The sequence below is a fragment of the Ipomoea nil genome, unplaced genomic scaffold (assembly GCF_001879475.1).
Source record: "Ipomoea nil cultivar Tokyo-kokei standard unplaced genomic scaffold, Asagao_1.1 scaffold0382, whole genome shotgun sequence".
Taxonomy (NCBI): Eukaryota; Viridiplantae; Streptophyta; class Magnoliopsida; order Solanales; family Convolvulaceae; genus Ipomoea; species Ipomoea nil.
Window position 1 is genome coordinate 1,355,692 of NW_017616810.1, and position 109,760 is coordinate 1,465,451.

At 35.0% G+C, this 109,760-nt stretch overlaps 7 protein-coding genes and 2 long non-coding RNA genes across 12 annotated transcripts; 4 read left to right on the forward strand and 5 right to left on the reverse strand.

Moving 5' to 3' along the window:
• Positions 1-3,076: 3,076 nt before the first annotated feature.
• LOC109171939 (pentatricopeptide repeat-containing protein At5g48730, chloroplastic) lies at positions 3,077-7,435 on the reverse strand. Its single transcript, XM_019321048.1, has 4 exons — positions 7,216-7,435; positions 5,473-5,980; positions 4,263-4,669; positions 3,077-4,076 (listed from the first exon to the last, which is right to left on the reverse strand). The coding sequence occupies exons 2-4, from the start codon at positions 5,863-5,865 to the stop codon at positions 3,362-3,364; spliced, it is 1,515 nt and encodes a 504-aa protein (XP_019176593.1). The 5' UTR covers positions 5,866-5,980; positions 7,216-7,435; the 3' UTR covers positions 3,077-3,361.
• Positions 7,436-14,229: 6,794 nt separating this feature from the next.
• LOC109171940 (probable E3 ubiquitin-protein ligase LOG2) lies at positions 14,230-16,493 on the forward strand. Of its 2 annotated transcripts, XM_019321049.1 has the most exons (3): positions 14,230-14,337; positions 14,480-14,579; positions 15,032-16,493. In XM_019321049.1, the coding sequence occupies exon 3, from the start codon at positions 15,115-15,117 to the stop codon at positions 16,039-16,041; it is 927 nt and encodes a 308-aa protein (XP_019176594.1). In that variant the 5' UTR covers positions 14,230-14,337; positions 14,480-14,579; positions 15,032-15,114; the 3' UTR covers positions 16,042-16,493. The 2 variants fall into 2 exon arrangements, with proteins under 2 accessions (XP_019176594.1, XP_019176595.1); XM_019321050.1 differs by lacking the exon at positions 14,230-14,337 and having other exon boundaries at positions 14,358-14,579; positions 15,053-16,493.
• Positions 16,494-22,899: 6,406 nt separating this feature from the next.
• LOC109171941 (probable protein phosphatase 2C 59) lies at positions 22,900-28,042 on the reverse strand. Of its 2 annotated transcripts, none has more exons than XM_019321051.1 (9): positions 27,932-28,042; positions 27,484-27,720; positions 25,407-25,534; positions 24,644-24,742; positions 24,390-24,548; positions 23,958-24,044; positions 23,758-23,849; positions 23,503-23,577; positions 22,900-23,335 (listed from the first exon to the last, which is right to left on the reverse strand). In XM_019321051.1, exons 2-9 carry the CDS (start codon positions 27,564-27,566, stop codon positions 23,177-23,179), a joined length of 882 nt encoding a protein of 293 aa, XP_019176596.1. In that variant the 5' UTR covers positions 27,567-27,720; positions 27,932-28,042; the 3' UTR covers positions 22,900-23,176. The 2 variants fall into 2 exon arrangements, with proteins under 2 accessions (XP_019176596.1, XP_019176597.1); XM_019321052.1 differs by having other exon boundaries at positions 27,484-27,724; positions 27,932-28,017.
• A 957-nt stretch (positions 28,043-28,999) lies between these two features.
• Positions 29,000-46,462, forward strand: LOC109171942. The gene is made up of 4 exons (XR_002052668.1): positions 29,000-29,009; positions 36,406-36,408; positions 39,362-39,368; positions 45,957-46,462. It is a non-coding gene; the product is annotated as an uncharacterized LOC109171942 (long non-coding RNA).
• On the reverse strand, positions 30,896-50,381 carry LOC109171938 (uncharacterized protein slr1919). 2 transcript variants are annotated; one of them, XM_019321047.1, is made up of 14 exons: positions 50,134-50,381; positions 47,978-48,221; positions 41,736-41,777; positions 39,157-39,228; positions 38,900-39,035; positions 38,411-38,568; positions 36,157-36,238; positions 35,776-35,975; positions 35,514-35,675; positions 34,421-34,567; positions 33,597-33,857; positions 32,753-33,019; positions 31,504-31,740; positions 30,896-31,341 (listed from the first exon to the last, which is right to left on the reverse strand). In XM_019321047.1, exons 1-13 carry the CDS (start codon positions 50,187-50,189, stop codon positions 31,507-31,509), a joined length of 2,061 nt encoding a protein of 686 aa, XP_019176592.1. In that variant the 5' UTR covers positions 50,190-50,381; the 3' UTR covers positions 30,896-31,341; positions 31,504-31,506. The 2 variants fall into 2 exon arrangements, with proteins under 2 accessions (XP_019176592.1, XP_019176591.1); XM_019321046.1 differs by having other exon boundaries at positions 31,212-31,740.
• A 1,446-nt stretch (positions 50,382-51,827) lies between these two features.
• LOC109171937 (intron-binding protein aquarius) lies at positions 51,828-61,238 on the reverse strand. Its single transcript, XM_019321044.1, has 15 exons — positions 60,729-61,238; positions 60,198-60,340; positions 59,974-60,063; positions 59,069-59,131; positions 57,766-57,852; positions 57,528-57,677; positions 57,209-57,369; positions 56,827-57,061; positions 56,607-56,717; positions 55,422-56,480; positions 55,059-55,322; positions 54,758-54,943; positions 53,445-54,599; positions 52,785-53,135; positions 51,828-52,666 (listed from the first exon to the last, which is right to left on the reverse strand). Exons 1-15 carry the CDS (start codon positions 61,018-61,020, stop codon positions 52,160-52,162), a joined length of 4,854 nt encoding a protein of 1,617 aa, XP_019176589.1. The 5' UTR covers positions 61,021-61,238; the 3' UTR covers positions 51,828-52,159.
• Positions 61,239-83,936: 22,698 nt separating this feature from the next.
• On the forward strand, positions 83,937-85,431 carry LOC109171948 (zinc finger protein CONSTANS-LIKE 4-like). Its single transcript, XM_019321062.1, has 2 exons — positions 83,937-84,784; positions 84,889-85,431. The coding sequence occupies exons 1-2, from the start codon at positions 84,041-84,043 to the stop codon at positions 85,210-85,212; spliced, it is 1,068 nt and encodes a 355-aa protein (XP_019176607.1). The 5' UTR covers positions 83,937-84,040; the 3' UTR covers positions 85,213-85,431.
• A 6,504-nt stretch (positions 85,432-91,935) lies between these two features.
• Positions 91,936-92,862, reverse strand: LOC109171834 (uncharacterized mitochondrial protein AtMg00810-like). The gene has a single exon (XM_019320913.1). The coding sequence runs from the start codon at positions 92,860-92,862 to the stop codon at positions 91,936-91,938; it is 927 nt and encodes a 308-aa protein (XP_019176458.1).
• Positions 92,863-97,041: 4,179 nt separating this feature from the next.
• On the forward strand, positions 97,042-102,938 carry LOC109171957. The gene is made up of 3 exons (XR_002052671.1): positions 97,042-97,269; positions 97,354-97,463; positions 102,588-102,938. It is a non-coding gene; the product is annotated as an uncharacterized LOC109171957 (long non-coding RNA).
• The last annotated feature ends 6,822 nt before the right edge of the window (positions 102,939-109,760 follow it).

Sequence of the window (109,760 nt, forward strand, 5' to 3'; positions counted from 1 at the left end):
GAGAAAGAAAAAGAGGACATGATTTTCATCCAAAATATCACAATTTACTCTTTGTTTATGAATTCCTATCATGTATTTAATTCAGTGTTGTAAAAATCAGTCTAGGCAGTCGCCTAAGCGTCTTAGGCATAGAGATGGCGCTAAACTCGGTTGAGTGGTTTTTTTTTTTTTTTTTTTTTTTTTTTGTCTGCCCGGTTGCTTCTCTTCTATATTCCTCCGGCCATATACTTAACTAACCATCCAACTAAACATATGTAGTTTGACTAGTTTTAAGATTATAATAGTCTCACAACCTTGAGTGGAAAAAGTGAAGACAATATACTCAAATTACTCAACTGCCTAGGAGGCCTTCTGGTCGAGCGGTATAGTTGTGACCCCTCAAATGAGACCCCGATGTGGGGGCATTGACTTTTTGTGTTTCAGTAGGTTGAGAAAATATTAAAAAGAAATTATTGTCGTGGATGATCTTCAAAAAAGTGGTCACAACCATGAGTTAGATTTTTGGCAAACATTAGTCATATTTAATATAGCATTTATCATTATTTGACAAGTAGGAGATGATAATTAATAATAATTTGTATTAAAATGTACGAATTGAAGTAACTAATTGTTTTAAGAACTTTAATTTTAGAAAGAAAAAGAGAACAATCAAATATTTGCGAGGCTAATCTCTAAATTGTATGTAGCAGGATTCAAATGAATAAACAACTTAATGAAAATGAATCACCTTTATTATTTACCTTCGTACGTCTACAATTCATTCTTGCACGTCAAAGAAATATGTCATCATACACTTCAATCTAAATCATCGTTTACTATATATGAATTTATTATATTTATAATAAGATGATAGCTATCATGTCATATCGATTAAAAAATATATAATATAATTCTAAATTTATGATAATTATTAATTATTGCACATAAAGTCACACAATAAGAAAGAGGCGTGCATGGAAGTGATTCCCATAATAATGGAGTTGAAGAAGAGATAAAGACTACACATGCTTAGTAATAAAGATATCAATTGTCAACTACTACCTACCGTATTTTTTTTTTATTTTTTTTAGAGTTAAATCAATTCAACTTTTGTCATAGATTTATAGCTGATAATTTATTTTTAATCTTTTTTTTTTTCAAAAAATCTTTCTCTAGTCCTAGTATTATTGTGGTATAACTATTTTTTTATTCTTTATTAACAAAATAGTTTAAATTCCGTAAAATACAAAGTTATTTAGATATTCAATTATGATTTTTTTTTTAAAAATAAAAATAAAAATATAGCAGGTTTACCCACTTTGTACAATAAAGATTGAAATGACATCCCTTATACTTAATGACGTTTCTACGATTTTGTTGATGAAGGACAAAAAATGGTCATGCGATAATATATAATACTAGGACCAAAGGAAATACTCTGAAAAGGACTAAAAATGGATTGTCGCCTATGACCAAAAATGAAATTACCTCTTTTTATTATTTATAAATTCTCACTATAAGCTTCACATGTTGCTTATTTCGTCATCTAGTTTAATTTGTCCAAATTTTTATGAAATATAACACCAGAAATTTATGTTATAAGATTAATCGCATAAGATACATTTCAATATGTAACATTTTTGGAGAAAAATTAGTACTAATTTACGAATCAATAAATATTTCATTTTAGATTTACTTGTTCCTTACACATAGGAAGAATATTGAATCTAATCAAAGAATACAAAAGAGAGATAAAGAAACAATAGGAGATTGAAGGATATATAGAGAGTGCAAAATATGGCAACATGTTATTTGGCGAAAGGATCCTTTTAAGGTTATCAGGGATTGAGGAGTTACGGGGATAGAAAATCCCTCGAATTCACTTCAAAATATACTTTACAGATACATTATAAAAATCCCCAAGAAAGAGACTACATGTTTTGAAATATGAACTTTTCTTATTATTTTTGGAATAAACCCCTCGTTCTAATCTTTAAAATTTGTTCCTTATAGTGAAAATTTAATACTTATTAAATCATGAAAAATTATAGTGAAAATATTTTTAGAAAATAATTATTAAAAAAAAAAAAAAAAAAAAAGAGGAGGAAAACAACAGCTGCCGCTAAGTACGGCGTCTCTTTCAATACAAACGAGAATTTTTATTTTTTACGGAGTATTTTTTTTTTTTTTTTTTAAGAAAAAAGGACAAAAAGGGAAGATAAGGTAGTAAGATTTGGGGGGTCCACAACGAATCAAAATCTTATATCTCATTGGTAGTTGAGATTTCTCATTTTCCCCGCCTAACACGTGGCTATTTAGCCCGGTCAATGGCTCAATGTCCATGCTTGAAGCCCCATCATCAGTTAATCACCCCGCCAAAATATTATCATTGGAGTTTTTTTTTGGAAAAACAACCCGACGATTGTATTAATGAATCAAAGCAGCAATGGAGTAAGAAATGATAGAATTTCAACATATAGAATGGTCCTGAGTAAAAACTAAAAAAGCTAAAGTATGAGCATGTAAATTAACATGCCTAGAAACATAACTTAAAAAACAATGATCAAATAAAGTCATAGTTTTTCAAAAAAAAAATAATAAAGCCATAGATATCCTGCATTGGTCCACCACGACCCCAACATACGACAAGATAGTCGTTGCTTCCTGATGTAAAACACTTCGCAACTCCGAGCAATCGGTAAGAAGATTCACCGTTGTGACGTTTCTTTCCATTAGCCAAGATAGAGCCTCCTTACAAGCTAGAGCCTCTGTCATAAAAGGTGAGAAGCAGACCGGTAATTTTCCGTTCCTTGCCGCCATGAACGAGTCCTCCGAAGAGAGCAACACAATTTCATATGTGGCCTCTCCGGTAGCCTGCCTGAAACCGGCATCGACGTAGCATCACGGCCATGCATGCAACGTGTTCGCTGCTGCTGTTGCTGGCGTGGAGCGGTGATGCACCTGCCGGAACGAGTGCATGGCGGTGGCAAAAGCTATGGCCAATAACATTATAATATCGAGAAAAAAAAAAAAAAAAAAAAAAAAAAAAAAAAAAAAAAAAAAAAAAAACGAAATGCAAAAGCTATAATAACGAGAAAAAAAAAGAAAGGCCTCATTGTAATAGTGTTACATTTACATCACATAATTACACACATACATACGGTGTCAGTAAACTTCTCTACTTACCTGCTTCTCAAACACTAAAATGATCAATGTAAGAAAATGACATACAAAAATTGATAACACAATATACAGAATATTTTTGCCGGCTAAGGTCACAAGACGAAGTTTACCAGTGTACACCCTCGAGTAGTGACTGCAGGTTTTCTTCGTCATAGAAAAGAAACGGTAAATGAACAATATTACCAAGTGAAAAGCCTTCCTACACTTTGAACCTTTTCCTGCCCTGTTGACTCTTCTCCAATGAGGCAAGTAGATTCTCAAGCTCCTTAGCTTGACTACTCATTCCACCCATTGAATAAGCTTTAATCATGGTTCTGTATGTTACCTTATCAGGCTTACATCCTTTGCTCTCCATCATTTCTAGCACGCCTTTCATCTCGGCGAAGCACTCCATCATCCCGTATGCATCCACCAGGCAGTTGAAAAACACGGTGTCTAGTGTGATGTCTGAGTTATCGGCAAATCTCAAAATGCCTCGGAGTTTTTCAGCCTTCCCGGCTTGACCATATGCTCTGACTAGTGAACAAAGTGTGACGCGGTCTGGTTTGATCCTCTCTGACTGCATCAGCCGGAAGAGAAATTCCGTCTGTTTCAAGTCTCCGGCCCTCCCAAATGCATCGATTACGATGTTGTAGGTAACTATAGTCCATGAGAAATGGTATTTCTGCATGTATTGCATTACAGCGCTCATTTTCTCATAATTTCCGGTTTTCGCATAGGAATCTAGGAGGATGTTGAACGTCTTGATGCTGGGTTCAATTCCGGCACTCTGGAACTTCTCGTAGCACTTCTCCATCATTTCTATCTGCCCACTACCGCCAAATGCTCTCAGCGCGGAGTTCATGGTCCACACATCAGGACTGCAGTCTCTCCTCCGTAGCAATTCCACGAGTATGGATTCCATATCTGTGAACCTTTAGTAAATAAAAACCGTGTCAATTCCTAGCCCGCTAAATACAAAATACAGTCATCCTTATTCCAAAGAACAAACTATTCTTACAAGGCAGGACTATGTTAAGAAGTTCCAGGAATGAAATTAATGATAGGGCAAAATAAACGAGACAGGAAGTGATGCTATCGACAAAGTAAAGCATGCAAACCTTTTTGCTTTGCCATAAGAGTCAATGAGGGTATTATATGTAACTGTATTGGGCTTGATCCTCTGACGTTCCATTTCAGAAAGCAGATCACGTACTTTATCAAAGTCATAAACTTGCAAGCAGGATTTTATAAGGATAGTATATGTGAAGACATCAGGCTGACAATTAGGAGTGTTCTTCATCTGTTCAAGGAGTGAAAAAGCTTCGTCAAAAAGGCCACTGCGGCTATAGGCAGACAAGAGAGCAGTATAAGATTCTTGATTCGCAACACATCCTTCATCAATCATCATCTGAAACAATGATCGAGCTTTCTCAGGTTGCTTACATTTTCCAAGCATAACAATTAATTTGATATACAAACCGGCATTTGGCCTGTACCATAGCTGCTCACGAAGGAGTTCAAAGACCTGCACGTAGAAACAAAAATTATAATAAGCCAGGAACAAAACAGTCAGACAGCCACAGGACTATAACTCCTGATTGACCAAGAAAGCCTAAACCATGTAGACCTTGGTAGTCAAGCCAGGTTGGGTAAAAAGTGGCAATGTTCCTAAACTGATTTCTGGAGACGGGATATAAAACCTTATGCAGCCTAATTAATTTGATAGTATATAGAATAGATGTCACAACTCTTTCAAATAAAATATTTTAATGAGGAAACAGAAAAGAGTTCTCTATATTATACGTAGGTACTGGAAACAACCGAAACATAGAGAGCTATTTCTCCATTTGGGAATGTGCATGCACATACATATCTGCTTATGGCCAGCGCTATGTCTATGATAAAACCACTGCTTGAGTTCAACTGCTCAAAGGAAAAAACATATAAGCTACATTTGAATTGTTATCCATTTAGATAGATTCGGGTAACAATAATGGTCTTATCAAGAAGATTGAGCATATTTTATCCAAATTAAAGGAAGATAAACTGAGGGGACTGCCAGATAATGTTATCCCATTAAATGGCACTTCAAACACTAAAAAACAAGACTGTAAACAAAAAGTTTAAACTGAAGCTAAATTCAAAATCAGTTGAGGTTCAGAGGTTGGGCTGGTCACCTAGATGAATTCTAATTCATTTACAATTTACATCTATTGCTGGTTCAAGGGTAACTGTAAACTGTTGGTGAATAAAGTTTACAATTCTAAATTTCATATAAAATCTTTTGAATTGTGATGGGAGATGGTGAAGAATGAGTGAAGGACAGACCTTGAGGGCGGATTCCCAGCGCAAAGCAGTAATGCGTTCGTGAAGGGCTTCAAGAACCGTTCTGGGCAGGAGTTTCTTTGAGTTGCCCTTCTTCTTCTTCTCAATTACTGCTTTTGTGGCTTCCCTTCTCAGAATTATGGATATCGCTTTCTGTGAAGCTATCTTCCTGTTTATTTCCTCTTTCCTTTCTCTGGCCTCTTCATCCTTCATCTTGGTGATGTTGATTCTTCTTTGAGAAACTTCCGTGTCTAATGGATTTGCCTGATGCACTAATGGACTTCTACCAGGTACTGATGCGGGAACAGGTCCAGTTGAAAAGGTTACCAGGTGAGTTCTGGGTTGACAGGTGAACACTGATGGGAACGTGTTGGAGGGTCCCAAGAGGGATGCCATGCTTATGCAGTTGACAATTGTGAAGAGCTCAGAGGCCTGATTCCCACCTTAACAGCAAGAACTACTCATCTCCCATTTATACAAGTCTTAATTGAAATTCCTGATACCAATACAACTGCCAAGTAGAAAACAATCATTTAAATACAAGTACAATGAGATTAAATATGATATTCAGATTGCAAATGAGATCAAACATCCTATCTTTGTTGGGGGTAAAACAAATTAAAAGTGAATTATACAAACCACTTAAGAATATCTTTGCTAAATCATAAAAGGCCTTAAAGAAAGGCTCATACTCATTGCACTTTCAAAGTGCCTCCATGGAATCCTGTTCAAGCATGAAGTACACATGTGTACATATTCACGTAGCCCCGTAGGTGAATAGGGGATATCCCTTAAAATGATTCTTAATTTCAAAGCTTGTAGGCATGAGAGCACCATTACATTTTTCTATACTTGAGAAAGTGGTAATGTCATCATATCTACAAGTGGCATGACTCTAAACTTAGATTTCAAAAAAGAAAAAGAAAATGGTATACATTATTTATTATTCTATTTACCAGGAAAAAAAAAAAAAAAATCCAATAGAAGCTCTAAAGAAAACATTTTTGTAAAACTGGTGCTGGTGAAAGGTTACAACTTACAAGATCAACAGGAAGAACATAAGCAAAACTTCACACATTCAATCTACATTCTACAATCAAAGTGTTCAGTTGTTCACCCAAAAAATGCAATCTACAGAATTCTCACATTTCTGTATTTTTTTTTTTTGTTCTTTTTTTTTTTTTTCGTCTAGCACACATGCCATATCTATCAACAGAACAAAACAATGAAACTATCAAGGACAGGAAAGAAATCCAATGACAATGCGTTTCAGTATACACTACATTCCTTTAATTGCTCATAGATATGAGATATCTATGCTGTAGATAGTATATCAACCATTCAATCTACCTTCTACAATCAAATAGTTCATCCTTAAAATCGTATGCCAACTCAGGCAACAGAATGCAGACAGCAATACACAAATAACAATTACATTAACGTATTGGAAGCAGGAAGCACAAAAATCTCATTACAAACATCTCCGGCAAACACTATCAACTTCTTCGAATTCAAACCAGCACTAACCTAATAAATGATATCACCCCTCTAATCCAGGACCTTAGACGCGCAAACGCTCCCAGCGAGCCAAAAGGAAGAGTCCCCAATTTCACATTAAACCACCGAGAAAAAAAGAAAACCTTAAAGGGAAATTCGAAACACTGTGCCTTCATTCTAGTCTTCGCAGAAAAAACAAACCGGACAACAAATTCTATAGCCTCCTGAACTGAATCACTGAAATTATACCTGAATTTGAAATGTAAAGCGCAAATTGCAAGCTAGGGATAGAAATGGGTCGGCCCGGAAGACTCTCAGGATTATATCGTCGTTGATGGCGAAAGGAACCTCAATTTAAAGGCTCTTCGTGCTGGTTTGCCTCAGTTTCTCTTTGTGAACACTGCGTTTTCTTCTCTATCGAGTATCATCGACAATGGAAGCTCGTATACTGTTGCCATTAGGCTGTAAGATGGATATGCGGCCCACAATAGCAAGGGCCTATGTCATTTTATTGGGCCTATATTATAACACTATTTGGCCCATATACGGATAATCAGCCAATCATATTGTGGACTATGATCTACCAAATAATATTTTTATTATTTTTTTTTAAACAAATAATGTACTTTTAGTATATAAAAATGTACTTTTTATGGTTAATGCAGCATTATGCGCATCATCCACACAATAATTGTAATGTGAAATACTAGTTCATTTGAAATATACTAAAGGTTCATCACTTTTAATGTATTGAATGTTAACTTTTTAATTAGTACGCTAAAAATGAACCTGTATATTAAGGGTTCACCTATCATTAATTCTTTTTTTTTTTCATATAAATATATACTTTGTAATTAAAAAATAATAATATTCAAATTAGTCATTGAATATACACAAAAATATAATTATGGCATCGAACTAAAAAATTCTATTGACTCATTGAACATGCCAAATCCGTATATTTGAAATTAATTACAAACTCAAAATTGTTAAAATATTTTTTTAATTTAATTTTTAAACATTAGCCACTACGTGGACTTGGAGTATCGGTCACTTTTGGTCTAATAGTCTAATACACGAATTTAACTTGTTTAGGAAGTCAATTACATTTTTTTTTTAGTTTGATAACCCAGCTGCATTTTTATGTATAGTTTAACTCGAATAATTTGACATTTGTTTCTACTTTAAATAAAAAGTGACAGTTACATTTTTACAAAATAGTTATTTATTTATCATAATAATAATAATAGAAACAATGCCATTATATCTAGTTATACAGATATTGATAAAAACACAAAATATAACTTCACTAAATATAGTATAATATTTTTAGGACAACATTGAAAAGATAATAAAAATTTCAAGACATAGTATATATATATATATATATATATATATATATATATATATATATATTAAACTAACCATGATGTGTAATGTTTGGCTAAATCATTCGAGTGGGTGAAGAGGATGGGAAGTAAGTAGCCGTTTGCTTACCGAATTAGATATATTATGTGCTTGAATAAGTGCCAATGACATACAATTAATCTCTTTTGGATAAGAGCGGCTGAGTAGGTGTAATTGAATATGAATATTAGAATATAAAATTTAGTTGAGTCTCGATCAAGTTCATTCAATTTTTTTTTGAAAGATTATGATTCATGTATAAGTAAATTATTGTGTGGATCATGAATACAAAGTACATTTTTAATATATTAAAAGTACATTATTTTTTGTATTGTATATACATTTTAATACGAAGTAGTATATAAAATAATGTACTTTATGTAAACAAATAATGTGTTTTTAATATATTAAGAATGTATTTTTTATTTATGATTCACACAACTGTATGGATAATGTTCTATATAACAATGTTTAACGTGTATAAGGATGAGCTCTCTATATCACTTTTTTCTTTTATTTTTAGTATCTATTAATGCGTTAAACATTGTGATGGATTTAATTAAACCGGGGGTCCGACTTAACTAACCCGAATAAGAGTACGGATAATAAATGAATGATACGAATGATATAGTAAAGGCCGTGGGACTGTAGATTGTATTAAATGCCGTGGAATTGGCTATTACAATGATTCTTCAGTACAAAGTGTGTCCGTAAAGTAGATCGTGTCCTAACTGGACAAGGTGGGGGGTTTTTATACAACCCCCGCCCCTAACCGCCACCCCCTAAAGCGGGGGGTGGTTAGATCCGAGTTGACCGCGCCCGGTCTCGCGACCGGGCCGTGCTTGGGGGGCCAGGCCGAGCCCGTCATGGGCTCGGGCCGGGCCCATTTGGAGGTCGGCCCGGCCTCCTGGAGAGGCCGGCCCGGCCTCCGACGTGGCCCGTGCGGGGCCACGTGGCGAGGGGGGCGGGTACGCGGCGCCGCCCCGGGACCCGTTCTTGTCCGCGCCCCCGGGTCGGTGCGGGTCGATTCCTAATATATCCGTCACATTGATTGATTGATCCTGCAGAAAATGAGGACTCATAGTCATTTTTTTTTTTGTTTTGTTTTATTTGTTCACTTGATAAAATTGACATATAATCGAAGCATTACTCTCTAAAAATACACTTATAATCTTTCTATTCACCCAAATGTGGCCAATTATACCCCAAGGTGAATCTTGCAAGATGGATTTTAATATTCAAAAATGAATTTACAGTATACTACACATATATGAAATACAATTAACCTGCAAACAAGTTCATGAACCTATGCAAAATTGTTAAATTTAAAAAATAATTTTTTAGCATATTAAAAATGAACATGTAATAAGACAGTTATGGGTATAACATATAATAATTGTCCAAAACTGAGATAAAATTATCTGAAAAGGAGAGTCGAGGGGATATAGCATAATTCTCATATTAAAATGTCAAAAGTATTATTTTTGTTAACATTTTTCGGTCGAACTCGCCATACAAAATCTCCATGGTAATGTATGTGGCCCTAGCTCAAGAGTAAGTGTGGTTTTTTTTTTTAACTCCAAAAAAAAAATGGTAAAGTTTGTGCACCAATTTTGGAGTTTACAGCACCGTTTAATCACTACATTATCGTTGTCAAGATTTGAACTTTGATCTCTTCTCTCAAATACTGCATACTGAACCACTGAGTTAAGCACGTTCGGGCAATTGAAAATTTAACTTGAAGATAGATTAGTTTGATTTACCTCATCATGAATCTGGGGCGAACTCATAACGTCTAGCATATATATAGTGCGGTGATATTGAAAAACATGAATTATGAAAAAATAAAATAAAATTGCAATTGTTTCCCCCTATATTCTTTATCGAAAATTTAAATTGAACTCATTTTGTCCTCACACGATCCTTTGGGGAACATTATATACTTGGCAAGGAATTATTACAAAAGCATAAAGTCTAAACTGTTGATGCTGTTCTAGACAGATTTGTTAAATAAAGTTTTTAAGAAAAAAGTCCTTAATTATTGCCAACTCATCCTGTATTTGTAATTTTCCTTAAAGTACTTCTTTCATATAAAAAAAATTATCAAAAGTCAATAATTAAGAAAGATAAGAATAATTAAGCTCTAATTAACCAGGTTTCTCCATCTGTCAATTTGTCACAAAAACTTCCAGCAAATAAATAATGTTACCAAAAAAAAATAAAAAAATAGTGTTAAGTCACCTAATATGGTTGTTGCTTAGGTGGGTTCCCTCCATAGCATAAATATAACAAGTAGAAGACATAATGTTTGGAACAAGGTTGACCTACGTACCTAAATGCATCAAATTTAACCATATAATAGTTTAGTTTTTTGCCATAATTTTGTAGAGATGACCTTATTAATTACATATTTAAATCTCGATCAGTAAAAAATTATAGTTCTTATGATGCACCTTACATCGACGCAAATTGCATGTTTCTACTATGTCACAGCTATGTTGTTCGACTACAAAGCCTTTGGCGATGATTGTGTATTATAATATATTATATATATTATATATTTATCACTTTGAGTAGTAAAAAAAATAATGTACTTTTAAGACTTGATAAGGTTTAAGATTAATCTCAATTTTTTTAATTATTATTTAAATAATATAATAGTAATTGGAGAATAGAAAATGGGTTATGTGAAAAGAATCTCAAAAGCAGGGCGTAGATATTAGATTATAGTATAGCGTAGGATGAAGAAGAATGATTTCAATCACACCAATAAGTCATGCAATATCCAAAAATAGTTCCCTCTTGCAAATTAATTATGGATCAAATCAAATAGAAATATATATATATATATATATATATATATATATATATATATACAGACAGTCTAATAAGTCAATAAATCACGCTTACCAAACTATATGCATGTACAACTCGTCAATGAAATTAGGAATATTCATACTTTAGGGTTCCTCATTATTCATAACAAAAAATGAGTAGAAGAGGTAACTCGTAAAATGTGTTTAAATTTTAAAGTTTAAATTGATTTATAGATCTCCAAATATTTGTGCACTAATGCGCACAAGATCTATTTTGAATCCTGCTCCCTGGCTACAACTAATTAACTGCTAGCAAATCAAACTTTATGAACTTATTTTGGATTGGTTGATCAGTTGAGTTATATCCCGGGCGTTTGTTTTTCCCCTATAATTCATGTGAATGTAGCAATATAATTCACAATGAATTTGAATAAAAGTTTAATTATATTTTTAAAATGTGTTAATACTCAATTTAGTACTAAATGATTTTTTGTGCTTAAAAATGCAAGAAATGATTTTTAAAGTTTCTGGTTTATAATCTTTTGATGATCTGTTATGTATTTAGTCGGGTTAATTAATTGACCAAATTTTATGTTAAATTTTATATTGTATTTTTAATACATTTTAACATATTCATATTATATGTTTAACAATTATGTCAACTCTGATTGAGATGAAGTTCGAACCTAAGACCTTTCTTATAGAAATTAATGAATAAGTTAAGAATAATAATACTTAACGAAATATTCTGTTACTAAAGTTTATACTAACGGAATGCAAGGTTATTTAAGGGAAGAAAATAATATAATAGAATGTAAATAAGGAACATCATAAAAAAAATACTAAAATTAAAATAATATGAACCATTCATTTCAATAAATAATTACACCAACATTTTTTGATTCCCGTTAATGGCTTAATTTTATTGATTCTTATTAGATTTGTTGATTCAGAAAATATAACTTACATGGGTATAAATTGTTGTGCACCACACTACATTCACATGCCCAAGTGGTTCATTTTTTGTTATTTCCTAGTTGGACTGTTTGAAGGGGAGTAGAACTTGACCATTTATGTGCAGAATCTAAGACAGATAGTGTTGAATTAAAATTCTTCCAAATAGAGCAATTATGATGATGAGATTAAGAGATTGTAATCAAATCACACCCAATAACATGAATATACATGTGAACTACTACCATATATAAGTGCATATTTAATTCTCCCCAATTTATAAGTTCAAAAGTATAATCTGCTTAAAAGAGATGACTAAATGAGTAAAGTATAATTCTCAGAAGTTCATAAATTTATTTTTTCTTAACAACTTTTTCAATTAAGTCTATCATACAAGATCTTTCTAGTCTAGTTTATATTTTTTGTGTGATTTGCATAATATTACTCACAAGTAATAATTGCGGTCGTCATTAAAAAAATAAAATCCAAACTTTCCTCCAATTAATACAAATGTAAACTTTTGTTCTTTATATCCATGGGCATTATGTCATCTTAATTTTGTTGTGAATGAAAGATTCTTTCGGTCCATTCCTCTCGAGAGCATATTTTGTTCCCATTGAAAGAGCTAATTTGTTCTTTTTAACACAAGTCCATACTCATTTCCAAGAAGATTCTTATTAAATAATCGGAGGTGTTCTAAATTTTGAAGTTTATTTAAAGGTGATTTAGATATTAAAAATAGATTATTAGGAGTATGTATCGAAAAAATATTACCGTCGTGTGGTACGACGACAACGCCAAGCATATCTGATCGGAATCAGTCTATGGTAATCGTACTTTCCGACCAGATAACACAATTTATTACACATTGTATCACATCTATCGCTTTGCTCATAACTTACATACAATTTCTGGTCCGCTTTGACCCGAAACTTAACTAAGATGATCGATTTGAGAGCTCCGCCTCTGCATCAACGATTAATGGCAGCAGTGTGGGTGTTCGAATGCACAAGGATGCTGGAAAGTTGTGTTTGGATCACTTGTGTGCACAAAAACTCTATGATCTGACCTGTGAGCTGATTAACGACTTACGATTTACCTCTACAATGATTCTAGAGGCGAAGACATATGGGTTTAAGGTTAGTCCATCAAAACTGGGATTACTTAATTTTATTTATTTTTTAATAGAAAAACTCTACTGAGATTTAGAAATTCAATGAACCGTTTGCCTAAATATAGGCTAATTACAAGTAAAAACACGCAAATAATAATGCTAAATATGCACTTGAATTCTGGTTCTAGAGACACCATATATTCAAACAGTAACTTTAACAAAATAAATTACTTTTATTAAAATTCATTTTAAAAATCTAACTGTCTTGTAATAATACTTTTATTTTTTTCTTATTATATGTTAATTGAATAATTGAGTATTAGTTCTAATAGTTAACCCGCCTTTTTTTCCCTCATTTATTTATTTTTAAAATTTTCCTTATAGTCAACAATATATAACAAGTACAATTATTTTCCTATCCTTTAAATAGTGTATTTATTATGTGTCAAGACACGTTACCGTGCTCAAACCCTATTACATATATACATATATATTATATTTATTTTTACTTTTTTTTTTTAATTGTAGGTATGACATCATTGATATGTACCAATTTAACCTAATAAAATAGAATTCATAATCATTTTATTTCTCATCTTTCTTATCAAAATTAAACATATGAACAAAGAAATACTCTATAGAAGCTAAGATGTTGTGGTCTAATGACACCAAGGTTACACTCTCATATAGAGGTTATGGATTCGAGCTCCTGTGGAGGTGGTAGTGTCATGTTAAAATATTTAAATTTCAAAACTGTAATTATTTTTTACATACAAATTTAAAGAATTTATTTCACCATTTTTCATTTCTAACTAAATAATTCGGAGTTTATTTCACTTGTGATTTTTATAAAAACTTTAATGGGAGACAGGCATTTTTATTTTTATTTTATATCTTTTTAAAAAATCAGGTTAATGGAGTTAGAATTCAAAAAATTTCACATGTAAGCCATATAGGCTGCTAATACAATCAAAGGAGAAAAGGATAAGCCGATAAGCACCGGAAATAATAATAAGAAGAAAACAGAAAAACGGTGTCTGTTTGAGGATTGAAGAAGAGAGAGAAGAGTGAGACAAAAAGGTAGAACACTACACGAGCTTTTTCTCTCTTATAATCGTCCCTTTCCTCAGTGCTCAACGCTGCTTTCTCTTATTTTTGAGATGATGAGAATGAGAATTTGCTTTTCTTCATTTTTAATTTCTTCTCTATACTTTTTGAACAGGAAAAAGTTCGTAGTGATTTCATATCATTGATCTGATGAGCCGTGAGCGAGATTTGATGGCTCAACCGTGAAGCGAATCCTATGCCTAGCCTCTTCGCCTGTACTTTGCTCTCTAACTTTGCTTCCTTTAATTTGTTTTCTCTCCGCATTTAATTTCTAGATTTTTTTTAAGATTTCAATTCCGTTTGAATTTCCGCATTTAATTTCTAGATTATTTTTTTTTTTTTGGTTCAATTCCTTTTGAATTTGGCGTCGTTTTTGAAATTTGAGTTTTGTATTTTAGATCTCTCCGATGCTGTTGTTGTTTCGGCTTGATTGTTCGATTTCTCTGTTGAATTTCTCGCGATTTTTTTTTTTTTTAATTTTCGGTTTTGTATATTCTCTCTGATTGTGAGAACTCACTCACCGGAACTGTCACGGTTACGGAAATCGAAGCTTCTGATCCTGAAATTCCGGGGAAAAAGTTTACGTTCCCGAGAACATTTTGTTCGTCGTTTTTATTTACTGTTATTTTAAAATTGTGAATCCGTGTCTCTGCAATGATTCATACAGGTTTTTCTTCGCGTTTTGTAGGATGGTTTGATTTTGAAGGTCGTTGTGGTGATTTTTGGATTAGTTTGGGGGTACATTAGTGAATGGAGACCGCCGGCGGTGGTGGAGTTAGCCGGAGAAGGATGCTGACGGCAGACCGGAAGTTTGATTCTCCGAACCTTCGAGATTTTCTGAGAGTGAAAGAGGTGAGCAACAGCAATGGAGACAGTAACAATATGGCGGGCCTGACGCTAGGCGATGTGTTGTGTAGAGAGCCAAGATCGACTACGGCGGAGCTGCCGCACCGGACTCTCCTCGATATCATACGGGACGAGCCGTTCGTAAGCAAGGAAAATCGGAAGACCTGGAAACACTTTACGGAGAAGCTCCGTCTCAAGCTCCCTGGTTCCGCCTGCACCTCCACCGGCCCCGCCGACGATACACCCCTCCAGCAGATTGAAAATCGGACGACGGATGCGTCGCGTTCCGCGCGGTTTTCTGCCGCGAATAGTGCTTCGGAGGCGGAGCCTCCGAGCCCCCGATTGATTCAGCCGGAATTGACGACATCCTCAGAACCGCCGCGTAGAGAGTCGGATTCTGCTACTTTGATCGTACTACTGCAAAGGAGCTCTAGCCGCGCCGTGGATAGAGGGAGCTCGAGATTCCAGGAGGCGGAAGCCAACGGTGAAAGCAGAGAAGCTTCCGGCGGTGAGTTAGAACCCGAAGCCAGGGTGGACCAACCTGCAAGACTGTCATTAATGGCGTTGCTGGCGGAGACTGACCGGGAAATGGGCATCGACGGCGCCGCTTACGTGCTAGGTGAAGAAGAAACGGAAGACGAGACCGCCGCCGGCGACGGCGGAAAGTTCATCCTAGACAACTGCTGCGTGTGCATGGTCAGACACAAGGGTGCGGCATTTATACCTTGTGGACACACATTCTGCAGGCTGTGCTCCAGGGAGCTCTGGGTTCAAAGGGGAAGTTGTCCTCTCTGCAACAATTCAATATCAGAAATTCTTGACATTTTCTGATCAATTCATCAATTCTCCACAACCCCAGGTTTAAAAATTCACTCCAAATTACCTGCGCAGTAATTTTCCTCTTATCTTTCACTACTCATTTTCGTTACAGTAAAAAATTGGATTGAATCATCAATTTTTTTTTTTCCCTGTTTTCTGTGGATTATTTTTAGCCGATCAATGAGAATTCAGTTTAGCTTTAAAAAAAATTTGATAGCAATAAATGGGGTCTTGAATGCGGATGAATTTCCGTCTGGGAAGTCGAGCTGGTTTCGGGTTGTCTGTTGGCACATTACCGGAAAAAGGACTTGACTGTGGTGGGGCCGGGGAAGAGACAAATTATATTGTCCTTCATAAATTTCTAATTTTATTGAACTGATTAATTTTGTATGGAAAATTTGTCAAATAAATACAGACAAACAAATACTGTAATTGAGCCGTTTAAATACCTAAAATTAGGTATTGGCGCACTAATAAATGGTTAGCTATCTGTAAAAGAGATCCAGATCTGGACTTATGTGTGTGTCTTTTGTACTTTTTGTTGCAACTTTAAGAGGTTTGACTGAAAATTTTTCAGTCAGGGGCTTATTTGTTTTGTTTTGTTTTTTTTTTTTTTTAAATTTTATTTTGTATATAGTTTATTTAGATTATAAAATTTGTTATATATTTAAAAGAAGTCCAATATGGTTTCCAATTAATCCTATTAATTTTGTACTGGGGAAAAAGAGAAGGAGCATAGAATCTGATAGCGTGCTTCTCTACAAAGTGGTTCAGTTGAAGCTGAATTTTGTTTGCAAGGAAAATAGCATATGTGTTGGGCATTAGTACTTGGAATGCTTTTTGATGAATATAATGTCAAATGTTGCCGTCCTGTCTCTATTATCAGTAACGCAGGAAGGGCAACACATGTTTGGCCAGCTCTGTCATGGTCTATCTGTAGTTTTGCTCTGACCTCCTCTGAAGTCTGAACAAGAAGCAAAGAAATCCAAGAGAGCCGTTGAGCTGCTTGGGTTAAATAAAGGACTATGAAATAGTTAAAGCAAGTATAAGTATACTTTATTGACAAAAGCCGGAATTCTCTTGCCCTTACTGGTAAGGGAGTTTGGTTGGAAGGATAGAATTAAGAAGGAAAAGAAGTGTAATTCTATGAAAAATGCTCTTACGGGGTGTTTGGTTAGAATGATGGAATTAGGAGGGAAAAGAATTATAATTTGAAAAATGAATATGGTGGGAATTCAATTTTTATTGTTTGGTAGACAGAAATTGAATTATTGAGAATTGAAAAGGAAGAAGTGGATATAGTCTAAAATACCCTTGTATGATGGGTAAACTCGTAATTTACTGTGGAATTTCAATTTCACAAAGGGTAAATCACGGTGACTCAACTGTCTATTAGGTGAAATGACCAATACTTGATGTCTACAAAAAGTCCAAAAATGTAACTCTTACATTACGTCAGGATTTGATTATGTATACTCACAAATTTATAATATACCACATAAGAATCAAATGAGTTGCCCGTAGATGTAGCAAGTATATTTATACTTGCAATTAGAAAAAAAAAAAATTAAAGTTGAGATTCAACAATGCTACAACAGTCTTCTCTTATTATTCATTTCTTTATATAATATTATACTTCTAAGTTGAAATATTCGGCGGCCTTACAAATTAATACACGTGGGTCTCAATCCCCGACTTGTCTATCTTTTAGAATAGGAAGTGCTCATGGTCGGAATACCTGGTCACACCCTCAAGGTCGGGATCGAGCTGCCATTCAGTAGCGAGTTCACATATCTTATCAGGTTGGATCAGGTCAAGAATTGCTCATCGCGTCTCTAAGAATACAACTGTTTACGTGAGCGATAGGGTGTCCGGGGCATATTTCCCATCAAATGTAATCTAACATGATCGAGAGTAATATGAAATTCTTTAAACCAAACACCTCTAAGGACTAAGGGTGCCTCCTAAGGATAGCGGATACTAGACATGCGCGTGCATTCAGATTGTCACCAACTTGCCTTTTCCATATTTTTCTTCCTTTCTCTCTTTGGGAAGCTAACAAAAACTCAAAATAAAAGATCAACAGTTGCTGTTTGCTCTAAGATGTAAATTTAGAAAAAGAAAATAAGATTATTATTTGAGATTTAATGTTTGGATTCTCATATCTAGTCTATGCTAGAAATCAAAGTACAGTGAAAGTTGTTGAGACATTAATTACAAAAAAAGTTCAAACAAAAGACAAGGGGGGTGGGGGTCCATTATAAAATTAAAGTAGGCATGGGTTCCTGTGAAATGCAGACTTGTGTGTCCTGAGGACAAGAATGGGACTCCTTCAAAATTCATTATCCACGACGTGTCGGTCAAAATGTAATGCTACTCTACTCTCCTAATTTAATATCATACATTAATACTTATACCAAAGATTTGTACGGTACGGCATGTAATAATGATTATTTTATGCTTCATGATATTACACTCTCTTAATTCTCTTTAGGTCACTAAAAGCATCCTCATTAATGCATTTTGGATAAATTTTTGAGGAGATCAAGATAGAGAGGAAAAATTTAGAGCATCCGGCAAGCAGCTGATTTTTTTGTGGTTCCCGCGACACAAAGAAAGTGGAGAAGACAATGTACTACTATGCGTTTCGCGCACATACGGCGCCCAGCGGGTGCGTCCTCTGCTTGTTTGTTTGTTTTTTTGTTTCTTTTTTATTTTTTGTGTCAGACCAATTTTTTCCCATCTTTTTCCTTCTCTCTCCCTCATCCCTCTCCTAATTGGCACCTCAATAACCACACAGAAAAAAAAAAAACAAAAACAAAACAAAACAAACTACTCCTATTGAGGTTGCTCTATCAAATTAAGAGCAAACCGTAACTTCACTGACACATGAAATGATATATTCTTGGATTATACAAATTATTATATAAATAGTAATGCTTGGATGGGTAGCTTAGTTAGTTCATGTGTGGTAGATTGTGAGCAAAGACACATAATTGAGCCTTGACAGTTGCACTGTTAGAGTTTCATGCAATATGGTAGGCTTCTTGTGAGCACCGGACACCAGATTATTGAGTCACCCACTATCTTGTCAAGCCATTGTGGAAGTCTGAGGTAAGAAAATTTTACCTTTTGTAGACAAGGAAATAATATATGAACTTTTAAGGAGTAAAACTCTAATTAAATGTCATAATTTTATTGAGAAAAAAAAATGAGTAATAAAAACTAAGGGTCATTTTTTTTTTTTTTGGATAAATCATAAGACGCTACGTAAGTATAGAATAAAAAATAGAATAGAAACTGAGAACAGTCCACGCAATAATGACTGTAGTCAAGTTTAAACCTGGAGATTAAAGTAAAAGAACATCTTGAGTGGTTAAAATTAAAAGTAAAAATAAAAAGTATTATTATTATTTGCCAAAGTTATCGTTATATTCGTAACGGGTAGGGTAATATGCAGGTATGATGATGAAAGGTGCGATGCTTCGCTGGCCATTAATAAAATAAAACATAAGACAACTGACAACTTTATAATGTTAATATATATAATATGTGATCTAGTAAAGTAACATTTGTACTACGAATAAAATAATAGGAATTGATCTGATGAACAAACAGCTGTTTACACCTTATGATCAAGGGGACGTTAGGTTCATATGTTTGCAGTATGAAATCATGCTTTACTACATTGTCAATAATATATCTCCCTCTTTTTTTTTTTTTTTTTTTTGGGTATAACCAGCTTAAAAATCTGTAGTCATTATCCGAAAGTATGTATGGGTAAATTTCATTTTTGTATAATTAATAACCCACAAATTAAGTAAAGATATAGCTTTGTGTGACAAGCTGGACAAAGGAGTACGTATTAGTAATAATCAAACTTGTAACTTTAGGTACGAGAATAATGCTCCACTCACTTGGTCATTCATTTCAGGGCTCTTTCATTGTACTATAAACAACCTAAACATGTTTTTTTTTTTTTTTTTTTTTGGATGATGAGGGGAACACGCATGGTGTGCACTAGGTAAACTCGCCTTGTGACCTCTAGCTGCAAAGGACCACAAGGAGGTATATCAGCTTAGATTATTCCGAATTGACCGGGTCAAACCAAAAAGATCATTAAGTTACTTCCATGGGAAGTCGAACTTGAAACTTTATAGTTATCAAGTCAATAGTCCGATCAATTTGACAACGGTTGCGGGAGGATGGATGAGAAGTTTAGTTACGGACCGGGCGATATTTTTTTTTTTTTAGGAGGCACGAGGAGAGAGTTTGTGTTAAGTTGGTGCTTTAAATGATATTTGTAGAGAACTCTCAAAAGTTGAAAATGGATGGGGCAAGGGAGGTTATGAGCAGTTTGGCTTGTGTTGGAGGAGTGATGTGTGATTCACAGGGTAATTAGGACAAATTATTCATTGGATTATGGTCAATATTTAAAGTACACAACTAATAAATGTTATTTTTAAGTTATATATTATAGGTAATATATACTAAAAATGAACTATAATACATTAAAAATAATCATTCAGTATACTAAAATAAATTTATATATCTATAGTCGTCATTGCAATACAGACTATGATGCACAATATAATGATTAGGTCATTGGCTGGTGGGTTCACATATACGGAGTAATTTATTAACTAAATAATGGGGTATGGGGTGTTGAAGAAATGTGTGTATAGAATTGAATTTTAAGACAATGGTTAATGTTATACCAAACAAAAGGATTAGGGAAAGGGGAATCCCCCACCCAACAAAAAGATTAAAGAGTTTATTAAAAATGTATTAGAGAACTTTCTCACCCATTAAGGAACATAACAAATATATTAATAGGGAAGCATTGATCTGGTTGAAGGAAAAATGCATCACAAAAGTTCATATTGAAACTGATGCGTTGCAGGTTGCATGTCCAACAACTTAGTGAGAATGATGGTGTTTCTTCTTTTAACCTCTTAATTTTAGATATTAAAAATATGCTAGGTTCTTTGTCACATGTAACTATCTTTTATGTTAAACGTACTGTGAACATGGTTGCTCATCTGTTAGCTAGGGAAGCATGTTCTATGACAGTATGTAAGGAATGGACGATTGATCCTCCTTTTATTGCCAACGATCTGTATCATGATTTGAGTTAATGAAATTGCTACATTACAAAAAAAAAAAAAAAAAAATGATTCACTACATGGCATTTGTGGAGAGTTGTTTAAATTTGAATGTGGATGGGGCATTGGGGCAAGGAACATGGTGAGGAGCAGTTTGGGCAGTGGTAGACTTCATGTTATGTTATAGTTGGGGTTCACAAATATTTTCTTTTTAACTAAATAATGGGGCATGGCGCAAATTATGCTGTGCAACCGAATGCACCATGCACATGGTGCTTACGATGCAAAACGACATCGTTTTGGTTAAAAAAACGCGCGTCCTACTTAAAAAAAGAAATCAAGTTCGATTTCCGGCAATAGCATTTTTATATATCCATAAATTCTTAACTATATATCCACAAATTCATAACTATATATCCACAGTGAATGAATGAACTAAATATCCACAATGAATGAACTAAATATCCATAAATTCATAACTATATATCCAGAAATTCATAACTATATATCCACAGTGAATGAATGAAGTAAATATCTACAATGAATGAACTAAATATCCACAATGAATGAACTAAATATCCATAAATTCATAACTATATATCCATAAATTCATAACTATATATCCACAATAATGCTATTGCCGAGAATTGAACCTGATTTTTTTTTTTAAATAGGATCCGCGTTTTTAGTCAAAACGACGTCGTTTTGCATCGTATGCACCATGCGCATGGTACATTCGGTTGTACAGCATAACTATTGTTGGCATCGGGTCTTAACCTATGTGAGAAGAGAAGGTTGAGAAATGCAAGTAATGATTAAATTTTAAGGCAATGGTTAAAGTGCTACAAAATAAAAGGATTAGAGTAAAGAGAACTTCTCCAACAAAACTATAGGGGGATTAGCTAAACTCGAAATAATTTTGGGACAAATTCCAATTCCCATCCAGATTGGGTTGGGTTGGTGCTACAACCCATTTTTCAAAAATAGGCCAGCCTAGATTATCAAATGCACAACACTTTCACCAATCCTTATATCATATATATCATACTTCACACTGCATTATGAATCCTGATTTATGTGTATGTATTTTATGTTGTGACTTTTTGTGTCTTGATAAAATTTTGTACCTTAAGAGTGAATTATGTACCTGGAACAAATTAGTAATTGCATCTTTCTATGTCTTGTGTTGTAAAATTCTATGTCTATAAACACAAATTATGTACCTCATCTTTTCAATCCAACTGGGTCCATAATACTATGTTATGTGTCTTGTGTTGTAATTTTTTGTAAATACTATATCTCCATTGTTTCAATTCAGAGTCCATAATGTTATATGGACCCTAATCATTATATAAATTGTCCACTTTCACATACTCCTATTTTGTTTCCTATCCCTTGTCCCTATGACCTATGTATGTATAAAGGAGTAACCGACCAATTATGCTGAAAAGCACACAAAACACTAATGCAAATCTTGTCTCCTTGGTGTTAAATCCCCGACACAAAATACCCCAAATCCTCATCCATGTGGTGGGACGCCATGCTTCTATTATCCCCCTCCCTATACATTAGAATTAGATTGGGAACACCAGACATGAGACAACCTTAACACATACCAACCTTCCTATCCCAATCCCATTCCCAAAAATCCTAACAAATAATACAAATAACAAACAGTGACTCCACCAGCAAGGCTTGTTTTACACTAATAACACATGCAAAAGGAGCAATTCCTCTTGCACACTAAGTACACAGTTTCCAGACATTGGTCAAGTTTCCCATTCTATTCATATTCAAATGAAATGACAGTTAAATTTAGAACAAATAATAAATCACGGACGCTACTCATATATATATATAGGTAGGTTCACTCACTCGTTTAACTTCTTGATAAGCTGGCTGCAAGTCAGACATGTTCCCTGTCTAAGGTCGTCTCTCTATTAAATAACACCCAGAAGTCTGTTTTTTTTTACTTCTTCTATATTTACTTACAATCCTATTCATATTATCGGCAATTAGTCCTTGCGGAAAGATAGCACTCCTCAACCAGAGCCACTGTGAGAGGCATCCCCTTCGTTAGCCAGAAAACGCACTATGATAATGGTGATGTTGTCTGCGCTGCCTCTTTGATAAGCTTCTTGCATTAGTCTCTTTGCTGCTTCCTCAGGTTCCGGGATGGGCTTGACCATCGACACAGCTTCCTGACAATTTTTGAATACCAATCAGATCATCCAACATGGGGTAGGTATGTAAGAGAGAGAAAAGAAATGAAAACATTAAAAAGACTTGTTTCATGAACATTCGTGCGTAGAATGAACTATATAAATATATTGTTCAGATTAACTACTACTAAAAAAGAATTGCAAACCTCATTTGTCACTACATCCCACAGCCCGTCACTTGCAAGGATAAGGAACTCAAGTGAACTGTCAACCTTTTCCTCCTGCAATTTTGATACAAGCTCTCTTATAAAAATACAGTAAGAATGGTGGTAACTCAGGACTACCAAGAAACTAAGAACTTGTGTATAAATACTTTCCATAAATATTATTATACGAGTATAAAATTTCATGAATTAACACTCCACATTAGATATGAATTACAAAAAGGTTCACAATGATACCTTGATTTCTGGATCTGCGACAACATACTGCTTCAAAAGCCTATCACCAAATGCTCGGGAAACAGCAAGCACACCTCCAACTCTCCAGGTACCTGTCCACAGCATTTTAAGAAAACAAAACCATAATTTTCAACCTCAAGAATAGAATATCTTGATAAGCGAACCATCACATAGAAGGATAGTTCATGAGACGGACAAACCTGCCCACATGACAAAACCTCCAGCATCTTCAATACGTTGTCGCTCATCCTTCTGGTCTGGCTTGTGATCCCGAGAAACAGCAATAGCTGCAAGCAATAAAAGCATGTTTGATGAGGGCTCTTCCCCATTGAAGCATTATACTAAAATAATTTCTACCTCAATCCAACAATAATGGAATTTTACAATATTTTTACAGCTGAGGGGAAGCTCAATACGCATTTAATGCACAAAGAAATATGTATAAAAATGAAGACTAATGTGCACTTCTAGCCTTCTAGGTTCAAGCTAATGTAAATCACAAGTCCTTATTATGGTTAAAAAATAAGTATTGAAGTACACAGTATAGAGCTTGTTAGAGCACAAGGCAAGAGTTAAACTCAACATTTCACCAAAACGATTGGGTGAGAGGTGAAGGAGTTTTCAAGTCTCACCAGTCCCACCACGGCAAACAACAACTCTTGAATCCCCAACATTTGCAACCAGTAAACGATCACCAACAAGAATAGCAGTAGACGCTGTTGATCCAGCATCTTTATTCTGAGTATTTTCTGATTTCAGAAATTCAGAGTCTGTATGGCTATATGCATCAGCTGCAGAAGCAAAAAAAGAATGAAAAAGGATGTACATGAGTAATGTGTAATGACATCAAGGAAGCCGATATATTGGTATTTTATGAGCAGCATACCTATTGCTGATTTGGTGTCAGAAATAAAAGTTGGATGCCTGATCAAATTGCTGAAAAGGTTTTGCTTAACATACTCTGCAGCTCGAGCACCTCCATGACCTAATTAAGAGGAAATGCAAACAGAACACTAAGTTAAAAGCATATAATTATTTAAGGTTGAATATAACAAATCACTTTTTGCTTGGAGTGGGGTGAAATTGGAACTTAGTTATACAATGTCATCAAGAGGACATGTGCATCACAATTGTTACTAGTAGGCACATGAACAAAAAAATAACTGCAACAAACATAAAAATGTGTAAATAATACTAACAGAACATGTACATTTTTATATACTCTCGCCACTATTTCCAATTAGTTGACAACAAAAGTACATACTCTTCTCTTGTAGCATAGTATACAGTTCCTCAAGCATTCAGCAACTACTCAATATCATATTTCTTGTTAGTTGTTACTGTTGATCCTATAGTTCGTTTACCAGCATTGTATCTCTATGCCATTACCTAATCTGCTAATCATCAGACTCCTGACTGCAAAATGTGTCACAGTTTAAGGAACTAATGGCACTCTATCCCCCAACCCAAAAACGCAAGACAGAAAACCCAAACAATTTCCATGATAATAATAAAAATGTTAAAAGTTCAAAAGTTTTTACACATTATAGAGAATCATACAGAATACTGAAATCCATTTTTATTCCAGCACTTTTAGGGATAATTTTACATTAAAAGAAGAGCGAGAAGAGGTCAATAAAGAAAAATACCATCAAAAACTCCAAAGAGACCAACAACCTCTCCATCTACACCATCAATCCTTGTCTCGAAGAAATCCTCCATTGATGACCTTTTTCCTGGGCAGCTTGCATATCCATAGCTAAATTTTCCATTCTGACTGTTCTTAGTTGTCAGGTAAAGTGCATATTAGTACAGTTTATCTTATTAAAAAAAATCCTAATCCACAGTTGAATTTTAGAATTGACGATGTTCATGATTTCATGGAAGATATCACAAATTCACAAGTATGGAGATCAGACAGCATATAATACTAAAATATTCTCAAGACACAAACAAAGCAGCATGGTTGACTGAACAGGATTATAGTTTTGCCTAAAGAGAGGATGTTGTGAAAGTGAAAGAATAAAAATTTCCTTAATGATTTCAAACCAAAATAGTTTTGCTGCAGTGTTTTCAATATTCCAATAAGTATTTACACTTTTACATGCAAAGTGCTTGACAATTTGGATCAAGCATACAAGAAAGCGACAAAAGGGAGATTAGGAAATTTTTCCAATTTATAGCCCTGCATTGAAGTTCATGCAGGGCTAACATGACAAAATTGTCTTTTCACTTACCATGTGTTACGTATACAAAATCATTTGGCTTCCCCACAAGCAAAAATGAAAGCCTTTTGGCATTCTTGAGAAAAAAAAATGACACATTTTTTGGTGTTCGCAAGGGAAGGGAAAAAAAGACACTTTTTTGGCCATCGCAAGAAAAATGACATGTTTTCCACACTCCAAGCAAAAAATGACATGTTTTTGGCACTTACAAGCAAAAATTACACATTTTCAACACTTGCAAGCAAAAGTGACACGTTTTCGGCTTTCCCAAACAAAAGTGACACATTTTTTGCTTTTGCAATCAAAAGTGACACGTTTTTTGCTTTCGCAATCAAAAGTGACACGTTTATGCATTTCGCAAGCAAAAGTGATACGTTTATGGCTGTCGGCAAGCAAAAGTAACACGTTTATGACTTTTGCAAGCAAAAGTGGCACGTTTATGGCCTTCGCAATCAAAAGTGGCACATTTATGGCTTTCGCAAGCAAAAGTGGCACATTTATGGCTTTCGCAAGCAAAAGTGGCACATTTATGGCTTTCGCAAGCGAACGTGGCACGTTTATGGCTTTCGCAAGCGAACGTGGCACGTTTATGGCTTTCGCAAGCGAACGTGGCACGTTTATGGCTTTCGCAAGCGAACGTGGCACGTTTATGGCTTTCGCAAGCAAAAGTGGCATATTTATGGCTTTCGCAAGCAAAAGTGACACGTTTATGGCTTTCGCAAGCAAAAGTGACATGTTTATGGCTTTCACAAGCAAAAATGAGACATTCTTGGCTTCCGCAATTATAAATGATGCATTTTGCACATGAAGTCATACTATTCCTTTTCCTCATTACAATAATTTTCAATGCAACGCGACAAATATTCATCACTGCAGGTAGGATCATCACTTGTTTTTAACAAATATGTAACGTGGCAAGCACTAATATGGCAGACACAAATATACCTTCATCCGGTGTCAGAAATTTGTTTCTAACACATGATGTTGGACATTCAATTGCAAATGGATTTCTTTCTTTATGCATGTTTCCTAATTGAAACAGTTCTAAGAGAACAATCAACAAAAAGATTTACTTCATCATCATGCTTCCAAAGCATCTCCAAAATTGCAGTCCTCTTCTCTTTGACAAGTATTCTCTAGAATACAATTGACCAGGATGTTTTTTTGCTACTCAAGCCTAGCTTCTCCCCTTCTCCCATTTATTTAAAAACATACATGATTTTAACATTATCTTCACTCTTAACATTCCATATCAAATTTAAAGACAACCAATATGATAGAAGTGTACGATTTCAGCCACAACAACATACAGGGCAGCTTCATGCCCAACTGCCTAGAGTTGAATATGTCAAACATACATTAAGACCTACAGCAAGAGGACAAAATGAGGCATATTTCACAAGAAACATATACTAATTCATGAAATCATTTCCCATATTCCAGAAAGAACACAAAAATAACACAAAATACGGACAAGGATATGAGAGCAACGGCAGATCACCTGAGACCGCCACCGCTGACCGGCGCATCGTCGGCAAGGTTTGGTTTGGAAGACGATGTCAGGACTGAATTCAGATAACCCATGATACCAACACTTTGATCTGGACCTCCTTCTAATCACGTTATCCTTTCTTAAAAATAAAAAAATAATAAAAAATAAAACAACAAATCTTAATCGTTCTTCTGCTCCTTTACAACTGTCACCGTTAGATTCATCTCCAATCACTACAAATCAACCCTGTCTTCAAAAAAAAAAAAAAAAAAACAGAGCAGAACAATCACGAGTCAAGCCGTAAAAATCAAAACAAAACCACCAAAAGCAATCACAAAAACGAAACACTTAGATCTATCTAAACAGAATTGGAGAACAATCGCGACGGAAAATCAACACTCGAGATCACGATTGAATCGTGTAAAAATGGTAGAATGAGGAGAGAGAGAGAAAGTACCTGGAGGAGAGAGAAATAGTTTGAAGAAGAGAAATCATGAAGAAAACGACGGGAGGGATTATATTGAAGACAGGTAGAGAGAGAGAGAGAGGTAAAAAGAGGGAAAAATGAAAATAAATAAATAAATAATAAATAAATAAATAATCAACTAAAAAAAAAAGGACTGGAGGAGAAGGGTGTCTCTTTGTGTTTGTTCATTGTTGGGTGGCAACTGGCATCCATATCTCAACAAGTAATCTATCATCATTATTATTAATCATTATTATTTAATTATTAATTAATTATATAATTAAATATAAAATCGGATAAATTATATACTTCATAGGAGATAAAGATTTTGGTGGCTCTTATGATATGTTATTGAAGAGATATGATAAGGTAATTAACTCTAGATACTAGGTTAGTATATGTCTCGATATATAATAATTTCACAAATTATTATTTCAATTAGTAAGGGAAAACGGGGCATAAAATATTAATTTGGGGAGAAAACAAATTAATAATAACTTTTTCTTTATCGTTTGAAATGATAATTTGTTAATTTATATGTTTGTAATATATCGAGAATAGTTAATTCTATCTCCTTATGGAATTGTTAAAATACAAAATGTTAGAAAAAATATACTATTTTCTAGTGGTTGTCATTTGGCCAAGTAACCCAAGTTAGAAAGAAATTCATTTAATAATCAAATGAAAAAACTAGTTAAATAAGTTATGAGAATGTAGCATGAACAAAATAAGTTATTCGCTTGGTACTAATATTATATTGTCACAATAATGTAGTGGTAGAACATCATATCATCTTCAGACCTTACTTCCAATTCATGTACCCCAAAAAAAAAAATATATTGTTCCAAAACACTGATCAAGTTGATGAAAAGTTTCACTTAAGATTTGCTTCTAGCGGCATAGTAGAGGTTCCGATCTGATCCAGCCACAACATTGACGGGGCGTTTGGTTGGAAGGAAGGAATTAAGGGGGAAATGAATTATAATTCGGTGGGAAAAGAATAAGGTGGGAATAAAGTAGAAATTACAATTACATTGTTTGGTAGGGAAGAATAATGAAAATGGGAGAAGTGATATAAAGACTAAAATACCCTTTGCGTAATAATATTAATAATAACATTCAAGGACAAATATGTCTTTTCCTTCCCTTTCCCTTTGCATGAATTCATTGAATTGCAATTCATAGGGGGGACCTATGAATTGCAATTCCCTTCAACCAAACAATGTAGTTTATCATTTCATTGAATTGCAATTCAACTCCAACGCAATTCATGCCAACCAAACACCCCCTGAAGGTAAAACCAGAAAGAAAAGAGAATGTTAGTTGTATCTGGAGTACAGTTTAACTGATCAATCATCTCAAAATAAGTTGATAAGCTTAACTTTGATGCGATAATAATGATGATCACATGTCCCTTCCAACCACTTTCTTTTAAATGGTGTTCTCTCTTTGACAAGGAGAGCATTTAAGGTGTTTTTTAGTACAAGGAGAGCATTCGCGGCTGTCCTGCCTTGCCTATGCTATTGGTCAAATGCATATATATATATATATATATATATATATATATATATATATATATATATATATATGCCCTGTATAGTAGGTAAGGGAAGGGGAGTTACGTTTCACTACTACTACATCTACTAGCAGTAGTGAAAATTATTGGAAAGATTGACTATAACGGAATGATCATGAGGTCAACATGGTCGGACGAAAACAGAAGGTTTTAAAATTTAGGCAAAAATGAATACAACTCTTTTAATTTGCCAAACGCATTTAATTATCTCGTATGTGTATCTCCATAGTCAAATACATTTGTTAAAGGTAAAAAGTTGTGTAAGACTGTCCCATGGATTCTTGTTTGTGAGACGGGACGAGTCAATATGAAAATATACTACTGATACTGGAAAAAAAGTGTAATATTAATCAAGAATAAAGTGTTTGTTACTTATAAAGGAAAGTATAATAGTTTTACATTTTGATTTAGAAGTACTAATATTCCTCAAAAGTATTACATTTTCACTTATAAGTAACAAACATTTTGTTATTAGTTAGTATTATATTATATTGTATAGTATAATTATTACATTTTTCTAGTAAAATTTTAAATTAATCAAAACTCAATAAAAATAAAATGATGGGAGGATAAGGATAGGGTGTAGGGACCCATTCAACGCAATGCATGCTGCATCATGTAACGTGATGATCAATGCAATGAAAGGTATTGGGTTTGAAGTGGTCAACGTTTTGGGTAAACTCACAACTGAAATTGTGGTTTCAACACACTTGGCAAGCATGCACCACACTTTTGCACCCAATCAATACTTTGTTGAATTGATTGAACATTGGAACCTGAAAATCAGCATTTCATATTTAAATGGGGAAGGAAAGTTCATACCCATTTTGAGTCATGATTCTCCATTTTATTAAATGTAGTTGACGGCCTCCGTTGCATAAACAGCTCAATTGGTCACAAATTATATAGGGTGAAGTTTAAGAAGAATGTTTTTAGTCCTCCTTTCCTCTACCTTTTCTCCCCTCCCTCTGCCAACCATTTCGAAACCAACAATGTAACTTTTCCATGATCGAGAAAAGATTCTTTAAAATACAACTCATCGTGTATTCCTTTTCAATGAGATACAAACATATTGGCCTTATTTGTGTTAACGAATTCAACAAGCGGATTATATTAACTATTTATAAAGAAATATTTGGTAAAATAAACTATTTATTATTAGCATTTAATTAAAAAAAAAAACGTATAAAGAAACAACAATAAAATGATAAATATGTTTTATAATAATCAAATAACAAAATTTAAATAGAATAAAACTTTGTAGTTTAGTGGCGACGGGGTGCCCTGCAGAAAGTGGGGTGGGGGGAACCTACCCAAAAATCAGTTAAATTTGTCTGTTTGTTTTTGGCCTTTTTGGGTATGTTGGCATTCAATTTCACCACAATGGAGCATTTTGAAAAAATAAAAATAATAAAATAAAACACCCAAGGAAAAAGCTAATTACCAAATACCTACTTAAGCTGTTAACCCATAATAAAGATGTTACTGCCATAATTGATGGTGCACAAGTCCAACATGGCTGCAATGATGTCTTTAGGATACTACTAGTCATCCTGTATTCCTTTTCAAAGGAGATAATGACACAACATTAATGGAGGATTAAGCATTAGCTCAGCTTAAAGCACCAAATATTTGACAAAACTATATTAATTGATGCAGAACTTCAACCCTATAGCGTTGGCAGTTAACAATATATGCAATAAAAGCAGTCGTTTTTAATGAGCTCGGGTCTCCAACCTGTCTTACCTGTACACATTTCCAAGTAGCCTTCAATTTCAATTTTCAAAGTGCAAAAGCTGAGAGAACTTCTGGAGCTACCTGCCTCCTGCATTGTGTTGCCTATCAAAATTCCAATCAAATTGGATCTGTTCTTTATGATTTCACATTGACGAAAGCGTTTAAACAAATTAAACTTTCTATAATTCTACGCTTGACTAATATAAACTATGGAGGATTTGGGAGAATAATGAAATGAGAGAATATTAACAGATCAGTGTTTTGCAGTGCACTTGTGAATAAGTCTCGAAATAAGAATCCAAAAAGCATCTGGTATTTTTTTGCTGGAGTGATCCGTCAATGCTGATACGATATCCATGGTGAATACTTGGAACTCTGATTTTACAGCCAAGCGAACTAGCAAGGCCATCCAAATATCTGGAGCCAATTTCACTGCGTATCCCATAGATTGAAATCCTTTCACCACCCTCAGTAGCATTGCATGTCCCTGTCAAAGTGAAGGCAGGTGGGTCATATACACATATAGGGATGAGGGTAGTGGGTGGTGAATCACCAGTTAGGCAGAAGCTAAGTAATATGAAAACCAAAAGAAAGAAATGTTAATAATTAATAATACTACAAATACTAATATTGTGCTGTTCAAATCTGCTTAGAACAAGGGGTATATATACACACATGGCAATGACCTTTACGCTACTAAGCGTGAACAAGCTATCCCACTCAATTGTATTCCTAAATCTCTTAGTGTTCTTTGAATGCCTCATAGAATCCCTTGCCCCGAGGGCCCCACGTCCCGCCCCAACATGATTGTGGAGGGGTAAATTACAGTGACTCATCTGCCCATCCTGGCCCGACAGGATTGTGGAGGGGTAAATTACGGTGATCAGCCGCCCATCCCGGCCTGACAGGATTGTGGAAGGGTAAATCACGGTGACTCATCCGCCCATTGGGTGGGACCGTGGGAGGACCAATGCATGGTGCCCAGAAGGAGCCACCCCGACAAGAGGGTGAAACTCCCACACTGCGGTTGCCAGGACTCGATCCTGCGTCCTTGCCCACAATCTGCCACCCAGGAATCAACTCAACTACCCGTGCGGGCAACATAGGATTCCCTAATAGTCTAGAGCATTTGCTTTCTATATTTCAACAATATGAATGAGGAGAATTCTCTAAAAACAGCAATCAGCAATCAGCAATCAGCAAGGTGAAAATGTTCCCACAAATGACAAACATTTAAGCAGTCAACTGAGTATAGAAAAGAAAGAGAAGGTGCAAAATGAAATATTATTTTTAAAAAGGGGGGATTTTTTAGTCCATTTAAGTTCTAACTAACAAATAGGAATTATGTTAGTAAAATAACACCACGAAGATGATTTCAATAGGAATTCATAATGAGCATCCTATCCAAGTAGCAAGTTTTTGAGTTACTAAATCTACAATAAAGACAGACCAAAACTTAACCTACCATTTTTACTCCTCAAACAGTAGTAAGGACATACCTCAGACTTCAATCTATTCCTTGGCTGAGGCTTCTCACTGAAAAGATCATTGAGAACTTCATCTTGAAGAAACACATCAGCTGCTGCAATTATGTCCCTGACAAGGAACACACGCACTCTGGAACCTTTTTCTGACAAAATAAATGTGAAAAGATCCTCAGTAGCAGCAACTACAGCAGGCATGTCAAAAGACTGTTCCAATGGATTTGAGTAATTCTGCTGAGTTTCTCCATCTTTTGCAGCTCCCTGTTGAGATATTGCTGCAATCTACATGTAAAAGTGTAGTTTCTAGTGTTAACTTATAGAGGTGGAAACTAGCACTCAAAGGAATCTTAATTGTTTCACAGGTCAGTCAAGCTTCGTATAAAACTTATATCTAGCATTGTCTTTAAACTCTAAACTCTATGAATAGTTTTCCAAGTCATTATCAATTTTTACCCTACTTTGCTTTTGGAGTTTGACTTTAAGATATATTACTTTCCTTTTTCAACCCCCTACGCACAAACCCAAAGAAAACAGGAATCCAGATTAAGGGCATAGAATATTTGGTTTAGGAACAAATTGACCATTGTCAATAGTGGTCTCTCAAAAAGAATCTGATTGACGGCATAAAATCTTTGGTTTATGAACAAATGAACAATGGACACTCTCCAATGAAAGCGGATGACACTGACACTAATCACACTATACAATTATACAAACATGATAGCAAATAAGTGTCTATCAGTAAATAAAAACAAGTTACATCCAAAGAAGGCATTTATCAAAGATTCAAAGCTAATACATGTGAAAAATGCCAGTTTGATGACCTAATTACATGAGAAGTGAGAGTTAAATTACACACCAGTCTTTCCAGCCGATTCCACCTAAGTGATCCATCATTACGGATGATTAGTTCTCTCAATATTCTCCTCATATCAGGACTTGGGTCCGCTAAAAGCCTCCCAATGACAAAAGGATATGCACTCTCCACAACTTTGAATTCAGGATCCAATGCTTTTGCTGTTCCTTCAAGTGAGCCTAGAGCTCGTATCACCAATGCATAGTCCGGAGGAAGAGAGAAGTTGAACTCATACATAACATCATATAACTGATTCATTATTCCCTGAATACAGAAACTATTAAAAATCTGGAAACCACAAACATTATAACATTTTCACTTTAGAATATACAGTAAACTTTAAATATCTAACCCTGGGATGACAAATATGTATGTATGCAGAGAAGTACAAAACCAGGAGTTTTCTTAGTATTCGATATGTCCTTGTATGAAAAATTCACAGAGACAACTGACATATAACCTTTTCTGTTGAGCCAATTAAATTAGCAGGTAGTTTATATCTCAGCAAAATCTCCCACACTTCAAATCTCAGAGTTAAAGACATTCTAGCAATTAACAGAGAGCTAAAGCAAAATTCAGATTAACCGAGATTTTTTTTTCCCTTTTCTGAATCACACATAAAGTGGCATTATCCTAGTCTGGACATCACAGGATATAGAGAAGGACCGATGCATTTCTTTTGCTAAAGCTGAAGGAGAGAAAGCAATTTTCAACTTGACTTGGCCTTAACCTTCACTACATATCCTTTGCAGAAAGGTAAGTAATAACTACATATGAGATGTAAAGTACCTAGCATTAAAAGAATGCCAGAAGTGAGGTAGTAGAACCTGGAAATCCTGTGATTGTCTTCCATCACCAAATGATGTTTGCAGTGCATCTGCAACTGATTGTAAGTCAACCCCTTCAGGGATGAAACCGAGAGAAAGGAAATCATTTGCCAAACTTATGGAGTCACGATTTACAAAATGCACTAGCTGCAGTACATAAAAATGTCAATGAATAATCACTTCCCCTAATAACAAAGCATACATATAGATCAGCATTAAGCAAATACTGTGACTAAAAGAGGCAAGTTTATCACTGCACAAGTTTTCCTGTATTGCTAATGAGAAGAAGGTAACAGCCAACCTTAGATATTTCTGACTGTAAATGGTAGAGGTGATTTTAGCTTTGCTTCAGATAGGTTTTAAATGTTTTTCCTAAAATCCTCCTTCCGACTCCAGTAAAAGAAGATCGGACAAGTAATTCTTCTGTGCAACTCTATGAGATTAAACTCTACAGACTGTCTAGGTTGATTTGCAGTGTGCAGAAAATATTATAACATAGTAAATTGTAGATTACCCTCATTACCCAAAGTTAGCTTGTCATAGGTAGAGAACCCTATGGATATGAGGTTCACATTGAAACAAAGATATGAGGTTCACATTGGATAATTAGATGGCAGTGTTTTTGTGCTCATCTTTTAAGGGTGTGGTAACTGGGTTCAGACTTCCAGATAAACTATAACTAGTAGCTGTAGAGGCAATGTCATCGACAGCCTGAGTCTATGCAGTGAAGCTTAGATGAAAGAGATAGATATCCAGCTTCAATTTTCTGGGTGGTGACACGCAGTGGCTGTATGGTAGAGGAATATCAAGGACACAGCCACACAGGTTCAGGGCAGAGAAAGGGATGGAGAGGAACAGTTTAGTAAGCTGACGAAAGCATAAACTAGATTGATACTTATCAATGAGGGAAGACAGATATATAGGCCCTTCCACTCAAGCACATTAAAAGCTAATGTCAACTTTTACTGTTAAATGTGTTCCCGGCAAAAAGTAAAAACTACTCTATTATTTTAAGAATCAATAAAAACGGGGTTTATGAATTTCAAAAGAAACTGCGCAAGATAAAGTAAGTCAATTGTGCCCCGATGCTTACCACTCTTGTAAGTCCAACACGGTAGTGACGTGGAATATCTCCCATCATTCCAAAGTCAAAGTAAGCAAGAGCTCCATCATCAGTAGCAACAAGGTTGCCTGGATGAGGATCAGCATGGAAAAATCCCACCTCCAGCATCTGCATCAGAGAGCAATATAGTCCCTACGAAACAAACAAACAAACAAACAAAAAAAACAAGAAGATATCACTACTAAATCAAGGCAAATAAAGGGAAGGCTGCAATTTACAATCAGCCACTCACCAGGTCAATAAGTTTTTTCCTATTTAAATTGGCCTTGTTCAGGCGACTTTCATCTGTAAGTTTTATTCCATCAATCCATTCCATTGTAAGAACTTCTTTACGAGTAAGATTCCAGTATATTTTGGGAACCTTAATGCCATTCACATTCATATTTGCTGTGTTACCACCAGCTGCACTTCCTCGGCTGGTATTTTCAATAGCTGAAAATCAAAGAAATGTTTAAACAAGAGATGAGATCAAGCAAACATGATTTATGAGGTAAATACAAGTGACTTTCATGGCATCAACATTTATGAAACTAAAACATGATCTAGATATACTCAGAGGTCAAACTCTCTATTGACAGAAGTATTAAGCATGAAAAACAGATAGAGAACTCACAATTGGAAGCATAAAGAGATGCAAAACGATCCGCATTTTGGGCCTCTAGGATATAGTCAATCTCTTCAAACATATGCCTTACCTATCCAATTCAAGCAAAACCCAAGGGGTTAGGCGAGCACATAAATAGACAATGTAATCAAAGTGTCACATAGAAACTAAAAGTATCTACTTCATTACAAAGGAAAATAAACCCACAATGACCAATATACCAAGCATTAGATCTTCATAAATTGTCAACCTTACAAGTTTGTGTATGCTATTCTCATGCACCCTTTAAAGATGGCAATACTGTTAAAAGAGTACATCTTCTTATGAATAAAGGTTCTCCATGAGGAAAACTCATTATCATTTTACATACATCATTTAACACTATCTACAATTTTTTTAAAACATAAATAAATAAGAAAAAGGAAAAGAAACACACATAATAAAAAATAAAAACTAAATCAGCTCCACTATAGAGGATCCAGAATGTATAAATCAATTACATGACCCAGGCAAACATGTAACTCATATACTGTTATAATGTTATGCAAAAGAACAAGCAGCCTACTCTACATCCGCAAACTTCTTTCCTAATACACCACCTTTTTGCAACTGGGTGCGGTACAACCAGCTTTAAAATGTATTTTTATAAATATATAAGAACTTTCAAATAATGTAGATTCCATCTATCAAGAGAAGTAAAAGTTCCCTATTACTGAATGATCTACACATTGCAGATATAGCAGGACAAAAGCTTCCTAACATTAATCAGGAGTATATAGGCTCTACTACAGTATGTCAATACTAGATGACCCAAAATCTAGCTATTTGACATTACAAAATTTGAAACAATCAGAAGTCTTGCGGTACCACTGTCAAATTACAGCAATGGAGTTATGTATTAGATGAACAGAATCAGCTAATGCTCATAATCTCTTTCTATTTTTATTTTCTCTCTCTCTCTTTTTTTTTTTTTTTTACAATGGTGTATTGAAAGACTGCATTCCACCCTCACCACTAAGAGAAGCAATTTTCCAATGCCTTCTACAAAGAGAATGTAACTGCCTTTTATAAAACCCCTTTCAAGATTTCCAGTTGCAACATTGACAACTATTTTGAGACATCCAATTTCACCACTCTATAATAGACACAGAAGATAATACAAGACATATCCAGTTATCCACTAAGGTTCTCATGATCTTAAATCCCAGCAAATTTCACATATAAAAGCAGCTGAAAAGTAAGCTATTGACTGCCTCAATAAATTTTATTCATTTGGAAACTTATAATATTCTAGGTTTTTTAAAGACATATAACATAAAACAGTGTAGACATAATTATACTTAATATTAGCAAGAAGTACATACTTCTTTGTTTGCTAAAATCCATTTTCATAATCAGAAATTGTAAGGATATTCATCATCATTTGGGAGTTTTGGCAAACTCAAGGAAACCGTTAATTGAACAACCATAAACAACAACAATAATAAGAATTTACAGAACTTCTCCACTTCCTGTTGTTTCATTTCTCTTTAATGCCTGTTCACTTCATGTAAAAAAAAAAAAAAAAAAAAAAAAAAAAAAAAAAAAAAGGAAAAGGAAAATGTTTTACAAGTAAGAGATTTTTTGGTGTAAGTTTTCCAGTAATTAGTTAGTATTGTCAGAAGAAGTTCTATAGAGTCATATTGACAAGGCTGCTCTTGGAAATGTTTACATAATTTTAGGGTGTAAAAAGTTCTAAACCTAAAAGCACAAAAATGAATTTTTCCAGGAAAACACTTTAAAAACATTTACACCAAGTGAGCAATTCATCAAATGTTTCACACCTATTTTACATGAAGTGAACGGGTCATGAGACTTGCAAGTTTATTATTTCGATAAAAACACAAAACAGAATAATATAAAAGCAGCTTCTCCAAAAAGACATGCAAACTAAGGTCAATGGAAATGACAAACTTATTTTAAAAAACAAAAAAAGGAAAATGAAAATTAGAAGAAATATTGGAGCGGAGAAATTAGTAATATAATTCATATGACATTCAATTAACTGTCCGATTAATAAGAGTGCCCCTCCAAATTTACACCATGAATTATGCACCATATTTCAGCTGGTTGCATTAGAATCAGAATGTATCATATTCCATTATCATCTTCCCTTTTTCTGTTAGATACTTAGATCCATTGTCATTTTTTGTGCGGTCATGATTAAATATCATTAAAGAGATCCAAACAACATCAAATCCCATATTAAGTTTAGGACTCTCACCAACTCATTCACGGCTACTAAGAGATCCTTACGAGCCTTGGCAAATTTTTTTAATTGGCCCCCAATCATGTGAAATAACATGGCATCAAGTGTCAACAAATGTGACATACCAGGCCTCTGAACTTTAACAGCTACAAGCTCTCCAGTGTGCAAATGAGCTGCAAAACTTGAAGCAAGAAACAGAGCATTTAGCTTAAGATTAGTTTGTTGAAGAGGCTTTGTCTACAAAGAAAACTATCATATACTATCCTGCTACCCCCACAAATCCTCATCTCCCATTCTCAAGAATGGAAAGGAAACAATTACATATATTTGACAAAGCAAATAATCTAGTGTCAATATAGAAAGAAATAGAAAATCAAAAGAACACAGAAATGTGAAGGATGAAAGAATACATGCATTATGTAGGGCCTCAAAGTAGATGGGCGATGATACAGATGGCCAAATAGAGTGCCCAAGCAGTCTCAAGATAAGCTGAAATTATCTAACCTTTGTACACTTGCCCAAGGGATGCTGCTGCAATAGGCTCCCCACTAATATCAGCAAAAATCTTAGTAATGGGGAGACCTAATTGGGTCTCAATTGATTTAATTGCAACACGTGTTGCAAATGGGGGGATTTGATCCTAGCAAATAGAGAGACATTCTCAAGTACAGAAAGACAAACAAAACCTGAAGAAGAATATGCCGAAATCAGAAATATCAACCCGCTTTAGACTATTTCATATCTAATAAAGACCAGCATACCTGCAACTTAGCAAGTTCTTGGCAATATACTGTTGGCAGTATATCTGGCCTTGTGCTCAGAGCTTGTCCTAGCTGTTGATTCCAGAAAGAAGAAACCATCTATAAAAAGCTTTTACAAAATAACAGTATACACTCCCTCCACCCCAAAATAATTATCCCTTTTACCATTTTCATGCTCAAATTCACTCAACTTTGAATATAAAAGATAGATAGTTAGAAACTAAAAAATAATCCCTCTATTCCATAAAAGTTGTATTTGGCGCAGTTTTTATTGAAACAAATAAGATGTTAATTTTTTCCCAACTTTACACATAAAAGTTGATTTGGGATTGCACATGTTAAAATCACTTACAAATCAAATGGGATCCACCAAGTGAAAAAGACAAAGGGTAAGTTGGAAAAAATAAAAAGTGTTGTTCAAATTGGAAAGTATGCATTATTTTGGAATGGACGAAAAAGGAAAGTAAGGCAACAACTATGGGAAAGAGGGAGTAAATATTATTTGTATGAGTTGTATCAAGAATAACAAGTTTTAAAGAAAATAAGTGGGTCTTGAAATGTTGGTCCCAGAGTTAGGTTTTCTGCTCCTTGGAAAGCAGAAAAGTACAAAAGAGTATATTAAAATACAGATTTTATCAATGTCTGCCTGTGTAAGTCCGGAAAAAAAAAAGATTAAATAGCCATCTACACTGGTGGTTCAAGTAATATATTTTATCAATGTCTGCCTGTGTAAGTCCAGAACAAAGATTAAATAGCCATCTATACTGGTGGTTCAAGTAATATCTATGCAGACTGCAGTTTTTAGGATTGACCCCATATTTGAAAGTCCGTTTGGGTCATGAACTTTACAAAATATTCAAGTAAAACTTTATTACATAGTATAGTTCTTTCTATTGATATCATCCTTTTTCAATGCTAAACGGTTATATTGATAGCATGATGGGGAAGTAAAACATTTTAGGATTGAAAATCAGTGACATTTGAAAGTTCGTCGGGGTCATGGACTTTACAAAATATTAAAGAAAAACTTCATAAAGCTGTGTAGTTCTTTCTATTGCTATCATTGGTTCTTCAGCTAAACATGTTATATTGATATTTTATAGCATGATGGGAAAGTAAATCATTTTTATATTTATTCAAACAGAGTACTAAATGCATGATCATCTGGTTAGAAAAGCAGTAGTAGACTAGTAGCAAGGATTCAATAAAAAAATATAAGAGGCATGGCAAATGAAATTCTATGCAGAGTTCAGCTGGTAGAAAACATAAGCTAAATGAATTACTTCTAGATAGTCCCTTAAATACCAGTAGAACAGGGTCTTCATAATTATTTTTTTTTGGTAGGGAGGGTCTTCATAATTATGTTTTAACTTTTAAAACCAAAATATTTTATCCTTCAAATGGCAAATTTACAAAAAAGAGAGATAAATTCTTAAAATTTCTTGATCTAAAGATAACAAATATGCCTATTGGCCACCTCATTCATCTTCCTCCCTCAGCCTTACAAAGAAGTGAAAGAACAATTTAATAATAATAATAATAATAATAATAATAATAATAATAATAATAATAATAATAATAATAATAATAATAATAATAATAATAATCTAAAAACATAATAAGTGTGAATGAAGGTTATACCCTTCATTTATGTCCGTTACGTTTTCTTTATACATTATGCTATAAAAGTTGTACTATACAATATTTTTGACAAACATACCTCTACCGTTATAACTTCCGTTATCTTTTCCACTATTGTTACTATGCACATGCATCCACTATACATTTTCTAATTTTCTTCAATAATAATAATAATATATGCACATTATATATTGGAGTTATATGTTAGTTATTTCCTAAAATATGAATATCAAATTTATAAAAATGTTTTACATTATTATTATTACGGAGTATTATTATTATTATTATTTACAATAATTTAAATATCTAAAATATAAATAAATCTAAGATTTTAATATAAAGTACTAATATTGCGCATAGAAAATACTAGTAATAATAATAACAATAAGTACCATATAATTGAGCTAGTTTCTCCAATAGCAAACAATCACCTACACCAATTTTCCTATACAATATAATCATCTTTTGAGCAAGTAAAGCAACAGTCACTGTATTCTTGTCCCTACACAAAATTGTCACTCAGAAGCGTTCAAAGTAGTCTTGAGTGTTTAAAACATGAGGTGTAAAAGCATGCAGACCATGCTAGTGTGCTACTTTCTAGTCTATTTTGTTAGATCATAATGCTAGAGCCATTCAAGAGTGGTGGACTAAGTTGGCATTTTGGACATTTTCATGGGCCAAAGAAGTTGAGAACTGAAAAGATCCATGAAGATATTAGTGGGGACTCCACTCAGTTAATTTGGACCCTTTCTTGCTATTTTTTAATATAAAACTATAATAGATGGCCTTGCTTCCTCAATCCTCACTTTTCTGTTTTCAAAAGCAATTCATTTTACCCCTATCAAATTAAAAAGAAAAAATGTATTTCAAAATATAAGAAACTTTATAGAACATACACAATAACAAAGTCCATAATATAGAACAAGTAAAAGCTTTACCTTGACATAGAAAGGCCCCAGACGGATAAGTGTTTGACGAAACTGCAACCATAAATGTCAGAATTACTACATTGGCGAAGCAAAGTTATACCTCTATATTTTAAAAATAAAAATAGATTAATAAAAATAAATAATAAATAAATAAAAACAAAAGATTTACTTAGTAAGTGAGTTTAGTCCCTATACTACCATCCAAGGTTATCAAGGCAGACTTTCTAGGCGAGATGCCACCAACTTGCCTAGTCGACTAGTCGACTAGGCGACCGCCTAGGCGATGAGTATTAAATAAATAAAATATATAAAATATATACATATATATTGAAAATATCTTGTCTTGGGCAACTTATTTACTTCAAGTTGCCTTTAGTAGATGAATAGTTTTTCCTAGAATAATGAGAAGTTTAGTATTTATTGTATACTGAAAATATCTTGTCTTGGGAAGCCTTTTTGAACCCTATTTACTTCAAGTCATCTTTGAGAAGATGAATAGTTTTTCCTAGAGTAGTGAGAAGTCTAGTATTTATTGATAACATGTCAAGGTGAGGTAGTGGGCTTTGCTCAGAACAGGACGACGACGCCGGAGCTCGAATCGCGCCGCCATCGGAGCCTCCACGCGCCGGCGTGTGAGGCAGATTCCGGCGTCTTCTCCGGCTGAAAATTACACCGGTCAACTCGCCTTAGTGTGTAGGTTCTGCCCATGTATGTTTTGTGGGGTTTTGGGTTGTATTTTGCACTTAGGCGAGGCGAGCGGACTAGGCGCAAGGCCGTGACCGCCCAGACGCCTAGGCGATGCCTTGATAACCCTGCTACCATCTATGACATTTTGTATTCAACGCGATTAATTTCTTAACAGAAAGACTAAAGTTAACCACTTAGTCCTTCAATTATACAACATTTGCCACCATTAGGCCCTCCATCATGGATTGTATCAAAATTTAACCGCATCAGTAATGGAGAGATTAATGGTAGCAATTTCAATTTGCATAGTTGAAGGACCATGAGAAGCTGCACATATAGCCATATAGGGATTGAAGTGTCAAAGATGATTAAAAAAAAAAAGAAACTTTAAAATAAGCAACAAAAAGTGAATATATCCTAAAGATGGCTTAGTTTTCAGAACTAATAAATGCCAGTGCATGAAATCAATATGGTTCACTTCATACTTATTTGGATCCAATTGCTTTATTACTTTGTACTAAAGCAAGATAAAAATTTGTTCCATGGGATCTGGTCTTGTCCAATTTCAAAAATCAAAATTAACTTGTTATCGACCAAAAAGTTTCCAATCAATACTTAGAATTCATCCTTTATACAAATACAACACAAGCATCTGAGCAATGCCACTTTGAGAAATGAAAAACATATGCATTTAAGGTGTAGGCATATGGAAATTGATGAAATTGTGTGAAAGGTAAGAACATGATTAATTCAAGGAAATTGATTACTTCAGCCATGTTTTTTTGAGATGTGACAGCTTGAATGATACATGCTTGGGACCAAGATTTTAGGAAGTCTTATTTTTATTATATTACATAGTTTAGATATTAATAAATTACTAAATGTTATTTAGAAACTAATAAATAGTTATTTAGAAATTACTAAATAGTTACTTAACTTATTATTCTTAGTATTCGAATTAATTTAGGTAGTTTAATTATTTAGAAATAAACTAGAAGATTTCAGCAGATTACTTAACTTATTTAGCCATTCTATGAGTTGTATTTTACCCTATAAAAAGGGAGTATTATTGAGAATAATGCAAGCAGAAATTGAATCCCAAAAAGGGTCTAAGGGAGTTTTGGGTCTCAAGCAAACCCAGTGTTTTCTTCTCTTTATTTTCCAACTGTTATTCTCTATTCAATTTTCCTTATGTTTTCTTGCCCGTGACGTGAGAACACAACATTGAAGCTGTCCTTATTTCCCTATTACCTACTTGCTTCTCATCCATCAAGAGAATTGGTCCTTGGAGTAAGAAAATGCAGCTAAAGTTCACAGTGAGGCGTATGGGATTGATTTAAGAACATTGTGCATTTGCTAAGTGAGAAAAACAGGGATTTGAGTTAAGAACATCATGGATTAAAAGTGTTGCAGGAATACCACGCAAGTAATGGCTCTTTCAAAAATCCATGACCTTGGATATAAATATACCACTGTCTTTATTCTCTTCTTCTTTATAGTTTTTTCCTTTGTTAAAAGCTAGAAAGAGTTCTTGTATTTCATCTAACTTCAAGTTACAAGTCTATATATAGGTCTGCAAGAGTAAACAATAATAAATAAAGAAACTACTCATCTCCCCAAGGCTTTAATTACTAAGGCTTGTGAGCTGCCCATTTAATTACTAAGGCTTGTGAGCTGCCCAAGACTTTTAATATTCCAACACTCCCCCTCAAGCTGGAGGGTATAAATCAAAAGCTCCCAGCTTGCTACAAATGTATTCAATCCTAGGTCCACGGAGAGATTTGGTGAGAACATCAGCAAGTTGATCATTTGACCCAACAAATGTGGTAACAATGTCTCCGGATGCGACCTTCTCTCGTATAAAGTGGCAATCAACCTCAATATGTTTAGTCCTTTCATGGTAGACAGGATTAGACGCAATGTGGAGCGCTGCTTGATTATCACAAATTAATTTCATAGGACCATGCTTATAGAAATTGAGTTCTGTAAGAAGTTGTTTAACCCAAATTAGCTCACATATTCCAAGTGTCATTGCTCAGTATTCAGCTTCTGCGCTTGAGCGTGCAACCACATCTTGTTTCTTATTTTTCCAAGAGACAAGATTACCTCCAAATATAATACAATATCCTGATGTTGATCTCCTATCCCAAGGACATCCAGCCCAATCTACATCTGTATAGCCAACAATTTCTGTATGTCCATGATCTTTATAGAGCAACCCTGTACCTGGAGACCTTTTCACATATCTCAATATTCTGACGGTTGCATCCCAATGACTTTGACATGGCTCTTGCAAAAATTGGCTAACTACACTTACAGCAAAGGAGATGTCTGGTCGAGTGATAGTCAAGTACAATAGCTTGCCAACTAATCTCCGATACTTACTTGGATTGGATAGGAGCTCCCCCTGTCTTGGAAGAAGTTTGACATTTGGATCCATGGGTGTGTCAACTGGTTTGCAATTTGTCATTCCTGTTTCTTCAAGAATATCCAAAACATATTTTCGTTGAGACACATAGATACCTTGTTTGGATTGAGCAACTTCAATACCAAGAAAATACTTCAATTTTCCAAGATCCTTTGTCTCGAAATGTTGAAACAAATGTTTCTTAAGCTGATTTATTCCTTCACTATCATTCCCTGTAATGACAATATCATCAACATAAACCACAAGATATATACTTTTTCCAAGTAGATGTTTATAGAAAACAGAATGGTCAGCCTTGCTTTGAATCATGCCAAATTGTTGGATCACATCTCTAAATCTCCCAAACCAGGCACGTGGAGATTGCTTCAACCCATAGAAAGAGCGCTTAAGACGACAAACAAGATTAGCTCCTGTCTTAGCCACAAATCCAGGTGGCTACTCCATATACACTTCCTCATTCAGATCTCCATGTAAGAAGGCATTCTTTATATCCAACTGATACAGTGGTCAGTGATGGTTGGCTGCCATTGAGAGTAATAGGCGGATAGAAGTGATCTTGGCCACCGGTGAGAAGGTATCCGTGTAGTCAATGCCAAAAACCTGTGTGTATCCTTTAGCCACAAGTCGAGCTTTGAGTCTATCAACTTGTCCATCTGGACCAACCTTCACATTATACACCCATCTACAACCAACCACAGTTTTACCAGGAGGGAAAGGTACTAACTCCCAAGTCCCGGAAGAATGTAGTGCTTTCATTTCATCAACCATTGCTTGAGTCCACCCTGGATTAGTTAATGCCTCTTTGACATTGTTTGGAACAAAAGCAGTTGACAAACTAGCAATGAAGGCACAATATGATGGAGACAGACGTTTTTGTGAAAGGAAATTATAGATAGGGTAAGGATTTTGAGTGGATCTTTTACCTACCCGACTGGCAATGGGAGAGTCTGTCGTGGTGTTTTGGGCAGCATCATTGGGTAACAATGATGTAGAACATGACTCAACTGGATGTCTATCCTCTTGGGAATCTTGACAATTCTGTCGTTGGTAGGTGTACAACAACGGTGGAATATGTCCTTCCTCTTGAATGGTTGGAGTTGGAATAGTTCTTTCAGGAATAGGTATGGTCCTTTCAGGAACAGTGGGAGATATAGGTTCTGAGAAAGTAGGAACAGGGAGAATTTCTGTGATTCCAATGGGTTCCCCTAGGAAATTAGACTCAACGGAGGTGGACGAGAAAAAAGGTGTTGTTTCAAAAAAGGTAACATCGGAAGAGGTATAAAACCGGTGTGTTCTAGGACAGTAACACTTAAAGCCTTTTTGGAGGCGAGAATACCCAAGGAAAACACATTTTATTGCCTTGGCATCAAGTTTATCACGCCCTGGAGAAGTATTATGAACAAAGCAAGTACATCCAAAGATTCGCAATGGAAGCTTATGGAGAGGTTCCTGTGGACGTAAGATATGAAGAGGAATTTTTCCTTGCAAAACAGAGGAAGGCATCCGATTTATGAGATAGCAAGAGTGAAGTATAGCATGCCCCCAAAAATTCTTAGGTACCTTGTTATGAATAAGCAAAGTACGAGCTGTTTCAACAAGATGACGAATTTTTCGTTCAGCAACTCCATTCTATTGAGGAGTTCTAGCACATGATGATTCATGAAGTATTCCATTTGAGGAAAAGAAAGAAGTGAAAGGGTCAGAAAAATATTCTCTTGCATTATCACTGCGTAAGATTTTGAGAGATGCCCCAAATTGATTCACAATTTCATTGTAGAATTTTTGAAACACATCAAATAATTCAAAACGGTTCTTCATTAGAAAACCCAAGTGCATCGAGAGAAATCATCAATGAAGACAACAAAATATGAGAAACCCAAAGTGGATGAAACTCGACACGGTCCCCAAACATCAGAGTGAACTAAAGAAAATGGGGTATTGGCCCTCTTATTCACTCTACTAGGATATGAAGCTCTTGAGTGCTTCCCAAGCTGACATGATTCACACTCTATGGTTTTTAAATTCAACAATCCAGGAACCAGTTGTTTTAATTTATTGAGGTCAGGATGTCCTAAACGACAATGGTTAAGAAGGGGTGAAATAGAAGCCGAGCAAGTTGTTTTGGTATTGGCGGAACATGAAAGATGGTATAGACCTCGTGATTCATATCCTACACCAATTGTCCCTTTTGTTTGACGGTTCTAAATAACCACCGAATCAGAAGAAAAGGTGACAAGGCAATTAAGTGAGTGAGTAAGTTGATTAACTGAAATCAAATTGAAATGGCAACCAGGAATGTAAAGGACATTGGATAAAGACAAAGAATGAATGGTGACTTTTCCAATTCCTATAGCTTTTCCTTTTGATCCATCACCAAATGTGACATCGGGAAGAGAATCTGAGAACTGAATATTAGAGAAAAATGAGAGATTACCAGAAATGTGATCAGTGGCTCCAGAATCAAGAATCCAAGATGAATCAGATTTTAATGCAAGAGCAGTATGAGACAAGTTGGTCCTGGCAACTTTCAGCATGCTGTTTAAACCTTCATGTTTTGCCATAGCTTTCAGAAAAATATGAGAAAATCACCATATAATCGCAGACAAGGGACGAACTGATTTGGAAAATTCTGTCGGAAAAGGGAGACTGTTCATCGGGTGTAGGTGTTTGAGAGAAATTTCAGGCCCCAAAAAGGAGGCTCTGATACCATGTTAAAAGCTAGAAAGGGTTCTTGTATTTCATCTAACTTCAAGTTACAAGTCTATATATAGGTCTACAAGAGTAAACAATAATAAATAAAGAAACTACTCATCTCCCCAAGGCTTTAATTACTAAGGCTTGTGAGCTGCCCATATAATTACTAAGGCCAGTGAGCTGCCCAAGACTTTTAATATTCCAACATCCTTTTGCCCTTCTTTATATAAGATTGCATACAAGCAACCTTGATCTACAGACTTCCGTGCTTGGGTATTCAAAATTTTGGAATTTCACCATCCTAATTCTTAAGCACTAGATAGAATAATGAGTTTCTACTTTCCAATTTATATATGGGGTTGCACGTCATATATATGAATGAAAGAGGGATAAATGCAAGACGCAGAAAAAATAGAGAGAGCAATGGGATAATATCATATACCTTAATAGCTCGTGTTTTTATGTCGTGCACAAAAAATTGCCATATGGACATCTTAAACACATGGACTGAGATAATTGCTGCTCTGTACAGAGCCATGAAAGGGCCAAAATGGTATAATAATGAAAGACTTTTTGATTTGTAAGCAAGTGCATGTCCAAATTGACTTTCTAAAGACTCTTTCCTCATCTTTGCATACTCAGCTGTTGGCCTCTCACCATGAACACTGGAGAACCTGGTAGACAAGCTGCCCAAAACAATCATGAAAGAATAAATTTTATTAATGCATATAAATCAAGAAATTGAAAAATAACTCAAAGGGTCAAGGAACTGAAAATGGGCCACATTCACCTTTATCTTATATTCATTTAATTCATATCTGTTGATCTATTGAGGTAAACTAAGGGTTAGACACCATCCAAACATCCTTTAAAGGTGTTCACATCTACTTAAATTGTGTAGCCTATGGGATTTATACATGTACTCATTTGTTCATAACATAAACTTGGATATCTTTTTTCTTCCTAATCAACATGGAATTAGAGCCACTTTGTTGTGGTTTGGTTTTTCCCTGAATAAAAGTACATGAACAGTGCCAGACACTGTCCATCTCTTTAAACCTACAGTTATTCTTCAATTAATCTCCTGTGTTGATTGTTTGTCCAAAACTGAAGGTACCGGGAGCAAACATTATGCAAAGCTAACCCAGGTTCCCTGGTCACTGGAGCAGTCGTCACACACCGCTTCCTCTCCTCCTGTCATTACCTCCCAGAAACTAAGTGGACTGCAAAATTATTAATCTTTGTCCACAGTAGTGGAGTTGTGGTTTATGGGCCAAATGAGTTGTTAAAACTTGAATAAGGAAGCTGATTATGATATGCACATACTGATAAATGAAATGGCTATTTGCCTATTTGGGAGAGAGTTTATGCTTAGCCATGTAGCATTTTATGGTCGGCTCTTTGTCTGGAGTCAGTGCCTATTTTCAGACCGTTCCAAACATGCATCTGTGTCTTCAACCAAGCTGAGTCCTTATATAGTATATACTAGTATTTTACCCGTGTGATGCACACAAACAATTATGTTACGGTGAAGTTAAGGGAGATTAATGATGACATTTCTCATTTCTATGTAATCGCTGAGGAGTTGGTCGATTTGAAGAAATTAAGATGAGTATGAAAACCTTCCTTGGGAAAGCCCAAAGTCTAATCATTGTTGCCAATTGATGGAACACCCAAAGTACAGGCAATTTGGCATGAGATATTCTTTGCGGTGCTTTTTCATCAAAATTAAGACCAGAGCTTAAACACCCTCAAAATCAAATCCTTGGAAGTGATTCAGTACCATGTACCACTAAAGTATAGAAAAGACTCTTTCAGGTCTCCTCCATATCCAGTGAGGCATCTATATCTATTAGTACTTATCAGTCTGCCTTGTGTCTCACTCCCGAGGAGGTCATGGTAATGGTCATATCAAAAACCGTGGAGGATAGGGACATGCATGATAATGTGACTAGTTCACTAAATATAGAAACACAAGGAAGCAATGCTGGATGTTACATGGAAACCCCCCATCCACATCGGCAAATGTTGCTTAGGCTCCATTTTGAAAAGTGGTTACCACTCCAACCACTCTACAAATTGCCGTCTGGCAAAACAGGATCAAATGAGTAGAACTAAAGCCAAATAAAAGGACAGGAATTTGAGCAGGCTAACACTCAAGAAAACTGGAGTTGTGCAATTGTACACACATCAAATATGTTAGCTTCTATTATCAAATAGAGAAACAAAATTCATGTAGTCAACCCCAAGAAAATTTTGATTATGACATAGTTGAGGAGTTTTTTTTTCAGAAATGAAGGTGTCAGGATTATGAAATTATAGCATTTAGTAACATGTGCATTCACTGAGAGCTGAAGTTGAGGCATCCATGGTGGGATACACATATACATACACATACACATAACCGCCGATTAAATAAATCCTAAATAGTTCGAGAAAATCCTACGAACTCCAACATTTTCTGCAAGCCAAAATGGAGTCCTGAATCCCTAATTTCTCCAGAAGCAAAAACAGTACTACTGAGAAACTAAGAAACGTGTAAATTTCCGGAAACTTGGCAAGTGTTAATGGCATTGCGAGAATTAATTAAAAACTTACGAGAATCTGGAGGGAGAAAATTTAGCGGCATAAGAATGGATGAAGCGCGACGTCATCGTGGATCGTATATTTGTTGTTCAGGGCAGTCGATTTGGAAGTATGGTTATGTGCGCACTGAAGCCTCGTCGCATATCCGCTGCGAATCGGAGAATAGGCGGTGCAGTTTAAGACGCTCTGATCCTCTGGAGGCTGTGTTTAGGTGAGTCAGTGAGTGTGTCTGCCTGTCTGGGACTTGGAGTGAGAGGACGCGTGGCGTCATATTAAACCCCAACTCCATATTAAGTATTATATTAAGAAGAAAAATAAAATTGGTAGAAAAAGGTCAAAACACCTCACGAGCCAATTAGGTATTTCTTTTAAAAGTTACAATTGAGACATAAACATGTGAATTTATTATATCAAAGTTTAAAATCGTGACATGTAATAATATGTCACTACTCACTAAGATTATAGCGATGTTCCAATTGCTTTCAAGTAAAAACTAACGACGAGCGACCAATAGGTCGTCAAAAAAGGTGTCACGGTTGGTCGCCACTTTCAATCGGCGAAGAAGGCAACCAAATTTGTCGCCCCATCTCCAACGACCGAACCAATCGTCATATCCAATCGTTAGAGATGGTGACCAATTTGATCGCATTCTCCGTCGACTAAGGATGGCAACCAAACTGGTCACATTCTCCAGCGATTGGAGATGGCAACCAACTGATTGTCTTCTCCGTCATCTGGAGAAGGTAACTACTCGATGGAGATAGTCGTCGTCGGAGAAGGCGACCAACTACGATGCCTTCTCCAGCGACCTACTAGTTCACCTGGAAGTAACTGAAACATCGCCGAAATTCAAGTGACGTTACTAATTGATTTTTGGGTCTTGATTCACTAAATTGACATGTTTTTTGTACTTAGTTGTAACTTTTAAAAGTTTTAAGGCCTAATTGACTTATCCTATAAAGTTCGAGAGTGTATTTGATCATTTTTTTAACTTTGACAATTCCATTTGAATTGGTGGAATAATTAACTTATAATAATCATAAAATTTTAAGTGGAAAAATTCTTATTTGTTTGATATTGACTTTTTAAGTTTGAGTTAATAAACTATGGACAATCGACACTCTTCATTCAGAACGCACCTTCAACTCTTCAAGTAGCGACCACAAATTTCTTCTTTACTAAAATTTACTGCGCACCTTCAAATAATTGCTGCCGATATCTTTGAGAAAAAAAAAAAAAAAAAAAAAAAAAAAAAAAAAAAAAAAAAAACTAACTAAAATCTATTAATATAAACCACACAAGGTCAAACCGAAAGAATTGACAAGTGTTAACATCAAATCTCTACATATTTACTCACACAACTATTTAAATAAAATAAGAATAATAATAATTTATTTATTTAAAAAAACAAACAAACAAACAAAAAACTTACTTGTAAATTGACAGTCCACATTGCAGGTTAATAAAAAATCGCAATATAATCAACTTTTCCAGTATTTTACAAATCCCATTTTCCTATTAGAGAAGTTGGAGAACTAATTAAGGAAAAATTTTAAATGAAAATCACATTTTTCAAAAGAAATTATGAAAATTCCTTTAATCCTCCATGGAAAAAAAAAACATTTATTTCTTGGTGACAAACATTGATATGTAGCGGAGAAATGATAAAAATAAATAAATTTTCAAAAAAGAATAAAAAGAAAATCTTGGAGGTTGCAAACTTGCAATAATAACTATCAAACACTTCATATACACAGCTGAGTTCAGGATAGAAGGCAGGTATGAAACAAATAATTGGTCAATTTTCCTAGCTATACCAAAATCCTTCATTCCCAATTTGATTCTATTCAGAACTGTAACATACAAAAGTAATGTTTAACTTCCTGCTACATCTTACAAAAGTAATGTTTAACTTGATGAATCGCCTCGTGGGTGTAAGAATGCAATTTATTACACCTCAGAACTTCTCTACTGCACAGAGATGCAAACCCGCCATCCTTTTGTGCATGTTGAAGTCCAGAAACTCAGGCATGCCGGATCACTGCATTTTGTCTTCATCAACCAAACCACCTTCAGTCGCCACGTCACTGCCATCTTCTTTTTTATCTTCAACATCAACACCCCCATTCGAAGATCCAATTTCGTTAGCTGAGGCTTCTGCTGATGTGGGCCCATCTAACTTCGATTCTGGTGGCGTCTCCTTGTTGGCATCATTTTCATGTGGTTTCTCCTCGTTGGCATCGTTTTCATGTGGTTTCTCCTCGTTGGCACCGTTTTCAGGTGGTGTCTCCTCGTTGGCACCATTTTCAGGTGGTTTCTCCTCGTTGGCACCATTTTCAGGTGGCGTCTCCACGTTGGCACCGTTTTCAGGTGGCTTATCCTCGCTGGAACCAATTTCAGGCGGTGTCACCTCATTGGCACCATTTTCTGGTGCAGGGCCATCGGTCTCCATGGAGTTGTACTCTTGGGTTGGATCATTTTCCTCGGGAGCAGGCTCTGCATAAGCTGAAATTTGATTGAATTGATGATAGCTCATCATCCGCGCCTGTAAAATGCGAAATATATCAAAAGCGATGAACCTTCTAAAAAACTATGTACAAGTGTCAGAATATAAGCCCGTCAACTTTCTAAACTGCTAAACCGGTTCAAGTCCAATGAGATACCTGATAGACCTGATGCATCTTGAAGTTCACAATATTTGCCATTTCATCAAGACCACTAACGAGTTGGATCTCTCCGGTTTCATCAACATGACGGTCTGTGAATGATGTTACCTCATGTATATTCAAGCCAAGGCAGTCAGGCCTCTGTAGCAGAAGTTGAAAGGTAGGTTGCAGTTCATAGCATTGTTCGAAAAGAGACCGTCGACAAAAGACATAGAGACCCAGACGAGCACGAGACATTGCCACAACCAACCTTCTAACATCCCGAAGATGGCCCACAAACCGAGTTCGCACCAGAGACAATAAGATGAAATCATTTTGTTGACCTTGGAATTTATCAACAGTTGCAACCTACACCCAAAAAATGATGATAATTAAATAGATAAACTTCACATAAAAAAACTAAATAGGAAAGCACTAAAGACAGACAACATAACCAAACAGTGAATGAGTGTCAGGCAAGCTGAAACTCATAAAGAGCCACTGCAACTTTAAATTTAGATCAAAGTATCTCCCACTAAAGCAGAAATTTGAAATAAAAAAAACAAACTTCTTGTCCATACTCCATACTGCTACAGAATGCATCATTTATGACTCGTGACTCGTGAGTATACAAAAAGTTAGCTTAGCTTGTGGATTTCAAGGTAACAGAAAACATACCTTGTGTGGTGGACCAATGAAGTCGTAAGGAACACACCGTCTGTTTATAACATCACGGATCAAAAGTTTCTGACCATTGTAAGTAGTTAAGATGGATATCTTATTTGCAGGATACCCAAGTAAACGCATGTAAATATACACACTAACTAGATATTCAGCTTCACCCTCATTTTGATAGAACCAAGGAGAGGGGGCAGTCTCTCCTCTTCCATGGTAATCAGGCACATCAATCAACTGATAGTCATAGGAAAATCCGGCATTAGCTTTGACAAAGATGGCGTTCTCCTTCACATAAGGAAGATCACCCAAATCTCGGTATCTCCAATTGTAAAGTCTGGCCAAACTAGGCCTTGCTCTACCTTGGGCATTAAGCTCAATGTAAGGAATCCCCAAGCGGACAAATCTCGTAAATAAACTCTGATCCATATGGCTGTACTTTTGAAAAGCCATATTTTTTACAACAGGAGGCAGCTGGTGGTGGTCACCAATCAATATACAACGTTTAAGACGAGCATAACCATCTTCCTGTCTTTGAAGCAACATCGGGATGAATGTTTCAATCTCTAATATCTGAGCACTTTCTTCCATTAACAAATTGTCATACTTAAATCCTAATTGAAGAAAATCTTTCCTTTTAAGAGCTGCGTGGGTGCAAGTCATTGCCACAATTTTTGCCTGTTTAGTCATCAGGTAATTTGATCTATCAACAGTTGACTTAAGCAATTCGAATGCCCTACATTCATCAAGCTCTTGGAACATAGTTTTCAGGTGACGAAAGCACCCCTTAGCTATGCGCATGTCTTTATCAAAAGACTCACCCGTAAAAAGTGGTAGTGGAGCATTAGAAAAGAACTCCTTAAAAGGAAACCTGTCCTGAACAAATGTGGGTTTATGCTGGTTCTCAGCAGATGCAGCTAAAAATTGTTCCCAGCGTGAGTACACATGAAGCAGCCAAAAGTACCCTGCAGTTTCACAAGTATAACCAACATCTTCAGGCAATTGGAGAGACCTAGCTAGCCTCTCCACTTCGCTAAGTAATTCCAGACGTCGAACAAGCATTGCATTAACACGGCCTTGACGACTGAAGTCAAGATCAGTTGCTAGTTCTTGCTCCCCTTGACCAAGACGAAGAAGATAGCGAGCTGGCACATCCCTCTGAGGACATAGTAACATCATATTACTACATTGAAATTAGCAAGACACAAGACACACACAAAAGAGGGACGACGCCATTTGGGATATACTTTCAACTAGGGATGGAGAGATTTTTAAATAAAGTATATTAGAATACAAACAGTGAGTGTGCAATATACCTCCATTATTTTCTCAAAAAGATCATTTAGAGCCTGATTTGAATGAGTTATAATCAAAGTTCTCTGAGAAGGGCAATTATGATATAGTACATTCAAAATCTGCACAGCTGTATCCGTCTTTCCTGTACCAGGTGGACCCACAACCATAGTTAAACCTGGCTGAATGCCTGAAATGATTGCTCCAACCTACATAAGCAGAAGAAAAAATCTAGCTCAGATTTGAACCTAGATACCAAAGTGAAGCTAGAAAGCAAAAGAAATCCACCATTCACCAAAGAATTGGTTAAAGTTTAGCAAATACCTGAGTCGAGGTAAATCTCACTGAGTTTTGCTTAGGCTGATCCTGGGGATATGGACCAGGATCAGGAGGGATATAGGCCTCAACAATAAGCTCTTCCTTTTCTGAATGAACACCTTCCATGTTAGTAGCGTCTGCAGAAGCTGCTATAGACTTCACATTCCCTGGAACAGCATGGGCATTGCCTTTCAGGTTCCTGGGAAGTCTAATTCTAAAGGGAGGGCTAGGCTGCAAGTTTTCCGTACCATCCGAGTTCACAAAGGAAATCTAGAAACAAGATGAGTAACAATACTTATGAGAACAATGCATTCAAAGTGAAACAACTAAATATTTTTATAACATAATGACATAGATAGAAGGTAAAACCTGGTAATCTGAAAAACTCTCTCGCACATGATCAGCATCAAGAAAGGTATCTTTGAAATCCACTACTTCAAGAAGGTCAGGCATATTAGTCCACTGTGCAGCGGAAGGATTTCCATAGCCCAAAAATATGTCATGCAACCAGTCAGGAACTATACAAGTTTCATTCATCAGATCTCTTATGGATTCTAAAATCGCTTTGAAATTGTTTTCCTTTGGCTTCCTTCTCATTAAGATGTTAAATGTACTGTAAATGTCTTCAGCACCTTTTTCTGCAATATCACTAACATCCATGTGATACTGTGCTGTGTCAAGTGCAAGAGTAACAGTTCTAAGATCTCCTTTTGGAGGTTTCCACTCATCCCGCTTGATCCTCCCTGTGAAATCATTCATCAGAGTTCCCTCTTCATCACGGATCTCAATAATTTCACATCCACGAACATATTGAAGGCCAAGTCTCTGTGGTACAGTCGCTTTAGCAGCCTCTTCTGCACTCAGGGGCTCAAATGAAGGACGAATTGACAACAAAAAGAGAACATCATGCTCTTTAAGTGCATTCCATTCTGATCTTATTTGTGCTTTGTAACTGGCAATGCTGAAAGTAACTTCTGCAGTCACAGAAGATGGCTTAACCTCCCCAATATTTGGCTGTTTTACCTCAGTAATCTTAAATTCTTTAAATGGAACAGCCATGCGAGACCAACCGCGGAATGCAGGTTCTCCTTCATTATTAATGTAAGCAAGAAGATGTGGTATAGCTTCCTGAATATCTTCACGGATTTCATAAGTTGATTCAAGGCGAAATAGGTTAAAATTCCTAAGAAGGTAATCATGAAGAGTCAAAAACTGTAAATTGAGTTTGGGCAGTGCAAGACACCCTTCTCCTGTGTAGTTAATGCTAGGTACAAGACTTTCATCCCACATTATCTGTTCATTAGGGTAAAGAGGAAGAGCATTTATGGCCTCCTTCTGAGATTGTTGTCTCTCAAAAAATGAGACCATGACTTCAATCAAGAAATCAACCCTTTCCGACCATGGATCATCCTTTGATATCAGTTTAAGCTGCAACCAGAAAAAGGGATATATATTCAGTAGTAAGCAACACTCATGTTATCCCTGAATAAAGCAATAACCACATTTTCAATAAGTTAACCTAAATGATAATAGCTATTGAACAGCTTCACACACCTTTTGACAAACCAAATCTCTCAATTCTTCAGGACAAAGCACTGAGAGTTTCTTTGAGAGATCAGCACGCCTGTTGATTGCACCTATATTGGCTAGAGCAAGCTCCCGCAACTGCCAAGAAAAAAAATGCTAGTTAAGATGCATCTAGATATCTCAAACAAGATAATCTAAAATTATAAACGAATAGCAGCAAGCCAAATAAATATAAAGCAAAAATTACCTTGGGAATCTTATTGAATGCAAAAAGTTGGAATGACTGAAAGCGATCATAATGAGAGAGAAGGACCTCATCATCAGTCATTTGTCTCCCTAGATGGTCATCAATCTCAAATGTCTCATAAAATTGAAGCAAGTCAACAAGCTGTGCAAAGAGTTTTCCTTTCTCGTGCTTATAGAGGGCACTTAAATGACATTTAGCAACAACAGCAACATCAGCAACAAGCGGCCTTATATATCTGTGCATATAGAGGAATCAGAAAAAGATAGATATAAGAATGAGAGAACTCAGTTTAAACCAAGTCAACAATACTGACTAAGAATGCCTGCTATAAATTACATCATATTATAGGCATTTAGAAATCATTCAAAGATCACAAAAATACCTTCTTGTTGGCAGTTGGCTCAGAAGATCAATGAGGAACTCCATAAACCTTTCACAGTATAAGACACAAGCATCATGAACAGCTGCAAAATCACTTGCATCAATAAATCTATCCTCTGTCTCACTGTGCTCCATGCTAGGGAAAACCTCAGAATCAAGCACCTGATATTGGACAGGAAGAAGCATAAGAAATATATATATATATATATATATATATATATATATATATATATATATATATATAATATACACACACACACATATATAGAAGACTTAAAGAATTGAAGAAGATTAATATAAGTGAATCCATTAATTGAAACCTGAAGAAACTCCTCAATCAGGTTCCTCAAGAATTTTGCTTCCAGCATGTTTGAGGGATCAAAAGGTTCTCCTCTTTTAGATGCCTCCTTGGCTCTTTTAGCAATCTTTTTCCATTTCTTAATCAGGTCTGGATTCATACAGAGTTCCATCTACATTCAAACAAAGCAAACTAAAGATGTTAAGAATATTAAAAACAAAAGTTTTAAAAAATAAATGATTACACATCACAGAACTCACTTGAAATCGGCCATATGATAAACAATGCCAACACTGTAGACCTGCTAATCTTAAAATCTTCTTGCTCACTATCTCATCTTCTAAACTCTGCATAGTTACATTAAATTGGTCAGCAGGAAATATAAATCAGGGAAAAACAACACAACCAATATAGACATGGACCATAGCTGCAGCTATGGAAATTGTGGTTTCAAACATTCTTCTCGGAATTTCTACATGCAAGATGCTGATCTCACAGAATTGCTTGTAGAGAATATTTGAAACATCAACTAAAGGTCAAGTGATACAACAGAGAGACAAATAAGATATGGGAATTGTACTACATCAAATTCATAATTGTTTGGCAAGTTCACTTGTATGCAATTACATCATAAATAGGGAATCAGAATAAATATAAGCAAACAAGAAACTGTATTAAGGGAACTACATGGTCACTATGTAATAGACCACACACAAAGTCATAATGGTTTGACTGTCTAAAATACATCATTTAATATGTGAAGAATTGATAGACGGTTTCATAGGCTCGTAGCTCTGTGATTGTTCTAAGCACACATCAAATCATTTAACAATTGAATAATTGCTAGAGGGATTAACACCACAGATTATTACATATAGAAATTATATACACATTAACACCTAAGACTAAAAATAGAAGAAAAAAGGAACTGACTACAGAGTACTAAATACTGGTCAATATTACTGTAATAGTCCCACATTAGATACTTGTTGTACGCAGAGACACTATGCATGCCATGTAGATAATAAGTAAACATGCTTAAATATTTTTCAAATTAAGTAATGACATGTATCAATCACAACATAAAGTAAAAATTCCAAAGTAGTTTGCATAAAATATTCACATCAATTCAGTACATTAGATTGCGGGGAGATCCCTAAATTGATAAGTTATTCAAAACGCTGATTTGTAATAATACTGCAGACAAACAAAATACTGCAGCCATTTATAAATATATATATACATAAATACATAATATACCTGCATGCATGCATGCATGTATACATATGTAGCTATAAGACTAAAGAATATCTGCTATATATTTTTGTAGTCACCTAACGAAGGCTGTGCAATAAAGCATATTCATGTGAAAGTACTCTAAAGATAACTCCAGTACACAACCTTGAAAATCAACAGAAGATTAAAAAAATATACAGCAATTAACCATATATATGTGCATGAGCATGTTATAGCCTACCAAATGGTGATCAGGACTAAGTCCTGACTGAGAGTACCAAAGCAGTAATGAACATTGTACAAGCATAAATACATACTCCGTGGTACCTGAAAAGCATTAATCATGAAAAGTAGATAGTTGGTCTTCTCAGCAATACTTAAGCTTCTTCCCTGCAAACAACCTTGATCAATGAGCATAATCTTGTATATATTAGAAACTGAGGAACACTTAATTTTTTAATGTTCTTTAATTCCAATCAGAATAAATATATGATTAATTCCTTTCCCACAAAAGAATTTCCAACATAAGCACCAGATTTCATATATATGGTCATAAAAACCTACATACACTTTGTGAACATGCAAGCAACCCATTTACAAGGTATCACAAGGAGATCAAAGAGGTGGCCTGAGAGAAAATTGACAGAATTCACTTTGGAAAGATAAAATGACAATAAATTCAAAAAAAAATTGGCTCATTTCAGAGATGGAAGTATGCATCCCATTATGTACATATATAAGCATGTCTACCAGTACTAGAGTTTATGTATTATACATTTATACTATTACTAATATAATCAATATACAGCTTCTCTAGTTTTCATACATTAGCTTCTGCCTAACTAGCAAGTAGTGGCTATTTGCCACACACCAAACCTTCAATTCCACAATTTCAACAATTTGAATAAAAGAAAAGAAGGAAAAATAATTTATTTAAAAAAAAAAAACAAAAACAAAACAAAACAGAAGAGAGGGAATTAACAGAATCTATCTCCATAAGTTTTGTTGGAAGAGAAAAGAGTGTAAAATTTTAAGAATAAATTCAAAATGTTAATTGCATGTAAAATAAAAATGCTTAAGACTGCCCATGTTATAGCCAACTTGAAATGCTAGAAAGTCGAACCATTGTCATGAAACTTTTGTCATGTTTTGGATGTTGCAAAAGGTCATACCACATTTCTAAGAATGACACATCAATCCAAAAATAGGTGTTGTCGCAAACAAAAACTTACCTCCTTTAGGGAAATAACCCTCTCAAGAAATGCTTTGAATTTATCTTTTTGATCATGGAAACATAACCAAGCAGCCACATTTTCACGGAACTGCACGAGTGCAATATTTGTACCAATTAGCAAGTAAAAATAGTAATTTCGACTATGCATGAAAATTAAATACTAGCGATTTTGACTATATAGTGTAACGGAGTAACAGAGTTCAACGATGTAAACAAGCATACCTTCTCATTGACCATAAGTATCATTGACATCACATGCTCAAATGTAGAACTCTCTGGATTGAAATTTGGCCACAGGTAGTTCTCCAAATACTGGCTCACTTCCAAAATCATCACCCTCTGGAGTGGCACAGGCTTTCTACCCCCTAGGTTCAATGACAATGTTCAATCCAAAATATCAGAATTTAATTAAAGACACACTATATAGCTATATCAACAGACAAGTGAAAACTAGTTTTCCCCAGGCAGACAATCCTTTGCTCAACTTTCATCAGTAAACAAGTATAAGCACATAGATCAGGTTTAAGGAGTCTGGACATTATTTAGACACAGAGATATCAAATTCTTCTATGAATAATGTGTACATTATTACATTAAACTTCTTCTACAGTAATACATATTGGAACTGATTAAAAATAACAGGAAGAGGGTGAACACGTAAACACGGAAAAATATTAAATTAGCTGACAAAAAAACATCAACAACTGAGAATAACAAGTATTAGAGGAATGTTCAACTGTTACGATTGTTTACCTTTTACTGTAAGCTCAGTATAGTAAATTTCATTGACTAAGTTGGCATCAAATGGCTTCTTATCTGCAGAGTCCGTTGTTTTTGACCAATTTTCAGCTGCAATTTTGGTGAGGCGGTCACGTTGGATCTCACTGAGGGTTATGGAGCTGGGGACATTTGAAAGGGGATTCGACTCCGGCGGCTTGTCAGGGATAGCCGACACAGCTGGTTGTTGTGATTGCCCCTCCAGAGGGTACTCCGCTACTCTATGACGCCGGAAATCATAAGGTCCAATCCCATACACCTTCGTCATTGTCACCTAGTAAACTGATTACTAGGCGGCGTGGAGATTAAGCTCCTTTAGAAGCTCTTATGGCGGCGTTGGACTAGTTGAGGAGTCTTGGCGGCGGTGAGCATGGGCCGATGTTGTCGTCCGGCGGAGCAATTCTCCAGTTGCCACTGCTTTCCTCTTTGAAGCTCGCGGTGGCGCTCTCCTCGTTCCGTTTGAAGGAAACTAGGGCTGGAATTTTAAAACATAAATGGGTCGGGTCGTGACTTTTATTTGTTCCTGTGTCGGTCTGCCGAACCAAGTTAGTTTGATGGGTTGGATCTAAATGGATAATTTTAGGCCTTGTAATGCGATGGTGGCAAATTATGCCTGGCAACGGTGTGTGGTCACGGGCCGGTTCAAGGTCGAACCGACCTTGAATCGGCTCGGAAAAAAAAGTGAGTCTGGGTCTCACTGAGTCTGAGATGGGCTTAGCTCGAATCGGAACTGCCTTGTTAAGGGTCGATTTAGGTCCTTTTAAAAAAAATCGAGACCTAGCAAAGAATCGGTCCATGATCCGAGCACGGCCTGGCAAACACAACCATGACAGCAAAGCATGCCAACTTTACATCCATGGCTAAATGCCTAAAATTCTAAAAAAAAAAATTAGTAATTTTGATTGTGGCAGTTAGAGTTATTACTTACTACTCATCCTTGCAACGTGCAACGGCCAAATATATTTGGCTGTTGCATGTAGCCTCTGTCGAAGGCTAGACTAGGCTTGGCCTTTGGTAGAGCCTACTCATATTCTCGCTTCTCGGCCAGTGCAACGGATAATGTAGATTCATAATTTCTGTACTGTAGATTCATAATTTCTATACTGCATTTCATAATTTATGTACTGTAGATTCATAATTTCTATATTGTACATTCATAATTTCTGTAAAATTTCTATACTGTAGATTCATAATGTAAATTCATACAATACAGAAATTATGAATGTACAATATAGAAATTATGAATCTACAATATAATTTTTATAAACATACAGTATAGAAATTATGAATTTACAATTTAAAAATTATGAATCTATAGGAGTTAATACCCAAAATGGTCCCTCGACTATGTCATAATTACCAATTTGGTCATCAACTACCATTCTTACCCAATTAAGTCCTCAACTATGTAACTTTTACTCAATTAAGTCCTCAACTATACAATTCTTACCCAATTTAGTCATCAACTATACAATTCTTACCCAATTTAGTCATCTGTATTAATTTGACTGTTTGTTGACTGTCAAAAGTCGGGATAAAATTATAATTTTACAAGATTTCTCCTTCCTCTCCATTTAGCAGCGTCAAACCATGCAGCAATACACTCCGATCAGGTTTCGATCCGGTCAAAAAATCGTTGGAAATCAAATTCATGGGCTATCCGATGCATAACCACTACTTCGATATTGACAGGTTTAAAACCCAACCGGAGCTTATTGCTACATGGTTTGGCGCTGCTAAATGAGGAGGAAGGAGAAAACTTGTAAAATTACAACTTTATTTCCACTTTTGACAATCAACAAGCAGTCAAACTGACAAAGGACTAAATTGGATAAAAATTGTATAGTTGAGGACTTAATTGGGTAAGAATGATAGTCGATGACCAGATTGATAATTACGACATAATCGAGGGACTATTTTGGATATTAACTCAATCTATAGTATAGAAATTATGAATCTACACTATCAAAATTATGAATGTATAGCTTATCCACAGCGCATAATTTGCCTTCTTAAGGCAACTGGTCAGACCGATCAGTCGTAAGGCCTGGGCCACGAGGTCCAGCCCAATGACGTAATTGGACCCAAAAAAAAACCAAGATAAATACCCTTCTTAAGGCAACTGGTCAGACCGATCAGTCGTAAGGCCTGGGCCACGAGGTCCAGCCCAATGACGTAATTGGACCCAAAAAAAAACCAAGATAAATACCCATTACATAGCAAACTAGGAGATTAGGAGGTATGGACCTATTTTGTGAATCTAAATGGAGTAAGCTTCTTATTCCCAATATAACAATAACCCCTGAGGCAGTATGATTTATATTCGTTTTAGGACTCGTAACTCCAAGACTATATGGTCTAATGGTACTCGGGTTAAATTTTTATTTGAAAAGTTGTGAGTTCGAGCCTCAGTAGAAACGTTATTGACTATTCGCAGATACTACATGCTAGTGAGTAGCACTCAAAAAAAATCCAAAACTTGTATAAATTACCCCCCACCAGTCAATAGACTTTTTTAATTGTGAATATTAAGTTTTGTAATTTTGTATATTGAGATCTAAAATTGTGAATATTCAATTCTAAATTTGTGAATATAGAGTTCAAAAAGTATGAATATAAATGAACGAATTCCGAAGACAAACGACAAATTAACTGCAAGGAATGAAGTAATTTAAAAAAAAAAAAAAAAAAAAAAACCAGTCGGCGTCGTTTGATGCAAAACGACGCCATTTTAGACCTGGGTCCATCCCATAACAATTGCCAATCATAGGCAACCCATCAACACCCAACAAACCCAACCCACTCATGCACTTAACGCAAATTATGATGTGGACACGAGTCTAAAATGACGTCGTTTTCAGGAAAAACGTGGCATTCCAGTTTTTTTTTTTTTTTAAATTGATTTTGTCTCGCCATTAACGGCGTTATTCGTTTGTGGAATTATGAATGTACAGTTATGGAATTATGAATGTAAGTTATGAAATTATGAACACAAAGCTCTGACGTTATGAACTTACAATTATGAATATATAGTGATAAAATTATGAACATAGAGCTCCAAAATTGTGAACATAGAGCTTCGAAAATTACGAATTTACAGTTATTGAATTATGAATGTACAGTTACGGAATTATGAATGTACAGTTATAAAATCATGAACACAGAGCTCTGACATTATGAGCATATAGTAATAAAATTATGAACATATGGTGGAAGATAACGATGTCACTAACGGCACCGTTACCGTGTCCACAATGCATGCTGGACACGGATCCATAACATAACGATTGTGCACTTAACCGCCAAGCCGATAAAAATGACAAAGCCCACTAAGTAGGTTTGTATGACCCAGAAAAAAAAAAAAAAAAGAAAAAAAGAAAAAAAAAAAGAATAAGGTTCAAATTGGCCACTGACCGTAACATGAAAACCAATTAGGCCATTGAATGAAAAAAAAAAAAAAAAATACAACTAGGCCACTGAACACTTCCAATGTATGCAATTTCACCGGATAGCAGGTTAACATTTGGGGGTCGTTTGGTTCACGGAATGTAAGATTACCTTAGGGAATGTTAGATTGCTGGGAATGTTAGATTACTGGGAATGTTAGATTCCTGTGTTTGGTTAAAATTGGGGTATGTAATATAATGATGTTTGGTTTAGGGTTATCTTTTATACACACTATAATATCCTTAACATATTTTCATATATTTTAATAAATTTAAAAATTAAAATAAATAAATAAGATAACGGTATCATATATAATCACATGATTTTAAAATATTAACTAAAATCTTGAACTTGAGAAACAAAATTATTTTATAAACTAACATAACATAATAAAAATAAAAATATATATATATATAATTACAAATATATATATATATATATATATATATATATATATATATAACTAACATAACCAAGGTTATCTTAGATTACCTAAGATTTTGAAGGGAATCACATTCCCTTCAAAATCCTATGTGGAGGGAATGTGACATTCCTTGGGAATGTTAGATTCCCTGAGATAATATGAACCAAACACCGGAATGTGAGCTTTGGAATGTCACATTCCCTTGGTTATCTTATATAACCTGAACCAAACGCCCCCTTGGAGTGTTCAGTGGCCTAATTGCACTTGTTTTTTCGTTCAGTGGCCTAATTGCATTTGCAGATTACGTTCAGTGGTCAATTTAAACCTTATTCAAAAAAAAAAAATGATAACCATTATACCGTGAACAATTATTGTAGGATGAATCATTAACAAAATGTTAATTTTAGTGTATTAAAGCATTTGTTTTAAGTTTCAGTGTTATTTTTTGTAATTTTATATATAGTTTACTTATTATTTGGTCTACCAATATGGCGTTTCCACCGTATTTTTTCAAATTTAATGTCTCTTTAGTCTGTAGCTAAGTTTGTAATGATAGCGAACCACCCACTGAAGTCTTTGTTGTTACTCGTATTAAATAGTACTAGTATTTGCACCCGTGCGATGCACGGCCCTAAATAATAATAATAATAATAATAATAATAATATTAATAATAATTAAACAATATAATATAATAATAAAGATTAAGAAAATATGTCCAGTGAAAAATTATTAAATAATAATTAATATTGAAATTGTATTACACATTATTGAATATTTCTATACGGAATTTTTAGTCATACTCATAAATTTCATTATCTCCACAAATAAAAAAATTCTATTTTATTTTTGTTTTGTTTTTTGAAAACGAACACAAATTAAAATTTCTAATCCCCTTAGATTACTTATTCTAAAAAGTGTTGCGTACATTTGACCATGATTAAAGACACTTTTTCAAAAACAAATTCACATGCAATATAGAAAAATTGTTGTATATAGTATAAAAACTATATCAATTTAATTCAAAAAAGTTTATACAATAATGCTAAATATAGTATAAAAATATATGAACTTAATTCATATTATTTTTCAATTTAGAAAACACTTAACAGGGCGTTTGGTTGGAGGGCGGGAATTATGTGGGAAAGGAATTGTAATTCCATGGGAGTTGAATTACTGGGAATAAAGTGGGAATTTAAATTCCAGTGTTTGGTTGACAGGAATAGAATTACTGGGAATTTCAATTCCAATGTTTGGTATACATGGGAATAAGTAGTATAAAGTCAAAAATGTCCATTATTGTTGTTAGACATTAATTTTAAGTTAAAAAAGGAAGGGGTAATTTTGACTCATCACTATTTTTTTTTCCCAGGAATTAAAATACCAGGGGGGAACATGGGATTTTAATTCCATGAAAATGGGGGAATTGCAATTCCATGGAATTGCAATTCCCCTCCAACCAAACTACGGAATTTAATGGCCTTTGGAATTAGGTGGGAATTAAGTGGGAAGGGAATTTAAAATCCCTCCAACCAAACGCCCTGTAAGAGTTAATGAGTGATTTGGAACCACAGAACACCGTAATCCATTTAAAAATTCCGGAGTGTGCAGATCAGCAAGCATGTCAACATTATAATCAGATTTACATACCAAATCACACACACACACACACACATATATATATATATATATATATATATGTAGTACATAGAATATTCAATATAATATAATAAAATGAAAAAATATACAGTTTAAAAACCTAATAAATTTGAAGTGTTCAACTTTGAAATTTTATTACACATTGTTGAAGACTTCTTTGTACACAACACTTTTAGCCGTATTTAGATATGGTACATTTTCTCCACAAATCAAAATTTTTAAACTCATTGGCTTACTAATTCTTGAAACAGCTATGTACATTTGCCCATAATTAAAGATCGACTTTTTTAAAAACAATCTCATTTTTTATAGTGTTTGCCCTTGAATTTTGTTTATTATCATGGCATAAGATATCATAAAAGGATTTTGCATTATTTTTGGCCTTAAAGTATATTTTTTTTTATAAGTACATTATTGAAATAATAAAAGTACCTTATTGTATATATACTATCAAATAATATAGCTTCAGTAAAAAAAAGTACTTTTAGTATATTTAAAATGTACATGATATTCATGATCCACACAGCTAGTTGGACCATGATCAAACAATAATTTGCATTTAAATAATCAGACTTTATTAATATAATATTAATATAATATAATACATTAATTAGGCCTTAATATATGTTAACATTATAATTTAAGGCCTAGAACATCAACCTAACCCAGACCGCTGACCTGGCCTAATAGCTCGGAGTATATAATCAGTTTTTGCTCTCATTTTTTACCCTAGCACCGACCGTTCGTCTTCTTTCTCATCTCTATCCCGCCTTTGCCGATCTCATTATCTTGGTCCGAATCTCTACACTCCTATCTCAAATCAAATGTCTCCGACCAATTTTTGGTTGTAGACTACTGGCAATTTGTTTGTCGAGGTTTTATTTGGCAGCAAGAACAATTCAATTAAATGTATACTATTCGTGTTAAAATTGATTTGGATTAAGTGTTGATGAACAATTCTACACATGTACTTCATTTTGATTTTTCTTTCTTTTTATGATTTCTTAGCTACAAATAATGTTTCTTAAGTAGCATTTATACTTATATATATTGAAATCCCATATTTCCTTATGGTATCCTAAGTCTTTAGATTTAGCAATCTGGAGAATACATACCAAAATTGAAAAAAATTCCTTGTGTACATAAGGTCAAAGAAAATATGGGACATTCATCTTTACATTTTCAATTTATGGCAGAGCAATAGAACATTCATCCGATGCCCTATAGTTGTTTTTATGGCAAAACAATAGAAAACTAAATCGAACAGTGAAGTTTGTTTTTTTTTGGATTTTTTAATAGAGCTAAAGGGGTACAAATTAGTGTTTTTCAACCACTGTTTGATTGATCATGTATGTATGATTTAAACATTGTTTTGTTTAAAATATCAACTCTTCAACTTTCAATTTCTTTTTAAAAATTGCCCTAATATTTTGGCAGAGTTTTCAAAACAGTAGACAATCAATGCTTGTTTTGCAGTAATTTCTGTTTAAGTTAAATATTTATAATTTTAATATTTCAAGTAGGGAAAAACAAAAACAAAAACAAAAAAAGTAAGCTAATTTATGCAAATGAATTAATTATTGTCTAGATTCTTTTTTGTCTGAAAAATATACTGTTTTTTTAGACAAAAAATAAAATTAGGCAAAAAAACAACCTAGACAAAAATTAATTCATTTGCAGATAATTTTTTGGTCTAAAGAGTAGTAACTTAGTTTTTTGTCTAGATTATTTTAGGCAAATTTGTAATACTGATTTTCTTGTTTCACCAAACAATATATCAAAGGTGATATAGTTTCAGTCTCTAAATCCCAATAATAAGTTAAATTTTTCTTGTTTAATGGTTTCCAATTTTGACATTTTATGCCCTTGGATGAAGAAAACTAATCCATCATGCATTTTTTCACAACACCAGATTCTTGAGTCTCAATTTCATTCCTTTTTAAGTGATCTGCAGTGATTGGACTGTTGAACTCATCAACTTTAGATGCTTCCTGAAAAGAAAATTCAAATATACATTACAAAATAATGTAAAAATTTGTGTTATAGGAGGACTTGAATAGGTGGTAATATTATTACCAGATCAGAGTTTTCTTCATCTTCCTCATCCTCTTCTATCATCTTAGAAATTAGGTCCTTGTCTTGTTGGTCCTTCAACTTGGACCATTAGGTGGCAACTAACACTTCATTCCTCAACACTCTCAACAGACCCTCATTTGAAATATTACAGTGTATATATTCTCCCTGGAAATAGCAGGAAAAATAAGAATTCATATGAATACTGTATTTCAAAAGTTGCATTTTATGTAAGTATAAATACAACCATTTCATAAAAAATTAACCTTAGTTTAATCATATAGCCTGAAACAGTTTACATAAAAGAACAATGAGATGAATGAAATGTTTACCTCCTGATCATGAACAGAAATAAATGACCTCAAGTTATCATATTGACTGCATCACAGCTTCAATGTTGTTTGCTGTCAAGATTTTATTTATAAAATTGAGTTCCAAGAAATTCAATTTGTATATGTTAAAGACCCAATTTTCTACCACATTCAAAGCATTGATTAGTGTAAAATAATGATTACTACTTGAGATTTGTATTCTCATTGAATATGTTTTGAAGTCTTAAGGTTTTTTTTGAATGTACTGCAGAAGATAGTCACATGGAAAGCACATCACAAAATCATTAAAAAAAAATGACTGAAGCCAATGCATTATAAGTTTAAGCCATCACTAACAGGTATTATTTCATGGTACCTTTAGATTCTTTTCTTGCCCCCAAAAGCAATAATTTACTGCAATATTAGAAGAGTAAGCAAGTTAGAAGATGTCATGTCAATGTCTGTAATAGTAGTATAATATGGGATAAAAAAGATTCATCAACACATTGCTGACCCAATTTGTCAACCGGACACTGTGAAAGATGGTTTTCAGGTATGAAACCAAGCTCAAATTGTTTTAGTTGTTTTTGCTGGAATTTTGCTCTATGTTACTTGAAATTAGCAGGAAACAGAACACAAAAAATATTATGGAAAACAAATGCTGTTAAGAATACATTCTGATCAGGGGTAAAAAAAAATGATTTACCTCTGGATCTCGGAACAAAGATTCCTTACTCTTACTAATTTGGCCTCTTCTCAGTTCCTCCGGAAATGCATGAGTTGTTACTAATCTAACTCAGATTGACCTCTTAGTGTGGAGATGAATGATTTCTTGGCAAAGAGATTTCTGTACTAACAGGTGCTTCAGAAGTGGATAGATGCAGATATTGGTCAGATTCTTCTTGACAAAGGATTTATAGAGGATGAAGATATTGTGGTCTCTTCGAAAAAAAACAAAGTGTCTTGGAAGTATGAAAATCCACCAAAACGTTTCAGAATCCAAGAGCAGATTCATTATTGTTATGTTCAATTAAATTTAAAAGAAATTTAAATTAGATCTGATTTATTAGTAGTGTTGCAGGTTTGTTTCTCGATGCAATAGGACATTGGAAACCGAAAGGTTATGTAAATACAATAAATTCTACACAGATATTTACTTACCTAAAGTGACCCCTTTTGTGTGGGCGGGAAAGTGTTTGAGGCAGAAAGTTACTGCTTTATTATAATGATAGATTCCAACGAAAAATATAATAAAGCCATCTCTCTTTAAATCTCTCGAAAGGAGTGGGTTTGACTGTTGACTACATCTCCTCCACACGAATTTAAACTTATACTCCGTATATAAATATTTGATGCATTATCCATATATAAATATATAAATATTATTATTAGTATATAATAACAATAAAGTTTGTATTCGTGGATTCTACCTCAACATTTGCGAACTAAGTTTGGTATAAATGAGTCGAACTGAGCTCGATCGAACTTGACAATCGATGCTTGAGCTCGGCAATTTTTGAACAATTCGAGTAGCTCGATTGTTCGAGCTCGAGTTTAATTTTGACCTCAAACGAGTCGTTGGTCGGTAGTCTTCCGATGTCTTCGTATCTCGTCTCTGTGTCGTCGATAATTTTTCAAACTCCAGAGTTAGGGCTTGGGGGAATGGGGACGGGAGTGCGAGAGTACTTGAGCGGCTCGGCTCATATACACCCCAAAGCTAGACTTCAAAATGGTTCTAAATAATGCGAGAGAAGTCAATAAGCTTGGTGTGGCGACAACAAAGATGGTTAGGGTTTTAGGATTTTAATTTTAGTTTTTAATAATGTTTGTTCAATGTTAATTTTATTTTGTAATAAGTAGTGTGTTCTAGTTCATCATCGTTGTATAATATTTATACGTTGATGACACATTAAATATTTTCTCTATAAATAAATGGTATAGTTTTTTTGCTGATATAAAATTTTTAGGTCATGAAATCAGAAAAATCAATAATCACTCCTAGTAGAGGTTTATAGATTTTGGGAGAAGAGGTCTATAGACTTTGGTAATTACGGAGTATCAAATTTTCAATGAAATAAAAGATAAGGTGTAAAATCCAAAGGTTTTTAGAATTTCCAAATTATATTTCATTTTTCTTTACGAAATTGAGACAAATATGTAAATCGACATATTTTAGAAAACTCATAAACCATGAGAGCATACTATATGTGATCCTTAAACACCTAAAATCGTATTGACTAATGCTTCAACAAAGGATATGAGGAATACTCAACCAAATAATAAATGCATGGGAAATATTATACAGTTAGATACTATTTAAGAGGAGTTTTTACCCATTTTGGTCCCTTGACTATGGCTCATTCTCAATTTTGCATTCCGACTAATAATTTAACACAATGTGGTCCCTTGACTTTTGAAGATTTCCCCAAATCAATCCTCCGTTACATTTTCCATCTTCTAAGCGTTAAGTAGGAGGGCATTTTAGTCCATTCAACCCCACTGCGCCTTCCCCAACTGCCGTTTCCCTCTACATATTCGTTTCTTCACAGCTGAGCCAAAAATACACAAAGAACCCTAGATTACGATTGATTTCTTCTTCCTCTCTTGCGTACGATGTCAACACAGTAGAACCACCCTTGCCACCTGAATACAAATCAAAACCTGGGAGGCCAAGGAAACTGAGGTTGAGAGGAGCTGATGAAGACAAGGGAAAAAAGAAAATCACAAATGATGGCGTCCATATGTCTAGAAGTCATGTGGTATTACATTGCACATTCTGTAAACAAAGAGGCCACAATAGTAGGAGATGCCCAATGAAACCTGTAAGTAAACTCTTACATTCTAGTTGTACTTATAATTTTTCCCTTGTATTACATTAACCTGTAAGTTGTTACTGTTGTAGAGAAACCCTCAGCCACAAAGAAATCCTCAGGCACAAAGAAACCAGCCACAACGCAACAGAACAAATCAAGAAGCTAGAGTAGAAGTATTACATTACATTCTAGTTTTAGGTATAATTCTTTCCATGTATTACATTTGCTTATATTGTTTTATGTTTGTAGAGAAACCCTCAGCCACAAAGAAACCCTCAGCCACAAAGCAGCACTCAACCACAAAGCAGCAGAACAAATCAAGAAGCAAGAGCATATGAGGTTGATGTACCAGCAGCCATGTTTGATTTACCAACAGCCATGTTTGATGTAAGTGTTAAATTAGTAACATACCTTTCATACAAAATGCTTGTTTTACCTAACATGATTACTTTCATACAGATTCCTATTCAAGATGCAAGCTCAGAGTTAGTTCAACATGATTACCAAGTAGAGATTGAGGTTGAAGCACATGAAGAGATGCCATTACCTACTGTTCAAGAGGAAGTTACTCAACCTCAAGAGGAAGTTACTCAACCACAAGAACAACCTGTTACTCAACCACAAGAGCAAGTTGTTACTCAACCACAAGGGCAAGTTAGTACTGCACCTCCACCTGCCCCTCTACGAAGGCAAAAGACCCTTGGTTTAACAAAGAAAAAACAAAAAGTTGCTCAGCCTACAGGGAGGAAGTACAAAACAAGGTCTTCATCTACTTTGACTACGAAATTCAAGAACACAGCCTCTGAACCAATCGAGATTGATTGAGGCCTTCAAATTCTGTGAAAACTGTTTGTAGTTGTTTTGGATTGTTCTAATTGTACTTGTTTTTGATAATGCAAACTGATTGTGGGTAATACTCCTTTTAGCATTGTCTTTTGATGGGTGTAATTGTAGTGGTTTTGGATAATGCAAACTGCTTGTGGGTTTAGCATTGTAAAGCTTCTGTTTTTTGAATACTCTACCATGAATGAAGTTTATCATTTTGCTAATTTCCAGTTCAAGTTTACATATCCAGTTTATAGTTCCAGTTGCTTTTGGTTTACATTTCCAGTTTCATTTAGTTGTTCATATTTTCCAGTTTAATTTGCAGTTTGTTTACATTTTCCAGTTGCATATTGCAGTTCCAGTTTAATTTCCAGTAGCCTAAATCAGTTCGAGTTTCATTTGCATTGTAAAAACTAAACACAATTCCAGCAAACTAAACTCAATTCCAGCAAACTAAACATCCATTCATAAACAAGTGCCACAACAAACAAAGTACACCTCATGCTATAGGGAGTCTACACCTATTACTCACAGTTTCAACAGCTTTGTGGTACAAGTAAACCATACTAATTGCTACAACAATTACTACAAACGATTTAATCCTAAACCAAAAGCCTCATTTTTTGCCACAATTACAATTACAATTACAAGTACTTCCACGACCAACAGAGGGCACTGCCATTGCTTTTAACCTCTCAATCTCCTCATCTTTTCTATTCATGCTTCTTAATAAGCCGGGAATAATCTTCTTCGCACGTGAACACATGGGAGGATCAAACCATTCCTTGAATCCACATCCGACACCATCCTATCGACAAATTCCAAAATTCTTACAACAAGTCATAATTGAGAAATTTGTAACAAAAAATTGAACCTGAAATGCTCCTTACACAAACCCAAAACCTCCGCCCGGGATTTTCGCTACTCCAAGAGGTTTGAATGCTCCATTCGCTGCCACAATTGCATATACGGGTAGGGATTGCATCGCCGTAGTGATACCTCTGTCTTGGAGAAGATGATGACGATGAATAAGAAACCTTGGTGTTTTGCCTCCACTGTGTTGACATCGTACGCAAGAGAGGAAGAAGAAATCAATCGTAATCTAGGGTTCTTGGTGTATTTTTGGCTCAGCTGTGAAGAAACGAATATGTAGAGGGAAACTGCAGTTGGGGAAGGCGCAGTGGGGTTGAATGGACTAAAATGCCCTCCTACTTAACGCTTAGAAGATGGAAAATGTAACGGAGGACTGATTTGGGAAAATCTTCAAAAGTCAAGGGACCACATTGGGTTAAATTATTAGTCGGGATGCAAAATTGAGAATGAGCCATAGTCAAGGGACCAAAATGGGTAAAAACTCATTTAAGAGGAACAATATCTGGGCATAAGGGCATCCCCAATAGGAGTTCTTTCCCTAATTTTGGAACAATAAAATCTCCATGTTTAACTTTTTAACAAATGGGAAGCAAAAAAACATACCACATTTTTCTCCTGCAAAAAAAAAAAAAAAAAAAAAAAAATTGTCAGAATTTTTTAAAAAAAAAAAAAAAAAGAAAAAAGAAGGGTGAGACGCGTAGGTGCGTCTCACCCTTCAGCCTGGCGGGCGCGTGTAACACACGCGCCCGCCAAGGCGTTTCAGACTGGCCGCCAACTGGCGGCCACTCTGAAATCAATTGATTAAATTGATTTTGGATTGGCAACGGCCTGAAGGCCGTTGCGAATTAATTTTATTTTTATGATTTTTATATATTAATAATATGATTTTTGTTATAATCATGATTTTTACATATGATTTTTGTAATTAATAATTATGATTTTATTTGCTATAAATAACACATTTTTCACAATTTTTAACATTTTTTATTTACAATTTTTACGTATATTAATTTACATATTATTTTTAGGTATCATTTATGTTTATCACTAAAATTATAAATTTATAAATGAAATAAATAAATAAATAATTAAAATATGGAGATAAAATGGTGGGTCCACAAAAAGTTGTTAAAAAACTTAAAACTAATGGGAAGAAGAGATTTTGTGATTGAGTGAGATAGTGGATGATGAGGTGGAGGTTGGGGCCCACAAAAATTAGGGGTAAAATCCCCAACTATTGAGGATGCCATAATGGAGAGTTATTTCACGCATTTTGAGGTTACAATGTTATGTTGGCGCATAGAGATGCAAGAGAGAGAGAGAGTATCAGGCATCAGCCGCTCCTCCAAGGGAGGAGTTATTTCTCTTCACAAGGGAAGAGAAATAAATGAAGAAGGACGAGTTGTGCGCACAGCAGTAGCCCACACGGGCGCGTCACACTTATCTTTATTATTATTATTTTTTTAAAAAACAAATCAATTTTGTTTTTTTTTTCTTTTTTTTTTTCACTCACACTCATCTTCTCTTTCCTAATCACACTTGCAAAAACTTCCCAAAAATCACAAAATAACCCACTATTGTGGATGCTTTAAAAATGTGTGTATGATGGTTTGAGTAGGAACATACTCTCATGTAAAAAGTGATAACAGATACTCCGTATAATTCATCAAAATAGTAGATAACATTTAAAGGTTGTTGAAAAATAAATAGAAACATGTTGGAGTTAATTTTATCAATATACAAAATACTTTTCAAAAATCATTTTCTTATTTCCAAACACACGCTTAACATAATCTCACATTGCGTCTTATCTCCAAAAAAAAAATAATAATAATAATAATAATATAAAAAAAAAAAAATCTCACATCGCGTAAACTATACGACTATACGTCCCTTATTATTTCCCTATTCCAGAAGTGCCCCTACTTGACAATGCAAAGTACCAACCGTTTGTGGGGTCCACTATCGAGATTGATAGATTCCAGCTAAAATCTGTCGAGATGTATGTGACAGTGGTACCTTTCCCAATTTGCTTATTCAATAGTTCAATGAATTATGGACTGAATATGGAATAGTAATGGTTGGGCCCCACTTGACATTATGACCTCCTTTTTCTATGTCCTCCTTTACATCCCCATACCAAAAAAAGTCCAAACAGAATCCTTACCCCACCATTCCAACATTTTCTTGCCAAAATATTGTTGCGTGAATCACAATTTAAAAAAAAAACATTTTTAATATATTTAAAATATATTATTAATAAAATAATATATTTTTAGTACTCAGAGTAATACAGAGTATATTTGTAGTACTCAAATAATATACTTTTTATTAAATATAATACACAGTTTTAATATGCTAAAATTAGATTATTTATATATTGAATATACATTATTTGAAAATATGTCCACATATGTGTGGTTGCATTTTCTTGGTGCTTATAGTGATCCCCTCTTACAATATGTTACACAATACTATGATTCAATACCAAAAGCATGCATGCCTATTCATTTAATATGAATAAAACATACCTTCAACAAATATGAATAAAATATTAGACAACTTATTTCCAATATATATATATATATATATATATATATATATATATATATATTAGACAACTTCTATAGTAATGACCAATAGAGCAGGGTGGATATTGGATAATACATACGTAGAACGGAGTATTACATAAACAATTATATATTATATGAGAAATTATTAATAATAAATTTCAGTAATATCATATCTATTAATAATGATTTCCAATAGCACATGTTATAATTACATACCTATATGTGATTCATTACACGCCCTACCATTTATGCAATGAAAATTGATAGATGAGGTTAATCGCGAAATGTACCTTAATAATGTCAAATTTATTGAAATTGCTAACAAAATAAAGTTTATAAACTTATTTTAGATTACAGTTAAACTGTGCACTGGAACAATATTTGCTACTTATATTATTCTACATAAATAATAATTATTTTAAGGGGTTAATTATTTTTCCACTTTTAGTTATTGAATTTTAAACGGATCGCGGACTTTTTTTTTTTTTTTTAATAATTTTACAACTTAGAGGACTAAATTGGGTACTTTTAATAGTTTGAGACTAAATTGCGCATTACCTAATAGTCAAATGACCAAAATGGGTTTTAACTCTTAAAGAAAATATTTATTTTCATAAATTACTGGTCAATTGTCTTATCAAACTCTTATAACTAATAAATAATTTATGTTAATAGGGATTATTCTTCGGATATATATACTGGCATCCACCTATATAAGGGGGTCACGTAATATTCAAGTGGGGGGATGGCATCCACACAATACCTCTCTACTTTGCTCCTAGTATAATTTATACAATCCTAAACAAAGTGACTCTCTTCTTCCCTACAACACTCATCAATGAGAAAGGCTCTTTAATATAAGTGTTTGGTTAATTAGTTTTTTGTAACTCCAAAATGTTAAAAATTTCAAAAAATTGTTCAAAGCAACTTTTTCAATTAACTTTTTGAGAAAATAAATTATATCAAACAACTATCAACTAACAGCTAATTTACCAAACACATTTTTACAATCAGCTAATAGATAACAACTAGACTTTTTAGTAAATTAAAGTGGAGAAAATACTAATATTATTGATTATGTTACAATGTAATATTTGTTTATGTATATTTTTTCAATCTATTGAAGCACAAAGAGAGCCAGATTTGTGTTGATTTGACCACAAAATCGTCTTAGACATATAATCCATATATATATAGTAAAACTCTTAAACATGCATGTAGTATGGTTGGTACTTTTATTATTCATTCATACTCCGTATAGTACTAATTTTTCTTAAATTTTTTTGAAAATTGTACCAAATTTTATGAACCATCGTTTTGACACCACCGTGGTGTGAAAAACATTGGTTGATTGTGAGTCAAGCTCAATCCAAACACGGCTCGTGGTGGATATGACCTCTAAAACGACAGCCCCTCTTATCAAAGGCGACAACACCACATTTAAACAGTAGATTAATTAGTACTATCATTTTGTTTGGCTTAGATTTTGAAACGTGTCACTCAACTATTTGCTACTGCTCAGATATTCACATATCCTATTTGATAACTCCATGGTGATATTAAGCAAAATAATTCACGTTTACTTGTCAAAATGTTTTTTTTTTTTTTTTGAAACAAAAAAAAAAAAAAAAAGGCAAAACAATACTGATGGGGTGAGGACCCCAGTCCAAGGAGATGGGCTCAAAAGAAAAGGAGTCGAAGATAGAAAATATGGGTTAGTAAAAGAAGAAGTCCGATGGTGGCCTGGGTCGAGTCCAGGAGTCGGCTTAGGCCCAAGTAGAGAAGGAGACTCGGCCCAGGAGCCGGTAAGAAGCATTCAAGTCGATCTAAGAGCCGTTGGGGAAGCACTCAATGCGGCATTCAAGAGGACTCGACCAAACGGACCGTTAGGGGTCCAGGGAGCCGTTGGCCGAATCAGTAACAGCGCTTGAACGGTCTTATAGTGTAATTAGCCTTGAAGGCGATATTTAATGTACTTCAATTCGGCTGGAAAGGAGCCTACTATATACAGGCCCCTCCACCCTTGTAAGAGGGGCGAGTCCATGCCCAGTAAGAAAAGACACACGTTTCCGATTACTCATTCAACTATCCTTTCGTTTTCTTAGAGCTTTTTGTGAAAGGTGAGGTGAATCCACCGATCAAGGTTGTGTTGGACCTCCCTGGGCCCAAAAACCCTATAACCAACAACGCACAATACACAAAAATTTGACGTTGCTATTAAAATCATTAGTAGGCTAAAAATTCTATATATCACTACAAGAAATCTGTCATTTAACGACGTTTTTTAAACGTCGATAAAAGTAAAAATATGTCGCTAAATGTCTTTACTGACGAAATAAAAACGTCAGCCAGACCGTCGGGTTAGCGGCGTATGGAAAGGTATTACTGACGAAGTTAATTTTTCGTCACAAAATATTACGATTACTGACATTTTTGCATGGTCTTGATAATGTCATTGAATTCATACTTTTTGCAACGAAATATTAACAAAAACGTCGGTAATAGTTTGTGACGAAGTAGAATATTTCGTCAGCAAATGTGTCTTTACTGACATTTTCCATACAATTATGCTTGTCATTAATAAATTTAATTGGTGACGAAAAACGAAATGCGTCAATAAAATAACATTTATTGACGATTGTATACATTATTATGCTATCAGTAAAAAGACATTTACTGACGTTTTTTCCATATTCGTTTTTCATCGCAAAATTTTATATTTGGAGATATTTGTAATTTTTTGACCCTTGATTGATGATAATTTACATATACTTGTATATAGAATGGTTTACACAACAGTTTCATGTAATTGAAAATAAAATATTTTAGCATCAATTAAATATTCAAAATAGAAGAATATTTTTCATAGTATAATATAGAATTACAAGGATGTAATGTGATACAAATGATTCTTAAATAAGGTTAGACTAGACGCGAGAATATATACAATTCTATGCACATAAAGATAGATAATAATTCTCATGTTCATCAAAACTATTGAGGCCGGCACTTTGGAAGTCCTTTGTCTTGGGGAGAAGGACTGATTTGATGAGTACTTCTAGATATGCAATAATTCCCTGCCACTAAAAAAATATAAATATTTTTCAAGCATAAGTAATAAATTATTCAGAACTATATTCAACTCAATGAAATAGTTAATTTACATCTTGCCAAACTTATCTTATTATTAGCAGTACAAAGGTAAACATAAAATAGGAGTATAAAAGCTATATAAGCTGTAAAGACTAAAAACCAACAAAACATGAATTTAGAAGCTTGCATAGACACAATAAGAAAATTACTACTCCGTATTAATTTTCCAAATAGGATTATATGCCCATCAAGTGCTATATATCATAAGAAAATAATTCACTAAAGACTCAAAATTAATAAACAGTATAATAAATTCGGCATAAAATAAGCTGAAGCTCTAATATAAACTTTCCTCAATTAACTAGTCATAAGTTCTATAGTAAAATTGGTTAAGTAGGCTCATAATATGTCAAATTGTCTTGAATAAAATAATTTAATGGGAGTAATAGTATCAATTGGACACAATTGAATAAATTAAAAATAAATAAGTAATGGACTCACGTTTTTTCTAAATAAGTCTTTTATAGCATCATCCTACAAATGTAGAGCACACAGACTTCATAAGCTGAAAAAGGTTCTAATGTTGTGATAGATATCAGTGTATTAAAAAGAGAAGAAAAGGTTGTGGCAAATTAAAAATTGAAGTAACCTGAGTGTTGACGAATAAGGTTGCAAGGTCATTGTACTCCTCGTTCGGGCAATAAAACTGAAAATAAATATAATTATAAGAATAACCAAATATACCAATAAAATGTAAAGGAATGCACAAATAGCATCAAATCTGACATTCAACGAACTGAAGAAACAATGCATGCAAAAGAAAAATAAAAAATAATAAAAATGGTCAAAACAAGCAGACATACTCCAAAATAACATTGAAGATCTACTTAAAGTCTACGTATATGAGATGTGCATACATTTACATAATTTTCATACATTCCTAGTGCACGTGGACATTCAATGCCTGATTTGGCATCAGGATTAGGACAAGGAGTGCATCATCTGAACGGTGGCAATCCAAATGAAATAACTGAAGTTATCACTGAGATGATACACACTTCAATGATCTGCAAGGTAACAAACACTAGTACAAAAAATCACATCAGCTAAAATTACGCAATTAACTCTAACAAATGAAGGTCTCATTCACAGAAGATAATGGACTGGCTACGGTATATAACAAAGTAAAATTATCTTTCAAAAGGGAGAAAACTCAACATTAAATTAAACCAACATACCAGGCCTTGCACATCCAATATTGTAGTTGTTGAGGAGATCCTTTTCTTCGCTGCAATAGAGCATGCCGAAAACTTTTCTTGTATGGCCCTCTCAAACTCTTGGACATGATGATGTATCGATCTGCCCTCCCTGTCAACACCATGATACTCTTGAGGGTAGTATTGCAATACTTCTTCAAACTCATGGAAGTCAAAATCCTATTAGAAAGAAGGGAGTTTGAACAATTAAAATTCTGGTGCATATGATTTCAACAAACCACATTCCAAGAGATACATACCTCTAATATTATTAGGAGAAATAGAAGCAAGCATTAAAAAAATCCCAGTGAATGGCTATCCATTTGCAGCAGAGGGAACAATGAGAGAAAGGGGGAGAAATAGTATATTTATAACAAGTTATGCAAGTAGTAGAAGAAATAAAAGGTTAGAAGTAATCATTAAAAAAATCAAACCATTCTTGCCTAAAAACCAATTCTCAAGAGTTTAGGCAAAAAGTACCTTGAGAATCACTAGTACCAGAAGATCTTCATCCAGCCTGTTCCTCACATTAACTACAACATTGTCATTAGTTGTAACATTAAAAACAATACCTGGAAATTGCCCATTAACTGCAATAACCTGAATCAAATGATAATCAATGGTAAAGTCATCTTACTGCTTCACTACAAATAAAATCACACATCCTAATTCAAGTTTAAACTCTCCATCCAATAGTCTCTAATAAAAGTTCATTAATGAACACTCCATAACACTTAATTTGCAGTAGTCTATTTCAATACTTAGGGTGAAATTTCCATTAATTTCAAAGAAATGTCTGTGTTGAATTCTGAGAGTAACAAAATCCTTTACATATTAACTGTACTAGGTGGCCACATTATATTTTTGGATCAACCTCCTGGGAAGAAAAATTCTCCTATGCTAAAACAAAATCATCTACATAGTAACAACATTATATCTGCACAACTTGCTTATGATTTCCAACCAACAAAAACTCAAAAGAAATTTCTTAAAATATCAAATATAACACAATAACAATAATATTCCAAATAAAAAAAATGAAAAATCAAATACACAATAATAATTTGAAATAAAATAAAAAATAAATATAAAATAAACAGGTAAAACTTTAAATCCTAACCAGATATTAATATAGAAAAACAGAACAAAAGTTTAAATCCTAACCCAGAAATGCATCAATACCCTAGATTAATATGTTTATTTTTAACCCAGAAATATTAGGGTTTGTATTTACCTGAATCTTCTCTTCTAAGCTTGCATCCTTTGGAAGACTTCCATTGGATTTTTGCAGAGATGAACGCAGAGAAAATAGCGAGATGAGGGGAAATAGTGATATGAGGGGAAAATAGTGAGAATAAAAGCAGAGACAATTTTATTATATGTAGTGTAGTGAGATTAGGGAAAACCAGAGACGCAGGTTCTTAGAGGATGAACTTGTCGCAGTGGAAACGGTAATCTTGTAGTGGAATGCCGGTGGAAGCGACAGTCTTGTAGTTGAACGCCGATGGAAACGACGGTCTTGTAGTGGAAAAATGGCGTTATCGCAATGGAAGTCGATAGATGTGAAGAGATATGCAATAGAAGCCGAGAGATGTGAAGAGTTTGTTTTTAGATATATATATTTTTTTATTTCTAAAGAGATTATTTTTGTAATGGCGCCAGAGAATCAAAATTTTGCCGCACAATTTTTTTACTTTTTCTGACGTTTTATGTTAAAATTAATTTTTAAAATAAACCATTAGGGACGTTTATTATAAAACGTCATTGATTCTATATTTTTATTGACGAAAAAATTATATTTCGTCAGCAAATATTATAAAAAAAATTATTGTCTCTACTAAAATATATAGTGACGTTATTTAATATAACGTCGCAAATTGTTATATTTAGCGACGTTTTCTAGAGCGTCTTAAAATTTTCGTCGGGAAATGACAGATTTCTTGTAGTGTATTTTGTTAGTCTTTATATGTGCGATGTGTAAAAGTATGTATCTAACTTGACAAGTATAAAAAATATGGACATAATTTAATGATATATTTACATTGATTTTTATAAGATAGTTCTTATATTTGAATTGTGTACGATTTTTTAAATGGCAATAATTTCTTACACTCTAATCAATATTAAGTGCTCATCATTGATGCACAACATATTATTCAAGCAAAGTGCGAATTTAAGAGTATTTACGTTTTGGAATCCAGGACATTGAGGCCATAAATCAACATATTATTGATGTTTGGTTGTTTATGATCCTATAATATGAATAAATATTTTTAAAATACAAAATACAAAAAATCAAAGATAATTGATCATACTATAATTACATCCAAAACACCAATATGAATACAAAAATCAAAACAAAAATCTAAAAGCACTAATCCAAACTTAAAAATCAGATTACAAATAATATGGAATAATACCAATTTTTAATTAGAGAATGATGTTTTTAATTGAAAGAGTAATCAAATCTCATAGTTGTGTTTTAAAAAGTTGTCAATCAAACACTATGATTTTGATTTCCAATCATGATGTGTAAACTCATAAACCAAATCACACCCTTAGATAATTTATATACTTTTTTTCCTGCTGCAAATTCTACATATAGTATTTGTGTGTGTATATATAGGGTAGATTAGGATTTTTAGATTTTTTTTTTTCTTGCTGATGCAAATTATGCGTGTATATACACATGGTAGATTAGGGTTCTTAGAATTTTATTCATTCACAACTTATATATTTTTATATATAATTTATATTTTTTTCATACTAATGCAAATTCTACATAATATTTGTGTGTGTATACAAAATAAAATAAAATACAATTTTTTTTTTGAGGTTAAATAACATTTTTTTTTAAATGAAGCAGCATGGTGGGGGATAAACTGTTCCCTACCATATGCGCGTCTTTGTGTCGCTCACGCGCCACACACCTTCGCGTTATACCTCCGGAGAGATAGGTATCTTCGGAAGTAAACCTTTCCCCCCCTCTAGTCGTTTTCTTCACATTTCTCTCGCTTTCTCCTCTTATTTTCATGGTTTGAGATGCCCTTATACTTTCAATGCAATGTAATGTTAAAATTTTAAAGGATAAAATGACTTGACATTTTTGTGTACATTAAAAAAAAAAAAAAGAGTTACTCAATATTTATAAAGTATAATTTAGGAGTATTAAAGAAACCCCTCACTTTTAGAGGTTGTTCCCGCAGTGTCACTGGTGAGATTCAATTCCTTATCATTATTCTCAAATTTCAATCCTGTGACCAACTCAGCTGTTCATGCGGACAAAAAAATATAGATTATTATTTGCATGTTTGGTTCACTTTAAAATATTTGTATATAGAATTTTTCTTCAAATTTGATGAAAAACATATTTTACCTTGTTTGGTTAGTGAATAATTTATTTTAATGAAAAATGAAATTATAAAGTTTTGAGAAAATGAATTCTTTAATATCCTTTAGTATATATATATATATTTTATATACTTTTTCAATTTCTTTTGGCTAAAAGAATCAATGTTCCACCACCTAATTATGTGACGAACTCATTTGTAAGGGTAACAGAGGTGTCATCACAGTACATAGTAGTTGGTTATAATGAAAAAAATTAACTCTTTATTATTTACAAGTAACTTGAAACTCAATGACATCTTTGTGACAATCTTAAGTGAGAGGTTACTAGTCCAAATTTTAGAGTCAATAGTACTCAATATAGCAATCAATCACGGGATAGACTGGGAGATTATTTTGGCAACTCACAATTTAATTTATCTGATTTTGAGAAGTTTATTGTAAACTCCAAAACACAATCTATTAAAAAGAAATACATAAATGAAAAATGAAAGGCAAGCAGCGTTCCATAGTCCATTTCACAGTTTCGCGGACAGGACATGCTCTAGAGAGAGAAAGAGAGAGAAGCTTAAAAAAAAAAAAAAAACAAACGGAGATGGGGGCGGAGAATTGGAGCTTAACGGCGAAACTCTGCGACTCCTGCAAGAGGGCGTCGGCCACCGTCTTCTGCCGCGCCGACACGGCGTTCCTCTGCCTGAGCTGCGACTCCAAGATCCACGCGGCCAACAAGCTCGCGTCGCGCCACGCGCGGGTCCTGGTCTGCGAGGTTTGCGAGCAGGCCCCGGCGAGCTTCACCTGCAAGGCGGACGCCGCCGCCCTCTGCGTCACCTGCGACCGCGACATCCACTCCGCCAACCCGCTGGCCCGCCGCCACGAGCGCCTCCCGGTGGTGCCGTTCTACGACTCCGCCGTCGACGCCAAACACGGCTCCCCGTCCGTTTCCTCCGGCGAACAGTACTTCAGCAACGACTCCGACAACCACCCTGAGGCGGAGGAGGAGGCGGAGGCCGCTTCGTGGCTCCTCCCCACTCCGAATAATGCCAAAGGCGTCGATTTGGAGGGTCCCGAGTACAAAACCGCCGACTACTTGTTCGGCGGCGACATGGATTCTTATCTGGACATGGAAATGATCCCCGGCGGAGGAGATCAGAAGCCCCACCACCAAAACCCCCGGCAACACTACAATTCCGACGGCGTCGTCCCGGTGCTGAACAAAACCGAGCCTACCCACGTTCCCGGCCCCGTCGTCGACGGATTTCCCACCTATGAAATCGACTTCGCCGCCGGATCTAAGCCGCCGTTCATGTATAACTTCGCCACTCAAACCATCAGCCATAGCGTATGCGCTCTTCTTCCATCTTCCTAAACTAATCTTTTTAGTATATATATATACTTTTTACGCAAAAAATTGGGTTCTAAATGTTGTGTATTACTATTACACAGGTATCGTCGTCGTCGATGGACGTGGGAGTTGTGCCGGACCAGAACGCGATGGCGGACGTGTCCAACCCGGCGTTTGGCCGGAGCACCGGCACCGGCGAGGCCGTCCCCAACCCGTTGTCGGGACTGGACCGGGAGGCGAGGGTGTTAAGGTACCGGGAGAAGAGAAAGAACCGCAAGTTCGAGAAGACGATCCGATACGCCTCCAGAAAGGCGTACGCGGAGACCCGGCCGAGGATCAAGGGGAGGTTCGCGAAGCGCGCCGACGCAGATGTCGACTCCCTCCTCGCCGCCGACGCGTCGTACGGCGTCGTGCCGTCGTATTAACTATTAAGCTCGCCGCGGCGGCGATGGAATAAAAATTTTGGGCAAATTTTGAGCTCGATCTGGGTGTCATGTTGTCGTGTTGTTACTGCTGCTGTATATATTTATACTGTGTTTAATTCAGTGTCTGACTCTGATGCATTTTCCACTTCTGGCTGACTATGTAATTCCATGTTACATTTTTCTGTCAATGGTAATAATGTAATGAGCTGTTGTTTGTTAGATCTTCATTTTAAGTATATATATTTGGTGTAAAATGCAAATTTTCTTCTTTCGTCTCTACACAAATTGTAAATGAGTTAAGTTATGGTAACTTAGTAGTCCATTAAGTGGTAAGACCAATACCAAGTGTTCACACTCAAGACTCAAGAGGGTGAAAATCGTTGGGTCGCACAAGCTTGATGGTTACAATATTCGGATCAAGAGATCAAGGTTCGAAACTCAGTAGCAATAATGTGAGGCTATGCCCAAGGTGGGTGATAATGTAAATACCAATACCTTTGAACTAATGAATCGGGTTGTATCCGGGCCCTGCGACAGCCTACTTGTTGGTTTAAGTGTTGAGCTCCGGTGGGAATGTAGGGTTAGAGGCTCACGAGCTATAATGTTGTAGGAAAAGGCCAAAAGTCCCTCCTTTAGCATTGAATGTGGTATTTATAGCGATGAGAAGGGAACACATGTCGGGTTCTCGGCATGGCTGACACGTGTCGCACATGCAGTCGATGGGCTCGGGAACTTCACATTGGTAGCTATGTGTGCTTAGATTCCTGATCGTCCACTAAGATGGGATGGGGTTAAAGCCTGAAATCCATGTCCAAATCCTCAAGTAGCCTTTATCGGGATGGTCGTTCAGATCTGAACTGGTTGGGGTCGGTCCCTAAGAAACGGGGGCACTACTGCAAGCTTTAGCTAGCTCGATTTTAACGTTTAGGTCAGGAATATCATTCATGTGGTCGGGAAAGGTGGTCGGTTATGGTTTATGTCGGCGACCTTATTGGATACCGAGCAGGTGTACGTGACTTAGAAGGAGGTATACTTGGAGAATATTCCCTATTAGTGGCATGGGTAGATCCCTTGTGTGCATTAACAAATTGAGAATGTCTACTGAGTCACTGAGTTACCGTGCATGATTTACATCATACCAAATATTTTATGAGGTGTGAGTTCAACTTTTGGGGTAAGATTTGCAAAACTATAACATTCATAAACAATAATTGTACCAATGTGACGATGCTTGAATTTTAATCCTCTTGCATGAATAATGAACTTGGATATTAGTTTACTCGTGTTAGTTGACGGTTAAATATATAGTACTATTTACGTTAAAAAAAAGTGTAATTAAAGATGTGTTAAAACTATTAAATAATGTTTTAAGTGAAAATGATTGACTTAAGTCGCTTAAATAAATGATGTCCACTATATTATTCTCATCTAAAATCATTCTTGAAATGTCATTTGGATAATGTAAGCTTTTAATTATTTTATTATTGTGCATGTTTTAAAAAATGTTAAAATTAAGAATATAATTGAGCATGCACTGTTAAAAGTAATTGATTGGTGTGACAATATATAGTATTACTGTCATATCAACATGACTATGCCAATCATACCAATATATGCCTACGTATATGTATGAATATCGTATACATATATATTACCGTAAGCAAATGTTATTTTCTTTTTTTAAGAAATTATTATTCCAATTTATTTGAATTATACTAGTAGTTTTTATTTGCAAGAGGGAGACTTTAACTAAATTTAATTTCAAGTAGTCTTATCATATATACCATATACTCCATGCTCTATAATATATTGACTACGTCGATAACAAGAATTATAATTTTTTCTACTTCATATTTATAGCTAATAGTGTCATCATAAATATATATTTTTTGTAAGACACAATCGCACTGAGCAGTTAATAAGTCTTTTTTAATGCAGAGGAGTGATATTTTGGGGTAGCACCCCTCCCTTTGACCATGAAAGAAGGGAGAAAAAAAGAGTTGTTCAATTCAACTCCTAGAGCAATATATATATATATATATATATATATATATATATATATATATATATATATATATATATATAGACACACACACACACACTTTGCTCTACTTTATAGATTTCCCAAGCTACTATTTTTTTTATCTTCATCATTCTTATAATTTTACACGAATTTATATTCGTCTGATTTCCTCCTTAATTAGTTACATAACCATAAAACCAACAACTATATTATGCACTAGTTTAATGTGTACCTTGTTGCATGAATATTCACACATATTTGCACTGATAGCTGAATGAATATGCAGTTTAATTTCAATGAACATGTAGTATAATACAAATGTTAACATTCAATCAAATAATGGCCAAAGTGAGAGAGATGCTTGAAAATTGAAAGTGATCGATCCCCAATTCCCCATTATATATAGTAGAGTCAAAGAAGAGATAGGAATATGAGAATATTCCAGTATCCCCAATATTCTTGTAAATAAAGATATCAATTGTCAACTAGTTTGAAAAAACAAAAATTCTTCACTTATTTTGACCAAATTTTCCTTAAGTTCAAATATAAATATACAATTAAAATTTTAAATCAAGAACTTTATATTTACAAATTATATTAATCAACTATATGTATTAAGGTTAAAATATAATTTTAGTCTCCTGACCTTTCTTACACAATAGCTATCCTCGAAGGCTGTCTTAGCTTACTAAATTCATTATCTAATGTGCACATACGTTATATTAGTAGATAAGCAAATCATGTGACACACACACTAGCACGGGCTACTGACTCTCAGTCTAGTTATCAACATTGGAACGGTTCCCCCGCTCCCATGTATTCACCCTTTCTTTAATTTGAATCTTAATAATACATTCTATTGTTTTTATTTAAAAAAAATGGTTAACAAATACAATTTAGTTTGTTTATTTAAAAAAAATAACATTTTAAAAATTCATAAGAGAAAATGAAAGTGAACCCATATTTGAGAAAGCATTTTTTTTTTTAATGTTAATCATATCATGATGCACTATCACACATTACAGTATTTTGTCAATATAAACCGCGTAAATAACATTATTGTACGAATCTAGAATATCATACATATACTTGTGGTCCACCACACGGTTTGTGCCAAATTTATAATTTGGATGTTTATTTTTATTTATTTTGGCGATCACCTAGAGAATAAATGCTACTTTAATTTGTCCATATACTTATTCTACAAGGAATTCGTATACAAGCTTAAAGAGAACAATCATTTGAAACCCTCTATCCATATCTAGCTTTTTCATGCTTATGGAATAAAAAATTATTATTTATAGAGTAAATACCAAAATAGTTCATCGACTATAGCTAAATTCACAAATTGGTCCTAGACTTTCAATTTCAATCAATTAAGTCCTTAACTTTGTAATTTTGACACGATTTGGTCCTCCATCTATTTGACCGTTTGTTGACTGTGATCGTCGATCTCCAGAAGAACCTTCAGCTCTCGTCGGAGCACGTGAAGACCTCCAGGATGACGTTGCACTGGTTCAGAAACACGTCGTCTTTTTCGCTCTGGTACGAACTCAACTACATTGAATCCAACTGGAGAATGAAGAAAGGCGACCGGATTTGGTAGATTGCTTTCGACAGCGGATTCAAATGTAACCGTGCGGTCTAGAAATGCAACCAGAACCTTAAAAAATCGACGATGGACCATGAAATTACATATATATCCTCAAAAATCACAGTCAACAAACGGTCAAATAAACAGAGGACCAAATTGTGTTAAAATTACAAAGTTAAGGACTTAATTGGCTGAAATTGAAAGTCGAGGACCAATTTGTGAATTTAGCTATAGTTGAGGGACCGTTTTGGGTATTTACTCTTATTTATATGTGCATTTATTTTCATTGAACATGATGAAATTCAAATTCTCAATTTAAAATAAATCAAGACTAAATTCATTTTCATACTTGTACTATGTCACGACGATTGTAATTGCAATAACTATTTTACATACTGAATCTTTATTTATTTTAATGTATAAATTATAATTTACTCAATTAAAATCATTTATTATAAGTGTAAAATAAAAAGAAAATTGAATAGTAAAGTTAGATTATTATTTTAAAAAATGCTATTATTTTAATGAATTATTTGAAAAAGTACTCCATATAATAAAAATGAAAATAGTGGGTAGGGTGTAGGCACTGCGTCAGTGTCAACAATGAAGATTGAAGAGGAAATAAAGAATGGACAAAAATGGGGAGATAAGGTAGGAAGATTTTGATGGGTCCACAACGAATCAAAATCTTACAGATCATTGGATGATGAGATCTCTCAATTTCCTGCCATACACGTGGCCTTGTGGTCCGGTCCACGTCCATGCTGAGCCGCTGCCGACCTATGTGTCAAATGTCAATTTTAATTAATTTTGAAAAACACATTTATAGTTTTTATTTTTATTTTTAAAATCTCGCCTTTCTAAATCTAGTTTTGTGGGAAAAAGTTGACAAAAAGTTATAATTACAGTTGAAATTTTGATTATTAAATTTTATAGGAAAAATGATAAAAATAGATCCCTAAATTGTACATAAAAAATTAATTAAACACATGAACTTTAAAAAGTGTAATTAAACCCTCAAATATATTCTTTTGGTGCAACTAAATTCACTAATCGGTAACCAATCTGTTATAGGCAGTCACTCTCATTTCGATGAAAAATTCGACGAATCTCCGGCCACTTAAATTTCAAGTTACCTTTTATGACCTGGTCGTCGTCTTTTTGGAGAAGTGAACTTTTCTGGTTACCTTCTATCCGGAGAAGGCGACATGATTGATGCTTCTAGGTAAAATTGCTCTTCGACAATGCCGGTCAACATAAAAAATTACGATCAACGGTGTAATATTACCGGTAAATTTGATTTATTTGACCAAAAATAACATGTTTGACGGTTTAATTAATTAATTTTTTTTTTTTAAGTTTAGGTGTCAAATTAACTTTTGGTGTAAAGTTTAAGGGTCTATTTAACCATCTTTCTAATTATATATACTATAATGTAATAAAGTCAGTAGCTTTCATATTAATATTTATTTTAACTATTAAATTATGCATTTATTAGCTATTTAAATTAAATTAAACTTTTGACATTTGGTGGGCAGTACTACTTATTGATCTTTTTAACTATTTTTAATATTGGTATTGCCTATACAATTTTTATTTATTTATGCCAACAATACTATTTTGGCAAGGGGCAACCATGGTTTATTATTAACTATCAATTTTTAATTAACTTACGATGATATCATTAAAATTTTCATCTATTAATCTGTCCGCTTCTTAGATAGACAAATATTTTGTTCTCTTAACTCTTTTAATATAAACTTTTGCACTGTTAAAACATGAATATTTGTCCTTGACAAATGACACAACACACGCGGCACAGGTCAATCAGGCTATTGTGTGACAAGAAATCGACATTTGTAAAATCTTGTGACATCAGTTTGATCAAGATGGTCAGATGATGTTAAGAATATTTAGGCCCTGTTTAGTAAAAAAATGGCATATAGGCCAATTTTGGTTTATTTGACCACTATTAATTATTTAATTTAGTTAAAATATCAATATAAATATTTGATTAATTAGCTTTTTGTAACTCCAAAAGGCTAAAATTCAAAAAGCTACTCCAAGCAATTTTTTCAATTAGCTTTTTGAAAAAAAAAATTATACCAAACAACTATCAGCTAACAGCTAATTTACCAAACACTTTTCTACAATCAGCTAATGTTATCAACTATTTATATCATCTAATTAACACAATCAGCTAACAGCTAACCGCTATTAGCTAACAACCATTTTACCAAACAAGGCCTTAAACTCGTGAGATTTTGATACGAAAGTCATGTTTTAACTAACTCGACCACATTTTTTCAGATAAAAATTAATAACTTTCATCATGCTTTTGGAGTTGTAGAGTTATTTTTACATTCACGACAGCTTAAAGTGCATGAACATTTACAGAGATAATTATTGTTGCTCTTTACGCTTGTGTTTCCTTTGCTGCAGATTCGTCCATTGTTGGTGGACTTCCAATTCATTGGATCTTTATCCAATTGTTTTTTTTGTTTTTTTTTTTCTTTCTGTTTTCTTGTTGAGTTTTGAGTTTTGACCTATCATTGCATATTTAGATTCTTGTCCATAAACATATGTTTCTTCTACTGTAACTCCTCCTATATTCTTCATGGTAGCTAAAGACGGGTTGGGAATAAAAAAAATCCTAAAAAATTATCCACCATTTATACTTCTATAGATCAGAGATGAAGTAGTTAACTTAATATATAGATCGAGCATACACGCTATATGGGGTGCGTGCATGTTTCATATAGATACAGAAATTGAAAATAACCTCTGGATAACCCAATGGGGTATATAGCTCAAGTGACGAATAAGTTCTCTTTGTGAGGAGGAATTCTTGAATAACTTGGGTTTGATTCTCACAAGTGACAATTCCCATTGGGCTAGCTCTTGTATCTCCTGGAGCGAACGAGGATGATTAGAGTAACGTTTTCAATTCAACTGAAACAGATAAGAGATTACAATACTAAAGGAAGTGAGAAGATGAAATAACTCCTATCTAAAAGGTAAGTCACAGGAGATTTATTCAACTAATACAAACTATATGATATAACAATAATATAAATAATAATAATACTAACACACCCCCTCAAGCTTACGGTGGATGAGAGACAACGTTGAGCTTGTCACGGAGCATTGCAAACCGAGACGCTGGTAGAGGTTTGGTGAACACATCTGCGAGCTGATCTCTAGTAGACACGAAATTAACAACAAAGTCGCCTGCCGCAACACGATCCCGAACAAAATGGTAATCAATTTCGACGTGTTTAGTCCTGGCGTGAAAAACCGGATTGGCGCACAAATACGTCGCACCCAAATTATCACACCACAAGGTAGCTGGACACCCACTGTACAAACCAATCTCACGAAGTACCGAAACAATCCAAGTAACCTCTGCGGAGACGTCAGCTAAGGCCTTGTACTCAGCTTCAGTAGAAGAGCGGGCAACTGTACGCTGTTTTCGGGAGAGCCAGGAAACCAGATTAGAGCCCAAGAAGACAGCATACCCACTAGTGCTCTTCCTGTCAATAGGACAACTTGCCCAATCAGAGTCAGAGTAGGCGTGAATGGCAGTGGAACTCGTAGCTGATAGACGTAACCCAAAGTCAATAGTGCCCTTTATGTACCGCAGGACCCGCTTCAATAGCCCCCAATGATCCACAATCGGAGAGTGCATGAACTGACAAAGACGATTAACCGCATAAGATAAGTCAGGACGAGTGATGGTGAGATACTGAAGAGCCCCAACTATCCGCCGGTATTGTGTTAGATTGTCGAAAGGCTGTGTAGACGGTGTAACTGCTTTCGTCACAGCGGCTGGGGTAGCAAGCGGCTTACAGTCCGTCATTCCAGCTCGCTGAAGAAGATCACGCATGTACTTGCGCTGTGTCAAGAGAAGTCCGTTACTGGTGTGCAGAGTTTCAATGCCAAGAAAAAACCCCGGAGTTCCAAGATCACGGATTTTAAACACAGTCGAAAGTTGTCGAAGTAGAGTCTCAACCAAGTCGGTGTCATTGCCCATCATAATAATGTCGTCCACGTAAACTAGCAGAAACACTCGTGACTCACCCCGGGAGTAGTAAAACAGCGAGATATCTGCCTTGGATGAGGCGAAACCTGCCGCGACCAAGAAATCGTGAAGCCGTTTGAACCAAGCCGTGGAGCTTGCTTTAGCCCGTAGAGAGAGCGCTGCAAGTGACATACATAGTCCGGATTTGTGGGGTCTTCATAACCGGGTGGTTGTTTCATGTATACGGTTTCAACAAGGTGACCATTGAGAAAGGCATTGTGGACATCGAGTTGACGGAGAGTCCACCCTCGGGATACCGCGATGGAAAACAGCATGCGTACCGTCGTGGGCTTTACAACGGGACTGAAGGTGTCAAAAAAGTCTTCCCCGGCGACTTGATTAAACCCTTTTGCAACGAGTCGTGCCTTATACTGTTCGACTGACCCATCTGCATGCCGTTTGGTGCGAAACACCCACTTGCACCCAATGATATTCATGTTCGGTGTAGCCGGGATGAGTTTCCATGTGTTATTGTGCAGCAACGCATTGAACTCTTGGTCCATGGCGTCACGCCACTCCGGATGCCCAACTGCTTGAGAATAGCACGTGGGATCCGTTGTAGCACTTAGGGCCTGGAATTGCTCATTTGTGCCACGGGTCATGCATCGTAAACGCATTACATGTCCCCTTTGTTGCAGGCGAGCCCGTTTTCGGGCCCTTGGTGCGGCTGGAGCTGCTATAGCCAACGGTGGGTCCTCTTGTGCCGATGGAATAGGTTCTGGTATTGGCGGTGTAGGACTCGGTGGCATAGCTACAGGTATATTACATGGGACAATGGGCCCAACGGCCCAAGGTGTCAGTGCCAGAGTCAATTGTGTTGGAGCTGCATTAGAACATTCTGCAAAAGGAAAGTTGGTTTCATCAAATCGGACGTGACGGCAAATAAAGATTTTCCCACTTGTTAGGTCCATGCACCTATAACCCCTAAAGGACGGTGGATAACCTAGGAAGACACAAGGAGCGGACCGGTACTCTATCTTGTGGCGATTGTAAGGCCTTAGATAGGGATAACACCGGCACTCGAAGACTCGTAAGAATGTGTATGGGGGAGACGCATTATGTAACTTTGTGTATGGACTCTTGTATTGTAAAGTAGCTGAGGGCATATAATTTATTAGGCAACTAGCCGTTTCAAAGGCATAGTCCCAATATTTTTGGGGTACAGACGCCTCAGCCATTAGGGCTAACCCGGTTTCAACTACATGTCGATTACGGCGTTCAACTCGGCCATTTTGCTCATGTGTATAGGCACATGACTGCCTATGAACAATACCTAAGGACTGGAATGTTTTGTGTAGTTTTAGGTACTCACCCCCTAAATCGGATTGAATTGATTTGATAGAACGGGAAAATTGCCGTTCTACCATGACACGAAAGCAGTCAAAAACTTTATAAATATCTGATTTTAGCCTTAACGGATAAAACCAGCAGAATCGGGAAAAGTTATCTACAAATAATAAGAAGTAACGATGACCAGAGGCAGAAATAACGGGAGCCGGGCCCCAAATATCAGTGTACAACAGATCTAATACATTATGACTAGATGACAACACCCTATCTAATGGAAAACGGGATGCTTTCCCGAGATGACATGCCGTACACACGCCCGACGCCTTGGATTTATTTACGGTGACCGGAACATTTTGGAGTACACGACTTTGAACCTGAGCATGCGGATGACCCAACCTGCGATGCCACACCCCCGGATTGGCCCGGGAACTTATGAAGGCAAAATGTGTTTGCGACATCGGGAGCTTGTACAGACCACCCGAGACAGGTCCCCTAAGTAGAATCATTTTGGTGGCGGAATCCTTAACAACAAAATAATCCTTGTGAAATTCAAAAAAAAACATCATTTTCATTAGCAAAACGATGTACAGATAAGAGGGGAACAGACAACTTAGGGACGTGTAAAATATTAGACAGGGACAGAGATTTAAGACGGGATGGAATAGACGCATGGCCAACGTGTGAGATAATCAAACCTGCCCCGTTCCCGACTCGCAAAACATCACTTCCATTATATTCTTCAGATTGCGTTAGCATGGATGTCTCCGGCGTGGCATGCGCTGTTGCCCCTGTATCCGGATACCAGGAAGTGGCCGGGGCTGCCGCTACATCATCACCAGCGACAACAAGGTTCGCCTGCGCCGGAGGTTGCGTCGAATATCGTTTAAAACAATAAACAGCAGTGTGTCCATGGGATCTACATATTTGGCACCTTGGAGTACCACCTCTGCCGCGACCGGAGCCACCACGTCCACGGCCGTTCCGCCCTCTGTTCTGTCCGCCACGGGACTGTCCAGAACCACCGTCACTGGACTGGTGTCGGCCACGTCCGGCGATCATAGCTGTCGGAGAACCCCCAATACCGCCATCGCCGCCAGCCGGAAAATCATCACTGATGATGAATTCTTGAGCCTGCAGGTAGTCCAGAAGCTGCGGTATGGAAACGGGTGTACCTGTTACAGTGAGTGAAGCTGCCAACGCCCGGAATTCCGGACGCAATCCCCTGAACACATACATGTTCTGCTCATCCAAAGACAACGGACGGCCGGCCAACGCCAATGATTCAACAAGGAGCTGCTCCCTGCCCAGAAATTCCGCCGTGGAACTGTTGCCCTGCCGAATCGATTGAAATTGACCCAGCAGATTTAAACAGCGTGCGCGTGTAGAAGAGCCCAGTGCCGCCCCAATCGACTGCCACACCTCTTGTGAAGTGTTCCTGCCAACAGCTAAATACATGACTTCATCAGATAGTGATGAAATCAAGAGAGATAAGATGGATTGGTCTTGTTTAATCCAAGCGTGATACGCAGGATTGGGGCCGGAGACCGCCGTGGCACCCCCTGAACCAGATTCGCCGGAGGCCGGAGCTACATCCACGGTTGCCGGAGGGCATGGCATGCTACCGTCAACAAACCTGAGAAGATCTTGCCCGCGTAGAAAAGGGATAAGTTGTGTCCTCCAGAACAAGAAGTTACGGGAGGTTAACTTGATGGAGACATAGTGATGGCGGATGCAAGGTTGTTTTGGGTGGTGGCCGGCGAGCCAGTGGTGGCTGCCGTGACTGTTCTTTCGGAAGAGTGAGAGGACATGATAATCGGAGGATGGGAGTAAAAGAAGGAGATTTTGGATCGATGGCTTAACTGATACCAGATTAGAGTAACGTTTTCAATTCAACTGAAACAGATAAGAGATTACAATACTAAAGGAAGTGAGAAGCTGAAATAACTCCTATCTAAAAGGTAAGTTACGGGAGACTTATTCAACTAATACAAACTATATGATATAACAATAATATAAATAATAATAATACTAACAAGGATTAGTCCAGTGGAACTGGAATAAACGATCTGCAAACCGGCCATGTCATAGCCCTAGGATCAATCTCTTTGTCTATAACTCGGCCTCATTCTATTATTATGGATATATATGATGAGGTCATAGCCCTAGGATCAATCTCTTTGTCTATAACTCGGCCTCATTCTATTATTATGGATATATATGATGAGAGTAGATTGGGGTTCGTCTCAAATTGTTTTTTGTTTTTTTTTTTTGGGTTTGATTTTTTCGCACTTTGATAAGAATAAGAGGTTAATAGTGGTCTGAGATTGCAAGGTCAATATAAATGTCTATTTTATCTCTGTTTGAAATGAATAATTTTTTCTCCGGTGAAATTTTGACAGAAAATTGACCGCAAGGATCATTTTTACAGCAAAAATAATAGTCATGAATTGAAAATACAATAGTAGATTGGGGTTCGTCTCAAATTGTTTTTTGTTTTTTTTTTTTTGGGTTTGATTTTTTCGCACTTTGATAAGAATAAGAGGTTAATAGTGGTCAGAGATTGCAAGGTTAATATAAATGTCTATTTTATCTCTGTTTGAAATGAATAATTTTTTCTCCGGTGAAATTTTGACAGAAAATTGACCGCAAGGATCATTTTACAGCAAAAATAATAGTCGTGAATTGAAAATACAAGATTTAAAAGTCATGGATTAATTATGATAGTGCCAACTATATTCGTGGGACAAAAAATGTAAAAAACTCAAATTTCATGCGCACTTCAATAGCTTGCACTCTCCGGGATAAAATTGTCTTTTTCCTTGATCCCGCGGGTCGGTCTCTGCCGTTTGATCGAAGTGACCCGTAGGCCGTAAGCCGAAAACCTCAAACACGTCTCTCTCTCTCACTCTCACTCTCACTCTCGCTCCCACCTATTTTCTGGTAATTTTCAGAAAATCGAAACTGGCGAATCCTCAAGCTCACGCATCTACTTCGAGCAGTCAGTCATGGATACTGGCAGCCGGCTCTCTTCTCCTTCTCATCCTAGTTGCCGCTCACGTCCTCGCTCTGGTACCCCAATACACACACACACTAATTCTCTTTCTATCTCTCGCTTTTGTCTTATGATTTGTCCTTTTTTATCTTCTCGTATAGGTTTACTGGGTTTTTCGCCTTGCAACCGAGAAGCAGCCTCAAAGAACTAAGCGACACTAGTTCCCTGGAAGGATCAATTCACTTCACTTCGTTCTCTTGCGATCATTACGGTAAAACCCTAGCTTTCTTTTTATTTATTTATTTATTGGTTGCTTTGTCTATGTATTTTTAGTATGGATTGTGGTTGAATTATGTTGAAATATGTGATTCAGTGTTCGATTACTAATATATATTATGGAACTGGCAGTTGATCTCTGTCCTTTAGTGTTTGCTGTTGGCTCTGATTGTCTGATGCCCCCTTCCTTGAATGAGTGGTGTTGATGTCACTTTGTCTAGCTAAAAGTGTTTGTAATGTATACATTGATGCCCATCAGGGCAATGGGTAGTGCCGTAGTGGTGGGAAGAAAATGCAGTTGTTTTGTTCTGCAAAAGAAAATGTAGTGTTTAGGATTCCGGACTTAAGACCTGTATATTTGAACCGCTGTTACATTGGGTGATAGCTTGAGTAGAAGTAGGGGTGGTTGAAGGAGCAATACCAAACCACTTCCCTAGAGAACAGAGGAACTGTGTTTTCTTTTGGTTGTATCTATTTATTTTTCAAGTGCACTCATCTTAAAGTTGCATTATGCTTTGTTAGGCGGTATCATCCTAATTAAGGCAGGGAGTTGATAGAAACTACAGAAATTATATTTACTCCGTATGTTTTTTGTTTTTGTCTAAGTTATGCTTTCTGATTCACGTGAGTGGTTAGTGGAACAGCTTTCAAGAAGTTCATGATCAGGAAGAACAGTTAATAAATACTCCGTAATAGCTATAGGCCCTTAGATGCACTGCTATAGTATAGAGGGTGAAGAAAATACTTGACATTAGATTGGACCACGTGTGGAAGGCTGCTACACCATATATGGTTTATGGTAAGAAGATGTATGGTATGTTTTCTCCATTTTCTATGGAGCTTGAATTCATGGATTGAACTCATTACCTAGTGGCGGTGTGCAGGGAGTACATGGATAGTATACAAAATCTAGCCTCAGGTTGAAATTTGATAATACTGTGGATGAGAAAATATAATTCCTCGTGATTTGTTAGGTGTTGTTAATAATAAAATATAATACACTTAAATATTTAGTGATTGTTTGGCCTATGCCTCAATTGGAGCTTGTCTATGCTAAAAGCAGAAGCTGGGCCCAAAAAAAGAAGAGAGAAACGGGTTCTAAGGTTGATAAGAGGCAAAAGTGTTTTCTTTAAGAAGCTGCAAAGTTGTGGCTTTTAAACAAAACCTCATTTTCCAAGAAGCTTAAGAAGAGCCAAACAAGCACTCAATAGTCATTACAGATCTTGAGGTACTTAAATTATTATTTTTTGTTTGGTTAATATGGGTCCTCTCTCATTCTATTCAATTTTATGGATAATTACTTTGCAGCAATTCTCTATGAACTTGATGCAATCAGGAAGTTTGGTGGCTTGCTATATGTTAGAGTAAAGATCAGGAAAAAGATAAAAGAAAGATGAAGTGGCTTTATTGAATGGGAAAGGGATATAGGGTTGTCACTAAGACACCCTCCAACAAGAGTTTTAGGCTCTTGTCCAGCTGCTAGAGCTTAGGATAGATTATTGGATGCGATCCTTACAATTTATACTGCAATGCAGAAAATAAATATAGTAAAAGGTTCCCTGATTTAAGCTTGTCCCTTGATCTGTGTGTTGATTGTTTGATTGGCCTGATTTGCTGTCCAGATTTCCTGTTTCCAATTTTCTGTTGATTCCCTTTTTTTTTTGCGTGAGTAGACCACCCATTCCCTTGGGTGTGTATCACTATAATTACGACACTAGCTCTATTGCAGTTAATTTTTATTTAGGTTTGGCTTTTGAGTCACTTTGCACCGAAATGTTTTGTTGTGTGTATGTGCATTGTACATGACCTAAACAGGTCAAAACTGAGAGTTCCTGTGACCCTTTATTTGCTTAATTTGCAGAACTCTACATACTTTCTCCTTGTTTCGGTCCTAGTGAAACTGGAAAGTTGCTTCTTTTCCTATTTCAGTTAAAACTGGAAATCTTCAAAGCTGAATTTCCAGAATTCTACATAATTGATTTATGGTTTGATCTTAATGATGCTGGAACTTTCATCTATCCTATTTCAGAGTAAACCTGGATATCTTCATATCTGAAATCATAGTCCATAATTTTGTAATGTGATATTAGGCTACTGTCATGGGCTTAATCATGGTTATTTAAGTCTTCTGTTAGTAGTAATTAATTGTGTTTACTGTTTATTTATGGTTTTTTGCAAGTTTTTGGGCTATTTGCTTTATTGGATACAGTGGCATATTATCTTGGCTTTAGCAGTTTTTATGTTCATGTGTGTGAGATATACATCAATATGAGAATGTATATTATGCTGTATAACATGGTTTCTTAATCTAAAAGTGTGCTTATGAATCCAACATTGGCAACAAATTAATATTCTTGTTTTATTTTATTTACTCAATTTTCCTCCGTATTTTCATTTTTTTGATAGTACAGCATCAATGCATCATGCTATACGGTGTTGTTGAATTTTCTATATATAAATACATGTGTATGTGTGTCGGAAGCATATTAGAAAAGTTAAAGGTTTTTTAATGAATGGAGAATTCTCCCATTTTCTTGAAAACTGGAAATTAGAGTTTTTGGTGAAAAATAAATTATTTTCCAAATTAGAAAATGAAATGCTTATTGGTGAAACAAATCCAAAATCTTTTAAATTTGTTGATTTAGTACCAAAATTTGAAACGTTGGTGCATTTCTAGCTAATTTTTAACTTGATCAAATAAAATCCTATTCAGCCTGAATTTGCATTAAAAAAAATCATGTAAATTCTTAAAAGCTTTATTTGTACCCTGTTAAATACTTTTTAATTAAATAATCGATTAGTAGTTTAATGCATATTGGTCATTTGTGATCTTTGCAAGATTTGTTATACCAGTAATAATTTATTATTTTAATGTAATTTATATGCAATAACATTTTAGCTATATTCTTGACTTGAGAAAGAATATCATTTATTCTATGTTATGTATAACAAATATATAAGCCAATTTAAGTTGAATTTATTTTTTTGTTCTTTTTGAATACGTTAAAAAAGTTGGCCAGTATTGCAGTAACATTTTAAAATTTGGCATTAAATTACTAACTTTAAAAGGTTTCTCTAGAATTGTTGCAAGACGTAAAGGCTTTGATATTTTTGACCAATAAACCAAAATGAAAAGTACTTCCCAACTTACAAAAGAAATTTGAAAAGCACTTATTTTTTTTAGTGTTTTTAAAACTTTTACATGCAAAAACATACATCACCTTTACCCACAGTCTTCAACCCTACCTACTTACTCCTACCTTCACTTAGCTATCTCGATTATGTTTCTACCAATAACTTCTTAGCTACCCGCAGTCCCTCACCGTTACCTACCTAATATATATCAACACAATTACTCCAATAATTATGATCTCTTACTTCCACCAACCACTATGCATTTACTTTCTCCTACAGCCACCTATTTATATACTCCACTCCACCTACTTAAATATACCACCCCTCCTACTTACCCACCACCACTTGCACCTCCATTATAATCATTGGTTACTTTCACCCAAGACTATCTGTCTATCCTTCACCCCATGTACCTACCCCCACCACTGGTAAGTCTAATACACTTTTCACTTATCATTAACATTTGTTTTACATGAAGAAAACAATTGAAGTTCAAATAACATGATATTTTATAAATGGGAAAATAAATGAATTTGAACATATTTTCTCAATTTCCAATCGAAATTGAAGACTTGAAAAATTGGAAATGGAAAATGAAAAATATTTTCTGTAACACAGGCCCCAAGTACCCACTTATTTTTCCAGTTTTAACTTTTAACATGGAAAGCTGCTAGGGATGCAATACTAATTCCTAACAGGTGATAACTTGAGAAAGACATTATTCGTGTCAACTGTAACCCTTTTTATCTCAGTGCTGAGTAAACAACTATCCATTTTCTTTTTCATTGTATTTGGAGAAAACATTGCTGGGATGTTATTCTGCCTTTGGGAGGAATCCAGTGCATTATATCTTCTCTACCAAGGATGTCTTTTTAAGATGGAACCACTTTAGAAACAGAATAAGCAACATAGTGAACTTGGCCACTATTTTTTTTACTTTGGATAATCTTGAGTAAGAGAAACTGCTGATATTAAGTTGTGCATATGGCCATTGATTAATTCAACAAGCTTCTTTTTTTGCCCCTGATCAAATGGTTTCTTTATTTAAGTGATTAGATCATCTTAAACTTGTGTAGGTTTTTGGGAGTTCCTTTTTTATTTTTATTTTTTATTTTTATGCTGTAAGTTGGGTGGTATAGTTTAGCTGCCTTTTGATAAAATTCTTTGCTTTTCAAAAAAAAATAAAAACTGCATGTATAGTAAGGCATCAACTCATCAAGGATTCAAGGGGGCACCACCAATAAAAATTACTAAAGCACTACATGGTTTGTGTCTTTCAAAAAATCAACCAAGAGTGTTCCAAATCTAGGGGTCATTTTCCTTTTTTAAGCTTTCAGTCATTTGCTGGTAAGGGCTTATGATTAGATTAAGCTCTGGGAAGGCTTTTTTTTTTTTTTTTTTTTTTTTTTTAATCAAAATTCGTAAATTTGCCCTCTTAAGTGGTATTTCATTTGTTTGCATAATATGGTAAAGATTATTAATCATCTATTGAATTGATTTGCTTTGACGGACCTTTGTTATAAATTCTACAGATTTCTTGTATCTTGATTAAATATGGGATGTTTTATATCCATTTGATATTTTGAATAGGGTGAAGTATTTATTTATTTATATTCCTTCGGAAACGAGGGGGTAGCTATTTGCCTATATACTTAGGACATATATCAATATTATCAAATCCTGAATCCTTTTTCATTTGAGATTATATTCTAAGCATTTCATAACGAATGAAAATGAACCTGAAAGGACCTTGGTATTTGGTAGGATAAGTTTAAGCATCAGAGATGCACAGAATGTTATTTTGGTGGAGTAAATGTAGGATTCTTGGGAATAAGAAGAATCCAAACCTATGCTTATCCTGTAGTCTCCTCAATTCATCTCCTATATTGAAAAGTATACTGGCATGCACAAATGTCATTATTCTGACAGTTACTCTGTAGATCTTCCTTTCTCTTCTAAAATGACCTCTGGTGTTGTTCTGCAGGGATACTATCTTCATTCAACAACTATCCCAGATCACATGGAGACTTCATTTTTACCAGAGGCCATAGGAATGTATCTCCTCCTCTCTTGAATGCTTTCATGTATATTTGTCTACTCCACTATTCGATTTTTCCTTAATATTTAGGTGGAACTTGTGTCTCTGGTTCATGTGTTCAACAATGCATTCTTAACCTCCCTAAAAATGTTCCTTTTATTTTAAAGGATAATGACAAATACTTCAAATAATTTGTCCCAAATGATGTGGCTTCATCTGATTTGTTCCAAATTTTTATAACCAGATGGAACCATATTATTTGTGCCAAATTATTTGGTAGCCACCTGGCATTTTCCATTTTTATACACTTCATACCTACACACAACTCACCAAGTTCATAATCATTATGAACATTAAATATGCATCTAAAAATAAGAGATCATGTGTAGTGAGTAGTACATCTCTAGTTAGCTGTATGGATTCCTTGCCCATTATGTCAGGTTAATGGATTCTCCCTTGCTAACAAGTTAACATCATCTGAAGAATAAGTCTTGTGTGAGAAGATTGTCTTACTGTAAGATATGTACTACTTTTTAGTTAAAATGTACTATTACACGCCTCACGTGAGATGATCTTACGCAAGAGTTACTTTCATCTAAATATACGTGTTTAAAGGTGCCTCCTACAGTTAGGGTCTGTTCAGGATATCTTGTAGGCTGACAAAAATAAAAAATAAAAAAAATATTCACACAACTTGGTCGAGATGTGTTTGTTATACATGGTAAAATATATTTTGTGGTAGTCGTCTAAGTATATTACTTTAATCTTACATGATAGTAATATTTAAACATTTTTTTTTTGAAAACGATACTTAAACAATTTAAAATCGATTAAATGTGCATATTGTCATTTCAATGTGTTTATATATGAAATGTCACTGTCTCTTTTTATTTATAATAATTAGAATTTTTCCTATTTAGTAGTGTTGAATTTTTTATATTTATGTTGAATTCTAAACTTGTTTCATAAGAAATGTATTTGCAGTATTAAGACAGATGTCAACTTTGATTACATACTATAAAAAGAATTATTTTTTTAAAAAATTATAACTAATTTTATGTGGGCCCTCCAAAGTGTATAGAAGTAGGTCACGTAGCACATGGGAAAACTACATTGACAAGCTGGGATGCCTTTCCAACCATGGAAATGTTAACCATTTTTTTCCATCAGCTATAAATGCATTGATTACTAATGATTTTGCCTTTTTTAGTTTTAATATTCCACTTTGTGTGTGTGTGTTGTAGGGAATTATATTAGTTGAATTTTCAATTCGCTGGGGTGTTACCTATTAAGATTAGGCAAATTTTTTTGTGGACCATGAATAAAGATACATTTTTAATATATATTAAGGGTATATTATTTATTTATTGAATATATATTCTTTAATAATAATGCACCTTTAGCATATTAAAAATATAATACGGAGTACATTTTATTAATGGTCGACATAACTTATTTGGTTCATGGTCCATGAAATAATGAGTGGTGATTGGCAAATTATACTTTTGTTATGGTCCATAACAAAAGTATATTTTTAAGTGGATCATAACAAAATATAAATTGCCAAATGGTCCATGAAATAATGTGCGGTGATTGGCAAAATTACTAAAAGTACATTATTCGTGTATTGAATGTATATTATGAAAAATGAGTTAATACCATCTGAGGTCCTCCGAGTATAGTGGTTTTGCCATGTTTAGTCCTAAACTTTCAAATTGACCATATGTGGTCCTTCGACTTTCAAACTTTACCATTCGTGGTCCTAGTTAACCACCTATGGTCCTTCAACTATTAAATTTTAACCAACCATAGTCCTTTCATGAGGACCACTACTGGTTAAATTTCAAAACTTAAAGGACCATGAGTGGTTAACTTGGACCACGAATGGTTAAATTTGAAAGTCGAAGGACCACAAATGGTGAATTTGAAAGTTTAGGACTAAACGTGGCAAAACCATTATACTCGGAGGACCTCAGATGGTATTAACTCTATGAAAAATAATGTAGTTTCAGTACTCAAATAATGTACTTTCTCTGAATAAAATGTACATTTTTAATATATTGAAAGTACATTTTTTGTGTATTGAATGTACATTATTTGATAGCATTGTCCACAAAGTTATGTGGATCATGATCCACACAATAATGGTTGAGTGTGATTAGAGCGGTTTGATTGCTTTGTTGTTATCTTTCTAACTATTCTAATTCCATTATTCTCTCAAATGCACACAGAAGAATTAATATTCATTATAAGACTGAATGTACAGCTACTTGAACACAACATATTATACCTTAGTAATGGGGTTATAGAGTGCAATAATCCTCAGGCCAAAAAATTAGTATTTTAAAGAATTGATTCGAGCCCACCTGGCCCCTATTCTCACTCTACTTTTCACTATCGCTTGGTGACACACATGCTTTCTAGAGTAGGAATTGGAGGGATGTTTCACAAATTAGATTTATTCGTCATTTGAATTATTTTTTATCTCATGAATTAAAGTTTTATAATTGTAAACTATTTTTATTTGCAATCAATCATGGAGCCCATAATCATATATACATAAACATGATTATGAGTATACTTATTTGTCTTTTAAATATATTCTTGACCGTTGTGAATAATTTAATAAGCAAAAGACAAGACTAGCAATTGCAAGGAGCCAAAAATATTGAAGTAGTTTTTGATGTCAATATCGACAAACTTGAGTTTCCCCCCTAACGGTTAGGAATGAATCGAGTCTCTCTTAATTGGATCGTTTAGTTAAGGCTTCCTTAATGTGCTTAACTATTTCTCTTTCGTTGACCTATCTCACTTCAATTGTTATGCGGTGGAACTGTGTCCACCTTGCAAGGTGGATACGGTTCTAATACGATGCCGTTTGGCAATATTGGAGTAATGGCGGTGCTTCACCAATTAGATTTTTTTTTTAATTGTCAAAATAACTCACCGAGACGTTGTGAATATAGATTTCTATAATTATGAATATAGAGTTCTATAATTATGAACATAGAATTCTGTAATTGTGAATATATAGTTTAATAATTGTGAATATGGAGTTCAAAAATTATGAACATAGAGTTTAGTAATTATGAACATAGAGTTCAATAATTATGAACATAGAGATATGTAATTATGAATATAGAATTTAATAATTGATAATATGAAGTTAAAAAATTATGAACATAGAGTTCAGTAAATATGGACATAGATTTTCTGAAGCCAAATGCCCTTAACAGCAAAAAGAAAATATTTTTTTAATTGACACGGCATTGTTTTCTATCAAAACGATGCTGTTTTGGAACTGTGTCCAAGATGGACACGGTTCCACAATATAATTTGCCATCTCACTTGGACCCATGTTAGTCAAAAGTGTCGAGTCCAAATAACTTGAGCTGCTATGTGGGCCATGTGTTATTATTATGCTATTTGTTGGTTTTACGAATTTTCCGAGTGAGGGTTGACTAACACAATTGATCGGGTTTTCGAAAAAAAAAAAAACACACACAATTGATCGGAGAATGAGAATAAAAGAGTTGGTAAGTATAAATAGAATAACAATGCAAAGCGTCTATTGCCATTGTAAAAAATAGGGGTGGGTAATTCGATTTGGTTTTTTTGAACTGAATCAAATTTACCGAACTAGTTCAATTTAATAATATACCGAACATTTGAACGTTAATGGATTTTTGTACACCGAACAATTTGGTAAAAGGCTGAATTGAATTGAATTGAATTGAATACCATTTTACTAATAATAATAACAACAACAACAACAACAAAACAACAACAACAACAACAACAATAATAATAATAATAATAATAATAATAATAATAATAAGAAGTAAATTCAATCCCTTGTCTATTCCGCCGTTCAACGCATATTCTCACTAAGTCACTAGTATTTCTTTTAAATCTTTTAAATTGTTTTTTTTTTGTCTCAGAATTATCTCTAACTTGAGTTATTCTTACAATATTTAGTATTTTCCTTAGTTTCATGTTTCTATAAAATTAATGTGCTTCAACATCATTCTAATTTATATTTTCAGTGCTTGGAAATGCATTTCTAGTGCTTGAAAATATATTTCCAGTACACTGGAAATATCAAGTGCACCCTTCCAGTGCACTGGAATATTATTTTTCAATACTAGAATATATTTTCAGTGCACTGGAAATATATTTTAGTAAGCAGTTACGAATAGTATCCAAAAATTAACTATACAGTACTTGATACTTGTTCTCCAAATATTAACTATTCAGATTGATGGTTCTTCATTTTGTCAACAAAACATTCCAAGTAAATCAACTGAAGATCAGTTGGGAAAAAAAGCCAACTGATGTTTGGTAATTAGAACTTAGTAATATGTTTGAGATTTGGATTGTTATTTTGTTATATAATGTTTAGACTTTAGATTTTGACTATGTGAATATGTATTGTTTGGTAGTGTGTTTGGAAAATTATGAAACAATGAAAATTGGGGTTCTTAAACCGAACCGAAATAGAACTTTTTCAAACCTAATCAAACTATGATGTTAAATTAAATAGTATCATTTTTTTTAAAAATATCGAAACCGAAATTGATAAAAACTGAACTGAATTTCGAAATGCCACCCCTAGTAAAAAGGATTTCGAATCCTTGCCCGCACGGGCTTAACTCATTGGTTCCATAGGCAGTATTGAGGGAAGAAACCAAGGTTTGAAACTCGGCAATGACAGTGTGGGGATTATGCCCAAAGTGGGCAGATCCCTTGTCGGCACCGGCATTTGGCCCTATCTACTAAGCCATTGATTCAGATTTACATCCCCCAAATGCTCTGTCGAGCTGGGGGGGGGGGGAGGGGGGGGGGGTGCTTGGGGTTGATTCAATCTTTTGGGGGGAGAATTTCAAATCCTTTATAAGCATTTTTAGAGTATTTATACATCTCAAACTTAATTATGGTACTCGACTTAAATTAAGAAAGCTAATCCCTAAAATTGTGTATTTTAATTACAAATTGATTGTCTATAAAAATAGGTCAGTAACATCCTAAACTTGGAAACAAATTGTCCCTTCTAAAAATAGGCAAGCGCATCTTGGTATAATGGATTGGAGCTAGCCGAGGCCGAACGCTAGACCTCCTGTATAAATCCATCATCTAGTCCCCCACGTTATTGTGGCTATATGAGTTGATGACGCAAGAAAGTAGAAAAGAAAGCCATTAGCAAACCACATTCGGTAACGTCAATCAAACTTTTTGTAACGTATCCGAGAATCGACAAATTTTTTTCATATTATTTAGCATTTATTAAGGAGTTCGAGAGTCAATTGTCTTCCAAACATTATTTCAACATTTACAACCGCAATCGTTGCTGACTTCTTGCAAATCCAACACTTAAATGACACAACAATAGTGTACACCCAAGGGCAGCTTGCTGAATTAGACGTAGAGTAGCTGAGTACTCCATGCGGTGAAGCCTACCTTATGGGGATTAGATAGGAAGATTACTACGCTGGCTTCCATGACATAATCTGAGGTACACGAGGTCCTAAAGGCACGTGACCTTTGTTCACATTGACTGGTTATGGTTTTTGAGTGATACTACCAAGGACAAAGTCACGACATGATTGTGGTATGATTTTAGTATCATAATGTCGCTTCATCGAGTCCTGGTACTCGACTATCCTCCTCTACATCACATCCTTCCTTTCATTAAAGAAGTTTTTCTATGTCATTAGACTCTTCTTAATCACCTCATCAAACTCATCCTCATACACGTTGACTTGCCAAGTAGGGGGAAGGACCTCAACTAAGACCTTAGCCTAAAAAATGTAGGTAATGACAAACGGGTTCTTGCCAGTCAATTTCTCGAAGTGGTTCCATAGGTCCACATAATGTATTGGAACTCAATTACTCCTACATTAGTGTTCTCCTCTATTTTCTTTTTTAAGACCTTATATGATTGTATAATTAGTGTCATCTACTTGTCATTGGCCTTGGGATAGTAAACACCCACCTTGGTGTGCTTAATCTCATGCTGCTTGCAAAATTCCACGAACAATTGACTTAAAAATTGTCTAGCATTATTGAGTTGTTTGGTTCACAGAATAGGCCTGGAATAGCATAGCATTCCCAGTAATAGGCATATTCCTCTATTTGGTAACCACTTGTATTCCCATGAACATTGTTCCTGGGAATGACCTATTCCCCTTGCGAGGGGAATAGAGATTCATGCCCCACCCCCCCTCCCCACTCCCTGGTATTAAGCTATTCCTGATTTCTTAGGAATAGCCTAAAGTTTCTATTTCCTATTTTACCCCCTAATTAAATTTATTTCTTATTTCACCACCGTCGCCACCACCACCATCGCCACCGCCACCGCCACCGCCGCCACCACCACCCCAGCACCACCACCACCGCCATCACCACCAACACCGCCGCCACCACCAACACCACCACCATCGCTACCGCCGGCGCCACCGCCACCACCACTAGCACCACTACTCCACCACCGTCATCGCCACAACCGCCGCCACCACCACCATCTCCACTGTCGCCGACACCAACGTCACTACCACCACCACCATCTCCACCGCCGCCGACACCAACGCCACTACCACCACCACCATCTCCACCACCTCCTACACCAACGCCACTGCCACTACCACCACCACCACCACCATCACATATTTTTATAAGGGTGTTTATGTCTTTTAAAACATATTTCATTTCTATTCCATAAATCAACAAAACACTATAATATAATTCATAAAGTCTATTCCTTCCGCGAACCAAACAATAGAATACAATTTCTATTCTATTCATTGCCTATTTCATTCCTTATGGAATAACATTCCTATTACCTCAAAATTCATTATATGAACCAAACATGCTGTATAAGTAACCAAGTGCTCGAGTAGCTCAAACTTGCAAGTCGGTGATAGTTAACTTTGTCGATGTAATTTTCCACCATGGGCAATGTTGGTTTCATGACTTTTTGAACAGTTAACGGACCAACGTTACCGTTAAAATAACAAGTATATAGGAAAATATATATAGAATATAAGTATTTTGTATTGCTCGTAAGTAGTGAAAATTGCCTCCTCTTTCTCCATGTATGAGGTTTATTTATACATATTTGGG

Bases quoted from the DNA above. Each gene is read 5' to 3' on its own strand.
- LOC109171939 (XM_019321048.1), bottom strand. From the start codon at position 5,865: ATGGCATCCCTCTTGGGACCCTCCAACACGTTCCCATCAGTGTTCACC. The intron at 4,670-5,472 runs GTCTGTCCTTCA...TTCTACGTGCAG, and splicing joins GCTGGGAATCCGCCCTCAAG to GTCTTTGAACTCCTTCGTGA. The intron at 4,077-4,262 runs GTTTGCATGCTT...TATTTACTAAAG, and splicing joins TCTTATGGCAAAGCAAAAAG to GTTCACAGATATGGAATCCA.
- LOC109171940 (XM_019321049.1), top strand. From the start codon at position 15,115: ATGGAGACCGCCGGCGGTGGTGGAGTTAGCCGGAGAAGGATGCTGACG.
- LOC109171941 (XM_019321051.1), bottom strand. From the start codon at position 27,566: ATGGGTTATCTGAATTCAGTCCTGACATCGTCTTCCAAACCAAACCTT. The intron at 24,549-24,643 runs GTATGCTGCTCA...TTGCTTCTGCAG, and splicing joins TGACACCAAATCAGCAATAG to CTGATGCATATAGCCATACA. The intron at 24,045-24,389 runs GTGAGACTTGAA...TATTGCTTGCAG, and splicing joins TGTTTGCCGTGGTGGGACTG to CTATTGCTGTTTCTCGGGAT.
- LOC109171938 (XM_019321047.1), bottom strand. From the start codon at position 50,189: ATGACGTCGCGCTTCATCCATTCTTATGCCGCTAAATTTTCTCCCTCC. The intron at 48,222-50,133 runs GTAAGTTTTTAA...TGTTTTGGGCAG, and splicing joins TTTTCTCCCTCCAGATTCTC to CTTGTCTACCAGGTTCTCCA. The intron at 39,229-41,735 runs GTAAAGCTTTTA...TGGAATCAACAG, and splicing joins TGGGGCCTTTCTATGTCAAG to CTAGGACAAGCTCTGAGCAC.
- LOC109171937 (XM_019321044.1), bottom strand. From the start codon at position 61,020: ATGACGAAGGTGTATGGGATTGGACCTTATGATTTCCGGCGTCATAGA. The intron at 57,370-57,527 runs GTTTCAATTAAT...GTCCAATATCAG, and splicing joins TGATTGAGGAGTTTCTTCAG to GTGCTTGATTCTGAGGTTTT. The intron at 56,718-56,826 runs GTAATTTTTGCT...TTTTCTTGGCAG, and splicing joins CATTCAATAAGATTCCCAAG to TTGCGGGAGCTTGCTCTAGC.
- LOC109171948 (XM_019321062.1), top strand. From the start codon at position 84,041: ATGGGGGCGGAGAATTGGAGCTTAACGGCGAAACTCTGCGACTCCTGC. The intron at 84,785-84,888 runs GTATGCGCTCTT...ACTATTACACAG, and splicing joins CTCAAACCATCAGCCATAGC to GTATCGTCGTCGTCGATGGA.
- LOC109171834 (XM_019320913.1), bottom strand. From the start codon at position 92,862: ATGGGCAATGACACCGACTTGGTTGAGACTCTACTTCGACAACTTTCG.